The sequence below is a fragment of the Zonotrichia leucophrys genome, chromosome 1A, assembly GCF_028769735.1.
Source record: "Zonotrichia leucophrys gambelii isolate GWCS_2022_RI chromosome 1A, RI_Zleu_2.0, whole genome shotgun sequence".
Lineage (NCBI taxonomy): Eukaryota > Metazoa > Chordata > Aves > Passeriformes > Passerellidae > Zonotrichia > Zonotrichia leucophrys.
The window spans coordinates 14,524,440-14,662,870 of record NC_088170.1 but is presented as its reverse complement, the minus strand read 5'-3'; the positions used below and the strand labels follow the sequence as shown (position 1 = coordinate 14,662,870).

Sequence of the window (138,431 nt, the reverse complement as noted above, 5' to 3'; positions counted from 1 at the left end):
TGCAGGAGTTAATTTGCTGGGTGTCTGGAAATCTGTGCCCTTCTCTGATCAAGGACATTTAGACAGGAATATTCTTTTATAATGCACAGAAAATTTGTAAAACCTTTGTAATTCCAATGTTTCTTTGGGTTGGGTGTTTTGATTTTGTTTTTCCTGTAAAATATAGCAGAATCCTCTCTCTCTCTCTCTCTCCAGGTGTGATACAAAACTTTAGGATAGTAGGATATCCTTCCATGGAGTTCAAAAACCAGGAATACTTAAAGGATCTGGCATGATACTGTTACTTTTGAGTTAGAACAATTATCATTTCCAGTGTAAGATATGCCTCATCATGCAACATTTTAAAATATATTTATAACTATATTCACTTCAGTTTATAAATCAGTTTTGTTGTTTTTCTGCTGTATGTCCGGCAGATGTGCCAAAAGACATGCCTGCTTTTCTATTATGAAGAGATTTTTATCATGCACATTAAAAGTAATACCAAACCCCTTTCATATTTTGACCTTGTTGATAAATTCTAGACCCTCAATTTTTTTCTGCTGCACAGTATTTAATTTCTATTGAAAATGATAGGAATTACCTGTCCCCTGAAGCAGCAAAATCAAGGTTAATATACTTTAAAATACAAAGAGTGCAAAATTTCAAAAGCACCTCAGTAGTTGCTGAGCTTAAGCCCCATTTTCATAAGTAAGTTAGGGCCAGATCTCCAAAGCTTTTGGAAAATGCAAATAGATGCCTCGAGGGCTTTCAAAACACACATTAAAATGGAGAAGGAAAAAAACCCCACCACAGAATAAAGTATTGCTGCTGAGGTTTCCATCTTAAGAAGTTTGCATGGGAAAAAAAAGAAGAGTTTTTTACTTCTCAGGGATATTTGGAAAAGCTTGGGAATAAACACTGACACTTCACTGCACCTCCAGAAAATTTGTGATAGAAGTTTTAGGCTGTCCTACAAATCTGTTGCAGCAAAAATTGGTGCTTTGCTCTGCAAGGTCTGTATTTAACCTGAGTTCAGCAGATTCATTTCTTTGTCGAAAACAGTTTCCCAGTTGTCTTGTAAAGCCTTTCTCTCAATCTCACTCCTCGCTTTTGTGGTAGGTTGGGAAACATGAGAGGGCAAGATACCCTCTTTCAACAAAGAACTAATTTCCTGATCCTTATGACCCGAGTGAGCCAAGCTTCCCCACAGAGAAACAAATTGGATGACTGTTTTAGGATAATTGGGTAGTTCTATGCCTTACAAGTAAGTTATTGGAAATCAGAGCTGTGAAAAGCTCTTTCTTTTCTTTACCTGTTGTTGCCCCTCATCGAGCCCTTTATTTTCGAGACGTTTTATTTATTGCCTGCTGCAAACTGAAAAAGAGCAAAGAAATTGGCAAAGTAAGTTTCAGATATTTACATTATCAACTGGTTGCTATTTGGTTTAAAATTTTCTTCCTGCCACTTTCCTTGTATTTTCTCTTCCTTTTACACAGTGTCTTTTTTTTTAAGGCCAAAATCTTCCGAACTCTTGTCAGCCTGTGTGATGCTGCATCCACAACCACACATTCATTTACAGATCTGTGCACATCCTTGCTGGATTGTGTCACAGACATATTTTATGAAAAATTATTTTGTCAGGATCTTTTCTCCTGAGAAGCTTCAGCTTCTTCATGTTTTGCTGCTTTAGAATGTGATTTGGAGAATTGTTTACCCAGCATGTGAAATTGTTTTGACTTGATGACCAGTGACAGCCACCTGTGTCAAGGCTGTGAGCAGTCACCAGATTTTATTATCATTCCTTTCTATTCCTTTCAAGCCTTCTGATTAAATCCTTTCTTCTATTACTTTAGTATAGTTTTAATATATCATTTTCTTTTAATATAATATATGTCATAAAATAATAAATCAACCTTCTGAAACACAGAGTCAAGATTCTCATCTCTTCCCTCATCCTGAGAGCCCTGTGAACACCACCACAGGATTAGGCTTTTCTTTATGAAACCTTGACAGTCACGTGCCTTAGCTTCTAAAATCTATTGGGAGCACTGGTGAATCAAGGTGGGAGATTCTCAGGATTGGTTTGTGCCTTGTGCTCTCCCAGGCCACAAGTCATGCAAATTTGTTGTGCAACACCCGGTGGGAGCAGGGATGGGTTGAGCAGTCATGGCAGTGGGGTCACAGCCTGGCTGTACCTCCACACACTTCACATCCCTGCTGATGAGGGGGGAGAGCAGAGCCTGCCATCCCTTCCCACCAGCTGTGTTCTGCCCAGTGTCCAGGGAGCATCAGGGAGGGGCATTTTCCAGCATCCTGGTACAAGGGAGAGCCTCCCCTGCAGCCTTGGCTGTGGATGTGCCCATGGGAGCACCTGGAGCGTGGGGTGGGGATACCCAAGCCATTCCTGGAACTGTGGTGGTGTAAACTCAGGCCCAAGCTGAGTTCAGGGCAGGCTAATTTCCATTTCTGGGAAATAATCCCAACACAATGTACTCTTTTCTATGCTAGGGAAGTATTTTAGGGCAGTTATTTCTTTAGAGCATCTTTTATTCTTTTTTACATCACTAAAGCTTTCCTTAATATTCACACAATAGTCATCCCTTAATTGTGAGAGCCAATCATCTCATTATCCATCTATAACAAGCAGAAATCCCAGCTGGATGAGATCCTACAAGTGACCTGTGCAAACTGAGGTGCAGATCCACGCTGTCTTCAGGGACATTAAAGAAAACCTGAACCCTGCTCTGTTAAAATTTAACTCTAACCTATCCCACAGTGAGCACTAGGGATGTCTGGTCAAGGTATAGGAAAGGGCTTTCAAACACACTTTTTCACAGGTATTTTTAATGTCTCTTTGAAAACTTGTGCTGGATGTTAGCAAGGGTTGCTTCCTGCTGTCAGTTTTATTGTTTCAGCCACGATTTGAAATGCTAAAATATTATTAAAAAGGTTTCTAAGCACTATTTCTAATTCAACCAGAGTTAGGAAATTCTGCTTCTCTACTTGGGTGTTCCTGAAACTTCTAGCCGCAAACTGCAGATGCAAGAAGTCTGAATGAGGTGAATTACTTTGCAAAATAATCCCAAAACAAGGTACTCTTTTCTATACTGGGAAAGCATTTTAGGGCAGTTATTTCTTTAGAGCAGCTCTTTTGCTGGGTACCAAGCCCAGTCTGGCCCAGCCAGTTCCCTTCTTGTGGCTCCACACCTTTTGTAACCGGGGAGGACCCATGAGCTGCAGAAGGATGGCAGAGTGGGGGTTCTTGCTGCTCATATTCCCTCGTGGTGGTGGCTGTCTAAGGTCTCTTTGTGGAAAGGAAAGGGGAAAAGTCACCTTACAGATCCCCTAGGGTGCTTGTCATGGTTTGACCAGGAAGGAGTGGGAATTCTGGGAAGCTGTGGTCAAACCAATGAAGGTTTTGGGTTTGAGACTGGCGTCCGGTGTGGCCAGTGGGGTTTGGACACACCTCCGAGAATACACAGGGGTTAAAAGCAAGGCACTGCCCTGGCACTTCCTCTTTTGGACATCGTCGGGCGAAGAGGTCAGATCTCTCCCCCGCCCGGCCCGCTGCTGCTGGGCGGGGGAGGGGCCAGCCATGCGGTAGGCCTGGGGCCTGGACAGAGATGGTGTTGAGGGGGCTTCGGGGGGGGCTTCGAGGATGGAAGGGTGGAAGGTCCCAGAGAGTCAGCCCTCGGGCAGCCAGCCCCCCCCCCCCCCCCCAGGAGAGCAGCCAGCCAGGAGGAGAAGGAGGAAGACTGCCCGGCCGCAGCGGCAGCGTGTGGGCAGCGTGCGTGGGAGTCGCTCCGGGACCGACAGCAGAGAGACTGAAAACTTTTAACCCTTTCTTGCATGACTGGGGCCTTACAAAAATGCTAATCCTCCTCGAAGCTGAATAAGAAGGGAGATGAGAGATGAGATGACTTGGCCCGGAGATTGTGGAGATGATTGGATGGGGAGAGATGATTTGGAGTGGCCTTTTGGCTGGACTTTTTCTTGTAGCCATGGACTCAGTTGTTCCTGTGACACAGACTGCATTTAGGGGGAGGCAGTGCCTCAAAACCAGGAGGGTTCATTCGTGAGGACCCCCCGGCCCCAGGGGGTTGGAAAAATATGGGGGGGACAGTTGTCCCAAAAGCAGAGACTGTGCCTTTTTGGAGTGAGACAAGGCATCCTTGAAAGACCACCCTAAAAGCAGCTCTGGTCCATGCCGTCAGTGGTGAGAGCACTGGGCATGGAAGGACGATGTTACAAGCGGCAGAAGGACTTTTTTTCTTCCGGGCGGTGCCGAAGTAACAGGGAAGCACACGAGGTTCTCAGTGTGTTTCCACGAGAAGCCTATGGAACGAGAAGGACTCCTTTCCTCTTCATGAACTGCAGTTTGAGTATACTAAAGTGTCGTGCCGGGCTGGGCAGTTGGTGTTTTTTGAGAGAATGTATTGGATTGGGAAAGTCAGGGAGTGGGGAGGAGGAAAAGTGGTTTTTGTAAGGTTTTCAATTTTTTTTTCCTTTTCCTTATAGTCCTTCCCTATTTTTTCCTGTAGTTTTAGGTAATAAAGTGTTCTTTATGTTTAAGTTGGAGCCTGTTTTGCTTATTCCTGGTCACATCTCACAGCAGACACCAGGGTGAGGCATTTTCATGGGGGCACTGGCTCTGTGCCAGGCTCAAACCATGACAGTGCTTCTGCAAGAAGGAGAAGCAGAGTCCTGTTGGGAGGGAACTTTCTGGGGCTGTCTGCTGGTGGGTGAAGGCGAGTGGCACCTTCTCCTGGTTGTAACTCCATGGGGGAGCTCTGATCTGCAATATTTTTTTTTCCCCAAGAGAAAATATCGTACTCTTATGTGAAAATATAACTGCAAAACTTCTGAAAATGTCCATACTTACAACCACAATGGTCTTGTGAAGGGTAATTTTAATTTTGGGTACAAGGCCACATTCTCAGCATTGCTTCAAAAAAGAGCTGTAATGATTTGTACTCAATGAGGACCTGGTCTTTAATTTTGTATACAAAGTAAAAATGAGCACTGGTTAAATTTTTTTTTCCCCCACTACTCCTGAAACACAACCCTCCGGTGAACAGAATGATGAATATTCCAATGTCCTGAACATGATGGATTTTAATTTCTTATTAGAGGAAGCAGAGGAAGAGAGAAAGTAATAGCTTTAGAGAGAATGGCTCTGTTTGTTTTTTTAAGTACCTACATTTGCCTGGTAGTCTGCAATGTAAGTGAATTTCCTTGAAATCTGATTATTGATGTACCATTTTTTTATTATTATATCATTTATGTCAGGCAGCCCACCAGCACAATTCCTCAAAAGAGAATGAAAGTGGTGTAAAAACAGAATAAGGGCTGTAATGCTAAATGGCAGGAAAAATATTAGCATCAAATGTAGTTGGTCAAAACCCAGCAAAATTGTTAAGTTATTGATGTTTTTCTGGGAGATACAGCTGTAAAAGGGATCTGTTAACATGACATGGTAGAAATTTCCAACACATAGACATAATTTAATTTGTTCACTAAAACTTTCAGTGTAAATGTGGGCACGGGAGCTGTAAGTGATGCAGGCACAGCCCTCTGACACTGACTGGATGTATTTTTCTTCCCTGCTGTAAAATCACAGTTCCAGGCTGCTTTTCTGTAAGAAAAGGCCAGCAGGAAAGCTGAAAACACGCAGTAAATTGATTTAGGCCAATTTTTATTCTTTCAAGCAATAACAAAGTAACCTCTAATCTCTTTGTTTTTCTGACCTGTCCCTGACTTCTGCTGTTTGTTTGCTTTTTCATGTCACTGGCTTTGTGTCATGCCTAAACAAAGAGATGGACTGATCTTTTGTTCCAGGCCAGTTTTCATTTGTTTTCTGCGACCTGTACGTGCAAACGGCAGAGGTGTGAGGTTTGAAATGCTAAGGGAAGCTGAAAAAAACAGGTCTTGAATACGACTCTCTTTTTAGATTATTGTAGCAGAAGAAGGTTTCTCAACTAATTACCCAGCCTTTCAGCCAAAGACAGGAACAAAGGAAGTGCCAAGCTGCTATAAGATAATCTTTCTGTTTATCAGCGCTCTACAAACACCACTTGTAAAGTAATGATAAGCCCTTTGCACTCAGATAATGCGGCTGATCCAGGCGTATCTCAGAGATGCTGCGCAGATCTCCCAATTCAAAAGCGGCTCTTGCTTACACTCAGGTGAGAAATGGTGTTCCAGATGGTCCAGTGAATATTTTAGAGGCTGGCAGTGAAATCAGATGCATCTGGGGCAAGGAAGAATAGTTCCTGTAGACTGAGAAATGAAGGAGGGTAATAACAGGACATTGCTGCTTGGAACACAGAGGGACAGGCTGACTGTAAGGAAAATTTGGTTTGGACAGAATTTTGTTTCTCACTAGTGAGAGGGTTAAGAAGATGATGCTGTTTGGGTTTTGCCGGTTCAATCCTGCTGTGAAGCTGCTTTTGTTTTCTTTCATCACGATTTCTTTTTGTTTTTCTTTCATCCAAAGGCACCCTTCCTAAAACAATGTTCCCATCACTTTCAGGGAAAGTTTGCCAAAGTCATGCACCTCTTTATTCCTTGCACTTTGTGAATATTTCATCTTCCATAAGCCGTGCCAAAGACTCTCATCAGGAAAACAGGGATCTAAATAATTCTGAGATAAATGAGGGCTGTTTTTTCTCTTTTCCATATTAAGTGTTTATAAACTTCAAAGTAATAATAACCTTGAAAAAAATTACAAAACCGAATGCTTTAAAAAATCAGTTCTTTAATTCAGAAGTGGCACCATGAAGTATCTGGGATGGATTTGATTTTTTTTTTTAAACACATTGCCTCCCCATCTTATGAAAGCAATTGGTAGATGGCCACAAGACCCAGTGCCCTCAGGACTAGCCTGGCATCTCTTCCATGAAAAAAAAAAAAGAGTTCTCAGAAGAGTCTCATTTAATTTGTGCTACTATGAACTTCCACTGAGGGAAGGCACATCTCAAATCTGAGCAAGTATTCCTTTTGGATTTGTTTTCCCATGGTCAGTGTTTACTTTCCATGTGGGTGAAAGAGTGCCGGTGCAGATCATCCCATGGGAAGTGCCAGGACAGACTGCAGCCAGAGGGATGCTCAGGGGCAGGGCTGTGGTCCCTGTGTGTGTCCTGTGGGTCATTGCCCTGATCCACTGGAGCAGGTACAGCCCATGGGGGATTGACCGTGGGGACAAACAGCTGTGCCCAAAGAGGAGGAGAGGTCAGGGACCTGCGGTGTAAATTCGGGAGAGAAAAGCCAAGGGATGAGGGATATGGAGGGGTGACCTGAACTGAGAGTCCCCTGCTCAAGGTGTGACACTGATAGGGCTTTTCTGAGGGCTCTGTATGATTATCACTTGCTCATCAGCAAATGAAGGGGCCAATTTCACCTTCTCTACTCTTTCTTCAGGGTTTGGCAGTGGGTTCAGAGCCCAAGCCGTGATTTGCTTTGTTCCAGGCAGGCTAATGCAGGCCATCACCTGGGAATGTGATGGAAATGGCTTTCACTCAGAATCGTGTGAGAGAATCGTGTGAGCAAAACCCCGTGCTGCCTGCCAAGTGCATTTATGTGTTTCCATCCTCCTAATTTGTGCAGACACAGAAATCCCCCAGACCAGCCTTCGCTTTCAGAGCTGTTGAGAGAAAATCCCTGCTTTCCTCTGGCCCTGGAAAAGTGTGCAGGCACAACCAGGTGCCCTTGGCATGTGTCTGGGGCCTGCACGCTGTGTGCCCTTCCCTCTGTGCCGCAGGAGAAGCCCTGAGTGCCACAGCCGCGCCTCAGTGTCACACAGCTCCAGCCAAGGCACTTCTGACTCGAGCCCCCAAAGAAAACTCCACACATCTGTAATGTATTTATGGCTCTGCTTGCTCATTTGTCCTCCCTGTGGTCTCTCCTAATGAAGGGTATGAAAAATTAAACTCCTTCATGGGCTCCAGCGAGCTCAGCAGACGCAGTGAGTGAATGGTGTGTTCCTGAAGCACCATTCTGCCAGTTACTGGCTGACAAATTCACGTGGGTCCATGGAATGGGATCTCGAATGAGCCTCCTGCACAGTCAGGGCCACGCTGTGCCAGGAGCAGGGCTCATGTGAGTCCCACTCTGGGACTGAGGGCAGTTTTATGGCCCTGAAATGGGCAGTGCTGTTTGTGCAGCACGGAGTGAATTTACAGTACATTACTGCAGAATTACATTTTTTAATTACGCAGCAGCAAAATAGCCCAGAGAGGGGATGTGGACCCAATCACCCCTGATGGTGTATGGAGCAATGAAAGGGCAAAGTTGGAACTGTTGTTCTCTCTACTGTATCTTTAAAAAATGTGAATCTCCCACAAGCTGGAGGTTGCCTGTTCAGTCATTTCAAGGTGGATATAACTAACACACTGAGCAATTTACATAAGACTTATCTTTGTGTTAAATTCTTTTAAAAGGATACCATCAATTTAAAGATTACTTTTCCCTGGGTCATTAAAGTTAGGCACATACTAATTTATTAAAGGGTAATGTATTATACCTGGGAAGTGATAGTATCTGCCAGAAATTCCAGGGAGGCTGTAGAGGTCTTGCTGTGATGAGCCAAGCTGATAACAGCACACAGCGAGACAGCTGCGTTAATGGAGCTGCCTGTTCCCCAGGACAGGGGGTGCAGTGCTGTGGCAATAATCCTTTGGGAAGGTGGCCTGGAGAGACACAGCAGTGGAGCCCACAGCAGGAAAAAAAATGAAACACATCCGATCTTATTTACCGGGAACGCTGCAGCACATCACGGGAGAGGCCCTAACGCCACTTAGCATGTGCCAAGTGCTATCCAGCCATGTGCAAATAAAAAGCTCCTCTGTGAAAGAGCTTTCAGAATCACAAAAATGTGCAAAAAGCCTGGGTGGATGCCCCATCAAAACTCGGCCTGCCATGAGACCTGTGGAAGGTTTGCAGTGTAAATAACCCTTTCCTAAGGTATCTCTGTGAGGAATTTTGCAGGTAAAATGATCCCATGGGGATACAAAGGTGCCCAGATCACCTGTGGTGGAGGGAGCGTGGTGATGTTCCCAGCCCATGTAATATCAGCAAGAAAATGTGTGAGCAGCAATTTCAGAAGTCAAATGTGAAGGCTACACAAACTCCACCAAGTGAGGGGATGGGCCACTGAGGCTGAAAGCTTGGCTGGGGACAGGGATGCTTCACTGGAACCAGCACTGCAGGAACAACGCTCTGGGAAGCACCTGCATCAGCAAAGGGACAAGGTGACAGATGTGAACTGGAGCAAGTCTGATCCTTCAGCCTCACTCAGCACACTGGGATTATCCCTGCAGGTCACTGAGAAACTCAGAGTAGAGCTGTTCACTAAAAACAGGAGGGGAAAAAATCCCAGTGGGAATCAAAGCTGAATTGCAGACGTTGCTGCAGCAAAGCAGAACAGAAAACCCATGGCTAAGAGTGGGAGGAAAGAGCAGAGGCAGTGTGGGAGGCCCTGGAAGTTGCTCTGTGCTTGGCCTTGGCCTCTGCCAGCAGGACTGTGTAAGCAGGGAGCTCCTGCAGTGCCTGGCTCGGCGCTGGGCTGGCATTGGAGGCTGGCAGGGATGCAGGGATAGAGGAGTTTCGCTCATGGACAGGAAATGTGCACAAGGATTTCCCTCCTGTGGATGCCCAACTGGGCTACAGGGACAGGGCAGAGGGAAGGAGTATAAAACCCCCACACTTTATGCTGAAATTATTTTATTAATAATTGCAATTCTAAGCCAGTCCCAGGACTGAAGAAAAACACCCTCCAAGTTCAGCATTAAGTGCCCTACCTGATGTCTCCTGTTTTGAGATCACAAATCATTTCCAGATCTTTGGCTCCTAACAGGCACCATCAGCACAAACCTTTTCCCCAAACATTCTCTGTTTTTAACCCCTGAGAGGGCCTGGGGGAAACTCAAATGTGATCTGCTTTTCCCCTAAATCACAAGGAGGCATCACTGAGAGCTGAGGGCTGGAATGCCGTGGGGCAGGAAACGCTTGTTCTAGAGGCCAGAGCAAAGGCATTCTCATGCAAGATCTACTGGAGGCTCCATCATCCCACACCACAGGCGCACAAAGCTCCTCCTGCCCTGCCCAGGAGCAGCAGGAGCAGGGAGGCAGGATTTGGGCACCTTGCCCAGGAACACGGTGACAAACCCTGACTCAGAGCATGAACAACCTTGCCCTTCCTGTGGACGTTTCTTTGAAAGGAGTGACTTAGCCTTAAGCAAAACTGGAACACCAAGAAATCGTTGGAATTCAAGAACCACTTGTTTTCCTTCTGCACAGTTTCAGGGTTTTTATTTTCTTTTTCTTTTTTAAGGATGAGCCTTATTGCTCTTCATGCTCATTTTCTGGTTTGAGCAACTTTTAATGTGAGAAAGACACCCAAGAAAGTTAATACACATAATTTGTGAATTTTAAGATAGCTTTAAAAGGAACTGAATGTGGTTTTTTTCAGTGCTACTGTCAAGAAATCTTCAGGTTTTGAAACTAAAATTTCTTTTCCTAATTTTTTTAAAAAAACTGCCTTCACTGGGAAGTTTTGATCTGAGCACAGAATCTGAATTTTGTGTTGGGCACTGGCTTGAGATGGATTTGTGTCTTAAGCAACGAACTTTGCCTCTTCCCTAGTTTTCCTATTTGAACTATTGTTTCTCTTCCAGCAGAGCTTTATAAACATCCAAGCAAAAAGAACTTGGGGAAATGTGCTGCTGTTATACAACTGCTAATCATTACTATTCTTCTATTGTATTTGATGACGTAAGAAAGCCCCAACCAGATGCCTTGAGATCTGAGGAAATGTCTGCAAGGCATCTTTGTGGTAACACATGGGTGCAGATTCCATTCATCATTTCCCTGACAGTTTAACTAACTATTCCCAAGCCAGAAAAGATCCCTGAAATCCCTCCCAGAAATATTAGCTGAAGGACAGGAGCAAATCACTGTAAAAGCTCAGGCAGCCTGTGTGGAAATGCCAAGGCTCAGGGACTGTCAGGAAAGGGGCTGCAGAACATAATAAAAAAAAGATGCTGCCTTGCTATACATAGATCTAAATTCTGTACACAGGGACTTGCACCTCCACTGGACAAAAAACCCCTAAAACAAACAAACAAACAAAACAAAAAAAAACCCAAAAAAGCAAAAACAAAACAAACAAAAAACCCCCAAAACAACAAAAACCAAACCAAAACAAATAAACCCACCAAAAAAAACAAAAAAAAAAAAACCCCAGTGTTCTGCACATTGTACACAGTTGGAACCATTCATTCAAAACCTCTGGTTTGAACTTTACGAAGTACCTGTGGGATTTAGAACAAATCCCAGTTAACTTCAGTAGAACTGAGGCCCTTGCACACTTGAATAATTGAAAGCTGCAGTCAGAATCAGCAGAAACATGTTTTTCAACCTTTTACAATTTGCAGCACCTTAAAACCTTTCTTTTTTCCAGTGGAAGTGTCAGTTCCTGTATAGTGATTTAATACTGCAGAAAATAGGTTTGCTTTTCTTAGCTACCCTCTGCAGACCCCTTAAAAACACTCTATGAACACACAGAGTGCAGGTTAAAAACTGTAACTTTGACACATCTCAAAATATTTATTGTTTTCTCTAGAGCCCTTTGTCCTGGCGTCATGCAAACTATTATACAAAAGTCAGGGTCTAGTTCCTGTGGTTAGATAAACCTGAAAAAAGCATCAACTTTAAATGTTTAGTGTTGAATTCTCTTTTTTGAGTGCCAGTTGCATAATGTTTTGAGCTCTAGCTTACAACTTTTGAATGTTTGGTGTTGGTAATGATGTATTCCTGATAGTACACTCCTTGTGCTGGTCCTCTGTGCACTGTATAAGCCCCATGTTGACACCAAAATTTTATATTGACATATGGAGGGGAGGAGCCACTCTCCACACCTGCTTCCTGCTGAATACCTTGGAAAACCTGGGGAAGCATTCTTTCCAGGACCATCAGAACATGACATTATTGCATTACATAGTGGCTATGGAGCTTTGCAGCTGTGATCTCCCAGCTCAGCTTGGCTGGGTCTCGGGACTTCTGCTGGTCAGAGTGACCCCAAGATGCATTAGAAAGTCTCTTTTCTCAGCCTGGTAGTCAAAGAAAGAGTCAGAACTCTTCTATTCTCATTCTTAAGGTTGTTTATTGTTTTTTATCTATAAAATTCTTTCTTTGGCTTGCTGAGGTTCAGCAGGACAGACAGAGGCACTCTGTCCACCCTCGGGGCAGTGTTATCTTTTTATACTGAAAACTACGTTTACATTATTTACTATAACTTCTCAATACTTGTTACTTATGTTAGACAGTGAGCTTTTACTCTAAACCAATCTAAAAGTGCCAGCATCACAGCAGAAGATGGAGGCTAGAAAGAAGAAGGAGAAAGACTGGACATACTCAGATTCTTCCATGTTGCTTTTTGAATCTCTATTCTAAAAACTCTAAAAAATCTATTTTTCACCCTGTGACTAATTATTATTTTACTTAGACTTTCATGGCTTGCAGATCTTCATAGATGATTGGTAATTTTTCCTATGGGTCATAATCAAAATCACAGGTGTCTTGGGCTCTGTGCTAAGGTCTCTGAGCCCTCTGGTAGAGGTTTGGGCAATCCAAGACAGCCAGAGGGATGTCCTGAATTCCAACAGCTGGAAGGAGCTGGCTAATAAATGAGGAGCAGAAATGGTGGAATAGCCCAGAATACAAAAACTTTAATAACAAAAATAACAAATGTGGCACAGGTTACAGAGGCTAGATTCCAAAGACCCCTGTGGGGGGCAAACACATCCAGGTATAGGGGCAATAGGTCCAATCACAACGTGCACTTAGGATAAAACCTTATATGAACTGGGCATTGAGCCAACTGCAAACAAGAACTGGAAACTTGATCAAGTATAGGACATCCCTATTAGCGTACCACTAATTGCCATGACCCCACTCTTCCCACCATGGCCTGGTCAGGTGCCCTCTCCAATCTGTACCCTGCTTCCCGTGGCTTGTGGCTAAAGCACTCTGTAAATGCATCTGAAGCATGTGAGAAACAACTGCTCACTTTGAAAATTTAAAGAGGTTTATTAAACCTTGACAGAAATACAACAAAAGGACTGCATAAGGAAAAAATCACAGCACTGGGAACTGCCCTCATGGATACCACATGACCAGTTCATATTCAAGATGGATGCTCAGCCTTTTATACTCCTGGGGGTGGCATCAGCCAGCCCTGGCCCCTCCCAAAGTCTGTCAGTCAGCTCTTTTTTGCCATTTAACAGTGGAGACTGCTTTCTTGTAACTTGATTGGAGCTTAGGTGTTTCTAAACGTGTTTAAAAGAAGACTGGACATGGCACTTGGTGCTATAGTCTAGTTGAGATGTTAGGGCATAGGTTGGACTCGATGATCTTAGAGGTCTCTTCCAACCTCATTATTTTGTGATTCTGTGGTCAGGTGTTGCCATGTTGCCCCCTAAGCACCAAGCTTTTCCATTCCCAGCTGCCCCATGCCAGGGACAAATGTGCAGCCTTCTTTGTACCTGTCCTAGACAGCCCAGGCTGTCTGATGGCAGCAATACAGGGGGGAAAGGGAACTGTGGGGAGAGCAGAGGACATCTAAACTACAATAACGTAACTATACATCACTACAGCTTTTCTTAATTTTCACACAATAGTTATCTTTTAATTGCGAGAGCCAATCATCTCATTATCCATCTATAACAAGCAGAAATCCCAGCTGGATGAGATCCCACAAGTGACCTGTGCAAACTGAGGTGCAGATCTGCGCTGTCTTCAGGGATATTATAGAAAACCTGAACTCTGCTCTGTATTGCAGCCTACAAGAATGAGAACCTGAGGAGAGCACAGAGAGCCAGGACCAGGCCATCAAACACAGCTTTAAAGGTCATATTCCTCTTGGCACCAGAAGGAACCGCAGCCATGAGCAATTTGCTTTGTGTTTATGGCTTTTACCTTGGTGTGTTGTTTGTCTTCTAATAAGCTTCTTGACTCACTAATCATCTGTTCAGAGGAGCTTTCTGAGCTGTGACTGGGGAAGAGATGAATGTGTCCAGTCCTGGAATTATGCAGTGAAATGCTACTCTGCATATTATAGCTGCAGCATGATATATTAGCCTATAAAACACAGCTCGGGAAAGGCTTTGGGCGGGCAAGGGGCTGCTGAGAAAAATGGGCAGGAGGGACTTGGTGAGCTGTGTGATGAAGGGAGGCAGTGCAGGGAGAAGGTGTTAGCCTTGGTGAGGCCTAGCAGGTAATGGGAGATGATGGAGGAAGGGATTTGGGGTGAAAGATCTGTGCTTGACGTGGTTGTGAGAGAAATAAGAGAAACAGTCACTGCAGGACTGTAAAGAGCAGCAGCTGGAAGTGATGATGAGCTGTGTGATGCAAAAAGACAGAGCACCACAGTCATCTCTTCCAAGTTGCAGGATATCCCAGCTGGATACAATGGGAACTGAAAATCACAGGCCAGGGGTTGTCCCTGCACCATGGCCAGCCTGACCCAACTGGGGCACTGTCACCATCCTTACAGCTGCAGCCATGCCTGAGGCCAGGGCAGTAACAGGATTTTAATGACTTGGGAAAGCAGCAAGGCTCTTTCTGACACAGAGTGACATGTGAGGGGTGGTTGGAAACAAGTGAGGGGCAGTGTATAGGTGTTTAATAAAACTACATCCAGCCTGAAAGCAGTACTCATAAAAACTTGAGGTTCTTCTGTGTATCAGGTCAGATTTCTCCCTCAGCCCCAAACTCACCAAGGGCTCACCTGAAGAACCTGACCTGCCTGTTTTTCTACAGGTTTGGGTGACTCTGTTTTGTTTGGTTTGATGTTTGCTTTGGTGGGCAGAAAGACAAGCTTACAGATGCATTTTGGCATTGGAAAGGAATTGTTAATTGTTGAAAAAACAGATTTCTCCAAGGTTAAATATCTGAAGATATTAACAAAATGAAATGAAACAGAGACTTCCAATTCTGAATTACAGGTTAAAATCAACTCCAAATGAGGAAGGATCCAACATTTATCCCTCTTGGAAACTGCTTGGTAGCCTATGTGTAGTTAGCTGGGCTTGCTCAGATCAGGTCTGCCCTTTGCTTTTCACCATTTTGGTCAGTTTTGAAAGTGATTGGATTATTGAGGTCCACAGCCATGCTGAGGCATTCACAGCTGAAATGTAGCAGTGTAAGCAGAACTGCAGGAACCTGAGCACTGTTTCATCTGTTCATTTGTTTCAGTGGCTGGTCCCATGGCTTAGTTCAAACAGCCTTTCATGGCTGCTAAAAGAAGGGAAATCTTGGGAACATGCAGCCAACATGGCAGATTTGGGGTCCAATTTGCTTTTAAACCTTTGGGTATTGCTTATAGGGTGGTATGGGACAATGGTGTGACTGAGCATTAACATTATAAAAGATCATTTCTAGTCTGAAAAGACATTTTTTTTAAGTCCAGGAAAAGCTACACAGTCACTGAAATGTTTCTCTGGTCCCTTGTTCTCTGATCCACTCTGAACATGTCTTTACTTCCATGACCTTGTACTTTTTTTTTTGCTGTAGAAAAGCACTGGCCTCATTAAACAGGTTTAAACCTGACCAAACAGGTCCCTGTTGCACACCCATTGTCTGTGTGCTGGGGTCACAAGGACAGAAATAAAAAGCCATTACTCTGGTGACCCTTGTGATATGCATAAGGAACATGAAGCAGGATTATCTATATTGAGAACAGGAGTTTTCTGAGTTTCAAGTACCTATTTTTACACTAGATTAGCGTCTCCTCTGCCCTTCCAAGTCTTCCCAACAGAACATCAGCAGAAGGAGAGTGACTCCTTCACCTGCTGAAGGAATTCTGCTCTTTGTGCTTATGGAATGCCAGTCATTCCTGTGAACTTGCCACTGGCAAGGCAGGATGCACTTTGGAGCAGGTATTTGCTGACAGCAGAAAAGCAGTGGACTCCTGATTTCCTCTCCAGGCTCCAGAGAGGAATGTGTTCTAGTGACCACTTTTCTGCCTGCCTATTTGAAGTATGGTCTTTCCAGGTTCCCCTTTTCATTCTTGGGATGTTATTCAGCCAAGTATTGTTTGTGGGTTCTCCCATCACCATTGCTGTTTGCTTTGATGCCCTGTCCAGGGGCTAGAGGAGCAGGAATCACAGAATCATAGAAAGGGACTTTGAAAATCTTCTTGTTCCAACCCCCTGCCTTCTGTCCCTTGGACCTACCTCTGACTGCTGGCACAGAGCTCATCCAGTCCCTTTCTGTGACATTTGTGAAGTGTGTGAAGGGACCTTGTAAGAGAGACAAGTGACACTGAGGGGGCTGAGACAGGAGAAGGAGCCAGGCAGGGAGCTTCCCATTCTTTTCTCCCAGAGCCCTTCAACAAACTCAGCAGGTCAGAGTGGTGTGGCCTCTGGATCTGGCCAAATGGTGCCTGCAGTTTTTCAAAGCCTCCTAATGTGGTTAAATTGAGACAAGCTTTCACAAAGGCAAATTTCATGTTCCTTTTCCAAAGGCTAAGGGCGTTAAAGCCTCTCTGAAAAAGATTACCAGAGTATTTTGACAAGGCAAAATACAACCTAGCCCTGGTCTTAGAGATAAGAGAAACTTCTGGCTAAGATTTTCACATGTAGTTCAGGTTTAGGTAAATATTCAGCATGGAAATTTTAGCTAAATATCTAATGTTTGGTAAATGTACTTGAACAATCTTAACAATAGAGCTGTCAGCCCCACCTACAAGAAGGGGTTTTGGCAGAAAGATCTAGGATGGAATGGATATAAGGCAAAGCTGGGAAAATAATGTTGTTAACTATTTCCCAATGAGTCATCAACAGGTTTTTAAAAACTTTATAACAATAGTTTTTTAGAACTCATGAAATGCTTTTCTTCAGAAAGCAGCATTATAATGAGGGAGGAGTGGAAATGCATGTGCTTTTCATCTGCAGGGAACACAAAGAGACTACCTAATGTAAAGCAGACCTTAAAAAAGACAAATAAGCATGTTAGAGAAAAATACTAGAAGAATAAATCTGGAGAACAACGTTTCAAGTGCACACAGAAATGCTTCCATATCTTCTGAAGTATATGAGGCAGGCAGAGGAAACTGCTCCCAGTCACGGCAGGGCTGATAGATCGGCTCGCACGCCCGGCACTGATAAACAGCTTTTGTGCAAATCTCTTTCAGACCGCTTCCCTTTTCTTCTGATAAATATTTAAAAAGAGATTTGTCTCACCAAGATTGCTGTAGTATGAGAAAGTGAACTGGGAGTTTAATGTGGATGGATCTGAAAGAGTTTTACAAACTTTTTGTTTTGTTTTTACTTTATTTTATACAGCGGGCAACTGGTGTCACTTACAAACTCCCACAGAGAGCCTTTGCTGCTGCTGCTGTGGTTAGAAGGCACTCACAGGCAGAAATCTGAACGATTTCTGGTACCTTTATGGTCTTCCAGTTTCCCTCTATTTCTCCTATAGCCTCTGCCTGTCTGCAGAGCCCTGGCGAGACGACAGCCCCGGCCCCACCCTGCTGGTGGAAAGTTCCTGGAAACCATCAATCAGGAGGAGTTGCCTTTAGCAACCAACAACAAATCTGCAGAGTTCACCGCGGGGATGGAGAGAACGTGGTTATTACTGTGTTGATGTTCAGCTGAGAATTCCTGGCATCGAGAAGACTTAACCTGTGGGAGCTTTCAGAGGGCAAGAATTAAGTAATGTCTGCAGGGTGTGCTGGAAGGCTCCTCCAGCCTGGCTGCACCCCTGTCGCTGTCACTGAGAGTAGGAAGAGATCCTGAGCCAGCTTGCAAAGAAAGGACCATGAGGTGCCTGTCTCAGTTGCTAAAATCACCATCAGGCAGCCTTGCAGTCCTCAGCAAGGCTTGAAAAATCTGCAGGGGTGGAAATGTCCCAGTCAGCCTTTCTAATAGCCTGAATTATAGTATATTTTAATGTTTTTATTGCTGACCTGTTATGTAAAAACTTAAACACCTTGCCAGGGGAAGATATGTGTGTCTATGAAAAGACATAGGTGTGTGTGCTCCCTGTATATTTTTGTATTGAAAACCCATATCTGCCTGTGGATATTTTATCCAGATGTGCCACTGGTATGTAGTGCTGTCTCCAGGCTCACCTAGGAACACCTCCCATCCCTTCCCAGCACAGGGAAATGAGGCAGCATGAGCTGCAAGGTTATGGAACACAGGGATGCACAAACAGAATTACAGTCATTTGTAAGCCTTATCCAGGGACCAGGTGCTGCCTTCCACAGAGAGGGGCTTTAAAGAGTGCAGCAGCCTCTGAGGGTGGGTGTCAGCACAGGGGTAATGGATTCTGACTCTCCCAACCCAAACAGTTTCCCTAGTTCAGGGCAGTGTGGGTTTCAGCAGCTGCTCCTATGCTAGCACCTATGCCCTTGGGAACAGGAGGTGGAGAGGAAAAGGAGGGAAAACATGAACATACACTTAAAAAGCAGCTCAGGTTTCAAGGAGGAAAAAGCCAAAGAGGAGGATTTCCTTATTCCTCTCCTCCCCAAAGCCCCAGATGGGGGGAAGGAGCCTGCTGTGGTGTTGGAGTGAGGCAGAGCTGTTGTTGTGCAGATCGCAGCATCTCTGCTCATCCTGCCTGTGGGGAGGTTCAGCAATTTCAACACCATCTCTGGGATTTTCCAGAGGGCACAATCTCCCAGTTAGTCATTCAGTCTGTTCTCCCAGTGCTCTTTTAAAAGAATGGAGGCATTTTCAGAGAAGTCAGAGGGCATCACTGGCTTGGCTTGACATTTACACTGGTATGTTTTTATCAGAAGGCAGAGGAATGGCTTTCAGTGCTGGTAAACCTGAACACAGTGAATTTTGTTTTCTCTTTGAGAGTTTTAGAGCTCACTTCCTCAGACCTATTCACAATCTAAAAATAACTCTTTTCATCAATTCATTAACAAACCTCTATTGCAGTGCACTACACCTTGTTATTGATGTTCTCAGTGGTATAAATAACTGCCTGGCCACTTCTGCTGGACAATCAAATGCCAGAGCATATATTTATTTCATGATAGAGCAATCAATTTTTAATTTTTCCCCTCTCTTTTTGCAGCTGTCTAAAAGCTACAGCAATGCCTGAAGTCAGAGGAACTGCTGCCTACCAGAACAGGTTCTGCTCCCTGAGTATCTGATCTATCCTTTAGTAGGTCTGGGCACCTGAACTCTGCAGGGGCCACAAAGGCAAAAGTGAAAGAAACTTAAGTAAAATACCCAGTTTTGCATTCTTTGGACTTCCTGGTGATAGGGTGGTGCATTTTTACTTTAAATTAGATTCACTATGAAGTGAATGCATGCAGTAAATTTCCCAACAGATAATGGGAGAAATATTAAACAATATTATTCTTAATTAGCAAGCTGAACATTTTCTTCATCATGCCTGCACTTTCACTCTGCTGGGCTAGGTGAGAAGGCAATCCTTGCTTTGTAGAGTTTGAAACCTAAAGAAACCTAAAGAGAGTCTTCAAAGTCAAGCACAGTCCTCTTTTCACAGGCAGATAAATTCCACCTGCACAAGTCCTGTGTCCTTCTGCACAAGATCACTCCTTTTTCCATAGTTTCTTTAAAAAATAAGATGAACTTTGCTAATAAGCAGCATTGTACACATGATCTTTTCTTTGGCAAGTGTGTTCCTTAATGTGCCAGTTAAAATAATTCAATTACCTTTGGCCCTCTCAGTTTATTTAGAGACCTCAAAGTACCTCAGCATACACACAGCAAGAACTGATAAGGGAATGAAATTATAAACAATCCTAATTTGTATTATGCTGGGTACACCAAAAAGCTGCTTTTCCCTAATCTGCTTATTGCTTTTGTAATCCTCACAACAAGACCTCTGAAAATCTCCCTAGAGCATAAAGATAGAATAGAATCAAATGGGGAAGGGGCAAAGGGAAACAGGTTTAATAATTGAGGAAAATCTCATTTGAGCAAAGGCTAATTAATGAGCACAGAGAGTTTCATTGGGTTCTGTATAAAGGCTCCAAATGAGGCTGGAAGAGAGGAAAACGTGGTGTCTGTCAGATGTAGATTATCAATCTAGGCTAGACCTAGGCAGAACCTGAGCCTAGGACTTTGCTGTAAAAGGCAGAGGGAAAGCAGCTTTAAGCCTCCAATCCAATTCAGCAAATACCAGTTTCCCATTTGATTGCCCTAGTGTTGAGAATTCATCTGCTTCCAGCACAAGTAAATGTAGTTTTACCTTATGCGGGGGGGACTTTGTCCCTAAAATAGAACCTATCTGTGGGGACAGCCTTCTTGCCGTGCCATGCATAAATTCAGTCATTTCAACTCTGTTTTTACCATAGCTTTGAGCTACACCAATGTCTGTGAGTTGACACTGCCATGTTTGGGATAGTCCAGTTTCTTTGGTGGTTTCTGCCATATTTCTGTGCCTCTCAGTCCTTGGCACAGAGACTGGAAAGTCATTCCTGTTAGCCCTCTGAGTGCCAGTGTGGTAGATAAATACACAATTAGCAAACAAATGCTAGACTTAACAGGAAGCATAATCCATACCTGTAACTTGTGCTCAGGTAGATTTAAATGCATTCTAAATCGATTCTTTTTTATTTTGGGCTGCATTTCTTGCTCAGTACTATTTGTAGTAAATACTTTGTAGTAAATCCACACCCAACAGGGATGAAGGAAAGAAGACCAACCACAAGAGAAAACCAACAGCACAGAAGTGACTAAGGCCAATTCTAGGGAGAGGTAAGTTCTGGGAACTTTCATGCTGCTGGGCAGGCTCTGGGGATCTTATGGACCCTGCTGACCTGGCAGATCCCTGGGGGCAATGCTGGTGTTGTTTTTGCTTCCTGCCCTTGAAAGGGTTTGCAAGCAAAGGCCCTGTGATGAAGGCAACATCTTTTTTTAGTGCAGTCTCCCTGAAAGCAGAACACAATTTCTTCAGCTTTGTAATTCAAAAGTATTTTAATTCTGTAATGGCATTTATTCTTCAGGCTGTGAATTGACCATAAATAGTTCTCAGCAAGAACTTGCTGTTGGGACTGTGGCATTTATTAGAGACAGATAAAGTCAGATAAAGTACCTCAGGCTAGACCTCAGCCCTTCTGGTCTCTGTTCATGGCAGTGAGGCGGCTGGGGGGACATGAGGGGATGTCCCCTCCCCAAAACACATCACAGCTTTCCACACTGCTTCCTCACTGCCTTGGCAGCATGGCAGGGCTGGGAGAAGGAGAGGGAAGGATTGGGCACAGCACAGACTGTAAAGCTGCACCCAGGAAAGCTGTGACAGCTTTGGGGACTTAGGAGCACACGCACCAGTGGAGCTCAGCATATGGCACAAACCTGGAATAAATGCATAGAATAACCATAGTCACTGCTTCAAGGCACCCATATTTACAGGCATCTAAAAATAATGGTGATTAAAGAAAACTGCCTTGAGTTGAGACAGTGTTCAACATTGTCATGCATACACCATGGATAAAAGAGTCTGCTGTTCTTGGAATTCAGTGGTCAAACAGTTCTTTGCAACATTTTAAAGATAATAATGTTCTTTATCCTGAAAGCAGGAATACTTGATTTTAGTGTACAATCACTCTGACACCTGCATGCACTCTCTCCTCTTTACCCAGGCCCACCAATGAGATCCATAGGTGGGATCAGTCTTTAACCACAGGAATATTGCCTGAGTTTGATGTGGTACGTGTCACCACCTTTCACATCAAGAAAGGCACAGATCCCAGCATCACTCAAGGTGAATCTGCCCTCTCTGATTTGAGTTTCCCATATACTTTATCAGTTTGAACATTGACAGTGAACATAACCTCACAGAAAAAGCTGTGGCCCAGTAATGAGAAAACAGCTGAACTGTTTGTCTCCTGGGACTAAATCCTAAGACACTTTGCAGGCAGGTATTGGCTCGAAGACTGATGCAGCAGGATAAAAGTTTCCCTGTATAGGATAATTTTATTGGAAGCAAAGCAGCCCAAGAGCCAACTCAGCCACCAGTAATGTTGTCATTTTTTGTTACTAGGAGAAAATATATCCCAGTGATTACCAGTGTGACTGTCTAGTGGTTATTAAAAATAAATCCCATTCTTTCTGGTCTAGTCGAGAACTTTCTGAAATTCTTTTGCTGCAAAAGGGTGACTGATGTGGGATGCAGAATACTCCTATTTTTAGTGTTGTAACTATACTTGCCAATCTTTGAAGAGCATTGATACGAACCAGAAACAGCTGGATCTTCTGTCAGCAAAATGGGAAAGTAGGTGGTTGTAGTCATTGAATTAAGGAGCTTCATTGCTGCCCATAATCACTGATTGCATATTATCTAATGGCAGGAGAAGAGATTGTTAGCATCTGACAGTTTCAATTTCAAGTATTTTTAGGAGACGCATCAATTGAAGCACTGATTAGGCAGAAGTGGACCAAAACCATCAGTTGATTGCTTTTAGATGTTACAATCTATTTTTAAAACTAATGAAAACAAGGCTATAAATTTATTCAGCTGCAATTTCAGTCTGCTTGCGTGTTGTGATCTTGCTCTGTTTTGCAAACACCAAAGGGAACTGATTTATGTCAAATGACCAACCCCCTTTTCTCCCCTGTATAAATTGTTCCTGTAGCTGATTTCTACTGGGAAGGAGAAATATCTTTTATTTCTGTTCTCTGTGTAGATACAGTTTAGAGCAATTAGCTGCATTTAGGATACTTCACATTATTGTCTATTCTCTGACAGGTCAAGAAAAGTAGCCCAGCAAGCTCTGTTTTGAAAGAACCATTATGAACATGTCCAAAGCAGTGTCTACAGCTGGGTTCAAGTGCTGCATTTCCAAGGTCTTTCTCTGGGAAGGAAATGATGATTGATACTAATGCCTGTACACATTAATCAAAATGGGTATTTTCTTGACTGCCTATTCAAACAACACCTCTGACACCGTTTCCAGTCCTCGTCCCCAAGGCTCACAGCAGATGTTTGTTTGATGGCCTCTCATCTCCACTGTTGTTTAGAAAGTCCATTTGGAAATAATAGCTCTATTTCCAACCACAGAAAGCCAAGGCAACATTATCAAAATCATTTACCCTGGGCAATCCAAATGAAAGCCCTGAGAGGGAAGAATATGTAACCACCACATCCATTAGAACTAGTTTGGGAAAATGCTAGGAAATAAATGTATTTGTGTTCTGAAGATCCATTTGTCTCTCCTTCCCAAAGCTGCTGATGTATTTTCAGTGCTGCTGGGTGTTCAAACATGCAAACACTGGATGTTCTTAGTGTTGTGTAGTTATAGCTGCTGCTGTGGTGTGTTGGAATAGAAAAATGGCTTAAAATGTGATGTTGGTCTGGTTTTAATGGTCTGTTAAGATAACCCCAAGTTCCTCTCTCTTTTCAGAGTGTCTGAAACTGTGCCTGAAACTGAAGCTAGTGAGAACTGTGTATGAACAAATATTTAATAAAGAGGGGACTTACATGGTTTCCTTGGCCATCACAAAGAAAGATTTCAGGTACCAGAGGCTCTCCACTTGATTTAATGTCTGAGTCAGTGGCTCAGGCTAAATAGTCATTTAACCTTGACACAGCTCAGTTTAAACTTGCCTGTGTAAGTGGGAGAAAAACGGTTCAGTGGGGGACCTCAATGTGCTTTCAACACTAGCTGACCTTGTCTGCACCTGTGTGACCTGTGAAAGTCAGGATGCTGTCTGTCAGCTGGACCACGACTCCAGCATAGCTGTGCTATCAAGAGGGAGCTGATCCATAGCAGCATTTGGCTCTAAAATGCTGCCTTTCAGCCAAAGTGCTTCTCTGTGACCACTAAGATTCATTAGGGTTAGTCAAAGACTTACTTTCCTATTGTTGTCAATTCTTTATTCCACAAAACTACAATAAGGTTTTAGGGAAGGAAGATAGTTTTTATTTTTCCATTGGACTTCATTGAAAAGCTTTGGATTTTCATTGCCAAAAATGAAAAATCGTAATAATAATAAAAAATCTGGCTTGTGGGATTTTTTATTACAAACAGCCCAACATTTATACATAAATAGGCATCTTCTTGCAAACAGCATCTGTTCCACCCAAGGTTTCTTTTAGGCTTCATAAGCTTTCAGGGCAGCTCTAATTCTTATTTCTGCCATATCAAGAGGACATCTGGGGCTCAGACGAATGAGATCTGGTGGCAGAGCCCCAAAGTGTCCTGTTCCCTGACATCCACTCTCATGACTGAGCCTCTGCAGGAAGAATGACATTCATCACTGCTCCCAAGACAGCTCCAATATTGGGAATAGTCTTTATCCTTGGAATAGAGAGCCAGCCTGATAATGTAGGTATATCTGCTGAAAAATGCTGATGCTCTTTGGTTTTAAACATCCTCTGGAAAGATTCTGCTGCAGGCCAAGCTGTTGAGGCTGTGAGGAATATCATTTATTATTAATCACATGTCTTTCTTCTGCTGCTGTCTGCTGAACTCTTCCTTCAGGAAGGGATGCAGAGGAGAGGGAAATGTAAATTATGTTACTGCTCTCTTCCTGTCCCCCATCAGAGAAATGGCACTTGGCAATCAGAGTCCTTTTAACACAAACAGTCACTGAGCATTTCAAATAGCAGTTGGGCTTAGCTGGAGCACATCATGCTCCAGTACCTGTGTAAACATTAGACCCTATCTGCCTATTGTATAAATTTCCTCTTTGGGGGGCACCAGGAAGGGTCTATTTTCATACTCTCTCCTGCTGCTTTACCCACCCTGGGTTTTCCATAAAAGTGTATTTTGTGCTTTGAGGTGATTTATTGCTGTGGCTTCCTCAGCCTCATTTGAATCAGGATTTAAATAATTGGATTTCCAATCTTTTCTTCCTATTTGCACTGCTGTTATATGCAAGCAGCTTTTATAGGACATAGGGCCTGTCATGGCTAGGAAAGAACATATTTTGAATATGATAATCTCTAATTTAGAAAATAGTGTTAATTTACAAGGATTACAGGTTTTGGATTGTTGCTGCTTAGTGAAAACATCCAGGGAAAGATGAGTGCTCCAAAAACTGATACAGCTGTTCTTAATGTGTGTTTTTAGTGTGACTTGCCAGCAAGCTGTGCCAGCTCATTATTGTGCATAGTATGATATATACATGGTAAAATATATACCTTAATGCTTTTGCCTCAGGAATATTGACTAAAGACTTCCCTTTCTCTTTGACTGGTAATCTCTACATGTATTTTCTGCAGGTTTCAAGGCTTGTTATTCTGCCTCTTCCTAATTTATTGAACCTATGTAAGCTTCAAGTGTCTGTACCAGGTTTTGGATGAATTTCATTAAAAATTGCAAGGATAAGTTTGATTTGATATGATCAGTGGGAGACCAGGTGCCACAGCAGAAAAAGTATTGGAGGGATTTGTATGAGTATATGGGGGGTTCACAAAAACATGTTCTTTGCCTGGATTTGAGGTTGGTTTCCCCCACAGAAGTGAGACCTTAGAAGAAATGTGAAGAAGCAGGTTCCACCGTGTTGTTAGGAACTGGGAAGGTGCTTGGCTCCCAGAGGAGAAGTCAGAGGCCAGGGGTGGGTTCAGGAACATGAGCAGCCAGTGACAGGTCATGTAGAGCTGACACTACTGCAAGAAAAGGCAGTAATGGTTCAAGCGGACTTGGAGCAATTGTCTGGCTGCAACAGTCCCTTCCACCAGAAAACACCAAGCTGCTTTCAGGAAAGTGTGCCTCAGTCCCTTCACTCCTTCAGAAAATGGCTTCTTTAGCTAATTCTAGCTTCCTATGTGGTTTAGACTCTGAAGTTTGGGCATGTTCCCTTTTCTCTTAGGAAATGTCTGCAAAGGTATCCACAGACTTTATCATCCCTCTGTGCATTCTCAGCCTATTTAAGGGGACTGGAGAAAACAAAAAGAGAAGGTAACAATTTAGTAATCCTGGAGGTGTACTGAGAGACTAATCTGGAGTGCAGTCATCCATCCTCCCTTGCTATTGAATTAACTCACTGTGTGTACCCAGTGCATATAACAAATAATGAGAGCTCATGCTGAATTCACAAACAATGGCAGAGAAGCCTCCAGGTGGTTCCCAGTGCCAATATGCATCATGCCAGGGAATGTTCTGTGGTGTAATTGTACATCACAGGCCTTCCCTGTAGGACCCCAGTGCCTGCTCTACTCTGTTTCCTTTGAAAATACTGACCATGTATTCATGGCTTTTATCATAACAGGCACTCCTCCCTGGGTCTTGGAAATGCAAGAGCTGGAAGTGAACCTTGGTGTGAGAGACACACACAGCCTCCAAAAATAATTTTCCTGTACATTTGGGCTCTCCTTATTGCAATGATGAGATCCTAGGCCTTATTTTTGGACACCTTTCCCTGAGGAGTTGTGGGAATGCCTGAATAGCACAGGAAATAGGGATCTTGGTGTGCTCAATCTCTGCAGCTGGAAAGGCTGGGTGAGAGCAGGGGGTTATGAGCCTTGAGCAGGGAGTTGTGAGCCTTGAGCAATGCCTGCTGTTATTTTGGAGTTAAATGTAGTAGTCAGTACACTTTGGGAATGATCTTGATGCATGGAAATGGCATGGGAGTGAGGAGTGAGAAAATTAAAGCTATCAGAGGGTTTATGCTATGTTGTTAATCCCCTAGCAAGTAGTACAGCTTAAGAAGTGCCTGTAACTTGTACAGGGACTGGGTAGGTTTTATTTTTTGTAGTTTTGTTTTTTTGGTTTTTTTTTGTTTGATGGTTTTTCCTTTTTTTTCCTTTTAATTTTTTTTTTTTTTTTTTTTTTTTTTTTTAGATTTAGGGGTGTGTTTTGTTTATTTTGTTTTGAGGTTTTTTTCCCTCTTTCTTTTCAATGGCAATAGATTATCTATTTATTGCCTCGTCTGGAAGGCATTTGTAATGATCAGTGTCAATATTTATGATGAAATAAAGCACTCTAAAATGTGGTTTTGCTGAGACTATTTTTCACCTGGCATTAATTCACTGAGTGCATAATACAGTCAGATGTGTTAGCCAAGAATAAACTCAGGGCCCAGTGTAGGGCTAAGGATGTTTAATGTATCTTGACAGTCATTAAGTAGTTGGTAAAGGACTAGCAATGAATCCATTATTCTCCTTATGAATCAATTCCTATTTATAGCAAACTATCAAAAGTTCCATATTATAATATGGAGATTGAGATCATACATAATAGTTCTTTCACCAGAGGCAGCCATGAAAGGACTGGTGAGACTAGAACAAATTACAGTTAATGATAGACTCTTTCTCAGAGAATTAAACACTTTAATTGGTCAATCAGGTTGGGCATTTGAGAAAGGAAGACTTGCAATTATGTGAAAGCCTGCCTGCTGTATTTTGGCAGCCTTATGGGCCTCTGGCAGTTTTTCATCAGGATTTAGATTTGTCATCAGGTTCTAATCCTCACAGCTCCACCTTGCCAAGAATGAAAGCTGCTTCTTGACCTCGTGGGGGTTTGGGGTTCCTCTGGAGGAATGAAGCTGGTAGAGCAAGATTTGGTACTGGGGCACTGCTGTCTGGGGGTACAATTCATTCTCAACCTTTGTATATCAGCTGGAGTGTCTTTTGAAGGATTAAGTGAGGTTTGACTCCCAGACCCTTCTGCTTAAGGGGGAATTTCACCTTCTCAGCAAACATGTGAGGCAGTGGCATCAGTTCCTTGTGAGTTTTTCTGCAGCGCTGAAGTCAGGGATGACTGGGTGACAGCACTTGCTAGCAGTGCTTGAAGACATGGGCTTTGTCCTATATTCTCATTTTCCAGGTGAAAAGCTTGTATCTTACATCTAATTCACAAGAGATCACTGAACATTAGCTGAAGACCCAGCATGTGCAGCAAAATTCATTTTACATGTGCTCCTGGGGAAAACCTTTCTCCACTGTACCTCAGCTGGGCTCTTGTTAAACATCAAGGTAACTCCATGTAGTGTTCTGCCTTGCCAGTTTAGTTTGTCATTTGTTCAGAGAAGATTTCTCTCCCAGTCTGTGTTCTCCCAGTCTGCTCTCTACACTGCCCTGGTTCTCTAGGCTTTGAGGTGCTAATGTTGTGTTGTGACTGCTTTTAGCAGGCTGTGTTACAGCATCTGCAACAAAGCACCGTTGTGCAGGTTTCTGGGTGTCCCACATGAATCACTGAGCTGGAGCAGCTGTTCCACATCAGAGAAAGCTCTGCCTTCTCTCCTCTGGAGGGTTTCATGTTAGAACTGAGGTAGGATTTTGTTCAAAGCAAAGCAAGACTCTACCTTGAAGCAGAGAGCAGTTCTTGCTTGATGGTTGTGGGGAACACAATGTGCTTTAGGCCTGGCTAGTTACTGCAGACAATGATTGTGTGACACCAGTGAAAGGTCACATTGCAGGCCATGTGCTGTGCTTGTTCAGAGAGCTTAATAAGTGAGCTTTGGAACCATAAGGGAGACTTAGCTTTTCCCTACATGGGAAGGGAGAACAAGAGAGGGTTGCTTTGGGGACACCACAGAAGCCTCTGTGCTGAGCTGAGCAGTCTCATCCATTGTCAGGGTCGCAGCCCAGTCTGCAGCTTTGGATCAGGGGGCATAGAATTGTTTTGGGCCAAGCATGGAAGGCTGCAGAAAAAAGATGCAGTGTAATATAAAACTTTGCAGCTTGGAGAATTTAGATGTCAGGAGAGAAAGTGGAGCTGGACCTTACACTCCACCACTCACACAGACTTGCCATGGCATGGCTGGGACCGAGGCACTGTGAAGGCAGCAGGTGTTGTCCTGGTAGCTTAATTTTGCTACATTATCCTCTGGGATTGATGACTGGCCACACATCCTTACTTTCCCCAGGCAGATGAGTCCTTCATCCAGCTCTCAAACCATTTAGAAAATGAGGTGTTTGTGGGTCCTGACAAAACCAGTCACCGGTGGCCAGCGGTGAAAAGCCATCAGTGACCGCAACAAAACCCCAGAGAAAACCTGTACCAAAGCAGCTTTGTTCTCTGCTGCCTTTTCCAGAGCACAACCCACTGTTTCCCACAGACTGTCATTTCTTTCCACCCCCTACAGAGAAGCCTTCTTTCAGCTAAGCAGGGCAATATTGAGGGCAGGTCCTCCCCAGACCATGCCAGGGCCTTGAGGGGAGGGCACACCATGATAAATGGGGCTGTGGCATGGCTGCAGTCACTCCTCGGCCAGCAGCTCTCAGAGAGTTTATCCCCTTCTTGGAGGGGATAAACACGTGTCCCTACATGAGAGAAATCCCAGCCCATCACTGGATAAAGCTGGGGTTTGTGCCTATGCAGGGTGGAGGAGCAATGAAGGCATCACAACCTCTCTCAGGGCAGCTGGCAGGAAACCTGTGGAGGCTCAAGGGGAGCCTCCATGCTGCTGGGCTTTGCCAGGAAAAGAGCATAGGCACCAAAATAAGGACATCATGGTGCCTTGAAGAAGGTAAGAAACCAACCTTGTCAGGGCTGAGACAGAGCAGAAACCACTGGCCAGCTGAAGAGCCCCGTGTCAGCCTTTACCCAGCCCCTGAGTCAGCCATGCTGCCCTACAAATCCAGCTGCCTGCCTGGTTGCCAACAGTCTGGGTCTCCTGAAGAAGGAATCTGCCTCCTCCCAGAGGGCAGTTCCAGCTGCCCCGTGGCCCTGGAGCCCTCTTTCCCAGTGGGAAGTGCAGGCAGCAGCCTGGCAGTGCAAACATCAGTGGGCAGCAGGGCTGTGCCATTGCTCCCAGCAATGCTGGCCCATGGAAGCTCCTGCTTTGCTCCAGCTTTTAATTCCAGTCCCTCTGGGAGCTCAGGTTTGCTTAGGTGCAAGAGAGTTTGTTGGAATTCACCATGGCTTATTCACCAAACACATTACAGATATTATTAAATTAAATGTAAATGGTTTGGAAATACAAATGCCAGCCTGTGTTTTTATCTCTCCTGTGTTGTTTAGGCATACAGGAGAGGGGAGGTGGCTCAGGGTAGGGTTCTCAGGAGTCTCTGAGCTTTTAGTGTTCTGGCATTTAATACCCACAGCCACACTTCTCACATTGAGCTGATAAATTGGCCCTGCACCAAGGGAGCCCAGGTTTATTCAAAATATCCCAGCCTTGCTCATTATTGTGACAAATCCATACTCCAGGCTTGCTGCCAGCTTGAAAGACTGGGTTCCTGATCAGCAAACTTTGACGACAACCAATTCACTATAACTTGCTATATTAGCAGATGAAGTGGGAATGAGCCCCAGGGAGATGAAAAGCCAGCAGAACTTCTGTGAACAATTAGGCAAAACTGCTGCCTTCATGCTGCATTTGAATGAGAAAAAGCTTTTTTGATGCACTGGGCCTTCACCTTCTGTCCTTCCTCTACAAGAGGTGCCTGTCACCTAGCAACTCTGACCTTTTGGCTTTGCCTAGGAGGAATATGTCACTGCTGTACCTTAAAATATGTTTGAGAACTCCTCATTTTTTCCCCCAGTAAAATACAAATACTTCTGTGGGCTTTAAAGAGCAAATTATTTCTTGACTTGTTCTATGTCTTCAGAAAGTACAGGAGCATCCACAAGGTCATGCTGATCTCAGTTTCATACTGTGCTACAAAATGGAGGGGTGTCCAGGTGAATTGTTTTCAGAGGTCTCATGTGTTTTGAACTTGTTCTCCTCATTGTATTGGTCTCTTCTCATCCCTTTTTGCTGTTAGTTCCCTGTTTTTCCTGCCCAGCTGGAAGCAGTTCCCCACAGCTGTCCATGGCCACACAATGATCCCAGTAAAGAAAATGTTATATTGTCTTCTTCTTCCCCACTGTGGCAAGCAGGAAGTTTGGCACATGATGTTTCCTGACAGGAAGCTGATGCAGGGAATCTCTGTTATCTCAAAAAAATCACCATGCAATGCAATTTAACATGAAACTACTTTGGTGTGATTGACTCCAATTGTTATTCATAGCATGGCCTCACATTTGCATTGTTATCTGGCAATGAAATTGTCACATCTCTGTCCCCTGTAAGATTTGTGATTGCCTTGCAAGCTGGAGAGTCAACTTAAATTGGAGGGGCCAGTTAATAATGTACAAGATAATCAGTTTCACATGGCTGTTCTCAGAGATATTAAGGAAAGTATCAAAGAAATACAAATACCATGTGACACGATTAGCGTCATACAGAAGGATCTGGGATCAGCACAGTATCTTTGGTATCTACCTGGTAATTATTACTGTGATTCCCTGGCTTAATTACATTTATACCTGCAAGATTACAAGATAATTATGCTTGAATTTATTGCAGGAAACTAGAAATGGCATGGTTTGTTAACAACAGACAAGTAGAGTGTAATTGGCAAACACGACATGGTTATTTGTGCAACATCTGAGAGCACGTATTATTACCTCCAAGATCCAAGATTGTTGTGTGAGAGGCAAGCATGAACCCCAGCCAGTTTAGCACCTGGTAATAGGAAAGAAAAACACCAAGGAAAAAACTGCACTGAAAAGCAACCTGGCAGTTCTCCAGGGCTGGAAGCAAAATCTTAAAAATTAGGGTTTAGAAATGTAGCAATTTTCTACACCCTATTTTCCTTTCTATTTGTGGTTTTTCTGTCTTTTCTGGGCTGGGATGCCAACAAGCATTTTTACCTTTTGCATATATTGTAGGCTTGACTAAAAAGTATTTTCTGTGATTGCAGCTAGCTGGCCTTTGATGGCCTGAGCAGCTTCCATGTGAAACAGAGGGATAGAAATCTGGCCACCTTATTCTTTGGGTTCAATGGAAGATAACACATTCTGATGGATGAGGCCCAGGGCAGAACACAACACACTTGCATGGGTTTTTTTGCCCTGCTCCTGGAGGTATTGCCTTTGCCTCCTGCAGAGAGATGCTCTCTCTCTGCTGAGAGCCTGCCTAGCACTCTGCCTCTCCAAGCTCAGTTAAACCTTCTGGGCACAGGCAAAGCCTGGAAAGGGAAATAAAGATGCACTGGGAACCCAGTCGGTGATGGGGATGTTTTTCTCAGCTAATTGGCAGCAGCAGCGAACCGTGTACCCCAAGGCTGCATCCTTCAGACACTGATCAGGCAGGTTTTGCTGCAGAGTCAGGGGGCGTTTGGTCTGAGTGGCACATGAAGGGTTCAGCTCAGCTCCTGCAGAATCAACAGCACTGGTGTGGTACAAAAATGTCACTCACTTGAGACTCCAGCCATCATCTGGGCTGGGGCACCAGCAGTTTTTCTAGGAGTTGCCTTGTACCTACGGTGCTTTTCTAGGTAAATATGAAATTCTCACACCTTGGCTTTTTGTTCCTTGCATACTTATTAAAAAAATTAAAAATATAAAAGCAAAAGCCTCTTGAAACTCATCAGCCTTTTCCTTGCCAACAAGTCATGTAGAGTTGCCTCCAGGTTTGCTGAATGTCCTGGGACTTCAAGAATATCAAGCAGGATGTTGAAGAATCCGGCATCAGCATAACCCTGGGCATTTCTACACATTCTGATCTTTCTGTAGACATCAGGTGTGAATATTTCTTGGTGCTTGTGTGCAATAACAGCAATTTCACTGTGTGATGGCACTCTGCAGCGTTTGGAAAGAATTGTTTCCACAATGGCAATGTTTCATTTCACCTAGAAAACTTGAAAGAATTTCAAATATGTTTAAGCTTTGTGGCTAGGCACTGAGTGGATAAGCCTTTATACCTCCTACTGAGACTACTTAAGGATAGGGGTACCAGGAAACTGAAGAATTTAGTTTGGTACACAGTGTTAAGAATAACAGAAATGAAGAATTGTGAATTCTTTGCGGTAGAAGAACAAGGCTAGAAACAAATTTTCCTATAGCAGAGCTCAGTGGAAGATAAATTATGATTATCTGTTACAAAGCAGAGATTTTTTTCCAAAAGTGTTTGAAGAAACCAGATGACTTCTGAGAAAAATGTCTCCTTATTTGAAAACACTTTTTCTTCCCCTTCAAGAAAAGAAGCATAAGAGGGATTTAAGCAAACCCTACCTAGGGAATTTGCCTTTAGCAGCACCTTCAGCATCTGAATCATGTCATAATCTATATAGCAATAGAATATAGAATAGGTTAGATATTCTATATAGCAATGGGCTGTGTTATGTGACACAGCTATCTTTTTGCAGTGCAGATTCAACCATGCCACTGAAATTGGGAAAGATCGTCAGCCAAAATCTGTGATCCTCAGGCTAATATTTTACATAGCTTTTTTTTTTTTTTTTTAATCTCTTAAGTTTCCAATCGTTAAAATGAATTTTAAACTAGCAGCAGTTTTTAATCTTCAGCGACAATGTGTAACTCGTTTATAGTGTGACAGTCTCTCTGCTGCTCCCCAAAAGAAGAGCTCGAGTGTGGTAAGAGAGGACTCAGTTTTTGCTGAACTGAGGACTATAAGGTTCAGTGTAACTACATTTTTTCAGAAATTTAGGCTGGGGCTGCCACCCTGCAGCAAGTAGTTCGCTTGCCAGAAGTGGAGCCAGGAATTCAAAAGGCTCCTCCGGAGCCTCAGTAGGGACACCGGCCCCAGCACTGGTTTCGGAGAGCAGAACAATGGCTCATGATCTCCTCAGAGCAAAGAGCAGTGACTTCAGAGGGTCCTACTGCAAACAGCGATTTTCCTCTCAGCTAAGTGAGTGCTTCCAGCGGATTTGTTAAGAAACAAAGAAGGGAGGATCTAAGTCTGTTTGCGCCCACTTTGTTTTCTTTTACTCTTTGTCTCTTTGCTAATCGGTGTGTTCTAACAGAACGGCAAAGGCTGCTGCTTTTGCAGCACACCTATTGTATAAATCACCGAAACACATCTATTTTCTAAATCCTCGAAACTGACCTGCAGGCTCACGAAACTGACCTGACAAGCTGCACAAGGCTCGGCGAGGCCGGACAGCCCTGCTGAGGGACATCCTGCTTTCAGCCACACGGGATGCAGGAAGGTGGCACAGAGCTGCTTGTCCTGCTCCTTGCCACCATGACAGACCCAAAGCAGGGTATCTATCTGAGAGATAAAGCAGCCCTGGTTACACCAAGCTGCAATGCCTGCTCCACTCCCTATCCCCAATGCTAGTGGTTTGTGCTTTCACATCATTCATAAGAGCTGATTCCTTGAAAAAACCCAAAACTCCCCACAAATCCCAAACCACACACACAAACAAAACCAACATCGGTTTATTTCTCCTAATCCCCCTCCCAAAGATCAGACACAAAAAGAGATTTTCCAGCGACTGAAATTACAGGACCAAGTACTACAACTCCAACACCAGATGGAAATTCAAAGAGATAACTGTTTATAGGTCCAAAAAGTAACCTTGCCCTTAAAACAGGCATCTTCACTGCCTCCTGACCACACTGTTGTTGTCACAGAGCTGACTTTCCTACAGAAGCAGATGAGCACAGGCTAATGGGACTGAACTGCTGTGGTGGTACCAGAGTGTTTAAATGGCCACACTCTCAAATACCGAGGTATAAGGCACTCCGCAGTGCTCACAATTTCACTTAATAATTTTTGTCAGCTGCATCTCTGCACCACCGGGTCTCACTAAGCCATCTTTGGGGCTGACTGGCCCAAATTCAGCTGTTGTGCCTGATTGCTAAACAGCCACACCTGTTGGGGCACCTGCTGGAGGTTAAATTTTGTACATGGCCAGGTGGTGCTCCTTTGAGGTAGAGAGAGTCTAGTCCTGGAGGGTGGTTGTGATGTGAAGCTATTTTTTTTCCTTTTGGCTGTTTTCTCTGTGAGTATGTCACACTTTAATAGCACTGGCAATATAAGATATGGAATTATTTGGCCTGACTGTAAAGTTGCTCTTATTTTGTGCACTTACTTGCAGAGCTGTGTCTGTGTGGGGAGTAGGTGCCGTTGCCTTGTCTCAGAGGGTGCTGACACTGCTGAATTTTGCTCATGGGTGACTTGTCACAGATCCTTTACAAGAAGAATATATAAATAAGCTCTGAGTAAGTATCTTTTTGACTAGATGTAGTTCAAGGTGATGTAATGTTTTATGTAGAATTCAGCTTGGCTTGGGGTGCATGTGCTTTTATTGCAGGAAGGAGGAGAATTGTTGGGGCTGAGCAAAGTGTTGCTCTCTAGATCCAGGCCTTTCCATCCCAGGGAACTTCTCTAACTGTTTTTCTGGAGTTCTCAAAGAGCCAAGGAAGCCATAGCTCCTGTGGCTGTCCTAGGCATGCAGCTCTGCCTCTGTGTTAATTTAAACCAACTCTTTTCCTTTGTGCATTGCTGTTTGAAAGGGAAAAACTGAAGCCTCCATTCTGATACTTTGATGTTACTTCACTGCTCAAATGTGCACTTAGAGCCTTAGCACTTTCTTCTTCTCAGGAGTGGGTTGTTTGTGCTTCTATTTCTTTTGATAAATCCAGTAGCCCAATAGGAACTGACTTGCAGAACTAAATAGCTGTTGCTTAGGACCTGAAATCCACAGTATATATATATATATTTTGGGCTACTTTAGCCTCATCCAGCAGGCTGAATGTCCATTAGCAAATGGAGCTGATCATTCTGTTCAGCTGCACTTGAAAGGAATCTTCTCTGTGTGCTCTCAGCCTCTCTGTGCCATCAGCTAATGCCACAGCCAGGGGGGTGATGGGAAAGCTGCTTTTTTGGGAGCAAATCTTCTGTTCTGACCACATCTAATATGGATTGACCTTTATGGCCAGCATGCAGCATTACTTCCCTGGAGCCCACCTGCCGATGGGGGTAGAATAATGCTGGACTTGGAGCTGGCAAAAGGTGAAAATCCGTCTTTCTCTCATTGATTCAAAATGTATCCAGGCCTCTGCATTTGTAGCGGGTTTGACTGCAGTGGTTGCTAAGGGAAGAGCAAGTGTTCACTCTGAGGAAAATGAGAAAGCAAATTGTTTGAACAACCTGAAGCGAACACAGGAAAATCCAATGTATTATCACGGTGAATTCAGTTATTTAGTTTGGAAGGTGATGTGATGCTCAATTAATTAGTGTTTGCTAAGTGTTTTAAAATTCTGTGAAGAAGTTACCTGAGATTTGTAGAGCTTGCTAATGGCCTTATGCTGTAAGCTTTCAGGGCTAGATCATGATTTAAACTGGGTGCTAGAGCTGTTTCATTAAAGGGTCTGTCAGCACTTACATTATTGAAGAGTGTTTTAATGTTAATTATTGTTCCTGGTGAGCATGGTGGGAATGCATCCACCTGGACTGAGGGGTGCTTAAGCTCTTGTTAGTCCTGGAACTGCCTTTATCAGTCTAGTAAATGAGAAACTTCTTCCCTACTGCGATGTTTGGTTGTGATCAGTTAACTTGCTGATCACAGTTAACTTACTACAGCTGAGGCACAGGAGCTGAAGGTGGGGATGCAATGTGAGAGGATGAAGAGAGTTGAGATAATGTAGTATTGGGTTTTGTTTGGGTTTTTAAAGAAAATACACACAAGAATGAAAACCTGATGTCGAGGGGAAATGAAAGAGAGGTCCTTGGACTGTCACTAATTCAAGCTGCTAATAGTGTGACAAAAGTTGTGTATGTACTTGGGACTATTTTACCTGGGATGAGTATTGACAGGTTCAGGTTTTCCATACTTCCTCCTGAAACCTCAGGGTTAACTTTCCCTTCAGTCTGCTTTTGTTTTTCTGTTGAAACCTCTAAAACAACAGTTTGGCAAGAGAAATCTTTCCTGTGCATGAATTCAAAAAGAACAAGCAAAGCGTAAATTAGCATTTGTATTAGAGAGACACTCAAGAGAATGGCGTCAAAGTCACAGGACAAAAAGCCCTGTGTGTGTTTTGGTGGTCACCTTGCTGATCCATGAGACACTCTTGACACTGACAATGAAAGCCCAACAAAAGGAGAAGGAGTGGTTCTATGTTTAGGTTTCTGGCTTTGCCCTCTAGAGACCTGAGTATTTCCCTCCACCCCTTTACCCTTGGGCAAGCAAGAACAGCTTTAGAGCACAGCTAGGAAGGGAAATGCCAGTTGTGAGGCCACGAGTTCTCATTAGTAGGTGAATATTGATGACTTCTGCAAGAAATGAAGGTCGTGGAAAGCTGTGTTGAGCCGAGTCCTCACACGAGTGTTTTGCAGGCTGTTTTTAAAACCCCATCGATGTCTTGGGAACAGTGGTGGCTTTGCTTTCCCCTTGTGTGGCAGGGACTGACTTAGCCAGAGAACAGTGTGAATTCTTGTGCCCTGTATTTAGGATCTCTCTGTTTTCTGCTGAAAACTGAGCTGCTCCTTGTCTTGGATGTTTGCAAACTGAAATATGAAGGTAATTGAATGCTCTAGTGATGGTTGTCACTTTGGTTCCTTGTGTAGGCAGACAAGAGGCTGCTGGGAAAAAGAAATGTAAATATTCCATAGGATCATCTTGTGTCAGGGGAGGCTTTTAATTTAAAAATAAGTTCATTTGCCTTTTAAGCTTACTCTGGCACAGCCTATGTGCTATTTCCTTTTATTTATTTTCATTTTTGTAGCTATTCACTTTAGGAGACTCTATGGGAACAGTGCAGGCGTCATGTCAGTAACTGCTTAGGGGCTTTTTGGGGTTTTTTTGTGTGTGGTTTGTTTTGTGTTTGAGAACACTTGAAATTGCACAAGGTGAGATGAGAGGTGGACTTGTTGATTAGGAAGCCTGTTGTTTTCTAGAAATGGGCAGATAGGAACTCTGTTTCTGTATGCACATTGCAAAAGAGCTGATGCAGAGTGAGAGGGCTCCAACCTCCCCTGTGAGGCACAGGATCTGTGCTAGTGCCAAAAACAGGAGCATTGACTTTAACTTAATGATCAGAATGGTAACAGCAGAGGCAGTGATCAGTGCTTGCTGGGTTTAATACCTTGCACAAACACAGGGATATTAAAAGTACATAGAATAAAGAAGCAGGCAGAAGACTACTGGAGTCTTCCTTCAGACAGTGGACACAGGATGAGTCTCAGTGTTCCTCTGCGTTGTCTTGTCACTTTAAACAGCCCTGGGAAGTCACTAGTACAGCTTTTCTGAGCACAGGACACCTTCATTCTGCTCTTCCACGCCCTCTGTGGTAAAACCCAGTGCTCATCAGTGACTGGTTTGACTCCAGGTGCCTTCAGGAGTAGAAACAATGAGAACACGACTCCAGGATGTTGCAGAGTGAAGGAGCAGCACATCTGAAGGAAAAATGATTGTTAACACTAATGTTGCAAGCTTCTAGATAAAATGGGATTGGTCTTTGGCAGTACTCTGTGTGTGAAAGTGGAACACAGAGAAAGGGGGGGGGTCAGTGGAGTTTTTTTGTGGTTGTTTCCTTTTCACCCCCTTCTGTTGTGGACTTGGGAACGAGCAGGTCTGGCAAGGCCAGAGGGTTTCTTTCATCACTAGTACAGGCCTGTTTCCATAAGGTGTTCCACTTCTCTGTGACCCTTTCTCCTCTCTCTCCACCCCTTTTGGCATTTCCAAAATGTAGCACAAAAGCAGAGGTACCATTTGTCCCTGGAGTCTGCCATTCTACATGGAAGCAGAAATATGGTTCCGAGATGACAAACTCTGATGCCGGTGCCCTGTTCAGGTGTTTTATCCTCGCCCAGTGGAAGCATTCATGGGAGTCAGGCTGGGGACTGCCTGCCACCTTGGAATGGGTGTCAGCAAGGATGTGGTTACCTGGTGGGAGCTGCTCCAAGCCCAAGGTGCTTGCTCTCTGTGGAGGAGGATAAAGCCTTTTGAGTGAGAGGAGCCATGAGAAATGGAAGGTTCCCAGTGACATAAAATTACTCGAGAGGAAGACCCTGGTGCACTGGGATTGTGGCCATTAGCAGTGAGCCCACTGGTGCATTGGCAAAGCAAACAGCAGGGCATGGCTGCTTTAACCATCCCTGCTGTCCGTCTGTCCTGAGGAGCAAAAACCCCTGGATGGCTGCCAGGACAAAGTTTTGGCACCTGCAGCAGGCTGACACAAAGGCCTGGCTGGTTTGCAGCTGGAGGTGGGGGTGAATAGGGCAGGGTGGGATTTGTTTATTTTCTGCCTTTTCATCGGTTGGTTTTCTTGGCGGTTCCTTCGCATGTATAAACATTTCCTCCCTGTGTTCCCCTGCCTTTGTTGTTTCCCCTGGTGGATTGATGTTGCTGCTGTTATTGAATGATGGGGTTTTTTCCTCTTTATTTTCAAACATGAAGTGAGAGGAATTAATGTGTGGGTGGAAAATGCCACAGGCAAGAAGTGTTGCCCTTGGCATGGAGGGGAAGATCTTTGCCAATCTCCCTGAAGTCCTGTGCTGCTGGCTGCACTCTTCTTGTACTGAGCAGAGATGGACACAGATGAAAGCATATTGTGTTCTGTGCATGAGGGCCACGATCAGAGCTGAGGTTTCATGTTTTTAGCATGTACTTATTGCCTCTGTTGGCCCCTCATTCTGTAATGGCAGCACCTAGGGCTCTAGATCTGGATGCTGGGAGGTGCTCTGGATCCAAACCTCACAGACTTGGCTGCAGCATTGACTGAGGTCACTCTGATGAGGAGTTTGCTCCTCTTCTGCCTCCTTTCCCCACAGCAGCTCTTGATGTATTAAGCAGGCTGCTGGAAGCAGAGCCATGTGCATGATGTAACTGCCCAGCACATGTTGAAGAGCTCTGGAAATCTCATCAGCCAGAAAGTCTGAGCATGCCCTCTCAGTGCTGAGTGCTGTTTTCCCCCTAGCCCTTCCTTGCAGAGGTGGGATTAGCTTCTGACACTACACAGAGCCTTTGGGCTGTCTCTGAATCCCTGCTGGTGCTTGCTGTCACTCCAGAGGAGTGTTTCCATCTGAAGCATGAACTGTCACCTGCACTGCAGCCCCAGCTAAAGCTCTGAGGCAGCAGGAAAGAGCAATGGTTCACCTCAGCCAGCTACTCCATATAATTCATATCATGTGTGTTTGTGTGACATAATAATGAGCAGTGTTGCTTTTCAGTGGAGTAGAGTTTCCACTCTTCAGCAACAATAAATACCACATAGATTTTATTTTCTATGTAAAACAAATAACCAGTGCTTGTTATTAAAAGATAATTCTTGGGGTGTTAATATCTGGTGTTGTTGCATAAACTTTCACGCATGTAAAAACATCTTTGTTTATCTAAGAACTCCCAATTTTTTCTTCCTTTTTTTTTCTTTTTTTATAATTCAATCCTACATCTACTTTGGTTGGGAATTTTTGGCTTTTTTCTTCTTCATGTTACCACAATCTATTGTGAAAAGAAGGCTGGTTTGCACCTCTGTGTAGAGATGATGGGTGACCTGTGAGATAATTCTTTACAAAGTAATGGAATATTAAGGCTGGAGTGTGTGTCTGTGTGTGGTGACAAGCCATCCTCTCAACTAGAGGACAAGAGATGCTGCCCAGGACAGAGCTATGAGGTATAAAAGCATTTTTAAGAACTAGGGTCAAAGACTACTGCTGACTTTTAGGTGATGAGTTCAAACCTATGGTCTGAACAGTTTTACATAATTTTCATATATCTATACTTACTCCTTGGGAAGCAGTAGTTGCAACTGAAACCAAGCAGTAAATTTACTGCTAGGGTTTTTCCTCCTGCTTTTTCTGCTCTTTTGCCCACAGCAGTTTGTAATTCAGTCTAACAAGGAACATAAGTATGATAGGGGTTCCTCTCTTAAAACCAGGCCTAGCAATCAGACAATTGCTTCCTTTCAGCAGATGCATGGCTCCAGAACATCAGTAGGGTTTTGTGGGAATAAATGCTATGTGGCCATGCTCTTTACCAGTCTGTCCCCAAGACTCTCTCCATTTACCTCTTGAAATACTAAAGATGCCAGAATGAGAACCGGGCTTGTGTGGTCAGAAGCTCTTTCCTTCCACCTGGAAGGAAACCTTTGGCACCTGAGTGATGCAAACCCAGATTTAGTGGCTGAAGTTCAGAAAACCTGAGAAGCCAATGGCGCAGGAGCAGAATTAATTGAAGGTTGGGCTGTAGCAGCCTACCATCAAAATATGAGCTTCTAATGTATAACATGTGTTCCTGCTTTCATTTGTCTGCTTTACAAGAGTTAATACACAGTGTTCTCAGGGTTCACAGGGGGGCTGTTCTCCCTCTAGGCTATTAGCTACAGTAATGGCTTATTTAGAAAGTTAGACTTTCTCCCTGCTGGGGGAAAACGTGGCCCTGAAGGAGAGGAAAGGGGGAGGAAGAGGAGAAAACTGAGTATTTTGTTAAAGCAACTTAACAATACAATGCCAGAGGAAATGAATCAGAAGAGAGAGATTTCTGCAAGCGTGTATTTTTTTGCTTTGTGAAAACAAAGAAGTTTAAATCCTGGCCTCCCGAGAGCCAAAAGGGCCCATGTTTAACTTAGGATGGTAATATGGGGTCCTGGTTCCGTTGCTATGGGCAGAGGAAAGTATTTCCAGAAGAACAAAGGATTGTTAGCTTGGCTTCTATCTTTACAACCTTCTAGGGGCACTTCCCAGGATTGTGGTTTTTTTTGTTTAGGTTTTTTTTTGTGTTGCTGTTTTAGTTGTTATATTCTCCCATAAGAAATAGCCTCCTCCTTCCTTACCTCACACCTGAAAACACACAGCTCTCTTCTAATGTCATCTTCCTCAGAAAATGAGGTCATCTGCACCTCACACAGTCTTGTATTGGTGGCACTTGGCACAATCCCCTGTTCCTTCCTGCTGTGAGCTTACCCCAGCTCTGGGGAGTCTTAACACAACCTAAGCTGTGCCCCACCAAGGAGCTCAAAGGGACCATCTGGCAGGCAGGGACTTTGGAGGGCTGTAAATAGAGCCCTGCTTTTCTTGGACTTGCCCTTTGTGAGGAGGTATGAGGAGGTTTCCTTCCTCCCAGTTTCCTCTGTTAGCATGCTTTGCTCCTTTGGAGAGGGCAGGATGGGAGGATGTGCTCCCAGCCCCACACTGTGGGAGGCTTGGAGCAATCTGCCTGTGCATGTACAATCTGTAGATTATTAATATCCCCTTGTGGGCAGATTGTTGGTGTGGCTTTGTCTGTGTGCGTTTCCAAACCATCCTGGCCCTTTCTAAGGGTGGTTTCCTGGAACAAGCCCTCTGTGGGCTTTGAGTGGCTGATTCATGATTGCTATCCTTAGACTAAGATTGCTGGGTGAGAGGGGTGTTTAATCTTGGCCTTTCACATGGACTGACAGCTATTTCACACCTCTGGTGGTTTTTCACAGTGCTTTCAGTATGTGCAGATGCTGAACTGGAAATATTGCTCTTTTCCCTCTCCATGAGGGCATATGAATAATTGACTATCTGCAGATATTCTGAAACATCAGCTGCTCTTTCTCTCTCTGCTCTAGAAACCCTTGGAATAAGGGAATAATGGAACAAGGGTTTCTAGAGTGGAGGAAGAAAGAGGAGCTAAACCCTTGGAATAAGGGAATAATGGAACAAGGGTTTCTAGAGTGGAGGAAGAAAGAGGAGCTGATGGTACTGGAGGAAGGAGTGGAGGAAGAAAGAGGAGCTGATGTACCAGAAGCTGGTACATTCTGGTGGGGCTTTTTTTTTTTTTTTGTCTTGTGTTGCTTGGCACAATTATGCATAATCGTGACAGCAGTCAGGGAGTGAAATTCTGCTCTGAACTTCCATAGTCTGTGCCCTACCTGCCTTTCTTTGTGCAACATTTCCTGGCTCCTGACTGCAGACCCTTGAAAGTAGCAGGGAATGGTTTTGAAGTCTTTGACCTCTTCTCCTGCATGTTTGGAAGGAGCAGCATTTTCCCTGCTACAGCACTGGTTGTGGCTGAGCAGGATGTGTGTCCTCAGGGGAAAGATGTTTTGCATGTTCTACATGACCTTGTCATTCAGGCCAGAACACAAATTCTTGTGGTTTTTGACTTGATCTGATGTGATGGAGCAGCCCAACAGGGGCTGGATGTGGGGGTGATGGCTGTGACTAAGGATGATGCCAACAGGGGCTGTGCAAGACCTCTGTCCCCAGAGCCCAGGGCTGCAGTACCTGGTGACAACAGGTTGTCCCCTTCTCCCAGGCAACCAGTGACAGGACAGGAGGACATGGCCTGAGACTGAACTAGGGGACATTGAGGTTGGACATCAGGAGGACTTTCCTCACTGAAAGGGCTGTCAGGCCTTGGAACTGGCTTCTCTGGGATGTGGTGGAGTCACCATCCCTGGAGTACTCCAGAAATTGTGACACTCAGTGCCATGGTCTAATTGACCAGGTGGAAATTGTTCAAAGGTTGGGCTCATTGGTCTTGGAGGTCTTTTCCAAACTGAATGATTGTGACAATGACAGGATCCACTGACAGACCTAAACAAAGTAAGATGGTGGACCTGGTCTGGGGGAGTCCTGCTGTGAAAAGCAGGAGATTGGGCTGGAGATGGAGCTCCCTTGAGTGTTGCTAAAAGAATTATCAGCACAGTACAGCATCAGAAATGGCCTTATCTGCAGCATGGGCCTGGGGCTTTTTGGGGATCTTGGATGGGGCTGCACACAACATGTGGCCCCAGTGAGGGCTGGTACCCTGGAGCTGAGCTAGGCCCATGGACAGGAGGTTAGGGATCTGGGCAGGTGAGACTGGCAAGGCCATTGAGGCCAAAGGTGTCCTCAGGGCTCTGAGAGCCAATGCTCTGTCAATACATCTCAGGATTGAGGCACGTTTTGTTTTTATGAAAAAACACTAACTGGTCAATGTGCTGTCATAAAGCATAGTTTGCAGTTGCCTTGTCCAAGAGAAAGCATAATTACAATTTTCTTGCTATTCAACAGCCTTCTTGAAAAATGGCACAAAAATTGCATTGGTCAGAAACCAGTGAAAATAATATACCAGTGAAATGTGTGTATGAGAAATGAAACAAAAGAATGATATGAGTAATTGGTTGATCTTTTTATAGGATGGCTGAAAATGCATCTTCCAAAATACACAGATTGGAGGAGTCTGAGAAGGCCCAGGAGGGTATTCTGTCATTCCAAGCCATGTGTCCCTTGTCTAATTCTTGTCATATTCTCATGGATTTCTCTTCAGATCCCTGTGTGAGCAGCTGATTAGCAAAGCATCAATTCTGGTATCAGATAAGGGATGCCTCTGAATGCTAATAGATACATCTTCATTTGAAATATTATTTCTCCTCAAAAGAGCCTCAATAAGGAAATCTAAGTGAGAGTTACTGATGAATGATTAGCACTGTTCTTTTGAAATGCTGCCTAAAAAATCTGTATCTTCTTGTTTTAGCTTAGGAAAAATATAAGGGATCAAAATTGGGCTTTTAATGGAGAAACTCTCATTAGGGCTGCCTGTGTATGAAGGTGTGTGCCTCTGGAGTTGGACCACAATATGTACTCTTTTTTTAGCCCAGTCTTGTGAGACCTTTTGGGGATAGCAATGAGGGGAATAAATTGCAAAGATCTAAGCCCTTGCTTTAACCTATCCCACAGCGAGCACTAGGGATGTCTGGTCAAGCTGTAGGAAAGGGCTTTCAAACACACTTTTTCACAGGTATTTTTAATGTCTCTTTGTAAACTTGTGCTGGATGTTAGCAAGAGTTGCTTCCTGCTGTCAGTTTTATTGTTTCAGCCATGATTTGAAATGCTAAAATACTGTTAAAGCAGTTTCTAAGCACTATTTCTAATTCAACCAGAGTTAGGAAATTCTGCTTCTCTACTTGGGTGTTCCTGAAACTTCTAGCCCCAAACTGCAGATGCAAGTCTGCATGAGATGAATTATTTTACAACTCGTAGTATATCAGTCTTGGAGGATCCATGAACTCCTTCTGAGAGGCCATAAAAGATAATTATCATCAGGCTGAAGTGCCCTAAACAGATTTGCATTTCCACTGGAAGGAGTATAAGGATCTACAAATGCAAAAAAAAAAAAAAAAAGCCTTGAATGAGTGCCCTAAATAACTCTGCCGACAAGGAACTCATCATGTCTAAAGTTTATCCTCAGCCATAATTTACATATTGGGACAGCAGCTGGGCTTAGTTTTGGTTTTTGTTCTGTACCCCTGAGCTGATTCTCTAATTATGATGGTTCTTCTCTCGTACAGGTCTTAATTTTGTTTTTTGTCCTCTCTGCCTGGGCACTGAGGTTAATTTCTGCTGCTGTATAAAACCTGTTTGAAATTAGCCAGTAAATTCTAAAGCTATTGGAGGTGAGAGGGGCACTGTGTGTGTGTGCCCATCCACATGTGTGGATGTGTTAATAAGCTGCTTAAGCTTCATTTCCTTACAGAACAAAAGTAACAACCTGAAAAATTCAGACTAAAAATTATTTTAGTATAGAATAGCTGTAGAAACAGACATTGGATCAACTAAGCAGCCTATTGTTTTAATCAGAGTTTTCTTATCTCTCTAGGAGAGTAACTACATATCTTAGAGCTTAGGCAAATGACTTTTAACAAAATTTAGGATCATTTATATTAAACAATACTAAAATCTGGAATGAATGAACTTTGACAGAAAAAAATAATACACTTAATTTCAACAGAATACCAAATTGATAAAATCTAATTTAAGAGTATTTAGACCTAAAAGTAATAAAATTTTGCTAAGTAATAAAAGTGTTGCTAAGATCAGGTAAAGTTAACATATTGAAGTTTAATATCTATAAATGTTTCAACTTATTTTAATACTATTAATACAAAAGATACTGAGAATTTGAACAATGCATGCTTAAAGTCAAAACAGAATGATTTTCCTGAAGGAGTTACAAGGAGGGTGTGGTAAAGTCATTGTAATTGAATGTGATGTAGATATGTGCATAGATAAGAGCTTAAATTTTTAATTATTGTAGTAAAAGCTAGCAGCATTGCAACTGTGTCATGGTATTCACAAACAGCTTTGAATTCCTCCAAAACTGTAAAAACTTTAAAAATCACCTTTTTTTGAAGATCTCATGGCTAAAACAACCCTTATTTTATTTATGCCAGAGTTTCAGGGTCCTTCATGATAAATGCAAGGACAGGGAGAAGCCTCAGGAGCATGCCGAGTGCAGGGCCAGGCCTTGGGGCCGTGCATGGAGCAGTGTCTGTGCCATGAGATGGTGCCCCCTGCCCACCCTTGGCAGAGGTCTGAGGACGCTGAGCAGCTCCTCACCAGCGGTACCTGTACTACCTGAAGTGGAGCCAGAGCTGGAAGATGCCATTGGCAAACTGGCAGCAGAAGCCATTGCGGTGGAATACTCCCACTCTGGGCTGACAATCTTGAAGGCGATGCCCTCATAGGGTGGCCTGGCACGGAAGCGCAGGATGGCGAAGCCCTTGCTGTCCTGGCAGGCCTCCAGGAAGTACTCGGGCGCTGAGTGCTTGTCAATGAGGTCAGGGTAGAAGATGTTGAACTTATAGCCCTGCACGGTCTTGGGTGGGGGGTTGTCAGTGTCATAGTGGGTCTGGTTGTACTTGTTCCACTCGAAGCCTGTGTGCACATGGTTGAAGAAGCGGGGTTTGTGTGGCTGGTACTTGTCAGCCCACAGATAGGCCTGGCCTGTGAGCGGCATCTCTGTGCTGAACTGCGCCTTGTCTGTGCCCATGCCCTCCTTAGCCTTATGGAAGATGATGTTGTGGGTGTTCTCAGAAGCATTGCCTATCACCTGGAGCTGCTGGTGCATGTCCTCCTCAGCCTCCAGCATGTGGGCATTGCAGGGCAGTTTGTTGGGGCCAGGTGGCCAGGGGCTGTACTTGCCCACATTGTAATCATTGGGTTCTGCTGGACCAGATCCTCCTCCATCAGCACAGCCTCTGCCTCTCCCTTGGCCTCTGTGTCCTGCTCTGGCTCTGAGGATGGCCCTGGCTGTGCCTCAAGACTCTCCTCAGGATCCAGCCTGTTGCTGAGGGAAGCTGGCTCCTGCTTGTTGATGGGTAAGGGTGTAGCATGTCCTGGTGCCGCTCCTGCAACCTGGCCCAAGCCATGTCAGCATTCAGCTGCTGCAGAACTCTTTCAGTACCTGGTGTCCAGGTTGGGCCCTCCTGCCTGGATCTTTCTCTCAATGCCCTGGTACAGAGCTTGCAGATGATTGTATGTCTTCCCCTTAAACACAGCCTGCACATCTGAGCTGACTGAGGCATTGATACCATCACGACACTCTCCTGGTCCTCCTTTGCTAGAGGCCTTCAGCTTGCAGAGCTTGGCTATCTCATCCTCTGTGATGATGGTCATGTCCCTCCAGAAGTCTATGTTCTTCCCTTGCTTCAGCTCCATGTACACCTGGGTGTCCTCCATGTGTACACCAGCTCTTCCATGTCAGAGATGGTCAAGACATTTAGGAAGGTGTAGGGCTCGTGCATCTCCACAGCCAGGTCATCGTCCTCTGCACTGATGTACTTGGCCAGAAGATCAGTGGGTTTCACCCTCCCATCCTGAATCCAGATCTTAGACCACAGCTTGGCCTGCTGCAAGTGCAAGTTGTCCTCCTGCTCTTCCCAGGTTTTGAGGTGCTCTGCCTCTTTCTCCTGCTGCAGCATCTCCAGCTCCTGCTCCCGCATGGCTTTTTCCTACTCCAGGTGCAGCTGCTTCACCTTCTGCAGCTCCAGGTGATTGTCCTCCTGGATTCGCTTGATCCTCTCCTTCAGGTCCTTCTCATCCAGATGGCTGATCCCTTTCTTTTCCAGTACCTTGCTCCAGTTGAATGTGCCCAGCGGGTTATTGTCCCTGAAAGGATTGTCAGTGTTGGTGTAGCCCATGTACTCCCCACCCCAGCCCATCTTCTTTCATTTCTTTCTCTCCTTGGCCTCCTTCTTGGCCAACCTCTGTGCTTGCTTCTCCTTGGGTGTCTCCAGGGCCTTAAGCAGAGCTGCCTGTTTCTTTTCTTCTTCCCTCGGGCTCAGCTGCTGCCCCAGCTCCTCCTGGGGACACAGTGGGGCAGGAGAGCTGATGGAGGACACAGAGTACTTGGATCCATCCCTTCTGTGGTGCCACTGCTGGCTCTGTGCTGCCCTGTCCTGCCTGTGCTCCAGGCTGGAGCAGGAGGGGCAGCCCAGGGACCATGAGCACTGTTTCCTCTGGTCCTTATGGTGCTGGTCCTGGCTGCAGCTTCTTTTCTTCTTTTTCCATTTCTGTCTCTCATTGCCAGAGTCTGAGCCCAAGCTTGGCTCCCAGTGCTGGCCCCAACTCCAGCTCTTGCTCTGGCTGTGGAATAGCTGCCCACAGCTCCCAGACTGCAAGAGCCGCTGATCCTGCTCATGGTTCTGTTCTTTGTCCAGGTCCCTTTCCTGCTCTTGGTGTCTGCCTCGGGCTGGGCTGCACATCCTGGAGCTCATTGGCAGCAGCAGCTCCACCCTGGGGCCTTGCTGCTTGGGTCCTGCTCCATTGGCTGGTTCTTGTCTGTGCTTGTTTTGTGTTGTCTCACAGCTGGTCATAGCTGTAGTCTTTTGTCACTTTGTTGTCTCAGTTTGAAAAGACAGGTGTTTGCTAAGGAAAGTAGGAGCCTCTCTTGAAATGGAAAATGTAAACCCTCTCCTTCTGAATTATCGTAACTTCGAAATTAAGGGGCTCTCAGGCAAAAATATGGGAGTAGAGATAATAGTTTTTGTTGGAAAAAGTAAAATACAGTAATACAAAACAACACTGACAGAGTCAGAATGTGGCCTGACACCCTGTGGGTCAGAGTGTTGGTAGCAGTCCCATTAAATGGTGGCTGCAGTGCTCCTGGAGTGATAGATGTGATCACTGTTGAAGCAGTGATCTTGTAGAAAGGTGTTGTTTTCCTCTGAAGATCCAGTGGTGTTGTGGATGGGCCTGGTCTTCTTCTGGGAATCCAGTGGAGAAAACAGCTGCTCCTCTGGGAATCCAGTGGGAAAAGGCTGGCTGTGGTTTTCCAAATCTCAGATTATATCCAAGTAGGAATGCTTGGCTCCTCCCTCTGGGCAGAGCATCTCCCAATGGGATGCTGTAATTTTATCAGTTGTGCAGTGACGCTCAATGGCCCATTAACAGAAGCTATCTCCTGGAGGGCCCCTGGTGGGAAGATTGGTTGTGGAAGAGATAAAGAAAACTGTTCGACATTGTCTTAACAGGTGGCCCAATTCACAGCAGATAACTGCCTCACTTCTAACAGATGCTAATAGAATACACGCCCCTAGCCACATCCTGCATTTGCAACCTGAGACATTTGTAAATTCAGTTTCTGAGTTTTGTCTCCCTGCAGGCTGTGGCTCACTGCACACCTTACTGCAACACCACGGCATTCATCCAGTTGTATTTGGGTGGTTTTTTTTTTAGTATGTATTGTCAAATTTACAGACCTTTGTTCAATCTGTCATGGACTGAGAACTGCCAGAACCATTATTGCAAACTCTAAATGCCCATACTTACTATAGAGTAAAATTGTTTGCAAGCAAATGTGGTTTTTTTGCCAAAAGACCCATAGAACTGGGGTCATTTCAGCAAACTTTTTCCTTTCATGCATGACTCTAGATGATTTTATGTGAGTCAAATATGGTTTTATCTTTTAAATTACTTTTCCTTTAATAGTTACTAATTGGCTAACTTTTTTCTCTAAGAGGAATATCAGTGTTTCTCTTTTTCTGGTAATGTGTAGCTGATGGGATTGTAGCTTAATGCCGTGCCTTAGCCATGAAGGGGAATCCCAGGGTGCAAAGCTCTGGCATGGGTAAAATGAGTTCCTCACTGGGGATAGTCTGCAAGGCATATGCTCCCAAGTTGGTTAAATGTCTCAAATAACATCTCCCTTGCTATTTGATTCGGGGGAAACAGCCTTGGCTCTCTTTGCAGGGGCTCTGATGATGTGCGTCAGTGGGGAAATTTGAGGAGGTAAATGACCACAGTTCATCAGCAGCTCTTCTTTTACATCATGTTTCTGATCAGCGGGTATGCTTCTCCGGATGAGCTGCAAATGTGTACTTAATATTATATTAGCTATTAAATCCCAAAGTCAACAGTGTCCCTGGTAAGTTCAGAACATTTAAAACATTACTCTGTATTTTAAAAAAGGCAGTAATTTTTTTTCAGTGTAAAAGAAGCCTTATTAAAATATTTACAGATATTTTTATGATGCTGTATTGTTTTCCAAAAGCAGTGATCAACTGTGATGGATATGTTTGTCTGTCGTCATTCTCCACCCCCTGTAGCCTCCAATTCCTCTCCAAGAGGAGAAAGTGTTTCTCCTTTTCCAGATCTGGAGAAGGCCCAGACTTTTAATGCTCCAAGTGTGCACTGGCGCCTGGGGACCTAAAGCAGATGTGGAGGCTGTTGGGGCACTGTGTTCCCCTTGCAGTGGGGTGAAGGGGATTGTCATGTGAATATCCCATTTCCTGGCTGTGGAACACCAAGAGGAGAGACCCCTTGGTGCTTCCTGTAGCTGCCAGGCTGCTTAAACCCCTCAGCAGGAGAGAATGGGCACCTCTTTTTGTGTGCCACCCTTCTCGTCCTCTCTGTCACAGCATAAGAGATTTGCAATAACTCTGCCAAGGCTGTTGACTGTTGGGTTTGTAACATCTGGATTTGGACTTTATAAAGCTTAAAAGGCTTAATTCTTGAGTCCAGGTTATGGACTGGTGTCCCCATGGTAGTGACATGAGCTTGCTGTGGAAATCACAGTGCACTTAGAGTGGGATGAGGGACCTCATTCCCTACTGTAACAGGGAGAAGCTTCCCTGTTGACCTCACTGTGGGGAGAATTAGGCTCCTGTCCTAGGTTATAGTATAAAGATGTATTCTATTCCCACCCTCAAGAGCTGTTGAAACCAGGTGGGGCATTGTTTTCTCCTTATCTCCTGTTAATGGGCTCATCAATGCCTTCCACATGAGTCAGAGATCACTCCCTGTGGAAGCCATTTCTGTTCAATGGGTAATCAAGGACCCAGGCATGACTCAGAACAATATCAGCCCATTGTGAGATGTCTGGCCAGGGGAGAAGAGCTAGGCATCCCCACCTGGATATAATCTGGGGTTTGGGATGGAACAGGCAGCCCTTATCCACTAGTTTTCCAGAGGTCAAGAGCTACCACGTGATTTCTACAGGATCACCACTTCAACAAGTCCATTTCATCTGGACTGCTACCACCGCCCTAACTAGCAGGGTGTCAGGTTGTATTCTGACTCTGTCAGTGGTTTTTCTTTTGTATTTTTGTATGGATTTTGGTTTTTTTTCCCTTTTGCTAATAAATTGCATTTCTGACTTGGAGTCTCTCACTGGTTTTGCTTTCAAACGAGAACAGCTACCAAGTAAATGTCAGCTTCTCTGAAGCAGCAGTCAGCTGTTTTAGTGCTGCAGGAGGGATCAGTAGTAAGCAAATGGTGTCTACCCCAATTCCAGGCTGGCAGCAAGTTCCTCTGTCCCTACAGGGACAGAGTGTGTGCTCACCAAATGAGTGTTATGAGCAAATGTAAGGATGACAAGTTGTCAAATGGATCTTTGCTGCCTAAGAGGAGGGTGAATGGTGAGCAGGAGAAAAATGGATGTGTATTTGTGGCTTGGGCATGTGCAAGCACTCAGTGAGCTGTTGTTGTGCTGTTCTGAGCACCCCAGGGCACTGCCCTGTGCTGTTTGGTCTGATCATGGTGTGCAGCCTGAGTGGTGGGTTCTGACCCCCCAGCAGATGTTTAGAGGTCTGCCATAAACTTCATCAGGACCTTGGGTGCTTTTAAGGGAGTAGAAAGGAGGATGGTGCTGTTAAATCTCAGCTGGTATGTCCCAGGTGGTGAGTCTTGACTTTTGATGGATTCTGAAATGTTTCAGAGAGGAGCCAGGTTGTTTGGGCTCAGGTACAGCACTGCCTGCAGTGAGTCTGTAGTGTTCCTGCTCCAATATGGTGTCACTGACCTCTTGGTTTGGTTTTTTTAATAATGTAAAAGGGATTTTGTGGAGTTGTGAGCTCCTTTCTGACTTGAGGTATTTGTTGATTTTGGAAGCTGTAAACAATAAACAGTGTTTTTGGGGAGGGAGGAAGGAAAAAGTATCAACTTTTTCAGCCAGCTTTGTGCCACTGAACCATGTGGCTGCCCCAGGCCATGTGATTCAGGCTCTAGAATCACTGGGTCTGTAGTAGTTAATTTTTTTTTTTCCTGGGATAAGAACTGTAATTACTGGCTGAAATGTTTAAACTGGCATGAGAGCACTGTATGCATTTAATGGTAGGAGCTCAACACCTGTGGGGTAGGGAGAGGGTCAGCTTTGCATTTGGTGTTTGCAGCTGCCCATGAGGGTTGTGTAAAAGCTGCTGAGCCAGAGGTGGGTTGCCGTGTCTGAAAGACTGAGAAGTGATGGTCAGCCCTGCTTGTTAGTTTGACATCACAGGCAGGAATAGATCCTTGTGGTGTTGGTTTTTTTTTTTGAAACGGACCTGATGAGAAACTAAGACTCAGTGGAAAGACCATTTAGCTAGATAAAGTGGGATGTTGCAAACCATAACAAGGAGTGTAAGAAGATAAAAATGCTTCCCAGGACACTTGTGCATTTGAGTGAAAGGAAATCACTGACTGATTAATTCTGTCTCAAGGGAGAAAAGGGAGTTATTTCTGAGAATTTGGCAATGTGATAGAGTAATTACATCTGTAAAATGGTACAGCAATGCTGTGTGTTAAGGTCTTTTAATTTCAAGATGATTATGTGATTCAGAGATTTTTATGAAGCTGTTACTAATAGGTTAGTTTAACTACTGACCCATTAGACTTTCTAATAAATACTCATTAATAGTTCTATAAATCAGTTAGTGGTTAAAACTAAGCCACACGCCAGAAAGTATGTTATTTCTAAACTTAGTAATATAGGTTGCAAGGAAAAATTATTCTATTCCAGTGCAATTATCTTGCACTGGAGTTACTTCTCATCACAAATAAATTAACTCCTGACTTGTTAATGTGAAGGGAGTCAGGCAGTAGATTTAGGTCTGTAGTACCTCTGTGGGTGGTATATTTATAGTAAAGGGTGCAGAGTGGCAAATGCTGTTGTGTAATGGGTGGCATGAAGGTGCAGCTCACAACTCACCCTTCATTAGCGTGAGGGAGGCTATCTGAGCAATAAGTGATGCTTTGTCTCTCATTGCTGGCACGCTTGTTAGGCGTTTTGGAAGTTACAGGCTGGCAGACTGAGACTTGTCTGCAGTCAGATGATAAATACCATGTAGCCTCTGAGGCCTAAGTGGAGCCTATTTCCACTGATGCATTTTAATTCACCTCCCTGAGAGCCTCACAAAATAGGCCTGAATAAAAGGAACAATGAGAGAAGGTGAGTACAAACAAGAATGCACTTGCAGTGTTTGCAGGCATGATTAGTTTCTGCCATGTACAGCAGCACCGAGTCTGCTGTTCCTTGTGGGAAGGATTTTTGGAGTAGTTTTTAGCCCATCCAACAAATGCTGTAGGCTGGGGATTCCTCAGAGTCCTTATTCACCTTTCCCATTGCATGTGTGCAGCTGCTGCACCAAAGGTGGGTTTAGCACTGGTGAGAGGTGGTTTGACAGCACTGAGGATGTGTGAAATCCACAGCCAAGCATGAGCACCAGTGGCTCTTAGTGCTCCAGCCCTGCAGGGTGGCCTCCCGTGGGATCAGGCTGCTGCCAACTGCTGCTTAATCCCTGCCCTTCCCGGGGCCATGAGCAAAACTGCTAATGGGTACCGCTTGTAAAGGCTTTTTTGGATGTGTACCACCAAGCCTGAACACCAGCTGCCCACAGCAGCTCCAGTGCTGCAGCTGAGGGGGAGGAATTGCTGCAGGGCTGAGCTGTGCTGGTGCCTCTGCTTTGGGGTGGAAGCTGTCAGTGCCAGCCCCTGAACATTCAGGCTCCTCTAGGCCACAACAACTGAACTAAACTGAGAGGGAAGCAAGAAAGCACTGAATTATCTCTAGAGATTTACCCAGAGTCAAAGAGAAGCTCTGCTACTGCCTAACTTCTGCTGAGATGCCTCTGAGGCTGTCTCACACCTCCAAAGATGCTCTGTGCTGGGGACAGTAGCACCAGGGGCCGGTCTGTGGCAGAGGTGTGGATATCCAGTGTCTCAGGTGTCTGAAAAATGTGTGGAGTAGGAGAGGGGTGTGCAGGAAAAGATGAGATAAATTGAGGGTAAAGAAATCCACCCCTGAGATTGTGGTTTAAAGAGCCTTCTGTCTCTGCCTTTGATGCAAGGGAGATGAAGTACCCCTGAGACAAGCAGCAATATTCTCTTGGGATTTTCCCCAAGTTCCTTCCCAGCTGGTTGCCTTTTTCTGTTCCAACAGTGTTCCTGGCAGCAGAGAAAAATGCTCAGGTCTGTTTCCAAAGGTGATATACCCCCTCAGGCCCATAGATTTGTGTGTCCTGTGCCAGTGGTTATAAGCAGACCAGACCTATTTTAAATATAAAAATGTGGGGATTTGTTTTATGCTTGTTTGGGTTGGATTTCTTTTGCTCTGGATACTGGTTTTTAACTTCAGTTGTGCTCTGCTATTGCTGAGGTAACCTGGATTTCCTTCATTCTGAAGAGGAAGGTACCTGCATGTCAAATACCCATGACACATGAAGGGGAAGGGCAGAAATTTGGAATAAAACTACTTAATTGGAGCTTGGAATGGAGCTTAAGGGGGAAAAAGAAACCCTTGCATTTGACTTTTACTTCCATAATATTATTGACTTAAGAGCAAGATGAAAAGGCTTTACTATTCAAGGAGATCTCTTTTCCATAGTTAATTTGCTCCATTCAACAATAGTCTGTCTTTGCATCCGCCTTACTTAACAAAGGTCAAGTAAAGAAAGAAGTGCAGAAATAATTAAAATGCACTCCACTGAGGAATAACACGTGATATTTTTTTCCCCTGTAGCCAAGACAGAGATAAGTAATTATTTGTTGCACCTAAAATTTGACATATAAACATGGGGGGGGGGGGATCACATGTTTTTCTTGAATTTCCCATCTTTTATGCTTACAGATTCTCTAAGCAATGGCAAAGAGAAGGAAAAAGTAGCAGGGTCATATTCTTGTGTTTCACCATCCAGGCATATGGCTGAAGGCTCGTTTTTGGCAGGAGCTGCTAACCTCTTCCCCTTTGCTTTTAATTTGTCCCTGCTAGTCACAAAATCAAAAAATGCAGCTGTTTCTTGCCTTTACTGCCTGCTGATTATTGCTCAGCTCTAGTTTTCCTCCTTATATTTGTGATGAGGCATCTGTCAGTGCAGGGGTGGCTGAGGTAAGATGAACTTTTTGGCGTCTCTGCCAGAACAAGTCAGCACACACTGGCCAGAACATCTGGCTGGAAAATACCTGTTTGCTGAAACACAAACTCTTTGTGTTGCATTGTGCTTTTGTAAGGATTTCTGACCATGGGGAGGTGGGCAGAGAGAGTACATGGACCATAAATTCTTCCAGAGATGTTGGAGAAATGCTTAATGACTCAGATGAAATTAAATGTTGGAACTCTCTCCTGGTGTTGCCAAGAAACAGATGCTCAGCAAAGGCTGAAGCAAGAATTCCCTTGAATACCTTCCTTCTTTCTGCTTTGGGCCTTCCTGAGGCAGAAGTTGTTTCTGGGTCACTGTGTCTGAAAACCAATAATGGATGGATTCATTCTTTTTCCACTTGTCCAGATTTTTCTTGAAGTCTGTTACAGGGAATAATTTGTGTGTGTGTTTTGTTTATGAGGCTATAGAAGAAATAATTCTTGTTTGGAGAGGTGTTGAAGGCCAGTGTTGCTTGGAGCGAGGGGTAATCCCAGCTGACTTTGACAAAGTCAAAGGCTCAATATTTGAAAGATAAATAAATAATCTCCTGACTTGAAAGCACTGAGTTTTTAGGCACCCTGCTTGAGATGAATGAAGGATATGTTTACAGCAGCATGTTACCCCAAATATTACCAATAGGGATCTCTTAGAAGAAGACTTACACAAATACTTTGTGTTTACACTACTGTGTTCCCAGATAGAGCATAAGAAGTCTGGGTAAGGCTTGAGTTCGTTCTTCTTCTAAATACTTAAATCCACTCTCTGCATCAGTGACTTGTCACTCTGCTATCCAGAAGACAATGTAGTTCAATGTATTCCTTTACCAGTATTATTCAGGATTATGGTCTTGTTTTGGTCTTAATTTTGTCCAATTACTCCTTCAGAGACAATGTATAAGGAAAAGTGATTTATTCCTGCCTCTTATCTACAACACAGAGCATTTGACTTCCTCTGGGAGGCTATTTTGCACTCCAATGGGTTTGTTATTTCAAGTCGGTAATTCCTGGTTTTTTTCCTCCTCATCACTCTCCACTAGAGAGTCTTATTCTGATGCAGTTAGGTTTGTCCAAGTGTCAAGCTAGAAGAACTTAAAGTAGTGATTCTCTTAAGTAACACTTGTGTAGGAGACAGGACTTTGATTCCTGTTTTCTAAATTGAGGGAACATCCTTCAGGAAGCAAACACAACACTTGTGTGACCAAACCAGCATCTCTCTGCTGTGGTGGTGGAGGTTTTCCATAATTGGCTGGAACAATCTGCTGACCTTGGACCTCTGTGATCAGCCTTGCCAGCTGCTTCAGTGGGAAAAAGCAGGGACCCTCTAGGTGACACTGAGGGAGTGAACCTCCTCAGAAAAGCTCCTCTGATAGCTGGAGATGGGCTCTGTGCTGAGATGTGAGGATCTAAAGCCTTCTGTACTAACAGGGTGCTTATTTTGCTTTCAGGTTGTTCTATCTTAGTTGTCACCTGCAATAGTGTGCTCTGGAGGTGAATGTGCAACAGATTTTATGCGGTCTGCCTTTTTCAGTCTCAGTGGATGGTCTCATTTGCAACTTGATGCTCTTTTCTTAGAAAGGCAACAAAACTAGACAGGTCTCTTATATCATTGTTTTTAAATGAGTTTTCCATTCTCCCACCTGCCTTTGCATCTTGACCTTTGACTTGACAATATTGGCAGTACTTTTCAAGTGTCTCGTGTCCCGGATTTAAAGATTTGGGTACTAAGCTAGTCTCCAGGTGTTTAAAGTGCATTAGTGGAAGATGTAAATCCGGTCAGTGGTGGCTGTCCAGACCACAGTAAGCCATTAATTAATCCTAGTCAACGTATGAGGTGGTTTTCTGAAAATGGGGAGGGCTTGCAACATACTCTATAGGTCATTAAACATTCTCAGACTGAAGATGAGAATCCAGAGGGGGAAAAGGGAGTGCTTGCTTTGGAACTGCTTCTTGGTAAATAACTGAAAGCACTTGAGTTAGAGATGAATGTCCGGCTTGGACACCAGGAGCTGTGTCAGTGATGCTCTGGTAGTGCCAGTGCAGTCTGTGGAGTGGTTCTTCTTCCCAGGATTCAGGTGGGATGTTCTGCCTGTAGCAGTAAGGACCAGATCTCGTGGTGTGCCTCAGGGCTCACTGCTTTCTTGCTGAGCAGTGTACATGTGCCTGTAGGGAGCTGTGTTTCATGGGGAATGTGCTTTCTTATCTTCTGTGTGCTGGCAAAGGGTCAAAAATGCTGTTAAGCAGAACTATACATATATTTGTGGATCTCTTAGAGCTGGGAGGAAAAGCGATGTTTGTATGTGCATGAGAGAGTGCTTAGTTGGCTTTAAAAATAGGTATTTCATTTCTTTGACTAATTCAAAGGGAAACTTGCTTTATTTCTCTCCCAACTCACCCTGGGGTGACATATACTTCAGATGTGATAATTTTATTTTATTCCTCAGCTTTGTTTCCCTGCTAGTCCTGGCCATGAGGAACCCCAAACGTAGAACTTTGTGTGAAACAGACCTAATGTAAAGGAGATTAAGTGACTCTTAAGCAAAAATCCAGGAATTCCAAGTCCTGCAGTGTGACAAACATGTCAGCACGAGTGCTGCCAAAGCCACCCAGCGATACCAGGGGTGGAGGTGCTGCCTGCCAAAATCCCTGCTCCTGGTGAGGAACACGTGAGCTGCTTAACTCCTGGTGCCTGAAACCTCTCTCTGTTCCTGGCCCTTCCTTCAGAGCTTGTGAGTCACTTCCCCTCTCTCCTGAAGAGAAGTTCTTTGGAAAACAGCATCACAGGGTGCCGTGTTTGTTGACTTCCATGGACTTTGAGAACAAAATCACTCCACGTACCTGCAGAGATGTTTTCCTCTTAACTGCTGACTCTGTACATTCTCCCTGGATGTTGAAAGTCAGGCTGGTTTTCTTCTTATTGAGGTTTTGTTGGGGATGCAAACTCTCAGGACAAATGCAGCCTTTGGAGGTGCTGTGAACGCTCCTAGAGCGTGGTGCCCTCTCTGCTGTGGCACACACGGACTGCACAGCAGCATCTCCCTCCACCACACCTTGACAAGGACAAAGAGAGCTTTGCAGCCACCTTTTCCTGCAAGGTGAAGGTTGTCTGGACTGCTTGGAGGAGAGGATTAGCCATGATAATAGGCAAGCAGAAAGGAAGGGCAGTGTCACCCCCTCTGTGTTTTCAGCTTGCTTTGCCCATTGCCAGTAAAATGGGGACTTGCCCAGGAGGCAGTTTTGGTGTTGAAAGGCTCTGTGCCAACTCTTAGACTGAGAACTCCTGATGTGAATTCAAGCTCTCTGAGAATTGCAATGAAGGGTCAGACATATTTGAGTTTTTTCTCCCTCCATCCACTCAGGGGTTTTTCCCCCCCTTTAAGGTAGAAAAGGCCCCCAGGGTTATGCTTCCTCCACTTCCGAAACCCTTGGTAAGGATGTCTGTGAAGTGCCTGGTGCTCCCTAAACCCTTGGTAAGGATATCTGTGAAGTGCCTGGTGCTCCCTGCATACCAGGGGCTGTGGAGTTGCCTTGCTCCCATAGCAACCAGTGATGTTATCAACACAGGAGCAAGCAGATGTGGCAAGTGCTGTGTAGCCTCTCCCTAACCCAGGAGAGGGTCAGCAGCTCTGCCATCCCTCACCCAGTTCCCCTGCTGTACTGGGACTGGTGTGAGCCCTAGCAGTGTGGTCTTGCTTGGAGCTTATCCACAGACTTTATGGATGTGTACACTAGCAGTCTGTTAGAGTTGTCCGTGTTTTATGTCCTTTGTTTTATGTCTTTTGTGCTAGCCTGAAATGCTGATGGTGCTCAGGAGCATTTTGTGTAATAACCACCAAGAGAGCATTGAAAACATCCCCCTGTGTGGGGGAAAATAGAGGATTTGAGAGTGTGTTTCCCTGAGAAAAGATAATTTATATGTGCTTGCCAGTGCTCTCTGCAGCTAAATAGCTTCTCGGTCTGATTCACCAGTATATTAAAGCTGTTCTTTAGCACTCTTAGAGTACAAAATGGCTTTATAGCAGATCAAGTAATCACTGGAGAGTGTCTCCTGGTGTTGGAGGACCTTATGCCTGGGACGGTTGTCATGGTAGCTCCAGCTGTCAGCATCAGACATAAACCCAGTGAGAGCCCCAGCATCAGTTTCTTCTTAGCATCACCTTCTTCTTGGGATTTTCATGTTGGTTTGGGCCTATGAGCTACCCTGACTTTTAGCAGGGACAGATACAGAGCTCAAGTAGACTCTGTAATCAAAAATGTTGTTTAAAAAACATGGAGTTTTTCTAATTTTAATTTTTTTTGTATGGAATGTTCCTTGAATGAATTGTAGAATTGGGTTAGTTATTTCAAATTTACTGCATAAGTTTCCATTTTAAATTGCAATAGCTAATCATTAAAACTAAATTATCACTCCAGGTTTGAAAGCAATTTAGTTGTATGTATATTTTCACTTCTCTAAATGTGTGTGTACTTATTTTTATATAGAGAAGTATTAATTTTCATAATGACTGTACTAAGTCTGAGAGCCATTCTGGTGAGGGGGATTAAATTTGATTTGCAGGCTTGAGCTCAGTCAGTACTGCATGGAAACAGAGCCCAGGTGCTCCTCTTCATTTTGCTCTGCTTCCACAACACTGCTGCTTTTAACTATGAATTCTTAAATATGTTGTCTAGTTGATGTGAGTAATATTCCTTGTACAGAGGGAATTCACATCATGTGAACCGTCAGAGGCAACGTGGAACAGGTCTTGGCAAGGCTGAGACCATTGCAATATTGGAAGACTGACGAGTCTTGATGTGCATCTTGGATGTAGCAGAAGATCCACTGTGGAGGGCTTTTTATTTCTTTTAAGCAGCAGTATAAGGAATTTTATTCCTACAACTCGGCATTTTTTCCCCCAGACTGCACACCACAGGCATTCTCACCCCCAATATAAATCCAGCAGACTATCACTTAGAGTACTGTTTATTAGTTTCTAAAATCAGTCAGTAACAGCATTCTCCTTCTCATAAAGTTCAGTAAATGACTCTTTTTAGACAGAAAAGGTCTTAAATTTTGACTGGGATGCATGACTGATAAAGGCTTAGTAAATTAAAATCTGTGACAAGCACCAGCGCTTTATTTTTAACTGAGGGAAAATTGTTCTTGTAGATGCTTCTCTCCATGTCTTAATTTTGAGCTCTGCAATATTTATTGGCTATGACATTGAAGAATAACCACACCTTCCTCTTTGCCTGTGTTTTTAAGTGCAAGGATGAGGGTGTGTGTGAGCAGCACAGTTATTACAGCAGCTCCTCCAGGAGAGGTAACGGTGTGTGGTCCTCTGGCTCAAGGCATTAATTCAAGGTGCAGCCCATTGCATGCTCTGCAGCCATCACGTGTTCCTGCTGGGATACACAGACAGGAGTGGCTCAACCCAGCAGGATCAGGCTTTGGGCTGGGTTGGCTGTTGCTGAAAGCCCCCAGGCTGCTTGCCTTTTCTCAAACACACCTGTCATTTGATTTGAAGTGGTTTTTTTATGTCTGTTTTGTGGTGGTTTTTTTTTTTTTTTTCTTTCTCAAGACTGCAGACAAAAAGAAATCTCAGTATTTTTGTTGCTCTGGATATTGACATTTGTAGTTTTTATTTTGACTTACCTTGGTGGTAAGACAGTCCCCAAAACAGTAGAACTACCAGCAAAAATGTTTCTAACCTCTAGAAAGCAACATTCAAAGGACATACAGCCTTTTCTGTTTCTGGGGAAAAGCTGACTTTCCCAAACATCACTCAATACTTTTTCTCTCCCCTGCTCCTAAAAGTCCTGAGCAAATACTGGTTTGACTGCATGCTAAATCTCTCACTGTACTTTAATTCACTTCAAGCTTCATTTACTGTTTTAATACAAGCTTAGGCCCAGTAGGGACCAAGAGTTCCTTGGTATTTTTAGTGTAGTTTCTACTCATACAATGACTGGTCATGTCCTGTCCTCTTGAAGCCACTAATTTTGCCATTCTCCTCTTATGTGAAGAGCAGGAATGAGAGCTGAGGAGACAGAAGAGAGTTCTAAACCATCTGCTGTGGCCCCTGGGGACACCCAGGAGCCTGCATGGCTCAAAGAGCAATTTCAGAGCTGATTGACCTCTACTTCCCCAGTGTGCCTGTGGCTCTTGGGAAGCAGTTAAATCACAGCGTAATTTATTCATCCACACTCCCCTTGACACCTCTTTTCACCATTCCATCTGTTTTCTGGTGGGTAGAGAGGAGAAAAGTGATGTGGTGGGACTGTAGGACAGTTGAGAATAGGACCCATTTTATTTATACCTCCAAAAGTGCAGCAGAGGGAAGCTGGACTTAACCTGATCCTGAATTTGTTTCTGGAGCTGCTGGACTGGTGTTCCTTGAGTTTGTTGTTGCAGCTCCAGCTCCGGCTCTGTGGCTTCCAGGCAGTGCTTTTTCCTCCAACTGAAGCAAACCCCGAGTTTCTAGTGCTCACAATGGCAATCCTGACTGCCCAAACTTTCAGCTTCTAGGCCTGTTAAATCTGAAGAATTCAACATCTGAAGGTTATTTCCCACCTGGTTTTGTCAGCTGATGCTTTGCTTTTTGAGGTCAAGTGATCTTGTATACAGACAAAGCGTGGAGTTATTTTTCAGATTCTCTTCTGTTTCTTGAGCACAGGACAGCACTGATAGAGCCAGGCAGAGATGTTACTGGGCAATGAGTTAATGTGGCCATGATTTAGTGGTGGCCCTGGAAGTGTTTGGTTGATGGTTGGCCTCAATGGTCTTGGAGGTCTTTTCCAACCTAAACACTTCCAGGATTCTTTAAGAAGTCTACTCTGACCTAAAGATTTCTGAGGTGTAATCTTTAACCAATTGGGAGGGAAAGGCAAAGCCTGGCCTATCTCCTTCCTTTAATATTATTTTCTTAAGCCTGACATTTACTTCATTCATCATAACTGCACAGGCTGAATAATAAATTAAGCTGGTTTTAACTGCTAGCGCATTAATAACATCATTATTTACTTGTATATCTACATAAAGAAAAGTTAGCAGTACTGGCTTGAGATCCTTTTGTGCATTGAATTGTACCTGAACTGAATATTATGGGTTTGGTTAGTCCTATAAAAAATAATTTTCCAGTTATCTATGTATCCACACACTTAGAGTTGAAAAAAGGCCTTAAAATTAATAATTACCAGCTCAAATATTTGTAGAAGGCAAACATCCAAGGCAACTCCTCCAGCAGTACTGCTGACTGGAATTGAAAAATGTGTTCTTAGGTTGCCATTTACCTCCCAAGGATTTGCTTGGGCTTGTTCCTCCCTTCCCTGACACTTGTTTGCAGTCTACCTCTGCATCCTGTCCCTGGGTGGCATTTGTACCTGCAGAACAAATTCCCTGGCTGATATGAGGCTTACTTTAATGTCACCTGCCTTCTTTTCCATAATTTCCTTTGGCATTGCCCTTAATCTAGAAGAAATCTTCAAGGCTGGCAGTTGCTCTTGAAAAATGAAAGATGGAAATGTTGTAACCTGACAGAATTAATACTCAGTGTGTTGCTTTACTACCAGCACAAATCACTAAGCTGCTCAAATCTTGTGTTGGTGGGAAAGCACACTGGACAAAGAAGAAGGAAAAATGAAATAAATTTCACATGTGTGAAAGTTTCATGCCTTTTAATGAAAATGTAGTAGTAATACTGTTTAACTAGGAGCTGTATCAAGGAGGATTAAATTGCTGAAATAAAGTATTTCTGATAAAATGCATGCAGTGTTAAGGGAAATCCAAATGAATGCGTGCACATGTGTTACTCCTTAAATGCTTTCCAGGGTTGTTTTTAATGAGACTTTTGTCATGGCTAATGCAGAGAAATTTGGAGCCACTTCTTCCCTCTTATCAAGCTGTGGGCCTGAAATGTGCCAGCTGAGGTGTGGCTCATCGTATAATAAATGTTGGCACTTGATTTCCACTCTGATAATTTTACAGCCTGCTTTGTTTGACAAGTCCCTCATGTGTTTGTTTTGTTATTGCAGTTTCACAAGCTACAAATGAGGCTCAGTGCTGACCAAGCCGTGCTGAAACAAGAACAAGGGGAGAACCAGTGCTAGGATCAGCAAGTTGCCAGTCTGGCAGCTGAGTTTATGGCTCTGCAGAAAAGGGTAAGATCGATATAGAGGGATAATAGAGGCTGTTGGAGTGCCTGAGCCTTGGGAGCAGGTGAAACCATGGATTTTAATGCAGTTGAGGTTTTGCATGGGCACGTTGTACTCTGCATGCCTCAGAACATAATTCACTGTGTGAGGAACGTTGCAGTGCTGTTTGCTTGGAGATATTGTGGAAAGATAACCTGGTGTTCTCAGCCACACAAGGCTCTGGAAAGCTTCCAAATGCAACATTGCTGTAACTGCCTGGCTTCGCTGGACCCAGAATAACCCACAGGGGACCTGGGGGAGCTACTCTGGGTTTGGGGCTTTTTTCCTTTTAAAGGGAGTTGAAGTCTGATACAGTTGCATGCTTTAAAGGGAGATTATTGAGCAGTTATTTAAAATGTGGGAGGTGCTTGACCTTTTCAAGGCAAAAGGCTTTTGTTGGAGGCAGTAAGACATGCCCTGCTCTTTATGATTACTGCTCCAATAAATTGCATTCTGGTAGATTTTACACATGAACAGAGTAATACATTTTTTGGAACAGTGTAAATCTATGCAAACAGTGTGCCTAACTTTTCAGTAGTTGCACATGGATGCCTATAGCTTTTATATCTCTTGACACAGATGAGCTGTGTTGAAATGTATGAAACCTGGCTGAGTTGCATTATGTGTCAGTAATTATCCCCCACCTCCAAACAAGACTGGTTTTGGTTGGATTAGTGCATGGATAGGGCATGCTGTGTGTGGAATCCTTAAGGTCCAAAAGGAGGAAATATTACTCAGTTCAGGGTTCTTCTGTAGTTCTCTCCTTGAGGATCTATTGATGACTGCAAGTGAAGGTTGGGCTTAGCTCCACATGCTGGCCCTGGGGTCAGGCTGCAGGACTGGGCCAAGCAGCAAGAGGCTGTGAATTCTCCATGCTGTGTCTCTGGACTCAGAGCACCAATAGGCAGTCAGAGTCAAATGCTCAATATTGAATTTTTCAGTGCACAGAGGAAGAACCAAAGGCTGCTCTTCTCCTGTTCAGCAATCTAAACTTGTTATACTCCTGCAGCTTGTTTGGCTTGTGTCAAGCATCCATGTAGACTCTGAAACAAAACTATTTTCCAGGCTTTTTTTTAAAGTAGCACATGCAAGAGAAGGTAGAGGGGCTGGTGGGAAATCTTGACTGCATGTGGTCTTAATGTTTAACTCCTAAAACATGTAGATCAAGCATTGGAAGCAGGAGTCGTCAACTTGGGTCAAGTATGTAACTGCCTGTATTAAAAGGCCAGGACCGACTTAATCCTAAATTTCCTTGCCAAAAAGTTAAGAACCAAGTTGTTCTTAGATGGGTGTTTGTCTTCCTCCTGTAACCAATGTTGCTGGAACAACCTATTCTAACTTAAAATTCCTGGAGCTTTCTCTATCTTCTCATTAGTCATTGGAATGATAAATGTGGCACGTAATTTCACAGACACCTGTTGTAGTGTAAGAGAATAATTTCATTCTCTGTGGGGTTTTCCTTTAGTCTGTAGAGGGTGCTTAAATGCTGAGAGGGTTCAAGGAGATGTTTGTCCTTGGAGTCTGTAGCTTGGTGAGGATATCTTCTGGAGGAGGTAGCTGAGGATGTTGTCCTCCTTGTTTGGATGCATAAAATGCTTAAAGTGAGGCTGTGCAAAACCTGCCTTCTGTTTAAAAGTGGGTTAAAACCCTAATGAATGTCATTTAAAGGATACCTTTTATCTTGGTCCAGACAAGATCAAAGCCAAATTACATTAGTATTTGTGGAACAAATGAGGTTATGTTTGTCTCTTTGGAGGCAATAATAGAACTGAAAAACAGCTTTTGAGCCTGTTGGACTAAAATTTTCTGCTCAGGGTATTGAGTCCCACATGAATAATGCTGTGCTGCACATACTGGAATTTTGTAGAGTAAGGTAGAAATCAAGAGGGTGATCATTAAACATCTTTATTTTAAACTAAGATCTGTCTGGCAACCCAGAAAAATGTAGTCAGGTAAATGGCAAAAGGATGGTAGCAATTACCTTGACCTTGGTGTAAGCTTACTGCACCTGTTTGTTAAATAATAAAAAAATCCTCCTTCATCAAAAATGCCTGAAGTACTCCCAGTACCTAAAAATGTTTGTGTGCTTTTTAAAAAATGCATTTTCAGTAGTAATGTGATGTTTGCGCAGCCATAGGGTTGTGGCTGCCTGTGTTTACAAGCACAGCCCTTTAGCAGTGAGGCTGCACTCTCAGTTCAGGACAAGCTGCACCCTGGATCCCATAAAGCCTGATGTCATTATGCTTGTTGAATAGCTGGGAAATGAGACCTCCACTGCTGAGAAATGCTTAAATGTTCCAACTAGAGTAGGTCAGAGTGCAGGAGAACAATCTGAGCTCCCTCCATCCTGAGGGTGATGCTGAGGCACACCTGCTTCCTGAGTTTTGCTAGCAACCCCAGAAATAACAGGCAGATCTCTGCTGCTCAGCTTGGATGGAGTAGTAACATATTAAAAGGCAGATGTGCTCATCAAAGTGTCATGCAGAGGCTATTGAGGAAAGTATCAAGACAAAGGACTAATTTCCACTAGTTTTCTGTGTGGGGCCTTGAACTTAAGGGATGAATGTTCAGAGAACTGTGATACCAGTAGTGTTTGTGAATTTGTGTGCTTGGTGTTTTCAAGGATGGCTCTGCTCTCCTTTGGTAGTGAATATTTTGTTTTCCTGCAAGTAGAGCAGTACTTTGTCTCAGGAGCTGCTGTTTGATTGTACAAACATGGAATGGTTTGGGTTGGAAGGGGCCTTAAAGATCATCCAATTCTAACCCCTCTTACCATGGGCAGGGACACCTTCCACTGTCCCAGCGTGCTCAGAGCCCCATCCAGCCTGGCCTTGGACACTGCCAGGGATTCAGGGACAGCCACAGCTGCTCTGGGCACCCTGTGCCAGGGCCTCACCATCCTCACAGGGAACAATTTCTTCCTCATATCCATCTAAACCTGCTCTCTGTCAGTGTGAAGCCATTGCTCCTTGTCCTGTCACTCCAGGCCCTTGTCCAGAGTCTCTCTCCATCTTTCCTGTGAGCTCCCTTCAGGCACTGCAAGGCCACAGTGAGGTCACCCCAAAGCCTTCTCTTCTCCAGGCTGCACAATCCCAATTCTCTCAGTTCCCAGTTCTCTCTTCTTCCCCATCTTTCCTCACAACAGAGGTGTATGAAGAACAGATACAGAAGCAGTTTCTTGTGGAAGGACAGCAAACTCTCAATTTCAAAGACCTTCAAACTCAGACTTGGAAAAATATCTGCCTGGTAGACACTGTCAGAAACACCCCTCAGAGTTTGTGGTCAGACAGTGGCACCTCTCGTGTTATCTTTCTATCTGGAGGGGAGATTAGAGAGAACTTTATTCTTACTCTGCAAATTCCTGCTTCCAGGGGCACCCAGCAGCAAGGAAAGGAAGTGGATCCTGAGAAATCCATCTGAGCCTTGTCCTGGAGCCTGTGGGTGTTGATGAGTTTTGGCTCAGGAGATGAGGATCCAGCTCCCCAGGGGATGTTTGTTAACACAGCAAAAAAAGAGCTGCAAGAAAGACATGGTGTGCAGAGAGAAGGGCTCTGGGGCTCTTAGGTAATATCTGTTTAAGGCAAAATAAATAAGACTTGTAGGAGACTTGAAAAACTGCACTGACAAGTTTTGCCAGTGATTAGAGAATTTTTAGCTAAATTATACTGTGAAGAGTAAGTTCATAAAAAGAGGAAGTGAGATTTGCCCAGATGCTCTCAAAAGTTAACTTTGAGTCTTCTAATTGCATCTTGATTCAGTAAGTGATATAACCCCATGCTTGAGATTCTCTGAAAATAATATTTTCAACTCTGAGAAGCAAGAGATTGCCAAAATAATTAAATCTAAATGATGTTTTAATGAATATATAATGGAATCAGGGAAAATAATTTTATGAAGCAGTGTTTAGAGCAGAACTGCCCAAACAATCCAGCAATGACTTAAAAAGCAAGGATAAGAATGTTCTAAGTCAGCATAGCAGAAGTTAGACTATTTTTGAATTAGGATAAAGACTGTTCTCATGGGTAAAGGATTGTGCTAGGTCAGAGTACTGTGCAGTGTGTGGTGAAATACCCCAAAGATGCTCTGATATCATGGTGTGCTCCATCACCTGGGTCAGTTTTTGGCCAAAAATGTGTTGTAGGCATCACAGTAGGTGCATATATCTTGATGTATGGCAAGCAAGCCCATCAGCTCTCTGGAATGGATTTCTTCTTCCTCTACATTTTGCCTCTGGAGACAACCACATTTTATACAGTTCTGGCAAAACCACAAGGCTTCTAAAGCAAAAGACACTTTTTATGTGTTTAATGTAAGTATTGAAATAATAACTTAGGTGTTTGTAGCTGGGAAAAGTTTGTTTTTTTTTTTTTTAACTGGAGTTTCATCTCCTTTGTAGCTGGGGGATTTTTTTTAACAGGCATTTCACCTCCTTACTTAATGAAGAAGCATGAAATCCCAGTAAAACTTCTGAAACGATTCCGACTCCGTAAAGTCGGGGAAATACAAAAGCAGCCTTTCTCAGGGTATCCTGTTACTCTAATCAGCCAGAAGAGGATGGGGTATTTCATGAGTAAAAGCAGGTTGTAAGACTTAAATCCCAGGCTGGTTTTGGATCTTTGTTTCTATTGTAGCTGAGCTCATTTGCCCTTACTAAATATAAGCTAATATAGGTGGTGTTAAAACTTTTCTGGGTGTATTTGTGACATTTTGAAGTTTATTTGCTCTTAAATTTGTATTTTGGAGTCTGAAGTCAAACAGTCCTCACAATTGCCATAAACTTTCCTTTAGGACATGGACACTTGGTAGACCTTATTTACACTGCTCTGGCGGGTTTGGTGTGTGTGAGATCTCCTTGCTGCTCTGCATTTCTTTCCCTGCCCTAGGTTTGGTTCTTGGTGGCAGATAGCCACAGTTGTTTTGTGGTCTGACAGCTCCATGTATGTGAGGAGTTGATGTCTGATGTGAATTTTGGTGAATTTGTTTTATGAATTGTCTGTGTACACTTTCACTCTTCTGTGGCACCATTCTGTGTGTGTATTTCTGCATCCTCTTGTAAAACCTGTTTGAGCCCCATAGAGCAGCAGAGTCGCCCTAGTGAGACCCAAAGGTGCTGGCAGCTCCTGCAGGCTCTGCCAGCAGCATTTTCAGCCCCCAGGTTTGCATTTGGTGCGAACAGACCTGCACCAGGATGAGGATGGGGGACAAAGCAGGCTCACTGTTGCACCAGAGTTCCCAGGAGCAGAATGAAAAAGCAGCGGCACCCCTAAGAGAAGCTCATCTTCAGGAGTGCCCAGGGCTTTACCAAGGAATAATCCCTTCTTCTTTGAGGACTGTCCTGGAGATTTTAGCCAGGCAAGCCACTGGCAGGCAGTGCAGTCACCATGGAGCTGGTTTGTGAGCGCTGGGATGCTGTGGAATGCACAGAGGCAGGAGTGGGTGCACAGCCATTGCTGATGGTTGTGTCATGGTAGTCTAGATGCAGTTAAGATATGATTTGCAATTGCTTTGTTCCATTTGGCACACTGTAACTTGGGTGTCACCTCTTGGCTTTTCAAGGTGAGCTCCTACCCCACCTCATCTGACCTTTTCTGAATGCTAAACTGTCTCCAAAAATTATTATTAGTGTGCCATAACTACATCAGCTTCTTAATTATTGTTATAGGCAGGATTTGCCCACCCCTTCAAACAGTTCCAAGGATGCTCTGGCCTCCTCCCTCTCCAGGGCTGTGATATTATATATTAATAATGACAAAGCAGGAGCAAGTCTCAGATGCAGATGTTCTCCTGTATCTTAGCAGGACTGCTTCCTGTACCTGCCACTCCAAATAAAGACCAGGCTCCAATGATGCTCTAGGAATGAGGCACAGCAGCAAGGAAACCTGCAGCATAAAACTCTCAGTAGCTGGCAGAACAAGTGAAATGCACAGCACATGTCCTGTGTGACATGGGATGACAAATGCAATCCTCTTTAGGACTAAACAAGAGGATGTATGTCATGGAAATGCAGTGGCTGTGTCTTGCTGTGGGTTTCTTTTTCCAGCAGCAAAATGCATTGCAATAACCCAGCAATTTAGCCTGAGTTACAAAATTTTTTTTTTTTTTTTTTTTGTGCTGATTTTCTTCCAAGTTGTGCTTAGGAACTGAGTTTTTCTGCTGTGATTGCAGTGAGTGGTAGAAATGGGACATCACTGGTGTGAGATGCTGCAGTGTGCTAAGAAGCGATGAAGGAGAGACCTCACAGTAGAGTTTGGATTGCAGAGCAAGTCAATATATCCATCTGTGTTCACAGCAATTTTACTAGTGAGGAACTGAAAATTCCAGGGGCCTAACTTTACCTTGTGAAAATTTAGCAGCTTGATCTCTTTGTGGCTTGCCTGTCTTACTGGCAGACACAAATGCTTGGATGGAATATGGGAACCACTCTGAATTAACAAGAAAATCTTTCAGGAAGGGCTCAGACCACAGCCTTAGCAATACCATTGTTTTCCTGTGTCTCTTTCCTCTGCAGGGGCTGTTGGTGTAGCCTTGACTTCCTTTATCTGCTACAGAGTTGAGCTAATTTGTTGCAGGTCAAGACCAATAAGTCTCTTTGTTTCACTGCTCTTCTCTCTGTGGACAAGAGAGATGGGAGGACAGCTTGGGGGAGGCTTGGTTACACCCTGCTTCTTGATCAGGGCATGTGGTGAAAGGCTTTATGAAAGGAGGTAATGATTTTTCTCTTTTGGAATGGATGAGAAAAAGAAGAAAGACAAATCATTGTGATTCTGCTAAGCCATGAGCAATGGACAAGGCAGGAGTTTCTTCCATTTGTCTTTTTGAGCAATGATATGAATAAAGCAAGAAGTCAGTAGCTTCTTCAGCAATGCTCTGCCCATCCCTGTTCACACTCCCCCACCTCTGCTGCCTAATATCACTTGTATTTCCCATACTGCTGCTGTGAGTGATGTCGCAAAGGCCTGTTCAGAGCTGAAGAGTTTAATTTTCAAATGCTCTGTTCCATGGGTGGTGTTCCTGTCTGGCTCTGCCAGCCCCCAGAATATGTGGCACCCATTGCTGCAGCTGTGGCCTTTTCTTCAACAGACCAGTGCCACTATGATTGCTATTTCTGCCTGACTAAGGGATTTGGATTTTAAAATAATATCATGGGAGGAATCCCAGTTAGCTAAATGCATTTCATTGACACTGATTATCTGGGACTAGGTCTGTGGTGATAAATTTGCCATGGAAGTTGCTCCTGGGTTAGTGGAGCCCATGAGACATTGCTGAGTGCAGGCTCCTAGCACTTCCTACTCCTTTTGTGTATTGGAGGGCAAATTTTAGGGGAGGTGCAAAGAGTGATGAGACCTGCCAGGAATTTTTTAATAAAGTTTTTTTGCAAAAGATGGGGTCCTGCCAAGATATGTTTTTTGTTTGCAGCACATTACTTTGAGGCTGCTGACAGCATTTCCACTTCCAGAACTGATGGAGAGTGTTCAATTTAGTGAAAAATCTGATTTTCTGATGAATTAGAAGTGCCTGCCTGCATGTACATGCACATGCATGTTCTTGTGTGTAAAAGCTGCATTTCCCAGCTGTAATGAATGCAGTTCTTGTCTGTTTGGTTGTGTGGAATCCTTTTTAGTGATACCTTTACTCTCCCTCTTCTGTAATGAAATCTGTAGCTCTGTGAGAAGGGCACATGAAGAAATACAGGTTTATATTTCCAGGATACCGCTCAAAATGCTCCTTCTAACAAAACTTCTGACTTTAAGTCATCTCGTGTATCTAGATTTGGAAAGACAGGTGTCTGCTAAGGAAGGCAGGAGCCTCCCCTGAAATGGAAAATGTAAAACCCCTCCCTCCCAAATGCCATAAATTTGAAATTAAGGGGGACTCTCAGGCAAAAATATGGGAGCAGGAATAACAGATCTTTATGAGGGAAGAAAATAAAATAATTTATGCAGTAAACTAAAACAACACTGACAGAGTCAGAACACAACCTGACACCCTGCTGGTCAGGGTGTTGGTAGCAGTCCAATTGGAACTGTGGCTGCAGCCCTCCTGGAATGTCAGGTGTGGTTCTGCTGGAGCAGGGATCCTGTAGAAGGGTGTAGTCTTCCTCTGAAACTCCAGTGGAAGGGGCAGCTGCTGTTCCTCTGGGAAATCCATTGGAGAAGCTGTGCTGGTGTTCTGGAATCTCCAGATTATATCCAGTTAGGAATGCTTGGCTCTTCCCTCTGGGCAGAGCATCTCATAGTGGGATGCTGTAGTTCTCATCAGCCATGCAGGGACATTCAATAGCCTGTTATCAGCAGGTGTCTCCCCAGAGGGAAGAGTGGTTGTGGAAGAGATAAGGAAAACTGCCCACTTAACAGAAGACAGCTGCCATACAGATGGCAAATGGAATACAATTTGCTTGGCAATCCAGGACACAGTGGCAGTGCTTGTTGATGAGAAAGATGACCTCAGATAAGAGAGGGGAGATAAACATGAGTTGAAAAGCAATATTTGTGATCCTGTTGGGAAGCTTGTAATATGATTTCTGAATTCAGTGGCTGCCAAATATTTTAAAGTGCCTTTCATTAATTTATAAAGCATCACCTTCTACTATGAAGAACTGACCAAGTAAGAAGTCAGGGACTTCAAATCAGAGACTTCTGCTTGGAAGGGAAATATTTACCTGGAGTTGGAATGATTGTGGTACTACAGTCCTGGGATTTGTCAGCCATGGTGTGCTCCAGCCCCTTTGGAATATGCTGTTCTCACCTTTATTTGTGCGGAGTAAGGTGTTTTAATCTCAGTAAGGTTTGCTACTGCAGACCTTGCATGACAATTACAGAATTAAGCTCCCTCTCTAGCATGCACATACTCAAGGATATTCTGCCTTTGGGTTGAATAATTGCTCACTTTAAATGTTATATATGCATTTGTGGTGAGTGTGTACATATGGGGGTGGGAGGGAAGAATGGGCCGGCAAAAGATGTAATTATTCAACTGAAGCCTTAGCCTTGCATTATAAATATGGATCATGACTTAAGGAGCCTGAGGACATAATGTATTCATCTTCTGCTTGAATATCTACTTTTAATGATAAATTTGCCTGAAAGTCCTCATGAAAGATGTGCACTGACATTTAAGATCCTTGTGACGTGTGCTGTCCATGTGCAGAGGCAGTGGGCTCTTGCAGCAAAGGGGCTGTGAGAGGAGCAGGGGATGCTGAGTTGGAACAAGGCCAGTCTCCCTTTTCCAAAGAGGAAAACTTTGTGTACCAGAAAATGCCTACAGGTAAGGCAAGCACATTTTTAGCATAAATGTCAAATCATCCCATTGAAAGGAGGAAATTTCTGGAGGCATCAGTGTGGGCACTGGGGAGTGGGCTGGGGGATTGTGTCCACAGCCCCAGCTTTGGGTGGAATGTTTAACCTCTTCCCACCCAGCTCCTCTGCTGGCTGTGCCTGCCCAGCCTCGGGAGCTCCCCCAAAGAGCAGCTGTGGAAGGCAGGAGAAATGCAGGGAGTTCAGCAGCCCTGAGCCTCCTACATGGCAGTGAAGTAGGTGTGAGCTACGTGTGAAGAAGAGGCATTCAAATGGCCTCCTGTCCCCATTGCTGCAGAGGCAGAACTCCCAGAACACAGCCTGTGATTATCCAGAGTCTGCAGAGTAAGGATTTGATATTAGCCTTAAGGCTGTCCTATAATTAAAGCTGAGTGCTGGGCAAAATTAATCAACTGTTTTGCAGATCATACACCTCTCTGTTGCATCCTTGTGATAGGCAACCACAGGAGTCTTACTCTGCTTTAAAAAAAAGTTATTTTCTCCTATTTATGGTTTTGAATTTAATGGTAAAGAGATTTCTGCAATACAATGCCTGCAAAATACCAGAGATAACTTGCTGTGATATCTAATTAGACATTGTGCTACATGTTGTAGCCTGATGCCTTGTACAGAGTTATTCCCACAGCTCAACACTTGAGTAATTTTACTATTTAGCCCAGCTTGTGGTGCTGCATTGAAGTGGAGCACCTGAGTGTGGCTATTTGTGGAATGAGTGCTTGTCTTTGCTCTGTGAGTGCTGGGCTCTTTGCTGAGATGAGGCTCTGGCAGAGATGTGCAGGAACTCCAAATTCTCCCTCTCTAAAAAGACAGAAGGGATGGTGAGGGGTGTGCTGTTGTGGTTGCTCAGCTCATGAGTAAACCTCTTTTCTCTTTTGGTTTGGTTGCAGCCACTGTGGAGTAGGTGAGTGCAGGTGGTGATGTGTCAGGGAGAAGATCAACTTATCGGGCCAGATGTCCAATAAATAAAATCAACAGTTTGATATCAAGAGATTTTGTCTGTAAATGATGAGTTTTGTTAACCAATATATCATCCAGACCTTTCCCTGTGCTGTGAGAGAAACATGACAAGTGCCAGTAGTGTCATTGCATGTGTGTTGTCTTCAGTCTGTCTGGTGTTTGTCATACATTTCAATGGCAAATGATGCATGGTAAGAGTTTCTTATTGTTTGGGTTACTCAGGATTTCTTCAGAGCAAACTATGGACTGTCCCCTGAAGAAGCTCCTAAAATTTATAGTATAATTACTCAGTAATGTTGCAGAAGCCAAAGATGGAAATGATTGAGGAACAATTAGAAATTTCCTTGAGGGAACAGGCATACTATTAAGGCATGAAATTTGATGAGACAACTGACCTTTACTTGGTCCCAAGAAAAGAATGAGATTTTATTTTATTCCCTCCCCCTTTCCCCCTGGCCCCCCATAGCTTGTGAGGTGAGGCAACACAGCTGCAAATGTGAGCGTGACACATTTAGTAAATTATTGCTTCAACACTTCACTTCTAGAAGAAGCAGCAGTGCAAGGCCCTGTTTGGATATACAAGTAGCCTCCTGAAGGAGCCCTTTCCCAGGAGCTCCCTGCTGGGCTGTCCTGCTGCTGATAAACTCCTGGCCAGCCTGGAGTGCTGCCATGAGCATGTTACCTGTGTTCAGCCTCCTGACAAGCTAGGGGACAGGATGGGAGGGCAGTGCCAAGCCTGCTGCCTTCCAGCAGCACCTGCAAGCTGTCCTGCCAGCCAACAGAACCCAGGGGACCAAGAGGCCAGAGCATTTTTGGCTTTATTTCAGTATGCCTTGGAAGTGCTGTGCCAAGTCCTGTAGGCAAGGAGAACCAGCATAGCTTGTGCAGAAACACATGCACATGGTTCTCTCCTACAAAAAGAAATTACAGTTCCAGCAGGAGGGATTACTGTGTGCTTTGTTCATTCAGTTCTGTTTGAAACCTCACCTCTTTTCCTACTTTAATGGATTTAAATAAGGAGCATTAAACCAGTTGATCTAAAAGGGAGAACAAAAGCCAGCGGTGCAAGTTTTATCTTCTTGAGGGTTTTAGCACTGGAAAAAATTCTCTTCCTGCCCTGTAAAGCAGAGGCTGAAGCAATAAATAAAATGCAGACAGCTTTTGCCCCCATTATGGACAAATCCTACTTTCTCAGCACAGGTTCTTCTGCAGCATGCAAGCCTTTCTGTGTTGTGTGTCTTGATAGTTCAGGTTAAGTTTGGAGACCGTTCCTCTATGAGCTTGTCTGTCCTGAGCATCTGTAGATCAGAGATAAAGAGACGTATGAGCAAAACACAGAGCCAAAGGGAAGGTGCCAAATTTGTTATTTTTCTATCGCAGAGCCTCTCTACACACACTAATAAATGTTCCTGTGTCTACCTTCAGTAAGTGAGAGATGAAGAGGATGGTGATGTCTGGCTGTTGGAGGAGGATTGGGAAGTCTGAGGTGTAATCTCAGGCATTGCCCTGGCCTGTGCCTCAGTAACTGTGTTTGGGAATGCTCAGTAACTGGGAAGGTTTTGTGCACTTTGGGATCTACAGGTGCTTCTTTACAGGAAAATGGTGCTGCTGAACGTTGCTTGGAGTTTGGGAATGTGCCAGCTGATCCACTAAAACAAAGACCTCTTCCTGCAGCACACTGGCAGCTGAGGGTGTTTGGTGTTCCAGGTGTGCCCTTTATTGAGGGATAGGAAGCTCCTGGACACAGCTGTACTGTACTTACTGTCCATGTGGTGATTGACACCTTGGCCCCAAGCAAGTTCACAGGCACTGCAGAGTGCCAGGAGGGGATAATGAGTATTTTTGAGGCTTTCCTTTGAGTCTGCAGAGTTGATTGATTGAGTCTGGCTGGACAGTGTGCACTAGGACACGTCCTAAAATGTGTTGTGGCCCCAAAGCTGCTGACATGTCTGGTCATGCTGGGGTTTTTCCTGTTGTGGCCAGGTGCTGGTATGTGAGGAAGCAAGTCAGCACTGTGCTGCAAGCTGTGATCTGCTGTTGGCTTGTGGAATGGAGAGTTACTGTCAGAGGGGTTATCCAAAATAGCATCAAGAGTTTGATAGGAAACGGAGCTGGCTTTTATCCTGAGCTATGTTAATCCCAGCAGCATTTCTCTATGCCTTCTGTTAGTAACCAGGCTACTGTCCACACAGTTGTGTGTTGTTTGTGCAGCACCATGGGGATGCCTTTGATAAGGACTGAGCCCAGAGCAGCCCATGGGCTCCAGTGTCATGGGAAATTTTCCACAGATTATTTTGGTGGAGCCTTCTTCAAGCTCTCAATCAGTGTTCCTGTACCAGTGCTACAGAACCTTGACAGGAGACTGTGAAAGAAAACTGCACTCAGAATTAGAGTCAGAGAATGGTTTGGATTGGAAGGGACCTTAAAGATTATCCAGTTTCAACTGTTCTCTATTCATTGTGTCATACAGATATGCGTATCATGAATTCATGAATGAAAAATGTATGGATACCCAGAGACCAATTCCTACATTTTGGTGGATAAAAACCAGTTCTTGGGCAGGTGTCTGTGGGTGAGGCAGTTGCTGAGTTAGTATGGAATGGAAGAAGTGTCCATTGAGCCAGGTGGGGAAAGGTTGGTGAGCTTAAGGCTCACACTGAGTTCTGAATTTTAACATCGAGCCAGAAAGGTGTGAGTAGTCCCAGTAAGCAGTCAGTGGTTTGTGTGTGACACCAGTTGTAATTTCTCACTTGCCTGATTATTAGTTTTGTAGAGCAGTGTGTCTGCAGCACTGGAGTTCTCATTCTGAGCCCTCTGCTGCTTCTCTCAAAATCAAATATGTGTCAGGAGCTGACTGAGTTTCAGAGACTCCACATAACTCTACTATGCACATAATGGGAAAAGAGAATATCTTCAAGTTCAGAATAAAATACTTCTGTGCTTTAATCTGTTAAATTGAAAAAGTGTTCCCTTTATATCCATATTCCCTTTTTTTTCCCCTCTTGCCAGATGTCACAAAAGTACAACCTCAAAGTGATAGATATTTTGTGGGACAGCAAATATGTTTTCTAATTGGACTTTGAAACAGGAAATCCAAGCCATCTCAGCACTGGGTAGAATGGAAGGTTCAGGTTTGGATCAAACTTTGAAATCCAGACCTGGTATTAATGAAATAATTCTAATCCTTTCAAGGTTTTAACTCAATTTTTTCTCTCAACTCTTGTTCAAAGGAGGGATTTTCAGATTGCCAAAGGCTGTGAGGTATTTCTGCCAACTTCTTCTGTGACACAGACAATAAACAGCTTCCTGGCATGTGGGCAAGGTGCACAGAATGCTCAAGTGTGGGAGTGAGGCATCTCTGGAGATACTCATGGTCTCTTATCTTCCTGTGACATGCTGTTATCAGTAGCTTCTGCTGCTCTGTACCTGAGCTCTCAGCTTGTCACAAGTGGTTTCCTAGGATTCTGTACTCCAGTGAAGCACTGGGATGAGTATTATAGGAGCTGTCTGCATTTCCTAATTTCCACTGCAAGGTTAAATACATACACAGCTAGGGAGATTGCACTTGGGTATGAACTGCTGAGAAATCTGTTGCCCTTTTTGCCTGCCAGTTACTGATGAGATCCCACAAGAACATCCCAGGTTTCCAGCCTAGTTCCCAGTTGGTTTGTGCTGACGCTGTATCACAGGGTGGCTGTTTCCTCCTCATCCTCTTTGGCCCTCCTGAAATCCCTCTGGATTTGTTTTAATGCAACTCCATCATAACAGATAGCTTATAATTCTATTATTTATTATAATAATAGATACTTTACTATTTATTTACTATTTATTATAATAATAGATAGATATTATAATAATAGTTTATTATAGTATTAGAGAGTTCTTTTTTTATTATTTATTATAAAGGATAAGGTGGAAAAAAAGTTGGTTTTTTTTTTCCGGGTGGGTGACTGTGCTCCCATCCTGACACTTCTTGCCAATACTGTAGAGCAAAAAAAAAAAATCTACACTTTAATTCTCATAGACTTAAACTGCAGAGAACTTGTGTATTTTGTCACTTCTGTGTTTTATGTGTTATTCTTTAGCTCTGAGAGGAACTAAAAATGAAGTGATCACAGAATAGACTGAGCTGGGAAGGGACCCACAAAGATCATTCATGTCCAGCTGCTGAGGATATTTCCTTTGCATGTAAGCACCCATTATATAGATGTGCATTACAATATTGTGGGTTTTTTGAGAATATAGGATTTATAAAACAGCATTGCATACCTGGTGCTGTCCCTGACATATTTCAGTAAACTACAGGAGAAATGGACACTTCAAGGATGACTGTGCTGCTTTCCCTTTCCACTTACATTGCAGCCTACTCATTCCTACTCTTTCTTTTCACTGCTTCTATATTTAGCTACAGATCTATCTTGGATCATGCTGCTGAAACTGATGTAGGAATTTGGCCACTTAGGTGGCAGCTATGCCTATATTTAGAAAACACTTCTGATGACTCCAGTGCCCCACTGAATTCTACTTTCCTTACAGTGATGCTTATTTAAAGAGTAGAATATTAATGAGCACCAGGATTTGACATCCATATCTCAATTAAAATAATTGATTAATTAAGAGGATAATTTAATGCTTACTAACACCACTTGCTGTGCAAAATAAGACTTATTTTCACCTCACTGGTGTAGGCCTAGGCCCAAGCTCTGCACCTGAATGTGTGCTAAGTATAAAATTCTTTTTTTTTCTAAAAGCTATTATCAAGAAAACTAAGGGCCAAAAAGTTTGTGAGCCATATGCTAGCTGTTTGCCATGGTTGTGTATAGTAAACAAACAAATTCTTCCAGCCTTTACTAACTTTATATTCTTATTTAAAATGAGACAAGAAGTAATGATGAATGAGCTGAGCATTATCTTCACTAATGCCTTGGAACTGGATCTGCTGCATGTTGCTCTAGAAGAATTTAGCAGTGACACATTTTTTAATAAATCAGGAGACTTTCATAATTGTGAAATGGACTTTTTCATCTTTCTCTATATGGAAGTTTCTTAGCTGCATGTTCTCTTTGAGATAATAAAATAGAACACCATGTTGTTCTTCTAAACACATCTGGATTTTATTTTTCCTGTCTCCAGCAGGTTTTTTTTATCATTGCATGATATTTTGTCCTGTTTAGTCATGTGCTATAATCTACTTTATTGCCACATAGGTGTAAATTATTGGGGAGCACTATTTGCTGGCATGCTCAAAACGTAAGAATTGACATCACATGAGGTGTTTTAGCTTTCCACTACCAAAGGATGTTTCACTCTTTGTCTTTCTCTGTGGATGTGATGACTCTGCCAGTCCCCATCATTATCTTGAAGGTGACCCTTCCCTTGGTGTCTGTCCCTCCTTTCTCATTAAACTATTTTTACCTATTATCTTTGGGGAATTGCATAAACATATTAGGGCTTCCTCTTTATGAAGAGGTAGTGCTGTAATTTTCTGCAAGTTTCTGTAACTTTATTCTAACATCACAAGTCCACCACAGGTGAAGGATTTAAGCAGTGATTTTTGATAACCTATTGTTTCAAAAGAGGCTATAAAAATGAAGTTATCCTCTATTAAGCATAAGGATGCAGGTGGCTGTATGTAGGTTGGATGTATGGCAGCTTTTGGGATTGTTTTCAGTTCTGTTCTGGGCATCCCCTTGAAGACTGAGGGGATGAGTGTTTAAGGAGACATGGTGAAAATGCCAGAATTAGGTTTGATCACTCAGTAGGTGGAAACTCTGCCTGAAGCTGGCACTGAACCAGTGCAACCACATGATTTTGGCTAAGGTCTGGCTTTTTAAAGCTACCTCTGCTTGGATTAACTTTATAGGGACTCACGTGGGTGCAGAGATCTTTTATATGGCCCATCTTTAGCTGACCTTCAAGGAACCCCTTCATCAAGGCCACCCTTATCACACGCTTGATTAGCTACACTTAACTGTGAAACTGTACAAGCGGACAATCCTATTTTTAAAATGAATAAGGAAGGAGAGAAGGGATGAAATAAATGGTAAGGAGAAGAAAGACACAACCAAAGAACTCCCTAAATCAGGCATTTCCCCCCAGTGCATTCTGTCCTTGAAGGAAAAACAAGGATTCAAACCCAAGGGGGATTTGACTTTGCAGTGCCTGAGGCAGAGTAGGAGTCAGTGTGAGCCTCTGTCATGGCTCAGGGATAGTTATTCTCCAATTCAGTGCTTCCATCCTTCACAGCAAGCTGCTGCAACTCGAGGAGCAGCCTGGTAAGTGTCCAGAGAGCCCACAAAAAGGGTTAATATGGATGGACATGAGGAAAACCTCCTGGGCTCAGCTTGCCTGGGCAAGTATCAAAATGCTGGTCCATCCCTTTGCCCCCATCTCACTCTTGTGGCTCCTGCATATCTATGTCCTTACTTATTGCCTCCTCAGTGATCCCTCAGCTTTCTTTGTAATTTGGATGTCACGCCTTGGCTACTTTCTCCTGCATGGAAAAGTGCTGAGCAACGTGGTTGCTTTGTTATAAATCCCCTTTTGGTTTTGTAACTCTGACTTCCAACTTCAAAAATAGTTTCCCCTCATTGACTTGAGCAAATATAATAAATACAAGCAGTTGAGTCATCCTGAAAGGGCATTTGCTGGGGGTTTCTTGGATGAATCATTTTAATTGGCTTCTTTAAAAACTGCAATTTTTTGAGTATTAAAAATTAATTAAGCGAGAGGAGGGAACACTTATGAGCAGTGTGTCTTTATGAGATTAACTGATATTTGAGAAGAAGAATTAAATATCATATGGAGCCAGGTAAAATGCTTCCTTCATAAAAACGTTCTCAAGTGGAGAGTATAAAGAGACTAGATCAGAGACTTTGATTAAAGAGCTTGTAACATGGCACAAAGCTTCTCTAAATGTACAACTGTGTTCTTGGTAGACAAGTACGAAAAGTTTGAACCCTGAGTGGCATAAATTAGCCCACATCTACTGAAGTCTAGAAGCTGTTTTCTATGGAGGCAGGGCAACGGTAATATCTGCAATGCATAGTGTATATCCCCATGTAGTGCTTTTCAGGTTTTCCAGAAGTGTGATTAAACATGTGTAGACCAAGCAAGTCCAAAAGCTGAAGAGAGTGGGTGACCTTAGTCTTCAAATATCCCCCAGTGGCCTGGAGCTCCTTCAGTCAGACTTGCTTTAAATTTCATTCTTTGAGTTTGCAATGTTTCCAGTGCCTGCCTGTGTTTACAAGAAGTGGATTAAATTAAAACCCTTCCCAAGCATTTGTTGTGATTTGACAGCCTGCTGAGTAATGCCCATTGCACGTGTTTTTATTTTGTGGGACAGCTTTTCCCCACAGGTTTGTGCGCTTTTCTGGACAGAGACTGAATTGTGAGGCAGCTGGTCTGATTATAGACCAAATCTCTTGGTTCATCTGCAGGAGAAGCAGGCTGTACTTGGAGCTGTAGAATTACATATGGTTTAGTTCAGTGTTAGAGGAGGAAATATGTGAGGTTTTACACAATCCTGGCTGGCTAATATTTAACAAGGCTTATTATGGAGTGCCTGAAGGCAGAGCTGCTTCTGCATTGTGATTTGGGAGAGTTGTTCCCTTTGGTGGGAGCTCTGGAATTCTGTACAGGTTTTACCTCTAAGAGATGAAACATTGTTTAAGCTTGCAGGTGGGGGGATTAAGACAGTGATGTCTGTCCAAAAGGAAATTTAATTAGTCTCATTTAATCCAGATAACTGTGGCTCAGCTTTTGTTTGCTAGGATTAAATGGGGGGGGATGTATCATCATCCCTCCCAACAAAAATATTCATAAAAGGTTTTTAAATTTTTATTTTCATTGGAAGCCAGCTGGACTTCTTAAAAACTCTTCCACACACACCAAGCTTCTTATTTTTATAATATTTTCCTTTTCCCACCACTCAATTTTTTGCTGGTTCAGTTTGAGAAATGCAAGGGGGGAAAAAAGCCTTTAGGTAGAGGGAAATGAAGAAATCCAGGGTTTATTTTCTGCTTAAGCTGATAGTACTTCAAAACTTTATATGAAATTGTATCAGAAAAACTCTTCATGCAGCACTCTGCTTTGGACTGGCTTTAAATATAATGTATGAGTACAAATTGCCCTTTGAAGGGGTGTGACAGGAATTTTGGAGTGGATCTTAGAAGCAAGTCTCACACTTCCTTACCTCTGGGAAACAGACACCAAGGGGTGAACATCTTGGGCTACTTTGAGTGCCAAGTATTTCTCTTTTTCCCACTGCCTGATCATCTTTCCTGTGATTAAAAAAAAAAAAAAAGAGGTAATTTCAATACAGGTTAAAATACTACATTTGTGGCTATCAGATGAACCTGATAAAAAAAATGAGAGGCAGGGAAACAGAGTGCAGTTTTAAAGCATCCTTCAATTTTTCTCACTCTTTCTGGTTGGCCAGGGCTGACTTGTTCCTTGGTGCAACTTGAGAAAGGAACTCTCCAGGATAAGATGCAGTGTCAGAATTGGCTGGTTGCAGGGGAAAATTTCTAATAACTAATCCTTTTAAAAATATATATTTAGCCATAGAGAGCAGAATCTCATTTTTTTTTCAAAATATGAATTATGTATTGTTATTAAACAGTAATCAAATTATTCAAATGTGATTTAATTTTTAAATTAAATAATTTAAAACATGCTTTTTTACAGCACTAGGCCTCAATGAAATGCTGCTTTCTGCTGCTCTTTCATCAAGAACTTTATTCACAATGCTGAATATTTTATGGTGCCAGGGGACATTGCATTATCTCTTTTGATATTGCCAAACCGATAAAATAATAAAGAAAAAATCTCTGCTGTAATTTCTTTACTCATTGTGATGAGAAGCTATCTGGTAATTCATTAAATAGGGATGTATTGCTTTGAAAATGCAAAGGAATAAAGTAACATTGGCATTAAAAAATGGCAGCCAAGGAATTATCTGATCTCTTAAATGATTTGCACTTAATCACTTAGGAATCTTGTTTCCTTACTGGTGGATTGGGATCTGTGCTCTGGGGGCTGATGAGTGCTGTGGCACTGGGCTCCAGCAGGGCTGGCACCCCCAGATTGGCCCTGGGGATCTCAGTTTAGCTGCTGAAGGGGTTGGGCTATTTGTGGTGGTGAATATTTTGCCCTCAGTGAAATCCTTTGTGGCTGTGAGTAGGGAACCCCTCTATAGGTGCTGTGCCTCGGGCAGTGCCCATCTGTGTGTATGAGCAGGCCAGGAGTGGTTTTAGGGAAGCTCTGCAAGGGTGGTTGCAGCAGGGGCCAGCTCAGTAAAACCACTCAGGGGTCTGTGGTGCTGTTTTAACGAGCTGTAGAACCCTGGAATGGTTTGGGTTGGAAGGCACTTTAAAGCCCATCCAGTTCCATGGGCAGGGACACCTTCCACTGTCCCAGGTTGCTCCAGGCCCTGTCAAACCTGGCCTTGGACACTGCCAGGGATGGGGCAGCCACAGGTTCTCTGAGCAACCTGTACCAGGGCCTCACCACCCTCATAGTCAAGAATTTTTCTTAATATCCAACCTGAGCCTGCTCTCTGTCTTTGTGAAGTCATTTCTCACTGTCCCATCACTCCAGGTGCTTGCCAGCTGTCTCTCTCCATCTTTCTTGGAGTCTCCCTTCTTTTTTTGCCTTACTTTGCAGCTGTTAGCAGAGCTAGTTCTTCCCTTACTGCAATGTTTCTGGGTGAGGTGGCACATGCCTGCTTCAGGATGGGGACACAGTCCCATTTGATGTGAGAATCCTCTGGGACCAGGCAGCTCCCTGCAGGCTGAGGCAGGATGCAACCAGGATCCAGGCAAGGCTGATCTGTGCAGCCATTCTTTGTCTTTTTTAGCCCAGTGCAGCCATGAGGTAATAAAAGAGCACTTGTGCCATGTGAGCCGCTGGAATATAAAGCTGGGAGGAGGAAATAACAGGCACGAAATTCTGCTTAGGTGGCAGCAGCAGCAGCTTATTGCTGCAGTAGTGCTCAGGTAGCCTCAGGGAAGGGAGGAAGATGTTTGCTTTCTGGCTCTGCTGGTCCCGGTGCTTTTCTTCAGGGGATGTCTTAGGAAAAATGTAAACTAATAGCATGATCCATGATCGTCTAGTCCTCTTAAAAATTAAGTCTGTGGTTGACACCTTTTATATGGAGATTGCTGTGGCAGGGCTGAGTGTTTGCAGTGAACATTTTAAGTCCATAAACTCTGACATTACATCCTCATTTCCCAACACTTTAAAAAGGTTGCTACCTCAGATGCTGTTGTTGCCAATTTCCTGATGCTTGCTGTTTCCAGCCACTCACATCTTCATCTTGTCATCTGCTTTTGGTTGCTTGGGCACCTTCTTATTCAATGTTTCAAAATAAATAGCTGTTGTTGCTGCCATCAGTGCTGGGAGATTTTTGTTCAGGTCCTGCCTTATATATTTCAGAAGTAATGGAAATTTCCCTTACTGATTGCATGTCCTGGTTCTCTCTGGGCACAAAGAAATGGCCAGCCTAATATAAAATCTGTGAGTAACAATCACTTAATAGTTAATTCCATCCCTGCAAGCCCAGTGGTTCTGTGACAATGACAGTTTTTGTATTTCAGACTTATCCCAGGACACTTTTCTTTTAATGTGTCTTTCTTGTTGAACAAGCTACACTTTCTAGGGAATCCAGGTTACACATTTGAGAATTGTTACAAATATTTCTGATTATAGGTCCAGCCCAACACTGATTTTTTTTTTTCTTAGGTGGGGATGGAAGAATTGATTAATAGGCCAAAAAAATAAAAAATCATTGAAGGATTTTTAAAAGTTAAACATTTTCGTGTGAAAAAACCCCACACTTTTTTAATTGAAACTGGGCAAAAAGTTTTGAGAACATGAAAATGAAATGCAGCTTCTGGTTTCAGACTGAAAAAAAAATTTTAGCCAACAATGAAGACCCCCCCCCAGATACACTTTATTGATTCTACTATTGAGACATTCTTTTCCCCATCCTTCCCATTGCCTGTCTCTCCTCCAATCTGAATTTTGTTTCTCCCTTAAAACAAAGTGATGATAAAGTAGACCCAGTGTATTTCTGGATGGCCAGTGTAACTCATTAATATATTTTTCATTTTGTTACACCATTTGGGCAATGTGAAACAGCTACTGCATTAAATCTCGTCCATGCAACTGAATTGGAAATCCTTCCAGGCCATAAGGGTCAGGAATCCCCAATATTTTCTGAGGATATAACTGAGAAAAACCCAAATCCTGTATGGAATTGCTCCTTTTGAGCATTTGTGGGTATTGCTTTTTCCTTGGCATTCCTGAAAGGCAGAGTTTGAGATTTTCAGATAAAGCCTTGAAGAGATAAATATTCCATTTTTGCCTGACTGGCATCTGCTGCACAGGGAACAAATCAATGAGATGTGGGAGCAGCAGCAGGGCTAAAGGTGCTTAGAGACCAGCAAAAGCTTCCTTCAGCTCCCTTCCACATTGGAGGATGCTGAAAAGGGGGAATCTCCCAGTGAACAGTAAAGAAGAAAAGGGAGAGTGTACTCCTGCAGCTGCATTTTTGTTTTGTTTTTCTTTCCCCTAGTAAACTCTTCTTGTTGTGCTTTCATTGAGGACTTCCATCACTCTTTTCCCACATACAAACATAGGTCAGAAACTTAAGGTGCTTGAGTTAGAAAATGGACTTTGTGATACCATCAAATGCTTTAACCTCCTTAGCATCAGCTTGGTTTGTAGAGTACCTGATTTACAAGGAAGGGAATGCCCATAACATTTACCCCAGGAGCTGCAGCATCTCTCTGATTCATCTCCTGGCAGTTCAGCTTGAGACAGTTTTTCAATTTAACAACTTCCATGTAGAATAACTTGTCTTTCTCCTCATCCCAGAGCTGACCAATATGTTGAAAATGACAGTAAAATTATGTTTTAGAGAAGGTGAGGGGAAAACATGGCTGTAAATCTCAGAGTGTGTTTAAAGAGCTGAGGGCATCGCTCCACTGTTGAAAATAAAATGAAGATGATAATAAGTGTAATAATAATTAGCATGATCATCATTAAACAAGGTAAATATGACAACAATTGGGTTTACTTTAAATGAAGTATAAATTAGTTTAAAGAAGTAATATTAGGCACTATTTTTGTTGCTGCTTTATCAGCAGGAAGGAAACCAACAGCTTCAAATAGTTAATTTGGGGTAAGGATTCAGTATATATGATGAAAATCCAACTGTCTCTATGGCCTAGAAATGAGGCTGCATCAGACACTGATAGCCAGGAGTGCAAACCTCCTCCACCAGAGGAGAGGATGTAGGAATAGAAAAAAAATGGTTTTGAGCATTGACTTGAGCCCTGTTACTTGGTGAAGCTTCTTGGTTTTTATATGTGTCAAGCCATTTGTTTTAATGATTATATCCTTTTACACTAATATGTCTTTTATTTCCCTTTCCTCCTTGTGTTGTTGTGGGTATTGCTTTATTTTTCCTAGGATTTTTTTTTTAAGGAAATTCAGAGATTAAAATACAGTGATGTCTTGGTTTGAAAAGACAGGTGTCTGCTAAGGAGGGCAGGAGTTTCTTTTGAAATGGAAAATGTAAACCTACTCTTTCTGAATTATTTTAATTCTGAAATTAAGGGGTTCTCAGGGAAAGATATGGGAATAACAGTTCTTTATTAGGAAACATAAAATAAACAATGCAGTAATACAAAACAACACTGATAGAGTCAGAATATGACCTGACACCCTGTGGGTCAGGGTGTTGGTATTAGTCCCATTGGAATTGTAGCTGCAGTCCTCCTGCAGTGACAGGTGTGGTTCTGTTGGAGCAGGGATCCTGTAGAAGGGTGTTTGTTTTCCTCTGAAGGTCCAGTGGTGGTGTAGATGGGCCTGGTCTTCCTCTGGGAATGCAGTGGAATAGAAATCTGCTTCTCTGGGAACCCAGTGGGAGAAGGCTGGCTGTGGTGTTCCAAGTCTCAGATTATATCCAGTTAGGAATGCTTGACTCCTCCCCCTGGGCAGAGCATCTCCCAATGAGATGCTGTAATTTTATCAGTCATGCAGTGACACTCAATGGCCCATTAGCAGAAGATATCTCCCTGGAGGGAGGATGGGTTGTGGAAGAGATAAAGAAAAACCGCCCCACCTGGTTTTAGCAGGTGGCCCACTTAACAGCAGATAACTGCCCCACTCCTAGCAGATGCCAATAGAATACACATCCCAGCCACATCCTGCATTTGCAACCTCTAAGCCAAGTAATAATCACTCATGTGATCTAGGAAACAGTGTAATGTATATTTTGTTGCTAGAAAAGTCAGAGAAGTAGCAATCACAGCAAAATTCAGTGTAACGTCTCAGCAAGCTTAACATGCACTGAAAGTGTGCCTGAGTTTTTGGGAAGTTTTCCCTTTGCCTGCCTAGAAGCTTTTCTACCTGAAGGTATCTCTGCAGAGACCTCCTGGCTAATCAGAAATCCTGGTCTTGAATTCAGGCTTGCCCTTATGGCTCCCCTTTACGCCATTGTTTCTTTTGTGACTCATTTCTGCAAGTTGTTTGTATAGATAGAATTGTCTCCAGAGAGCCTCTTCACTTTTCCTGGGGTGGCATGGTCACAAGGAAAAGTTGGAGTAAGGCTTCAGCTCCTTGCTTTCAGGTTTTGCTTGCTTCGAAGTGCCCAGAGGAGATGGGAGGGCTCATGGCTGTGTCTTGAAAACTCCTTTTCTCCATACAGTGAGATCTCCTTGGACCCCTACTTAAAACACTTCTCCAAGATGTTGACTTCTTGAGTTGTAAAAACAGTGGCACATGAGAGGGGGAAAGGCTGATGGAATGCTGAAATATGTGCATTGTGGATTCCAATGAAGAATTTCTTTCCTTAAACAACACCTATTTTAAATAGCAGTAACATTACCATACTGTTTTGTAGCTGTGATGCATGAGTAATACAATGGTTGACTCTCACAATTAAAAGGCAAATATCATGTATATAAGTTGAGTTTTATAGATTAATAGCTATGTTTTGCCCCCTTGTGTTATCAGGGGGTGACCTGGGTAGTCAGGGTAGACATTTGGGAGGACTGGCTTGTAACTCTGGCAGCACCTGACCTCTAGTCAGGATGCAAGGAAATTAAACTCCACCATTGGACAGTGAAGAGGGACTCGATGGACAGAACTTTGGGAGAGGCTAAAGGATTAAAAGGCAAAACCTCCATTGTGTGAATGAGCACAAGGTGGGGAAAATCCTTTGCTCTGGTGCTGTAATATTTTCTCTATTCAGTCTTTTGTTGCATTTTGATAAGGTTTTAATAACCTTTAAAATTTTGAAGTGAGCATAATTTCTCACATAGCTAACCTTCCCTCAGCATGTCTCTGCACCCGTGGAGTGAGTTCCACCCAAAAGCACCTGTCCTTTGTAGGGGCCCCAGTCACCAGGTGGTGGGACAATTATTAAAGCTTGTGCTGACATCAGGAGGTGAACCTGTAGGAAGAGCTTGCAGCAAGCTGCAGAAACCTGATGCCATGGAGTGGCTCTGTAGGAAGGAATTTGTGTCACCAGTTGGATTTCCTTTCTGTAGATACTGCCAAAATGATGCTGCTTCAGCAAAATCCCAGTGGTGAAAGTAAGAGGAGTTTAATTCCTCACACAGTTCATAGGCAGCCCATGTGGGAGGTGTCACAGTGCTGAGGAGCACTCACAGTATCCTGAGAGGAGCTCTCCTCTGGCTGCAGTGGGATACAAGTCCTGGATGGGATCCTTGTGCACTGCAGAATCCACTGTACAGCAACTTCCAGGATGGTGGGGAAGTACTTGGTGTGAATGAGCCCTTCAAAATGAAGCACAGACAGCATAAAAGGTGCTTTGCAAAGCCCTGTTCTGTTCCTGTCCAAGTGCACAGGCAGAAAAACAGATGAATTTAGCCACTAGGCGAATTTTCAAGGCTTTGGCTGTGATGGTTGGAGTAAGTGATTATCCTGTCTCCTGTAGTGCAGAGCATTTCGATGTGAAGTGCAGGACATGTGATTTTCCTGTTCACAGAGCACAAAGCAGACACCTCACTTGCAGAAAAGTGTTTAGTCTGGGTGAGAACTGCTCTTTGTGCGCACGCATGTGATTTATTTATAATGGATAATTCCCCCCAGCCAGATGATTTCTCCCAGCTCCCTTTCAGCCAGAGCCAGGGCAGTCTTTGTCAGTTATGTAAGGTCTGGTAAGTGTGGTGCATAAGCAGCAGCCTTTAATTTTCATCCCCATTGGAAACTGAGATGAGCTATCCTGCTTACCCCAAGAAATAATAGGGCTGTGTTTGGAAAGGCTGCTGCCCAGCTGGGAGGACAAAGCACTGCACACCCTGTGAGGGTGGAAGTGTGAGGGAAATCGTGGTGCTTGAGCAGAGCCATCTACAAAAGACACACAGCCAAGCAGGTCCCAGAAAGGAGAGAGCTGCACTTTCAAATTAGCTTTCCCCACTTTTGTGTTGTTCTGCCTTTGTGCTCATCTTCAAAGGCAGGATGGGCAGAAAATTCAGGAGGTTCTCCAGAAAAGGGGCAGTTTCCAGGCTATGGGAGGTAGATGTGCAGGGGCATAGTCCCACCTAGGGGTGTTAAATTTACAATTTACCTACTATATTTCGAGTATGTGCTTAAAAAAATGGTGTGTTTCTACAAATAGGACAGAATGGTAAATCTGACTCTAAAAGGCCTCTGAAAATTAGGACTGAAAATGAGATTCTAGCAGAGATTATGATACCATTTCTGCACTTTCCCAATGAAGACGGGCTGAGAAAATTGGGGCTGTTCACCTTTGAGAAGAAATGTTTGTGTGGAGGCCTCATAGCAACTTTCTAGTATCTGAAGGGGCTCTTCATCAGGAAGTGGACTGAGGGGATGGGGAGTAATGGGCTCAAAGTGAAAGAGGGGAAATTTAGATTAGGTATGTAGAAGAATTTCTTCCCTGTGAGGGTGGTGGCACAGGGGCACAGGGTGCCCAGAGCAGCTGTGGTTGCCCCATCCCTGGCAGTGTCCAAGGCCAGGCTGGATGGGGCTCTGAGCAACCTGGGAGAGTGGGAGGTGCCCCTGCCAATGGCAGGGGCTGGAATGATCCTTATGGTCCCTTAAACCCAAACTGTTCTATGATTAAATAGCATAATTGCATAAAATCTTGACTTTTCTAAATACTAGGCATTTAAAATTTATCTTTAATATAAATTGAGGTTTTACATCCTAAGGTCTATATAGTCATTTCTCTGTCAAAGTAATGGTAGCACTTTAGTCCTTGTTTTAATTCATCCTGTCCATAGCAATGTAAGTGGTAGATCCAAGCTGAGAAAGAGTTTGGAGTGGATCAGATGGAAGGGGAGGGTGTGTGGGTGGAGAACTTCAGCATATTTTTCACAGTGGCCCTGAGGTACTGTGCCAATTGCTCATACTCTCCTCTCCCTCAGGCAGGCAACTGGAGCTGAGGGTAAATTACATAACCCTAAACCTGTGTTGTCTTTGCACAGGCGTTTATGATTTACATCCTCTTGGCCATGTCTCATTTTTCAATGACTTGTGCATTTCGCAGCCTTTCATGTAAATTATTATTACCTGTATTCTAGACATTAGCGAGGAAGTCAAATAGTTATAATGATTTTATCTTTTATGGCACTTGCTGTGTTTAGTTTGCAAAGGGCTGTAAAAGGAGGGTCTGTGTTACTTTCCTAAGGAGAGGTCAGAGGTGAGAAGAGGCTGAAGTGATTTGGACTAAGGCTGATACAGGGACTTTCAACAGGCAATTTCTTTTTAAACACTCTACCATCCTAGCCCATGAATTGCAAACAGAGAGATGTTGTACTGTAACAAATACAGCCTTGCATTCCCCTCAGATTTCAATAGGCTTTGTGCAGAATTAGCTGGAAATAAGGCAGATTTAGGAGGCTGTGGAGCATGTCTTGTCCCTGTGCTGTTGTGACAGAGCAAAGCAACTGCTCCCCACATGGCTCTGAGGCATGGCCCCTTCTCTGCTCTCCTGAGCTGCATCAAGCTTTGTTTAGACTTTACCAGAGAGGAGGATGTGTTTGGATGTTACAGCTGCAATCTTCAGTAAGCCTGTTTCATGTGAGATCATAAACTCCACAGCGTGGCTGCTCCAGCTGTGAGTCCTCTCTCTCCCCTGCCCCCAGTCAAGGGGAAAGGTTTTATGTAAGAAGAGGAGGAAGAAAAGAATATTTAACTATAATCTGACTCTGGCAAGTCATGTTCTATTTAAAACTTCACTGCACCCAAAGAGCCCAGCCTGGCAAGCGGTGCGATCTGACAGCAGAACTGGTTCAGCACATGCATGAGCATCCCAGTGGCTTTTGCAGCTTCCACTGGACCCCAGAGACCCTTGGATCTCTCTCCACCTCCCTCTCTTCCATATCAAATTCTCCATCATCTCGGCAGGGTGATGTGCAGTGATGTGCTTATGAAGCATTTGATGCAAATGTTGGTGCTAGACTCGCTCACTCTGGTTTAAACATGGATTTGCTCTTGTTTTCTCTGGTTATTACATTAATTGTTTCCTTGAGTCTTTCCCTCTCACATTATTTTCTACTTATTTTAAGCCGAAGATGATTGTTTGTTTGTCCTCTGTCTCCTAAAACACTCTCCTATGCTTTGTCTCCCTAACAAGTACTGAGTGAGGACCTTGACTGATCAGGATATAGGCTTGCACTTGATTTCCCCCACCCATGGAGCAGAAATTTAGTGAGAGAACTCTTTTTTTAGTTCCACTACAGCTGATACTGAGGGCTCCTATCCTGGTTTTCCTTTCCTGAAGGGAAGATGGGGATAGTGAGGAGCAGGATCTGTGTTTCCATTTTCCATTGCAGTAAATCTTGAAGAAGATTGGGAAATTGGTCTGACTTCTGTTTTCCAGCCCTGTTCCCCAGCATTGCCACCTAGAAGCATCCACACTCAGCAGGCTGGTGGGAGGCAGCAGATTCTTGTGGAGCCCTGTGCTATCCTAGGAGGGAATGTCATCTTTCCTGTCCCTTCAATCCAAAAATGCATTTTTTTCTGTGCAATTAGGAAAATAGTGACAGTAATGGACTTTCCCTGGGGATGTTTGTTTTATTTACAATTATAATTAGCAGCACTGATATGTTTACTCTTTCTGATAATGTATGGAAAGGCACTTTGATTTTGTGGATTTTCCTTTGTAAGTCTCTATACTGTCAGAACTGAAAAGCACTCACACTCTGTGCTGTCTCTTGTCACACCAGCTCCCCTTTGAAATGCAGCTTGCTCCATTTCTGTTGTCAGTGAATACCATGGCCCCTTTTTGTCCAAAGCCTGTTGTTCTGTTAGTCTAGGTCTTGTTCCTTTTTTCCCATTGTGAAGAGAAGTTGATGGTCAGGATCTCTATTGTAAATAAACAAAGGTGGATAAAAAACATAAGCTGTCTTTCACTGAAGCAGGCAAGAGACTGTTTCTGCAGAGACAGGTTTGGATTTACAAAGCAAGTGCTGGATAATGTCAGAATTGTTGGCAAGCAACAAATCTTGGTATTCCCCCCATGCCAGATCCCGGCTGAGCCTCAGAGGGGCTGCCTCCCCTCAGGAACACGCTGGACTTTGGGCTCTGGAGAGATTAAAAAGGTGGAGCCTTTGTTCTTGGACTCCAAAACTTGCTGGTGGTGCTGTACATGAGAGGTGTTCTGGTGCCCTCCTGCTGCTTCTTGGTACCTGTGCCCCTCCCTGGCCCTGAGCATCACATGGCTCCTGCACTTTTGTCCCTCTGCTTCTCAGTAAGAGCTGGCCATAGCCTCCATTAGGGTAAAACCAACCTGTTTTGGCTCTGAATTCTTCCTCCAGTCCAGCCTCAGGCTTGGCACGTGCCAGAGCATGCAGCTGCCTTTCACCAGGGCCAGAGCTCAATGTTTTTGGCAGTGGTTTCCATTTTCACCTGGCTCACAGTGACAATCCATAGGAACCCTTCCCACTTGTGCAAATATGGTAGATGTGTCCTGCAGTTTGGTGGTGCTTTTTGCTTTGATTTCTTTTAGAATAGTTATAAATCTCTCTTTCACTAACAAGTGGGTTTACTTGGTACATGAAGTCACTCATGGTCTAATTTTCTTTCATTCTCCATCTATGAAAAATAAAGCTTTGTAAAGTCAATGCTATGGACTTAGAATTCAACATTTTTCTGCAGCCAAGTTTCTGCTCCAAGTGACTCCTTGAGAATGTCCCTATTACCTATTGATTTGTATCAGCCACGTTTCACCACTTCTCCTCTGAGAATGTTGATTTGCCAAGAACTAGAACCACAATGTGCCTGAAATGTCTCTGACAGTTACTTTTACCAACCTCTCTCAGCTTTTGGCACTCCCACCACATGCTGCTTGTCTTTAATGTGTGCAGATATATGCTGCTGGACCAGAGGTATGACTGAGCATGCAAAGCATCCATTATAAGCAGGTTCTGATTTTCTCTGTTCATGTGCTAGTTAAGCTATCACAGTTCCTACTGCCAGGAAATTTTCCCTTTTGCGCTCCTTACATAAATACAGCAATTGCCCACATCTCTGTACTTACATTAAAATGAGCTTTTTTTTTTTTTTTTTTCCTTGGAGTAATATCAGTTCTACTGGGCCTAATCCTGGGATATGTCAAAGTCTCTAATCTTACACATTTTACTGAAAACGGAGTGATTAACCTCTTGGCAAAGCTATTTGGAATATCAGGGAGGATTAAGCTGTGGAAAGAGGGCTATGGACAGGCCTTTTGGGTCCTTGACTGGATCCCTAGCTGAGCCTTTTCCTACATGCCATGCTAAATGAACTCAGTATTGCTCCTTGACTTGGCTTTTCTACAGAGGTTTGCCAGTCTGGTGGCACAGCATGTCCCTTCCCAAAAATATGTGCTCAAACTCCACCCCCCATTTGTTCAAATGGCCTTTCCAGGTTACATTTCTCTTTCCAGAGGGTCAGTCAAACCACATCCACAGGTCTGCCTGCAGTTAGTTATCCGTGACTGGAGTACAGCTTAATAACTCTTTTTTCCTCCCTCTTTAACACTAGTTCATCCCCTTCCCCCTACAGTAGGAAGTGGGGAAAAAAAAAATCCCAGGGCTCAGAGCAAAGTTAATCCAATAATTGTGGTAATTTATGAGTTGATGGTTGATAGCAGAAGATGTAATTATTCTTTTCCAGCCTTAGCTAGCTCAGTGTGATCAAATATGATTATATGTTATTGTTCAATGAATCATATGCTGAGCACAATGCACTGACCTGATGGCTGATGGCACCGTGCTCCTTGGCAGCATTGCATTATGAATTAGATCAGTTCCTTATCTTGATTATCTGAGGCCCTAATCCCACAAACGCTTGTGAATATTTTAAAACTTACTGGCAGAATAAATCCATGTCTGAGGTTTTGTGATGCAGCCTGAGATGAAAGGATTTGGGGAATTTTCAGTCCCTACAGGTACCTGTGTTTGCTGGTTTCATCCTGGCTCATGTTTATATTCGTCATCTTTCTACTTTGATTTTAGCCCAACCTTTTTCCAGCCCAAACTGCCTTTAGACAAAGCCTGTGAGTGATGTGACCTTTGCTTGTCAGCACAGGAGAGGGTGTAAATTAATTCACAGGCTTATTTGGTACAGGAGGTTCTGGCCTAGGTGCTTTTATTGGAGCATCCTTAACGTCAATCGCTAAATAAGTCCAGGCTGGATGGATCCTCTGTGTCCTTGCACAACCCCTGTGCAATCCAGGCTACACAGAACCAATATTACGCACTCACAATCAGCTTCTTGGCATCAGACCTGCTGCCTGATTTATACCCAGTGCATGTGTATTGGTGTGTGCATATTTATGCATCTGTATGTCTTCATTTCGGGTGGATGTCCCCTTAAATCAATATTTGATTCATGCTATTAGAACAAACCTAGAAAATGCAATGCCATGGGGAAATACTCAACCAGGCAATTTCACCAGGGACCTAGTTACCTTTTGATGTGCCTACAATAAAAAACACAATAGTAGAAGCAGTTCTAATTTGCCTTTGTAAGATCTTACGGCTAATGGGAGAAACCAACCCAAAATCTGTCTGAGCCATAGAGCTTAGAAACCTGAGGAAAAGCATCCTCCAGCTTCAGGAAAAAGTGATATATGCACAAATCTGCCTGAATCTTTCCCACTGCCCACAGTCCTGTAAGGCAGGCTGCCAAGCAGAGGTGATCTGGTTTTTAAGGCAGAGGTGGAAGAGCAAGAAGAGAGTGCTCTGGGAGTTATTCCAAGGAAAGGGAATGTGGCCCTGGGTGGGAAGAGATTGTGTGAATTGCCCACTGTGCAAGCAAGACCTACCAAGAAGGGAAAGGGAGAGAACAATCTGGGAAACAGGGAAAATGTGGGTGGTGCAGTAGGACAACCTGTGGACTGGGAGACAAAGAGACATGAAGTTAACCCATGTCTGACCTCAGCCGGGCTGCTGTTTCTGCTCTCAGCATCAGAGCTGATGCCAGAACCCACAGACTGCTCTCTGGAAGAGGTGCTGGTGTTGTGTCCTGCAGAGCTCTGCTTCAGTGACTGCCTCCACTGCCAAACCCCTCCCAGAATGGAACAGATAAATCCAGGTTGCCTCCACTCAACTACATGGTTGCTTGTGAAAAAAAATAGATGTGTTTTGACAATTTGCTCTGTGGTTGGGCTGATTTGCCTGCTTCCCCTCTGCCCCATGGAGAGCTTTTGTGTGTGTCTGTGCTCAGAAACACCACATCATTTGTTTGCTGTCAGCCAGAGTCCCTGCTGTGCTTCTGAAGTGCTGTTCTAGGTACAATTTCCTCTGCTAATGAATTGCTTAGGTTTTGATACATATTAGTGTGCAAGTCACTCAGAGAGAAGGAAGGGTCAAGCTGTTGGTTTGTAGGCGTTGATGTAGTGTCAAATGTCTTCTTAATCCCAATATAACCCAAAGATTTGTTTGGAGGTTGCTGCAGTGTTCAGTTTTTCAGGGCAGCCCAGCAATGATCAAGTGTAGTCCTGTTTTCACCCCTCAGGCTTTTCTGCTCCAAGCCATGTGCTGGGTGCACTTCTAGATGCTGCTAGAGCAGTGATGCCTTAACTCTGCTTCTGATTGAAGGAGAATTAGTAATCCCCACCCTTTTCCTTCCAGATATCGTGAAAAGCAAACCTCCAGCATGATAACACTGCTGCTGCTGCAGTGGCAGATGGACATGGGGTGATCTGGCCTCCAGCCTTGCTGCTGCACTTCCCACAACCCTCCTGCCACAGGTGGGGTGTGAGGAGTCTCCTTCCACCACGTGAGCCTTTTGGGCAGGGGTCAATGAGAAACCACAGCCACAGTGGGATCTTCAGGGTGAATCTGAATCCAAGGGCAGATGGGTTAACTGGGCTCTGAGGAGCCAGGCTGTGAGGTGTGGTGTGACCTGGGTTCTTCCCCTTCAATCTGAACCAGGGTGTTTTAGAAAATGTAGAGTTACAGTTCAAGTTTTAAAGACCTTCACTGTGGGCTTGGGGAGATGGTTCTGCTGCCACCGTGGCAGAGGGTGACCTGTGCTCCCCAGGATGGCACCAGTCAGTTTGGTGACTGAAGAGAGTGGTAAAAGTCTTTTCTTGTCTCCACCATGACCAGGTGGTGTCTGAGTAGGGCAGATGATGGAAGATAACCTTGCACTTGCTCTTAGAAACCTACTTCCAAGAGTATAAACACTTGCAGAGCTAGGCCAAAGTCTTGGATGTGTAAGCAGGAGTTTTAGGAGTGTATCCAGAGTGTTTTCCAACATTCCAGCCCCATCCCTATTGGGTCTTTCTTTGAGCTTCCTAAATGCTGTTCCAGCAGCAAAGAGTAGGGCCTGAAATCCCCAGTTGTGTTTGGCTTTCTGCACACATGGGCTGCTGCACACACAGCTCGTGTGCCTCTGTGTGTGGGTATTAGAAATAAACCACTGCACTTTGTCAGTGTGTTTGTCTAAATCCTCCTGTTCTCTTTGTCTCACACCCTGGGAGCAGAAGGGGAGCTTGAGGCTTCAGGGCTGATTTTTGCATGGTCTGTAGGTCTGTGCTGTGAACTCATTCTACTCTGTGATGCCAGTGGGTCTTGGTTCTGGTTTGGAAAGAATGCTCACAAGAGTTCCTTGGTTTATGTAAATAGTTTACCCTCTGTGCTGGCGAGGAAACACAGTTTAGCCACTTGTGGTCCGTGAGAAGCTTCTGATGTTGGCACCTGTGCTGTAAAAACCGGTCCCAAACTACCTCCTGCTGGCTTTTGAGATGCCTGGAGGTCACTTTAACTGATGATGTTAAAGACATCAAAATAAAGACATATTTTGATTAAGATAGCACTTTGCCTGTTATTAGGCTTTGATCTGTACAAAAATGCGAGTATTCCTCCAGTGTATTCTGTGCAAGTTAATATAGGAACTAACACAGCTCTTAGAATGGAAAAATAGAGATTTTCTTCTGAGAATTGTGCTCTACTGCCTTCTCTTGTAGGCAGCAGGGTATGCTACTGTTGCATGTGACCTGTGTAAAGGAGAAGAGTATATTGATTGAAATATATAGATATTGATTATATTGTCATCTATTAACAAGCAGACACTTGCAAACACACCCCCTTCCAGGGCAGATTGCAGCATTGGGAGCTTATGCAGGAATCTGGGATGAATTTGCATCTGAACTTCTGTAAGATGCTGCTGGGAGTGTTTCCTTATTTTCACAGGCACTTAAAAACTGGGAGAAGTCCTTTCCATTTATCACTGTGGTTTATATTGCATTATTGAAATACATTTAACTACAGAAAGCATAATAATTTATTCAGTGCTAGCACCTCAGCCAGGCCAGTTATTGATCAGTACATGTTCACACCAAAGGCTGTACAAGAAGCACACAGGGAGGGAAGTCTGCACAGCTGTGCTTTTTCAAAAGCCTGTCATAAGTTCCCATCCAAACATCACATTGGAGACCAAATTGAATTGGCACAACATTAATTTAATTTATCCTATACATTATATAGTTATTTTTTATCATCAGCTTTCTTTAATTAGTGTAATGTGGTGTAATTTTAGTATTTGGTCATGAGAGAGGCAAATACCACCTGAACTCTTGAGTCTGCAAGTGCCAAAGTGTGTTTGGGTTTACCAGACAGTACCAATCACCTTCCCAAGGAGCTCTCTTATTTTTGGGGAGTGTTTCTTCAGCCTCACTGTCCCAGTTATCTTCTTGAACACATAATTGGGTTTAAGTGGCTTTTGTTGAAGGCTGGCTTTCGTCAGGCACTTTTCTGTCAGCAGGAAGGGACAATCTGCTGATGCAGATAAGCAAAACTGGCTCAGCCTTTGCCACCTTATGTAAATAGCAGATTTGTGGAGTTGCCCCAGGGAAGATTATTTGTATTTAATTGGGCAGTCTCTAAGGTCTGTATTCCAGAAAGATTTGACCTCAAACGCACTGAAGTTGGTGGAGGGACCTCCCTGTGTTTTGAAAAGTCAGATCCAGTCTCCAGTGGTGCTGATCTTGGATTTCTGGGAGCAAACACAGCTTTATGCTTTCATCCTCCTCTTACCCGTTAATATTGTGTTCAGCAATCAAATCCAGCCAGTGTGAGACATCAAATAAAGCAAATGTAGGAGCAGTATTTATACAGTTTCCACGTATGCTGGCACAATGAATTCTCAGTTTTCTTATGTGTTTCTGACCACCAGTTTTCCCACTTCCCAAACAGTTTGACCTTCTCCAGTTAAGGAACAAAACTCACCCAGTGGCAGATTTAAGCAATCCCAACAAACAATGGAGTCATCCTAGTTCTGCAAATCAAACCCTCACACCACTTGTTTCACAAGAATCTACATCCCAAGATGTGTCTGAATTGGTAAAAATGGAAAAATAACTTCAAATAGTGACATTGAAATTTCTCACTGTGACCATTGTGTAGCTAAAATGAAATTTTGTATTTATTGACAAATATATTTGTTCTTACTGTGCAGGCAACAATCACAGCCTCTGATAATTTGTTTGTTCTGTTTATTTTCCTGTGCTTAGAAGACAACAGCAATTTGCATTCATTTGCATCTCATTTTAAGGGACAGTGATAATGAGAAAAGTTGTGGGGGGATGTGTGCATATATGAGTTTTATACATATATATACATAAACAAAATTATTTGTTTTTCTATAACATTTGAGAGGAGATAATTGCTGTTGGGATTTTAGTTTTCACATTCTGCAGCTCTCCCTTGTACTCTTCTTTTGGTTTTGCATGCTTAAAGTTTCAAAACCTGCACAGATCCTATTTATGTAGGACAAAAATAATTCTAAAGGGCAACAGACTATTAAAAAACCACTCAATGAAACGAATTGAGGCCAACATTTTAACACACACTGCTTGTTGCACAGTTCTTTATCAGACCCATTGAGCAGGCAAGCTCCTAGAAAAAAAGAATCCCCAGTTTTTGTTTTTTCAACTAGACCAACATTTTTGGTTACTGGGTGGGAAAAAAAAGGTACTATTTTTAGACCAGGAGCAAAAAATAATTTTTTTTTTTAACAAAAAGTGGACTGGCATGGGTTGATAGATGTCCTAAATGAGTGGATTTAACAAGTGATTTTATTTTATTAGACTTTTTCTGTAGTGTGTGTTTGGTTATTAATAGTCAATGGCACACATAAGCCAAAGACAAATAGGTTTGTGTGGACCAGTTGGTCTGATTCTGAAATGTTGGCTTGCTCATGCAATATTCATGTTTAATTTATAGATGTTTAATTTGCTCACCAAATGTGTGAGTAAAAAGGATGGGTAGGCATACACAGCAGTCACCACTCTTGCTGGTGCTTGCCAAGATGGACTCTCCCTGTTTTGGGAGGCAGGGGAGTGGCTGAATGGGGTGGTGTTTGCAGGGGTCCCAGGACGAGGGAAGAGATGAGAATCTTGACTCCATGTTTCAGAAGGCTGATTTATCATTTTATGAGATATATTATAATAAAAGAAAATTATATAATAAAACTATACTGAAGAATAGAAGAAAGGATTTCATCAGAAGGCTAGCAAGGAAAGGAATGGAAAGATGATAAAATCTTGTGACTGCCTCAGAGTCCCAACACAGCTGGACCTGTGATTGGTTATCAAACAGAAACAACTCACATGGGCAAATCAAAGATGCACCTGTTGCATTCCACAGCAGCAGATAATTATTGTTTTTCTTTTCCTCTGAGGCTTCTCAGGAGAAAAAATCCTGGCAAAAGGATTTTTCAGAAAATATGTCTGTGACAGCTGAGATACCCAGGATACCACTCCATGATAGAAGAGAAAAGAGGAAAGCTTTCCTTTGAAACAGTAAACTCTGCTAAGCAGCAATTTCAGCAATAAAATGTGTTTCTTAGGCTCCTAGGCCTTATATTTGTATTAGGTTTTGATTTAGTGGTGTGGATCTGTGTGCTGACATTGGTTAAAACACTCAGCACGGGTGAGAAGCTAAAACCACATCCAGGTGTGCACCCTATATGTGGCTGTGACTGAGCATCAGGGCTGGGCTGGTCAATATGGAATATGGGCTGGTTGAGGGGTATAAATAGGGGTTTAGTATGAAATATGGGCTGGTCGAGGAGTATAAATAGGAATAGGATAAGGCTGGCAATCCAAGTACCACAGATTTGCTCCTTGTGAAATGATCCAAGTGACAAGGCCTGGGTAGTGTGAGGGATCAAGTTTGGCATCTGGCAGCACCCCCTTAGGTGCCCCTTTAGCTCCTCTCTGATGGCACACAAAAAGAACATGGAACTGTTCTTTTTTCCTCTGACATAATGGCTGGGATAGGAAGTGTGAATGGCTGTTTGTTAACGATCCCTCTCTGGAAGGGCTCCTTGCCGGCACTGGGCAGTGTCCCTGACCTGCTGTGAGCTGTTAGTCAGCTGTGACTCAGTTTTCTGAGCCCACTCACGCCAATATCCTCCTGGAAATCACCGTGACTCAGGCTCAGTTGAGCGGGTCCCAGTGAGGCCATGAAAGTGGGATGAATTTATTCACAGTAGTTTTAGTGCTGTGAGTTTCTCTAGGCCTAAGAAAAGACTTGTACCCTGCAACAGTTCCAGTGTCTTCCCAGAAAAATTTCATCAGGCTTTCATACAGCTGTTCCTAGGAATGTCATATCTGTATCACTAGGCCATCTCTTATGCCACATTTCAGGAGGGGTTTATGTAGAAATCCTGTTTCTGAAAGATGTGCTGGAGCTGAGTATTTAAGCTGCTTGAACAGATTTTATTGCAGCAGTAATTTGAAGTACTGAATGAACTATGGTGGCAAACAACCAGTACAAGCAGTGAAAAACACCATGATGCTTACAGGGGTTCATACAAAGTCACAGGGAGTTCAGGGTAGGCTGCCTTTGCCAGAGTGTTTTGCTTTGGAGCCAGTTTTTTCATACTTTTATTGGAGTTTCGCTTCATAGTCCCATGGAGGGGAGGGACAGCCTTGTCCCTGAATGCATGGAGCATTAAATCTATCCCTTCAGCAGCACCCTGGGTGTTCCTGCTTGTTCAGAGGAGAAGCAGAAGGTCTGCAGAAGGTCTGTGGTATCTGCCAACTTCTGTGTTACACCACCAGGTAGCTGCCTTTGTCTGGGAGATTTATTTCTGTGCACATAACTGAATTTATAGACACACATGTGTAACCCCTAGGGGAAGCATGCTTGCATTCCCATCCTCTGTGAGAACCAGCAGAGCACTGAGCCCTCCACAGCTGAACTGCTCATTCTCTGGGCCACTGCTTGTCCATCTTTCTGTGTTGCTGCATACTTGCTTAGTGCATTTTGGCTAATAGGAAAAATTACTTTGATTTATGCACTTGTATTTTTGGAATATCCTGGAGCGTGGCTCATTAGGCAAGACACCGAGCTGAACAACACTCGAGTCTGTGCTGTGCCCCAAGGATCTCCTCATTTTAGCAGTTCAAATTATAGCATGGATTGATAGATGTAAATACAGTGGAAAATAACTCAGTTTGGTGATATGAGAGGAGAGCAACACTGAAAAAAAATATTTTCCAATTCCCCACATTCAACAGGAATGAATCCCACAGCTCTCAGGATCCCTGATGTTATCTCTGAACATGGTCCTGCTGCAACCACCAAATTATGAGGTGTGTGCTTTTAGCAGAGACATTTCAGAAAAAAATTCATCTGGGAGAAAAAAAATTCTAATCCTGGCCCCTGTTTGCTCTGCTTTTGGGTCCAATCCTCTATCAGAGCTGTCCCACACAAGACTATTCCCCCACAGCCCCCTTTGGAAAGCAGCAGTCCCACGGCTTTCCAGGGATAAATGAGAGAGAATTGCTCAGAGCTAACACTGATAAGGCGAGGTTGAGCTAATTAAACAGAGCTCTGCAGCATTTACTGTTAGCACCGGGAAAGAAACAAACCCAGGTGTGCATTGAGCCAAGTGTCAAATCCCCTTTTTGTCAGATGTTTGAATGTGTGAACCGTTTTTTGGTTTTATTATGGGCACACCAGTCTTTGTCCCTGATTTGTGTATTAATTAGGAGAGGAAGATGTTGGAAAATGGAAAAGTAAAAAGGGCTGATCTCTCTGCTTGGCATAATAAAAGCAATGTATTTGACAAGAGGCTAAGTTACTTTTATAAGTGTATTTAATAAAGTAAGAAAAGAATACTGGGGAAAAAGTTATATAAAGAAGGGAAAAAGTTGGCCAATATCTGCAACACTGTTTTGTGTTTCTGCCTTCCCAAAAGGAATGATTCATGTTGTTTCTGGATAACCTACTGATTTACTGCCAGTCACAAAAGCTTGTGCATAAGTAATGGAGTAACACAGCAGGTTTATTCACACTGATGGGGACAGGAGGTGACAGCACAAATGGGACTACACAGGAAATCTACTTGCACAAGAGAAAAATATAATAATGATAATCCAGTGTCTCTTTGCAAAGCCTCATCTGATCCTCTCTGCCTCACAGACCTCACTGCCCAAAGTGTAGATGCACACTACTAAAGAGAGGAAAACCTCAGGTCTGTTCCTGTGCTTTTACCAAGAGCAGAGGTTTTATGTGATTCTGGTTCAGAGAAAGCATCTGGAAGAGTACCAACAACAGGAAATGCTGTGGGAGGATATTTTATCAAAGATACTTAAATCCTCTTTTGTTCTTAAGTTCCTCAAGGATGTACCATGGGAATAGTTTACTATCTTTGGACAAAAAGGGATTTCTTTTCCCAAAAAGGCTCCTCCCAAACACTTCTTAGAACTTGTAACATCATCATTAGCTTTTAAGGAAACACAAAGCTCCCAGTCAAGCATTCCCTGCACAGATGACTCAGGTCCCCGGAGAGGAGTTGGTTTCACTTTTGTTCTGCGTTTGGTGCTCATAAACCAGAGAATTTGATGTGACTTCCTGTGTGGAGCTCTGACCTGATCTGTGCTTATTTCACATACAGAACAATTGTTACCTGCAGATGCTGTAGGTGCTGTGCTGGGAGAGAAGAGGAATATTTGGGAATGTTAAAATTAAAAACAACCCCAACCCACTCTGCTGCCTCTCTGATTTAAGAATTGAGCATCTGTACTTCAAAGAATAGAGCGCAACTTGTGTTTGTGAAGACCAGGGTTACAAGAAATGAAACTTCCAAATTATATATCCAAATAGGAGTTTAAATGTCATTTGTAAAACAGTCAAAATGTCGAGCAGTCCCTGTGTGCCCAGCCAGGCTGTGACACTATCCTGGACTTCTTGCTAAGAGAGAGGAAAGCTCAGTTAAAATATGAGCACAGCCTGAACTTCAGTGCTTTTGGATGTTGCTGTGCTTAGTCATGCAATCTAATGTTCTGAGGAAGCCTTTGTGGTATTATTATTATTTTATAAGTTCACTCTATGTACAAGGATATTGTGCATATTAATCTTCTGTCACAAAAAATAGGAATCTAAAGGTAATTCTCAAACAATAAATACAGAAGAATATTTTGATTTTAGCAACTTATGGATTAGACGATTTGAAAAACCCCAATCCCCACGTTTAGATTAGGGTTTCTTTTGAAGACTAAGTGAATTTCTGCTTCCATATAATGTCAAACTGCTACAGGAGGCAGAAGCCAATAATTTCTTCTTTTCTTTGGCTGCACCTGGTAAATGCTGCAGATGAATATATCTGCAGCTATGAATTTCAGATAAAACTGCTCAGATATAATCAGTTTAAGAGGAACTATTTTCTGAAGTAAAATGTATGTAATTGATGCAGTTTTAATGAGATAAAAATATAATCACCAATCTTTTGTTTATAGCTTTAAGCGTTCTTTAGAAAGTATTTAAACTATGTAATTTAGGATTTAGTTAAGGTTGTGAATATGTTTGGGATGCCTTTTTTTTTGTTGTATGCTGGTGTTTTTCTTTTTTTTTTCCCCCACAAAAAGCCACAGCTCTCAAGCCTGAGCTCTTGTGCTTTCTCTCTCATATTTGAGAGCTTTAGGTCAGTGTAATTTTATATGACATCCCTTTGCCTTCCTTCTCCTCTCCCATTCAGATCCTTCTCAGAAGGTGGAATAGCTGTAAGATTGGTTTTGCTTTGATGTGAGACATCCCACACATTCCTGGCATCCTGGAGGTCGGCTGTAAGGCAGGAGATGGAGCTGGCAATTTCCTTTTGTTGTGGTGACAACAATCTTTATTTCATTTGCTTGTGTTTAAACACTGGTAAAGGCACTTAGCCCAGGTAAAATATTCCCTGCCAGTTTGGCAATTGTGCGTGGGGAATTTTCCTGGGGACACAGCTGCAAGGACATCTTCCTATCCATGCAGACTGAGGAGATGCTGGCAGCTCCTTTCTATTTTTCACGTGTCCTTTGCTTTGGGCACATCAGGTTGCTGGTGTTGGGACAACATTCAGGCCTGCACACTCACATGGTTTGCTGGATTTGGTGTAAAATATCCATGACAGGGAAGCCAGGGCTGTCAGAGCAGAGCTAGACTCTGTTTTATTCTTTCCTGCCTCCATAGTTTTGTATTTCTGAGGTTTTTTAAGCATTGCAAGTGTTCCCAGCTGTTTTCAGGTCCTGACAAAGCAGCACAGAGAGTCCAGGTGTGCTGTCCCATTCAGTGCCTCCTCCTTCCCAGGAGCCCAGGGAAGGCACAGCAGGCAGCCCTGAGCTCCTCAATGATGCAGGCAGGTAGGGCTGTGGGAAAACTGCCTCAGGAACATTTTTGGATGGCGAAAGAATTATAGTTGAACTTGAAATATTTTGTGAAATTATGCCAGTGGTGCAGAAAATCAGTTATAGAGGGAAAATCCTGTGCTCATCCCATCGTGATGTATCTACTCCCACATTTTCAGGATGAAATATTCCTCCTTCAAGAAAAAATCTTTGAAAGTATTTCTTTCTATCATCTGCAGACTTTAGTTCATATAGGGTCAAGAAAAGTCCCTCAGGGGACCATATCCCCCTTTCCAATTGAAACAATCTCATATTGAATATCTCAAAATCTCCTTTCTGGATGGAATTCCCAGCCTTTTCCCATCTCCAGTCTCAGACCTGGAGCTGTGAACACCCCTAGGGTGTGAACTCCAGGTACTACAAGACAAATGTAGGTGACAGTGGTGGAGTCTCATCTGCAAGAACATTTGCTAAATCAACAAGTTTCAGCACTAATAAAACCTAGGTAATTTTAAGCTTCAGTATCTTTTTGCAGCAGGGTTTTGTATACAAGGTAAAACATTTGTCGTTGTTCATTTTGGGTTGGCATGGGTTGCCCACTCTGTCTTGCACCTGTATTCACCAGGAACAAGACAGGGCAGCTGCATTTTTTTTCCATGAGTGAGAATATTAATAAAGTCTCCATCCTTTACCTGGCTGTTACTTTGGGAAAAATTATAAGCTTTTAGTTTATTTTTGGGACTTGTAATCTCCCTTTCACATGCACTAATTCTAAGCAAAAGCCTTAGAAGTTACCGGCAGCTAAGTGAGACTAAAACTGGGATTAGTTTTAGTCCTACACTAGTTAGAAATCATAGTTTGTTTTTTTTATTTTTAATCTCATCCATTATTTAGATTAGGTTTTGCATAAATGAAAGCTGTGTTGAAGAGCTTTTCTATGTATTTTACATCAAGGCTGAAGGTGTAAAACACATCTATTCAAAAAGGAAAGGGAACACAAAAGAAAAAGTATCTTGAATGCTTCTGTTATTAGTGAGTCTCCAGGCAACTCCTGGCTGAGGGCAAAGCTAAATTAAATGATTGTAGTAGCAGACTGATACATATATAATACATAGTTACACACACACACACCCCCCTCAGGAGCTATTTTTAACACATGTGCACCTACCATACCTTTCATCTGACAGCTTTATTTGAATCCAGGCTATTCATTGGGAATAAGCAGCTAATTAATTTATCACATGAATATCAAATATGCAATTAGTCCCAGAGCACTCAGTATTCCAGCCATGGCCACCGTGGCAGCCTCCACACTGCCAACAACGACTGCCAGGAATGAGTCCCATTCAGTGCCTGACCTGCTATAGAAGGACATAAATGGGTTTGCCATATGCTGCTTGATATTGTACTTATAATTCTTCCTTTCTCCTTGTGTTCATGCATGTGTGCAGTCAGCTAATGGGTTCTCCTCAATCACAGCAGTGTGACGGAAGGAAAGGAGTGTTTAGGAGATTAGAGGATGCTGTGGTCACAAAGCCCTGAGATGAAAATTTCTGTGTAAAGACAATTCTAAAGGAGCACACGTGGATGTGTTTCCCTTGGTAAGGCAAGAGGGAACAGCTGAAACCGCAGACAGCAAGATCAGAGTGAGGTGTTGGGTGGAAATTAAAGGGCTAATGAAGGTTATGACAAGGAGAGATGACATTTTCCCTGTCACTTGCTGGGGAGTGAGGTGACCAGCACCTGGAGAACACTCGGGCACAGCTGATGGTGTCCTGGAGGGGACAGTGGCAGCTCCAAACTCTCAGGCTCCTCTGGACCACCCTGTGACTGTGTTTCTTCAAAAGCCTCATCCCACTTGGCAGCTGCACTGCCTTCCTCAACAGCAGGCTCAGGGATCAGACAAGCTCCTAAGCTGATCAGATGGAGCTGAAGCACGTTTATTTACTGTAAAGTAAACATCATTACTGCTGCCCTTGAGATATTTTGTAATTAAGTACAATTTCCCATGCTGGCAAACCTAGTGCCATTTATAGAAATGCTAATTTCTGTTATTTCATGGCTAGCTCTGAAGGTTTAACCTTGGAGAAGATCCTGGGTGTTGAACAGTTTTAAAGACCAGTAAATGTTACTGTGCTTGTAGAAAAGCCTTGCAAGACAATGTCCAGCTCCATTCTTTGCAGCTCTTTGGCAGTATTTTACAGCATGGCAATTAGAAATTGTTTCTGTCAGAGTGGAGCATTAGAGGACATTGTTATACAGCACTGGAGCATTTGGTCATAAATATTTCAATTTGTGGTAGAATCTAAACTAATAAAGCATTAAAAACAAGGCAAAGAAATTTCAGTACTTTTTCAAATGCTTCATCTTAGTCTAAGGACATGGTTTTACAGGGGTGATGTGAGGTTTAATGAGGAGTGGGGATCTATCAGTGCTTTTGTTTTTATCAAGTTGTATTTCATTTCTTAATTTTGTTTAATGTCTGTGGCTTTTGATGGATATTTTATAAGTTGCTAAACTAATAGCTCATAAATAAAGCACAACATCCATTCTTTGGGTATCAAAATGTAGGCCATTGTGTTCCCAGCATCAAGCTCCTAGTTTAAATGCTAGTATGGAAATCAGTCCTTTGGATTAATGACCAAATAAAGCAGAGGATGAAATAGTGGGGTTTGGCTGAATGAAAGTCTGTGATGGTTGTGGGGGAAGGAGTTTGTTAATAGCCAACATGAAATCCTTGTTTTATAAAAAGTGCCATGTGGACATGTTGTAGCATCCTGAAACAATGAGTTTTGCATTCACTCATAGTGGATCTATCAGTCAGCCTCAATGGGAGTTTAACAGCAACTTTTTTGTAGCTGTAATAACAGGCCTGAAAGCCAACCCTAATCTCTTAGGGTGTTAGTTGTAAACAAATGCCATCCTGCATAAAAATGCCTTTCCTGTATATATTTTTTTCCCTAAAGATTGAAGGAAATGCTTTATAAAAACAATTCTCTTCAAGCACTTAAGGGACACTAATTGCTTTTAATTTCAGTGTGCGATGGTCCTTATCCAAGGGAAGTATGCTGCATGGGCTATAAAGCATTTTTATATCATATACGGTTTAACAGAGCATGCCTGGAGTTAGCTGAGCTGCCTGCCTGGTTCCCTGCTCTCTATTATCCTTCACCATGATTAAACACGCAGTGTTTCACTGCCTGATGGTGAAGGGCATCCAGCAAAGATCACTGAGCTCCTCTCTGCTGCCTGCCTCTGAGCAGAGATGTGTTTCTGTTTGCTCAGCCACCTCTGGGGCACAGCACTGCTGTGTCACAGGGTGATCACAGCCATTGCAAAATTGACCCTCTGCTATTCTTTTCATGTCCCCACAGCAGAAAGATCAGCTCCAGTGACAGCTGGGGCCTGTGCCTCTGGAACTTTCTTTTTAAGTGCCTTATGAAGCTAATATAAAAGTCTTTCCTGCCCTCAGAAGCTGCAGAGGCAAATATCCTCTCTAGAAAGAGATGACAGTGATTGTTTCCCCACCATCCCTTTGGTCTTGGTTTGTGTGCAGCACTGGGTTGACATCACTGTACATCCACATCCACCTTCACAGAGCAGTGCTTGGGATTGTGCAGGCTTTGCTCAGAGCTTATCTCGTGTAATTCAAGGTCAGCCCAGTCATCTCAGCCCTGTCTAGAAGGCCAGGCCATGTCCACATGTTCACATTCTTGCTCCCTTTGCTCCCAATCCTGCTGCTGCCTCATGGGCACCCCAAAGCAGCATCTCAGGATGCTCATCTCCGTGGGAAATGAGCAGGCAGATGTCCACTGTCAGGTGAAAAACTGGCAGCAGTTTATTCAAGCCTGAAGTAAAACCAACTCTCAAACCCTTTTCTGTGTTGACATTGGAGCAGCCTCTCACAGTGCATTCACTGCTAGAAAGCTGCTGCTGGCAGCTTTTCAACACTTGGCCACAGCAACCTTTCCATCTTCAGTGTTTCCTGTTCAGGCCACAGACTGCTCCTCCTCCTCTGTTTGGAGATCTCTTAAGATACCAGATATTCCCAGAAATCAATAATTATGTTCTTGAGATACTTGCTAGGCACCTTAGGGAGTGTTGAAGTGCAATGCTCCTGGAGATGTTTTACATCTGCTTGCAAGGGGCTTTGAAAACCAGCACAGGGTTTAACTGTGGAGCTCTAGGTGATAGTTTTTCCCTCCTGTCCTCAGGCAAACCTGCTGCCGGGAAAGCATCTCTCTGAAGCATCTGATTCCCTCTGTGGAAAGGATGGGCCTGGTGCCTGATCAATCAGAAATCCACAAGGATAATTTTAAAGCTTCCAGGGCTAGTTCTGGTCCTGATCAGAAATCAGCAGACCGAAATACATATACATATTTGGCAGTTTTGTGCAGGAAAATGGATTGTGGATGTCTTTTTACAAATAGATGGAAAGTGTAAAGTGATTGTGCATTTATCTTAAACTGCATGAGATTTTTAACATCACTGAGCCATGACCCCATCCTGAAAATATAATTTTCTCTTTCCTCCAGTCTGATTTAAGTGGTTTAAATGCCCTTTGTCATCTCCTGTTACATAACCAACTTCACACATGTGATTACTATCATGAAAACACGTTATCTACCCTGATAATATGTATATAGGTCTGAGGAAGGGTAACCAGTTCTACTTGTGGCCAAGGCTATGAATTCTGTTTTGCTTGACAATGTCTGTGATTAAATGATTGCTATTTGAAAGAAAGATTTATATTCCATCAGTAGAATGACTTTTAAAAAACCAAACCTTTCCAAAATATATAGTACAATTGACCCCCTGCTATTCTTTTCAGTGAACTCCAATCTCATTCATAACCTCAGCACAAAATATTCTGTTAAAATTTGCAGAGACCCAAAGTATTTTTCTCACAGTAATATTTTCCAGTTGTGCTTCAGCCTGAGTAGGATCTGAAGCAGTGACCAGAAAGTCTCTCTGCCATTTTCAATGCCCTGAGCCATCTCACCATTTTCTACATTTACTTTTCAGAAATTAATTTTTAAAAAAGCAATTGTTTCTGCAAACAGCCCTTTGAATTCCATCCCGGTGGCACTTTAGAGCATTATTGCAAATTATTCAATTTATATGCATAGTCAAGCCTACATCATTATCCCCATATTCTACTAAGGCAGGAAGAGACCAAAAAAAAAAACCCAAACCCAACTCAAAACAACCAACACTCAGAAAAAAAAAAAAAAAGACAAGAAAAACAAAGGCAGAAAGCTGACCACTATTCCCGGAAAATATTTTTCACTAGGCTGAAAAAAATCCCTAAGCCCCTTTCATCAAGGTGATCTTTCTTGGAAAGTCAATGTAAGGAAAGTTTCAAATGACTGCAGTAAAACTCAAAAGATACACTCTATTATGAGCACTAATTAATGCAAATATTAATGGTTTTGGCTTCAGATGGGATGATCCAGCATTCTTAAAAATTAATAAAAATTATTACAGAGACTTACTGTATATCTGAACATGTTCCAACTTAGCAGCTCATCATTATGCACAGAATAATTGTCTGCTCATTTGCATCCTGTGAATTTTAAGGCCTTTTAACTGCACGTGTTACTTTCCCATACAAGTTTTAGTGCAGTCCAAGCTTGTGATGGGAAAGATGGAGGAACAAGGAATGGTTAGCTCTGGAGAGAGTGTGAGGAGTGACACTATTCCTCCAGTTTGGTGGGTTCAGTGTGCACACACTGCTGGAAAAAACAAGTGAGAAGGTGATGGTAGAGCAGAGTCCCCAGCCTGCAAGGCCTGGAGACAAACACTCAAAACACAGGGCACACTTATCAGTGCCAACAGATGTGCAAGGATTAATGGCATCTTTTTTTCAAATGGAATCAATTAGAGAAACAAATGAGTTTTCTCCAGCCCTGTGCCAAATCCACTGTATGGACAAACTCTTTTGTAGAAGGAAAAGTTGGATGCTTTTGGCTTGAAGTATTTGAGCTTGCTGAGACCTGTGAGGAGATAGAACAAAAAATACAGAACAGGAGGATTGGAGGAGGAGAAAATCATGGAATCATAGAATATCCTCAATTGGAAGGAACCTGCAGGGTTTGTCAATTAACCAACTCCCTGACCAACAGAGCCCCAAGAGTCCCACCAGTCAATGCTTGTTGAATTCTAGCAGGTTTGGGGCAGTGACCTCTGTCCTGAGGAGATCCTCAGCCCTGCCCAGAGAGGAATGATTTTAGCAAGGTGCTTCCTTTACAGCTTTCCTGTTTGCAGTGTGTCCATAAACAGGGGCTTTCTCCTCAGGAAAGGGAACCCAGGAATGGATCTGCTCCTCTCAGCTGAAAAGGAAAGGCAGAAGTGAAGGTTTCTGAGGTATCTGCGCTCCTGCCTGTGCTGGCTCTGCTCCTGGACAATGAGTAAGAAAGGCCACACAATTCAGATTTTTGGAGGTGGAAGAGCTGCTAAGTATTTGCATCTCCTCAGAATAGGTTGAGCCATTTCTGTGGAGGTTTTGTGGATGTCCTGTGGTCTGTGAAAGCCCAGCAGAGTGAGCAGGGATGGCTGCCTGGTGCTTACTCGTAGACAAAGGGACCCAGCTGTAAATTGCTCTCTCTGCACCCTGCCCTGCCTTACAGCTTAGGCTCTTTCCCAGGAGGCACTTCTGAATTGCTTTCTGCTGGCTTTCTGATTTGGTTTACTTAGAGAAGCTATTAATTACAAGTTGGTAAGGTCTCAAATGAGGTCTAGACCAGCTGCTCTGAAGACACAGATAAGCTGCTGGGTGATGATGGCTCTTGGCTGCTCCTGACCTGGCTTGCATTTGGGCAGCTGCTTTGTTCTGTAATGAGCAATCCCACAAGCTATCCAGTCTCCAAAAACAAGCTTTTTAAAAATTAGAGTGTACTTCTAAGACTTAGTTCACACTGTTTATAGAGCTGATTGCCCTCGAGTTCACCTTGGGCCTAATTGGCTTACTGGCTTAATTAACAAAGTGCTTATTAATGTCTAGTGGTAATTAATTTTCAAGGGATTATTTTCTATTAAGATCATGAGTACAGTATTAACACTGTACAGCTGTGATTCTGGAGAACCAACAAGTAGAGGGTTGTGGGAGGTTTTCTTTTATGTATTCAGCAAAATTTATTTATTTGGTCATATTGTGCTGATTTGCCCTGCAGTTATAATAATTAGCATCTGTATAAGACTAAGAGCTGCATACTGAGATTAGGGCTTGCTTGGAACAATGGAATGATAATTTTTATTGGACTTAAAAAATATATGATGGGTTGATGAGCAAACAAATTATGTTTGTCAGAGAACTTGGTATTGGAATGGTGATGAGCCTGCATTTTGCAAATTCAAGTGAGCTGCTTGGTGTTTTAATATTTATAGATGCACAGAAGCTGGAATATGGGCACCAGAGCCTGAGACCTAGCTATAACCCACGGGCTCATTTCATAACATGATATTTAATTAATGTGTGTTTTAATAGCACAGTCTTCCTGCCATGTGAAGCTGGGAAAGGGTAAGGATCTCTCCTGCCCAGCATCAGTAACAGTTGCTTAGAGAAAACATGGAAACCCTGGGCATGTAAAGGCAAACCACCCCGGGCACAAACTCATTGCTTTTGGCTGTCTCTGGCTTTTGGCACTTTCTGGAGAAGCAGAGCCTTTGATGGTTATTAGTCATTGACAGGCTTTTCTTTTGTGAGTCTGTCTTTTTGGAACCTGTTTATGCTGTTTTGTGTGTCTGCATGTCCTGTGGCACTGAGTTCCCCAGTCTGTGCATGGCTTAAAATTCATTGCCTTTCCTTTCTCATAAAACATGTATGTGCTGTTTTTTCCAAGTGTTCCCTACTTCTTGCATTCTAAGAAACAGTGAGTGATTAATCATCCCTTGTTTATCTCCATCCTACCTGAGACTGTATAGACCTCTCTGCCAGCAGCCCACAGGGCAGTTTTTTTCTTTCTTACTTGAAGATTCCCTGTTGCTTCATCCTCACACTCTGCATACTTTTCCTCATCCTTGCGGCTTGCATTTTGGAGAAAAGGTGACTAGGATATATACTGAAGGTATGTAAAACTGAGGAGATGCAGATGAAAGTTTACTTTAGAGAATCCCTACATCACACCTTGCCAGGACCTGAGAAGAAATGCACTAGTCCTTCTTTTAGCCTGTTTTTCACATTACCAAATATTGATCACTTGCAGACAGAACCCTCAGCTGGATTGTGGGATTGTGGACTGCTTCTAATGTACCAGTTTCATATTTTTCTCTATTTCTTCATCTAGTGGTTCTCTAGATTGCCTTTCACATTCCTTATTCCTAGTATGCTTGGAAATATTTATATCAGCTTTTGTGTCTTTATTCAATGGTTCTTTAAGATTATCTTTTTCCCCAAAAGCCATACATATTATCATTGTATGACTTGCTTCTGTTCTCTTGTTTGTGCAAGACTTCTGTGTTTTCACATGTAATGTTTTACTACGGATACCTTCTTTATTCTGTGTTTTTCTGTGACAGCTTTTATTGGGGGGGGAGGTGTTTTAATGTTGTTTGGGTTTGTTTTTTTTCTGGTGTATACTTGGAGTGTGTTAATTCATGGTTTGCCAAAGATTTGAAAGATCCGTCTGACACTCAGCAAAGAGCAGGTTCTTCACCCATTTTGCAAGAGTGAAAACCCCCAAATCTTCCTCTTCTCATGCACTACTTGTGTGGCATTTTGGGAACAGAAATTAGAAGGTGAGAATTCACCCCTGCTCAGAGTCACCAGCACATCTGAGCTGTGCAAGACCCACTGGTGCTCTGCAGAGCTGGTGGGAGGGAAGCTGACACCCTGCTCAGGCTCTGTGTAGTCATTCTGCTACCAGGAGAGTTTCACCTGGGGTATCTCCTTTAAAAAAATCTGTGGCCAAGTCACAGGGTGTTGCTGTAGCTGTGTCTGCCTCCCCGTGGCACATGTACCTGCATCAAATAAAACTGAGGAACCATTCTTTATTCTATGTTCTGGTACTGAGGCATCCCCCAAAATAATAACAATAATGTCACCAGCAATTACATGTCAGTGATAAAAAGTGGCACCTCTAAGTTAACATGAAGAATGTTCATCAGTTCTCTAGAACAGGCATTCACATTTAGCTCTGTTTTACAGTTTTGTAATAAAACCTTTGGGTTTTTTTCCCCTTCCCCCTATAACATGCTATAAAATAACCAAAAGCAATCAACCAAGTGTGAATGCAATAAAGAGCTCCATTCAGATTTATTATGCAAACATGAAAGGGAAAATTTAATGTACACTATAGTGAAATAAGACAAATGTATTCAGCCAACATGTAATTGTGTCTGAATTTTATAACTTGACTGGTATTGTGGAGTACACCCTGACACCAAGTCACTGAATTTTGTATATCATCCAATTAATAACCTCTATTTCTCTAATGTCTGAGATCCCAATTGGTCTCAGGCATTTAACTAGCTGTTGCATGAAGTCAAGCTCATGGATTTAGTCAGTTTGGAGAGGGAGCAGGGGATTACAATCAGAGGTAGGGCATGTTAATTTTATGCTAATTGTCCTTGTTGCCTCTGCACACAGCTGAAAACCACAGCTCTCACGAGTGTCTGTGAGAAAAACAGACGTGCACATGTTCAGAAAAGAAACTCGTGTTCCAGCAGTCCTGGTGGAAAACCATCTTGCTGCTGCGTGAATCCTTTTAAATGTTATTGGGGTTTTTTTACTGAGCAGAGTAAACACAAAAAGGACAGTCTGTTCCTGTAACACACTTTCATTTTAAGGTTGCATAAGCAACACTCACCACTTAGTTCCTAGGAAATGAAATACGTGAGGTGTAATATCAGTACCTTGGCTTCTTTCTATTCAAGTGCCTGCATCCAGAAATGATGGCAAAGGGTGAGGACAAAATGTCATTTTTAGCACTGAATTAAGGTCTCCAAGACACAGACTGCCCCTTATTTCTAGCACAGAGGGCCTCAGCAGGAAGAAGCTCTGGCTTCTGTTTCAACAGAAATAAATCAGAGTAACCATATGCTGAGTGCCAGCAGCACTGCAATGAGCATTCTGTACGTCTGTAAGGGCTGAGGCTGCTTTTCCTTGGCCTGCAGACAGGGCAGCACGTGTGTGCAAACCCCTGAAAGGCACGGGGACGTGGCTGCTGTCCCTGGCTGGGGCTGTGAAACGTGTGACAGCTGAAAAAGCCTTTTGTCCGCCTGTCATGCAGCAGCGAGGCTTGGCAGCGTGCTGGGGGCTGCAGAGGATGCAGCTGATTACTCCATTCCATCCTCTTCTCTGGAGTGCTTTCCTTCTCTTTTTATTTCTCTCCTTTTGCCTTGCTCCTCTCAATGGAGGCCAGTGATTGAGTGTGCTCTGGAGAGTGGCACTGGGAGCTCTCACACCCCCAGCCAGGCCAGGAGTCACTGCAGCCACCCTCCCCAGCCTCTGCACAGTCAGGTCCTGATCCTTTCAATGGGTTTATCCCCAGGCATGTGAACTAAATGATTCCAAATATTTGATTGCCTTATGTGCAAGTGCAGCCTCTGTGAAATCCTGGGAATGTCCCTATTTTTTGTGTGGTGCATTAAAGGACAAGTCAGGCACAGGGATGCAGCACTCACAGCTGATGCTCTTGATGCCCTCTCTGAAATGCAGGTTATCTCCTGGGTTGGAAACAATGACACAAGCTTGGCTGGTCCCTGATGGAGTTGTTCTGAAACAGACTAAGTAAACTCTGATTTTGGGTATGATTGCCTCAGTACAGTACAGGCAAAGAGGATGACTAACATGGATGACATGTGCTGTGCTAATTGGGTCCAAATCTGGCTAATTGGGTTCAAATCTGTGACCATGCCCACCAGGACCTGCAGAAGATGTGCTGCAAATAGCTGTGTCCTTTGGACCTGGTCTCTGCTACTGGAGAAACCAGGAGTGCTTTACAGAACAGACATAACCATGGCCTAATCACGGCTGCAATTCGTGTTACTGCCCTTGGTTTGAAGAGCAAACAGTACATGAGAGAGGATTTTCCAGAAGCAAAGCCATAGAACAGTTTTCCCTTCACAGGAAAAAGTTCTACTGGGTCAGTGTCAGGGAGAACCTTTTTGTACCTGGTTCCCTGGGCATGACTGGCTTTTCTGTATGGATGAGAGATCTTTAGAGACAGACATGGAGGGAATGGAGAAAGTATAAACCCAAAGCCTATGTTTGAAGTGCCAGGTTCTAGAACCTTCATGGGATTTAAAGAAATTAATTCTGTACCTAAAACAATCTCTGGATTTAGTTTTGGTTTCCCTGTGGTGATAAACATTGAAAAACTTCAATGGCTTTTATAGAAACTTCTTTGTCTGACATCTTGGTATGGAGAATACATCAAAAAGGGCAGGTTTGTGGTTCAGCCCTTCATCTTTTTGTTTTGTCCAGTCCATAGTACCAGCAGCAGCTGCTTTCCCAAGTATTTCTGTAAATCTTCCAGCTATAACCAGGGAATTCAGGGAAACATTACAGCATCAGGAGTGGTTTTGGATTTTATTTGTTTGCAGGCTTTTTTGTTGGTTTGGTTTAGTTGGTTTTTCTTACAAAGACTGTTTTGATCTCTTTGAAAAAGTTGCATTTCTTTTCCCACCTGAAGTAAGTCTCTACCTTGGTTTTTCATTTTAATTTACATTATTGCTTTCACTTACCCCAAAGAATTTTAACTACTCTGGCAGAGACAGCCAACTATTTTGGCTGCCAGAATAGATGTAGTACCCAAAGAAGCACTTCTTTCTGCATGGGGACAGAGAATACTTGACAAATGTTAAAACACTGTACTTTACAGTAACCAGGAGAGAAAGCAGTTGTTCTTCACATCTTACAGAGCAGGAGCTGAAATTAATGGTTATATGAATATGTCCTCTTAAGACTAATGGATTTTTGTCTCAGCATCACTGAGTTTCAGCAAGGAGCTGAGGGTCTTTAGACTTCACTTTCAGATTTTGGTCTTTACTGGAGCTGAACTTGTGGTTTTTAGGTATCATAGAGCTTTAATCTTGCAGGTGTTCTGGGTCACTTGCATGGAGCATTACAAATATGTATCTGAAGCTGTGCAGCTGGTGAGCAGATCTTGATATAAAATCCAGACCTTTTGTGTGAACCTCCATTTCTGCACAATTCATTTTGTTCTTTCTACGAGCTCAGCAGGGTCTTGTGCCCTTTAATTATGGTGCTGATCTGTCAAGCCAGACTTGGAAAAGGAGTGGTTTTTACAAGGCTCATGGATCCCTTTGGTCTGTTCCCACTGTCTTGTTTGTTTGGATGGGACATGCCCCTCAAAGTAATGTCTCTCCCTTCCCAAGGGTTAAGGGGTGAGAAATATGTGTGAGAAAATGGGAATATGCTCTGAAATGCTCTTTTCTCCTTACCACCACACCCTACCACATCCCATTTCCTTCTTCTGGGCAAATCTACCTGGCAGGTGTTCAGCAGTCACTGCCAGCTCTGTTAAAGATGCTGCAAGATGCCAAGAATATAATTCTAAAAACACCTTTGCTGCTGCCAGTGCTGGGGTTCCTCTCCTGCTGATAAAAGCTCCTGCCTGATGAAGTGTTGACTTGGGAGCTGTCACAGTATCAGCAGTTTGGGTGTAGTGGGAAGGGTGGCTCTGGCCATCAGGATAGGAGAGGATGGGTCAGCCAGGGGCTTGTACAGCAAATTAAGTCAGCCCTGGGCAGTGGGAGACCAAAAGGAAGAGAAGTGCAAGGGTAAAGAGAGCCAGAGGTGAAATTCCCCAGAGCATCAAAGATCGTTTTGCATGCCCCCAGTGGAGCAGACGTTCTAAAACAAATAAAACTGGACGTGTTACCAAAGTGAGCTGCCAACATTTCTGGTGTCTTAGGAAAAGTGCTTCCTCAGTGCACACTAAGGGCAGTGCTCAGCCTCCAAATGCTGAATATTTTATTTGGGATTCGATTTACTTCTTGAGGAAGCAGACTAGAAAAGCTCCCAGTGTGTTGCCTCTAGTTACTAATTTAAATTGAGATTAGAGCAGGAGCATATCCAGCACCATCAGCTGGCCTTAAAACTTTCTGCATCTGGCAGTGCCTCTTGGCTGGGGCTCTCTTCGAGCTGAGAAGAATGCCTGGGAGATTTTCTACATCTGGCACAGGAGTGAGGGTGAAGGTAACATCTCTGAGGTTATGGGGAGCCATTTCCCTTTCCTCCCTCTCCACAGCAGTTACAAATCCATGGATATAGGAGGACTCCAGGAAGCTGCCCCAAAAACAGGTAGTGGGAGGAGATTCTGCCCCTCTGCTCTCAGCTTTGCTGAATTAAAATCCATGCAGGGGAAGGCTTAGAGAAGCATGTAAAGAAACCCGCAGCAAGGTCTGAAAGACAAACTGCAGTACAGAATCACTCTCCCTAACTGCACAAAGAAGTACATTATTGAAAAATTATGCATTTTTTATCAGAGAAAAAAATCTGAGCATAGCAAGGCTGCAAGGTAGTGAGCCAAAACAGAGCTAAACAGCTATACAGAATCAGAAATTGAAAGAAAATGGTTGATTCTCAGAAATAACAAATAGCCACCATGTAAAAGACATGAAGCTTTTAAAAGCGCAAAGAACCAGCAAGATTACCTGGCCTGACACTACAGGCATCTGGCACATGAATCTTGGAAAACCATCATGGCTTAGGAACCTCAGCCAAGTTGTTCTGAGTCTGTCCAGAGCAATGTCCTGGCTCATTAACTCACAAGCCAGTGCATTAGCATGTGCTTCATAGGTTTTAAGTGTTTATCAATTAAATAAACCTTGTGGATGAGCTTGTCAATACATGAGAGATTTTAGCTTTGCTATTTCTGCTCTGCTACTTGGATGACCTTGAACTTGTCTTCTGTTCAGGGTCCCTGGTCTCCTACTGGCATTTGTGGCTTTCCACTGCAGATGTGAACATCAGCTCAGGCTCATTGACAGCTGCTTCCTGGACAGGACCAACATACTGTCCTCACTGAGAACAAACATTTCTGTCTCTGGATTCACATCCTCCACGACACAAACCCCATTTGGTAGCTGATTTTTTCTTCCATTATTAGAAACATTAAAGTCTAAAATTCTATTTCTCTGGCCACCTGATTATTTTACTCTGCCTTGTTCTTCCTGTCTCCTTTGCACCTACTGAGAGATCAGGGTTTATATCCAAGGACTTGCAGAAGGTAAAAGATTTCATTAAAGGCTTCTGACAGTTCTTTTTTCTCTTACTGCATTTACTTCCCAAAGTGATGGCTGCCTTTTTTATCAGTTATTTATTTATTTATTTATTTATTATTGTGTACATCCCAATAGCATCCTGATTTTCACAGTCCCTCTGTACCATGTAAGTAATATGTGATTTGATGATAGAGCATTATCATCCATTTTCTGTTACTTTTAAGTAGCAGAATTTTTCTCTGAACATTTTGATGCTTTTTCTGTGTTTCAACCTAATTTTTGTTTTCCTCAGTCTGTCCAACAGTATTCATTTAATCTTTTCTGTTCACAGTTTACCATACAAGTAGCCTGATTCTAAATAAATTATACCATCATTCAAAAACCCGTGCTCAAATCGTATGCTGTGATTTTGATGGGAAATCAAATAGTAAAACAAGGGAAGTGAAAGTACAGACTGGTTCTAGAGTGGTTGGTAGTAAAATATTTCTCAATCTAGACCAATTATATTTTAGTTATCATCTTCTTTTCCTTTACAGTCAATGGGACAATTTAGTGATTGATTAATCTGAATTTTCTTTTTTTTTTTTTCCTTTCCCCTCCATTTATAAAGAGAAGAACTGGGATTAGTATCATGCCAGATTTTTCACTATTGTCCATGAAGGGGAATATGAATAACCTCTTTTAGTATATTTGGCCAAAGTTAGGACATGCTATGCGCTGTAACATAGTTACATAATTTTTCTTTTAGATATATGAGATTTACTGGCAGGACCTGGATCCTTCTGCAGAAATTCTAGTGGGAGATAGATGTGTCTTGACATTGCTTAGAGCACTCGGTGTTTGACTTCACCCACCCTTACTCCTTTCTCAATAACCAAAAAAAGGTGATGCAGCTTTCCCTAATGTGCTTTGATCCCATTTCCAGCCTTCATGCCCAAAGATCTTTTATCTGCAGCTGAAGAAGTCAGAGCTTTCTTCAGTTCTGTCCTAAATTGCTTCATCTATTGCTTCTTGTCACCCAGGATTTTAATTTTTGATGATCCTGGGGAACCCACTTCTCCCAGCCTCCTTGCTGTCCAAGTGGCCCTACAGCACAAGAGGGATGATCCTGCGGCAGTCCCAAAGCCCCAGGGGGAAAATGGCCACAAGAGAGGAGCCAGGGGCACTCAGGGTACAGGGAGTCAGGGAAAACCCAGCTGCTGGCCTGAAAGTGCTGAACCTTCCTTGAGAGAGGCCTCAGCTCAGCCAGAATTCATTCAGAACCAGGGAATGTTTTACAGGGGTAGCAAAGGACAAGTCCTGCCCACTTGAACCCAGCCTTTCAAATTTAATCTGCTCACTGCAGAGTATGAAGGCACTTGTATGCTGTGAAGAGCAGTTATGAGAGCTCTTTTAAAACTGACAGTATGTTTTCATGAAGCTGTATAAAAACTTGTCACTGCTCATGCTTTCAAAAAATCATATCCTGAAGCATTTTGGTGCTTCAGCACTTCCAGGTGATTGGCAAGGGCTGGGAGCACACAGCCTCACTACTGGTCTTCTGAGGTGCCTTTCTGTCTGACTGGTTCTGTGTTTCTCTGAAAATGCTAAAATATCTAGAATTCAAGGCCGGGAAAGCTGCAGAATGGATGTCCCACTCCAAGAGCACCAAAAAAAAAAGTTTAGATTTTACCCCTGATTTCCATGGAGAACAACATCTGAGTCTTTCTCATTTTCCAGCCATACATCAGACTGAATTTTGGCCACTCTTTGCTGTGGGGTTGTTCATATCCAAACCAGTTGGGCTGATCATGATGTCCTGGGGCTGGCATAATGCTGGCTGCGTTACCAGGGTATGTTCCAGGAGAGTGTGCCATGCCTTAGAGGAGTACTAAAAGACCTTATAACAGGCATGAAAAGGTTAAAAAAACAATGTCACCATCTGCACCTAAACCAAAAATTTTCCAGTTGACTTCTCACTTTTCTATTTTCCTCTGAAAAATCTGAGAAGCCCAGCTGATTTCCTAGATGCTATGAAAAGAGATTCTTGATACAGCCATATAAGTCTGCACTTGAATTACAGCTTAAAAATAAAAAATGACAGCCTTATCAGCTTGTTTGATGTGGCATTCAAACTGAAAGCTACAGCTCCCTCTTCAAATGTTGATAGTGAATTGTTGGAGGGGGAGAAATCTCTGCACTCAGAGGGAGAGAAACTCATGTCAGTCATGCCAGAGCATCAGGAAATGTTATGGGATCTAGAGGAAACCTGCCAAAAGCTGCACACTATTGCTTTTTAAATACTCAGCCAGTCCTTAGTGGTGTGGTCTGGAGATCTTTAAATTCTGACTTAATTAGAAAGAAAAAAAGCATAAACAAATGGTCTCAATGTGGCCACATTTTAGCAGAAAGGGTTATTTTAGTTGTCATGAAACATTAATTCCCCTTTTGTGCATTTTTATATTAAAACACTAATGAATTTGTATGCCAAAACAAACTGCCCTTAATTATTCATGATATATAATTCATTAGGCCCCAGAGGGAAAGGGGAGGTCACGTGACCAGCATGTGTCTCATTAACATGTGTGAAATGATAATGAAATTAGCAACGGATGGACAACAAATGGGAAGCAAGTTTCTTGTAACTGGAGGGAAAGAATTGCTGGAATTTTTTGCTGCCTAACGTATTTTTTTGCAGAGCTTTACAGGCAGAACAACTGCAGCAAGTGCGGCAGGCTCCACACTGTCCCCAGATAGGGCTGCTGTGACAGGAAAGTGCCACATCTGTGCCCTGCTCGGTAGCTGAGGAAGTGGCTGTGGAGCAGGTGCTCAGCTTTCATTATGCAGAGGCTGGGAATGGCCCGTGGGGCTTCTTCAGTGGCAATCTCAGAACATCCAGATCATTCCAAAACCATCCAAACTTGGAGCACATCAGATTTCTGGTCAACCTGTGGCAGAGCGCTGCAAGAACCAGAAGCTGTAGGGTGATGCTTCTGAAACCAACTTTCTGCAAATGTGCTTTTTCTGGTGATTATTCAACCCTTCAACCCTGGAGAGACACTGGAATATTTGCACAGAATGCACAGCACAAGCCTCTGTGGCTGGAGCTGAGTTAGGTTTTAGGTTATTTCGTGTGCTGATCAAGTTATTACTTGATGATAATGCGGCCACACTCATTCCACTCTCACTGCACTAATGTCTTCATCTTGAAACATGTCAAGCATGAATTTAGGACAGGAAACATAAGGGCTGAATAAGGCTGGGAGGCTTTCTTATAGGGATAAAAAAAAAGAAAATAAAACTCAGGAAAAGCAAGCAAACCCTTACAAAATACAGACTGAGTTCACATTTTAGTCCTGTTGCTACTGTGTAAAAGTAGAGGAAATATTTGTATTGATCAGGGGAGACTTTGGAGTGTGTTTGAGGGCTTTTCTTGTGGGCTCTTGTGCATCCAAATCAGCAAAGGTACCCAGTTTTGCATCACTGGGATAGAGGCTTTCTCCTGTCCTGTCCATCATCCCAGCAGCTGTCAATCCAGAGTGTAGTGTGCTCTTTCTGGGAATTTTCAACTGGGAGAGTCAGTTAAGCTCATAACAAGGCCTTGTGACTGTCAGTCTCCTTTGGAATGAGATGCTACCCTTGAGTGCTGCCTTGTTTTCCTCTTGGGGTTTTGAGTCCAGGGGAATATGGACACAACAATTCTGTGTATGTGCTGTGTGTTCTGCTCACTGCCTGGGGCTGGCTAACCTCCCCCAACAAAGCCATCTTCTGGAGGAGTGCAACTCAAATTATGATTCAAATTATGATTGTGAACGAGCTTTCTTAATGCACAAGAGGCAGATTGTGTATGTTTTTATTACAGATAATTTTTCAGTTGTGATAAAAGGAGGATCAATCATAGTTATAAAGGGAATATCACATTACAACAGTGTAATCCTCCTTTTATAATAGCAGAGAAAATTCATCTCGTGAAAACGGAGTTAGCATCTGCCCAGTATTTAAAATAGTTGATATAATCATAATATCACAAGTATTCTTCTCTGAATTTAAAATTCCATAGAGACATGTTAGTCTACTTGGGTTATTCTCCCAAAATATTCCATGGCCCTGGATATCTTGGGCTCTTTTCTGAAGTGGAGTGATTTTTCACATCACTTGAGAAGGTAAGAAATAAAATAAAGAAACAGTTTTCAGCCATTTTTCCTGCCTAGTGTTACCGGCAGGGGGGGGAATAAATATTTTACACTCTTTTCTTTCCTTTCTCTTTTGTTCTAAACATGTATCCATTTTTGAACACTAATTCTTTCTGATGCAATTTATTCTTCTGGTTCTTTGTGATGGGATGTAGCTATCCATCACTTAGGGGCTGTGCTGAATATACTGGCTGATGGCTGAAGAGCTCAGGTCATGAACAAAGTTCTTTGATCTCTCTTCAAGGCAGAGGCTCTTTTGGAAAGCAGAACATGACTCTGCAGTCATAAAAAGGGGTTATGTTAGGCTGGATGTTATCAATGGAGTAATATCAACAGTAATGTCATTAGGAGAGAGGGATATTTATCTTTTAATGAAACCAATTATCTAGTCAGTGAATTATCAGCTTTTTATGCATGTATTATCCATTCTTCGGGGTTTCTATTTCATCTTAGGACCTCTTTCATTTTCCTTTGAAGCTTCTAAATGTATATCTTTGGCATGATTTGCATCCCAGGTGTGACCAGGACTTGCCTTTGGGAGCTGGGAGGTGGAGAGCCAGGAAGATGGAGATGCTGATAATGCAGATTTGGTGGCCTAGGAAGGCTGATTTTTTTTTTTTTCTGACCGTTTAAAATGTATTAATATTATAACTTTCTGCATTTTGCTTTATATGGAAAAGTGAGTGTTAAGATAAAACATTTTTTAAATGAATGGCAATAGTTTTTTCTCAAATGTGTTTTAGAGGTAGCACGTTAGCCTGGAAGAATACAGGGTTTCACTCCTTGCTCCTGCATGGGGCAGCAGGACCAAGGCATCAAGTGCTGCAGAGGTTGTGAGAACATTTATCACACTCAATACCCTCCTCTAGCAGACCTGGTTTATCATTTATGGTTTATTATTTTGCACCATCCAATGAGCTCATGCTTCCTGTAGACCAGAGGGTTTTACCTATAAGAGCTGAAACGAGGGATGCAGGATTCCAGGAGCTCTCCAAAACGCAGTTTATTCCATCCAAGACATTCCAGCACTCCAGGGTCGTGGGTGACTGAGCCTGTGCCTGCAGCTGTCAGCTCCAGCTGCAGGCAGGCCTGGAGACCCTTTGGTTTTGGTTACATTATATACTTTTCTTTGCTGAGCATCTTAATACAGTAGAACCAATCTATACTTTAACTTCTACCCATAGCCTATCACAACTACTATAATTACCATATTCATGTTACTACTCTCCAATCACTGAAAGTTAACACATTACAGTTTAAGCTAGAAGTTGTTTTTCAGTTTTCTTGCAGTGGAAAATTCTGAGACCTTTTTTCTACTTGCAGCTTTGCTGACTGGTTGATATAATCAACAAGTTCCCTATAATCAACAAATTGCCTGTGCTATCTTTCTGCTTAGTAAAAACATCTTGTTTGAGGTGGGTTTAGCCTTTGCTCTAAGTCATAAAAACCCCTTCTAACTAACAGACCCTTTGCCTGCTTTGTTATCCAGTAAGACTGGCTCAGCAATTCTTTTCTTCTATATCAAAACTTGCTTCAATCTCTATCCCTTCATCAGACTCTACGTTTAAAAATCTCTCTGCTAAGCATACAGATCTGTGAGACTTTCTTGTCAAACTTTCCTCCTTCCCAACATTTACCTCTGGCGACTCTCCAAGCCAGTCCCTTCCCTCTGGTCAAATTGTCTTTCTGAGATGCATCCAAGGTAACTCCTTCCTAGGACAAGTGTCCCACTGCTCTGTTCAGCTTACAGATATGTCATTTTCCACATGTGGAAGGGTTTGGGATGGGTTGATTTTGCAGTCCATGAGGAAAACTCTGCTGCACTGCACTGTGTTTCTGGTGTCAGCCACACCTTTCTCTCCAGCTGAGTGAATAGTTTTGGAGGGGAACATTGAATTGATTTTTAGGGAGTTTGTGAATTTGTACGTGACTGTTTCTCAGGGTCTTGTAGCAAAACACCACAGACATTTTGTTTCATATTACTTGGGATACTATCCCATCATTTGGATTGTGTGTGCTGTGGAATCCTCTTGCATCCAGTGAGGGCCCTTTGCTCAGATGTAAACTTTACTATCCAAGCAGTTCTAAATTCACTTTAGAGGAATAGAAATGCCTTCCTGACCTACCACGAAATACTAGGAAACCAGGGCTAGTGAAGCCTTTGTCAATATTTTCATTTACTACAGGCAATTGACTAGAGACCAGGTGGTAACTCCATAAAGATGGATCTAACAGCTCCCCATAAGCTGTAGATCATGTTGGAACCTGAGATCCAGCAGAGTCCAATAAAGTGGATACTACAGAACTACACCCTACTGCCTCACATGGAGCTCTAGATATGCTTCCTACTCTGTTTTAGAGCTGTCAGCTTACAACACATCCTCTAATTTAAATTCAGCTACTTTTCCAGTCAGTCTCTCCTGTGTTTCCAAGGATGATAGCAGAAATTCGTGTCAGTTCTGTCTGTCTCCTGTCATTCTCTCACCACTCTTACTACACTTCCCACTTCTTTTACCTTCCAGAGAGCAGGAAGTTCTGGAGGAGAAAACAAAAAAAGCATCACCAAAGAATAAAAGCCCCCACAAATCTAACTTACAAGCTCAGTTAAAAATACTCTGCCCTGATCTATGACTTTCCTTTGCAAGGATTGTACCTGCAACATCTCCTGCTTTTTGGAAGTGTTGAGCACAGCATCCCTCAGTGCTGTCCCTGCCTTTTTTACAGCACAATCTTTCCACTGAGCTGGCACTGGACATCACCCTCTCCTGGGTGTTTCCTGACCTCTCTGCCTCCAGACAGGTTGGAGATTAGTTTCTTGTGCTGATGGTTCCCAGGTCACCTGTCCAAACTTTACTCCTATCAGTAATTGAATACCTTAAACAGATCAGGAAGGTGGTTTTATACTGAGCTTCCTGATAATTCCTTTTCCAGCTGGTCAAGTCCTCATTTTGCCAGACAAGCATAAAGCTGTGGGTGAAATATTTTTGAAGGTGTTATAAATAAACACCCGAGTTATGTTTTGTAAATTATGTTGTTGTCTCAGTGGGCAAGGATTTTATCACACTGAGCTCAAATTAAATTCAGTGAAAAATTCAGGAGTGCAGCTATAAATCACAGCTTCTTTTCAGGGAAGGGACTGTTGTCTTTGCACAAGAGTGCAGGTGCTTCAGCAAAGGGGATAATTTTACCCACAGAAGTTTTTTGGAGCTGCTGCTTCCTTGAAGGAAACAAAGCTGTCAGACCATGAGTACCTGTGATCATCCTCATCCTTAAGGCAGAAAATTGCACTGCTTCCCATAAATCCTTGAGCCAGCTTTGCTTCTTCTGCATGTCCACAGATGATGAGGTGAGGGTGGCAGCTCCTGCTTCTTAATCTTTTCTCCTTTTCCTTTCTCACAGGGCTTTCCTATACAAAATTTGATCAGTTCCACACAGTGGTACAGGGCAGGTGTGGAATGGAAGTGAGAGAGGAGCAAAAAGGGGCTGCTCTCATGGGCAGTGGGCTCTGTGTGGAGACACAGGCAGAAATCCCCTCTGACACAGGGAGTGAGAGGTGGACTGAGAGGTTTTTGGGTGAGAGAGGAGAGATGGAAGTGAAGAGTGTGCACTTCTGGTGTATCATCACCTGCCTGGAGATTTCTGTGAGAGGCAATCACAGCTACCATGTGAGAGAGGGAAGGCAGATAACACATTCAGAAATAATTGCAGAGTGTTTCATTAGCAGTTATTCAAATTATGTTATCTTAGCCTTTGCGCTTAATTATCTGACAGCTTCTGAACAATACCCAGAGAGCTGAGGGGGGAGATGCAGGGCCAGCTATGGGAGTAATTTACCATCTTACATTTAATTGGAGTGCTCTGTAGGTTTGTCCCTGGGAGGATGGGAGCATTTCCCTTTCCCAGAGATCTGCAGAGGCTGTGACCTGAGCCAGCCCCAGACACCTCCCTGCCCTGCCAGATGTGCTTTGGGTGTGAGGATTTCCTTCTCCAGAGGGGCTTTGAGGTGTAGGACGGGAGGTGAAACAGTGGCACATCCTGGTTGTCCCTCCTGGCTGGAGGGAATGGGGAAATCTGCGGTGCCTGAAGGCCACCCCTGGCCCTTCTCTTCCCTGGGAAATCTCCTGGAGCCTGGCAGTTCTCTGTGGTGGTGAGTCTCAGCTGGCTTGTGGCTCACCTGAGGGTACAGCTCAGCTTAACTCCACCTCTGGCAGGGGAGCAGCTGATCTGGCTCTCAGAGGGAGCAGGGACAGAGCCAGAGCCTGAATTTGGGTGCTGGATGTTCTTTTTGGTCAGTACTGCCAGGGGTTTGCACAAACCCAATTGCAGCTCTGTAGCACAAGCCCTGCCAGAGCTGCCTGCAGAGAGTTGTTCCCACTGCTCCCAGACCCTGCCCAGCTGCTGTCAGTGAGTTTTTCTCTCTTGCCATTGATATCATTGCTCTGAGAGTGATGCTTTGCTATATATTGGCCTAAAATGAAGGTTAGGACCTGTGAAAACTCACCCTTAAGGGGAAAGAACCACCATGTTAATACGTGGGGAAAAACCCTCAAGATTTAAAACAAAAAAATGAAATCCTGACCCTGCTGTAAACAGCAGGAGGTTCTACTACTGGCTCCAGAGCATCTTGGCTTATACCTATTGCCCAAAACAGTATCACCTCACCTCTGCTCTTCCTTTCTGCAGACAGTTTCCATCTGAGCCCATTCCTCCAGGCACCGTCTAGCCCCGAGTACACACCCTTCCATTTAATTACTGATCTGCTCAGCTCTCCCCTGGTTTGGGGTTGTGGGTTGCTTCAATAAATAGGATTAAAATATTTGGCAGGAGTGGAATTAATTCAAAGCACAGACCAAAGCAAAACCAAATGCAATTTTACTAAAATCGTTGTGGAGAAAGTGGTGTGAAACTACATGATTGCTGCTGTCTTTTGTTAATACTGGTGAACTCTTGTTCTCCTCAGTATTTTTCTTTCTCCTACTTAAAGCTTTTCTTCAGTGTTTGCTTTCAGTTCCCTATCTATTCTGTATTTGTTTCCAGTATTTTTGATGGTTTCCATTCGAGAATCAGACGTCAGGGAAACAAGATGCCTCAGATATGACAACCACAGTGCGTTTCAGCATCACCCTCCCCTCTCATTCTTGCACTGACAGTCACTACATCACCTCAGACCCTCCCCTGGAGCCACCCTCTTCTTCCTCAGGGAACAGAAACCAGCTGCTCGTGGTCCCAGACTTTTTCTTGATCCTCCTCTTCTTCCACACCTCCTTTTGTGGGGGAAAAGTCTGCTTTCTTGGATTTAATCACCAAATTGAGGAGACATGACTCCCTGGTATGTTCCTCTGGTGTGTCTTTCTGATTTCTCCTGCAGTACCTCTCAGTCATGTGCAGCTAAAAATAAACATTTTTTCCTTCTCCTCAGCCCTTTCCACTCAACCTGAACTGTGCTGAGGAGATGAGAGAGCAGGGAAAGTTACCTTGGTTTCTGAAAGCACTGAATTGTATTTCAAATTAATATATGATTTTAAAGTTTCATAGGCAGGTTTAGACAGGACAGCAGAATTCTGGTGTAGCTTGACAGCTCCAACCAACCTCATGAATGTCTCAGAAAAAATCCTACAGCACTCACTGCTGCTGGTTAAATCTCACACAGACACCAATCTTTGAATGGACAGCCATGGTCATTCTCAGCAACCTTTTCCTGAACATCCATGAAAAAAACCAAAACTGTCAAAAATAAAATACATCACAAAAAAAACCCCACTCTCTGAGCACAGCAACAAACCCTCTTTTCTGAATAAGTGAAAAACCTCCTGAATTTTCAGCATTGAATAGGTATTTGTGTATAGCATGTAAGTAAAAAGAAGGAAAGGGGAAGGGAAAGGAAAGAAGCCTGGACATTTGAGCAGTATTTTTCTGTTTGGTCAACTGTGCATATGTTTTCAAGATCACATTACCTTTTTTATAATTACTATTACCTAAAAAAGGATTGCTTCAAAAATTACAGTAATTCTACTGTAATTTTGGAAGCATAATGTAACCTGCAAGTCAGAGTAGGGAAAGAGAGTTTAGATATTTTATGTCTCTGCTGTCTATTAGTCTTTTCAACTCCTGTGCCCTAAGACAACCTGGCAAATCCTCAACTGTGGAGTCTTTCTGGCTTTGTCTATGTGGACAAATATATAAATTCAGCCTCTTTCCTCCATATCCTGAGGGGACAGACTCCCCAGTGCTGCCTGGAAGCCTCTGCTGCCCTAGAGGCACTTTGCTGCACCCCTTGTTTTTCTTGTTTCATGTTGGAATCTGAAATGCAGGGAGCTCTCAGAACTTTGGGCCTGTAAGCCCAAGCTCAGAATTAAACACAGGATTTGATTTGACACCTTGGAAAAGGCTTCCAAACTTAGGTGCTACAAACAAGAATGTGGATTTACAGTTTAAGGCAGAGACACGTTAAGTTAAGAAGAAGAAAGTTTAGAGTTTCAGAGTTTAAGATAAAAAATAAAAGGAGTTATGAAGGTAAATAAGGAGTTTAGAATGCAGTGCTGGAGGTTTGTGTGTTGTAACATGATTGGCTAAGAAAGCTGACACTGTAGCATGAGTCTGAAAGACAAAATACTTAAGGATTGGGTCAAAAACATAAAAATCCTTGTTGGCAGTGTTTTATTGGTCAATAAATCCTTAACAGGTCTTGGGTAAATAGGGGTCTTGTGACCTTCTGAACCCTGCAGTAAAGATGTGAGCTGAACTCACCCTTCCTGCCTATGTAGGTAAGAAAGATAAGAAAATCAACTGCATCATCAAAAACACTCAGAGGTCCCATCTCAAAATTATTCAAAATTCCTTCCAAAATCCCCTTTGTTTCAGGCACATGCTAGGTTGAAAATGTCCCATTTGAGATACACTCAGTGCTTTCCACACCAGTCACAAACCTCTCCTGCCATTTGGTTTTTACTCCCCCTCACCAATGAGGCAGAGTGAGGGGAGCAGAGGGAACAAGCAGAAAAGTGAAGGCATCAGCAAAGCTCTGTGGTGTTTGACATGGATTTGTTTGGTGAGTGCTTGTTTTGCACCCCCTGCCTTTGCAGCAGTGCACTTGGGTGAGTGAAGAGGACTTGCACTGGACCCTCCTGTTGTGCATGAATGTCAGTGCCTTTTCCAGCACCTTACCATGGCATCCTACCCCAGGTCATTTAATTAGGGAGGAGAGGATGTAAAAGGCACAGGCTCATAGTCTGTTAACCCCTTCAGGAGAGCAATGTGAAAGCAATGTGAAGGAGGTGATCACTGTGTTGGATTCTTGGTTCTTCCATTGCTGTTTTTGAGACTGCAAATGAAGTGTCTCTTCCTAGGTATCATCATAATACTATCACCACAGGGAGCCAGGCCCTCTGCCCCTTGAAAGGTGGCAAGTGAAGCCCTGAGCTCAGGAAATGTGAGGCAGCTGGGCTTTACATCACATTAATGCCTTCATCCTGCAGACTAACTGGGTGGTTTTATTTTTAAAAGTTACCTCTTTGCATCATTCTCTCTAAAACAATGCCCCTTGTCTTCCCAGAGAATCTGCTTCTGTCTGTGATCGCCAAAGGCAGTGACATTTCTGCAGCAGCCTGGTTTACAGGAGGTTTAGCTTGAACTGCCTGCTGGCCTTACGTAAGGGAGGCAACAATTGAATCTCCATAGTTGGGTTGAACAAGGAAGGTACTTAAAATAGCAGTAAAATCTCTCAGTGTGCACTTTAATTATTAAATTTTGTCCCTCTGCAGAGCAGAGTAATTTCTTTTTGAGATAATTGCCTTTTCGAAGCAATTTTTGCATTAAAGATTCACTGGCTTTTCAGAAGATGCTTCTAAATGCTCCTTATTAAAAATTTAACTTGAGTCTTGTCTTTCCTCATTCTACTTTTTACTTTTTCCTGCCCACAAAACAGTAGTCTTCATTTTCTTCTAGCCTGATCTGTGTTACACACACTTGCACATTAAAGCAAAAAATAATGCAGTTCCTCACCACTGGTGTCTTGTAAATCCAGAGAGGTTCAGAGATAGCTCAGTTTGTGTGACCTGTTGCCTCTCAGCCCAAACTCCCACCCTGCAAGGCTTCTCTTCTAAACCACCTGTGCTGAATTCACTGTATCCCTTTTAGTTTGTGGTATCTCACAGAAAAAAAAAGAAATATTATGAAAGGACTCTGATTAAATCTCCCAGTTTCTGCTTGAATGTGAATCAGCAGCTCAACCTTTTCAGAATCTAGAGATGGATTTGCCATCTCTTGAAGTAAGTCTTGGTCTGTCTTTGCCACCCTTCATTGATTGCTGCTGATCTCACCAATGAATTTTTGCACATCCCAAAGGAAGGTGGAGGAGTTTCGTGCAGGAATTTCACAGAGACCACCAACACACAGGAAACAAAGCTGCTCTCCATATCCACTGAGGAACTCCCTTAAAATAATCCTGGTGATTCCCTGTAACTAACTCCTCAGCAGGGCCTTTCTGATGGCCCATGTCTGAGCCAGAGATTTCAGGGGGGAGAGTTCAGTCAGAAGAGCTTTTTATCCCGGCTCACATCTGCTGAAAGAGATGAGAATTAGTATTTCTTTGTGCATCAGTAATGCCACATTCAGGACACCTGAAGGTTTCTTCCTATCCCTCTATCTAAGTAATTCAGAATTAATGGAATTTTAATAGCCAGAATTTGTCTTAAAGGAAAACATAAAGATGACATTGAATTAAGGGAACTTGAATTTATCTTCCATCTGATAACTCCTTTTGGCAGCTTGTCCTGGTGCTACTCCTTTGATTTAAAGGGAGTTAGTCCAGATTTTTTAATAGTACAAAGTAGATGGAAATCATCTGATTTATAAACCTCGTAAGTTTAGATTTTTCCCCCCAGCCCCTCCAGTTAAGTGGATAACTGAGGCCTTCAGAAAAAAAGCCAAGTTTTCAGGGGGAGGGTCTTGGACAGGGAGTTTAGACTAGGAGATAATGTTAAAATTCAGTTGCAACACGTAGCCAAGTTCAAGATACGGATTCAGTTTTGATTTTGCTGAACCTTCATATGTTTGTACTCATGTGGTCAGCTAAAATTGGAAAAAAAATACTGAGAAAAACTGATCCTGTGAAATTCTCCCTGCCCTTTCCAGACTGAAAGTAAGAGTTTAAAAAATTAGTCTGCACCTCACTGAGCCTGATCTGAAGCCCAGCTGCAGATCTGAGTTTTAGGTGATGATCTCCCACCCCAGAAAGAGAAGAGGGCAGGTTCTGTGGAGCTGTGGTTCAGGTCTGTCTCTCCCTGCAGTGGGCTGCATTCTGTGCTCTGCACAGTCTGCCCTGCCCGCAACAGCTGTGGCTGTCATCCACTAGCACAGTGGTAAAATGAAGACTGATTGTCTTTCCATCCGTGCAGTTAGCTGCTGTCAGTCTCACATGTGGCAAGCAATTGGTGCAGGGTTTTTGTCCTGGAGTTAGCTGGTTTAACCTTGAATTAAGTGAGTAAATATATAAAACAGCAACTGGAGTTTGGTAGCAACCAAGTAATGTTATCTGCAAAACTCGGTCTCAGCTTCCAGCTGGCACCTCTCGAGGGGTAGCAGCACAATTGAGATTGGCAGGAAGTGAATTTCATGGGCTGAATTCTAGCACAGGAGCCAACTACCTGCACACTGTGTGAGTTATGAACCTTGCCTTTCTCAGTAGCAAAGAGCTTTCTTTTCACACTTATCTCTGGTACTTGTCAGCTTTGGAGCTGATTGCAGTCTCTTTTTAGAAGGGTATGGCCTTTTGTAGTCATAGCAGAACTTTATAAACTAAGCAGGAATCTTCTCTTGTGACTGCCTTGGATCGCTCAGACATCTTCACCTCCTTTGCACCTTGCTGAGTTTTGCCCGAGCCTCCATGGTCATTTTCCCAGCCCTTTTTGTCTGCAGCTCATGGCAAAAGAACAGGAAGACACAGAAGGAAGCTGTTGTTGTGACATTTAGATAGCTGCAGGAGTGAACAAACACCAGGTTCAGGCACTCCTGGACTCGGGAGATATCAGCCTTTCACCTTTTGGCTTCCAGCTCTGTGGTTTGTGATGGCTTCTGCAAACAACTTGGCATTAAACCCCTCTTATTTTTTGGCTTCTCTGTCAGGAAAGCTTTGGGCCTGTTGTCAACACATGGCTTTTCTTCCCCTTGGGGGAAGGGAGGAGTGAATTTCAGAAGCAGAGTTCTGGCAGTGTCATTTCTTGTGCTGCCCTTGTCCCAGAGCAATTTTGTGAGCCTGGGGCTGCTCTGGTCACCGTGTGAGTCCCCAACTTTGGCTGAGACTGTGCTGCTCCCTCAGAGCTCCAGCATCCACTGGCACAAGTGGGGCCATGGGAGCAGCGGGACACTGTGGGAAAGCAGCACACCCCAAGGTTATTCCAGAGCCCAGGCTGTTCACTTAATGGGAAACACAACAGCCTGAGCCCATGCAGCAGCTCTTGGCCTGCTGGGGACAAATCCCCATCCTTTGGTGCTGCTGTTTGTTAATTCTTTGGCTGTGGTACCTGGAGGAGGCCCTGTGCTCCCTTGGGCCCATCCATAGCTGGCAGTTTTCGCTCTGTCGCACTCCATGGATGCTCTGAGGTGACAAGGACCCAAGTGTGCTTTCAGCTCTGCTGCACTGGCTGCCAGCACATGCTGCAACCCTGCCAATGATTCCCTGTCCGAGGCTGTGCAGCCTGGTTTAATTGCTAATAGAGCAGGTCTGGTAACACACCAGCACACAGCTACGTGGCTTTAAGACGTGGGAGAAAGGGGCTAGAAGCAGAGTAAAAATAGGCTCTCTGAAGAGGTTTCATAATCTAATGCATCTGGACAGTGTACAGTAGAGTGTCTGGACTAAAGATTCATCCAACATTGTTTTTTTTTAATGTTTTCCTTTGTATTTTTTAGAGACTCATACTTTTCTGTTCCTGTCATCAGGACTTTGTTGTGCTCCATTTGCTGTCTTGCATTTAGGTTCATTTGCATTCTGAGGGTTTCCAAGTACGTTAAAAATGGTCATTAAGTACATCTTGGCACATCTTTGAAAAGTATTATTATTAATTGTACGCTTCAAATTTTACATATCTCCATGGGATATCTTCACCACACAATAGTGGGCTTGGAGACTTTCCTTCCATTCTCTTTTCCTCCTTCAGATTTGCAGATCCAGACTCCTCAAGTCTATTGTATTGTAAGCCTGAATTGTTCTCTTTATCCCTTGGATGCTTGAAAAAAGCTGACAGATGAGTTACAACTTAAAATTTAGGTCTGGCTTTAAAAAGATGTGCTAAACCCACTAGTGTATTATTGTGCTGTGGGATCACTTCAAGAGCCCCTTTTATTGCCAGAATGAGTGACACCTTTCTGGTCTCTGTACAGTGGGAATCAGAGATAGTAGAAATAGTAAACAGTTGTCAGTGATAAAAATAAAGGAGAATTTGAACCATTTTGTGGTGGACCAGGACTCAGTAAGAGACACTCTTTTGAAATCTGTATGCAGCAATTCTGTGCTTGAGGTAAGCAGTGAAAAATGAAAATCATGCTGTTAGTATCTTTCATAGGGCACTGTGAAATAAGCAAAATAGAGGGGGAAAATTATTTGGAATTAATAGAATTGACATTCTAATTGGCTGAGGAGCCAACTCCATGATGAAGGAAAAATAGTCAAGCTGTGTGGTAATATTTGCTCATTTTGTATTTATTTGATGACTTTATGCTGAAGAGACAAAAATAAACTGTTCCCAAAATTAGCTGTGATAGGTGTTTGAACAAAAGATGCAGATCCTGAGTCAGGGACATGGACACTGTGGTGCACTGGAAGGAAAAATACCAAACTTCACTGCCATTTGGCTCTGCAGCAACTCAGAGATGCTGAGCTAGGCTGAGCCTAAAGAAGCAGCCACAAAATGGAGGTTTTAAGCTCACCTGGGGACCAAAGGGAAGAACCTACAGTTCCCCTGAAAGGGGGCCAAGCTGAAGGACATTTCTCCCATTTACTTTCCCCCAGCTAATACCCCATTTCCTGTCAGTTCTGTGCCAGAGCTCGCTTTGCTGACTGCAGCGAGACGGTCAAGATTCAGATTTCCATTTCCCAACGCTTTGCCTGCTTTGGAGGAAAGCACAGACATAATCCATCATTAGTCCAGGGATTCAGCTGGTCCTAATAGCCCTGTGTATGAGCACTACAGGAGAGCTGAATGTTGGTTTCCAGCCCTGGGGGAGCCTCCTGAGTCTGTCCTTCAAATACTTCTATTTATACACTGATTTCAGCTTATGGTAGGAGGCGAGGATGTGAACAGGTCACCGAGCTCCCACATCACCTCCCACATGGCCTGTGGTTTGTGAGCCATAGACCAGGGCTCAGTAAAACCTGGGCAGGATTCAGTTTTGAAAAAGCACAGGGAAGGGGATCAAGAGGGCTCTCCAATTTTCTAGCATAACCTTTCCCATGTCTCTCAAGAAAACAGGGTTTCTAACCACAGTTAAAAGCAGGGTTTGGGATGTGCTGGGGTCTTTGCTGCTGTAACTCATTTCCTTGCTGCTTTCCAAGGCTGCAGCCCCCTGCTGTTCCCCAGGCTGGGATCTGTGCCCAGGGATGGGAGGTGATGGGGCAGGCTCTCTGGTCTCAGCTTTACTGAGGACAGATCCAGCTGCTTTTTGTTTCTGCTGTCAGTGTTTCAAAAAGCAAACTCTCAGAGCATCCATGGGGTCCTGGAGGCTGTGCTCCACTGTGTAACACCCCTCTCCTGTACCTAGTGTGGGGAGCCAGGGTTTGCCCCCAAACAGGTCTTGCTGGGACTGCATTTAGCAGAAATACTCAGTGATTTGTGGGCAAATTCTCTAAGTGGGCTGTGAGGAAGGGGCTTTTCTCTAAGGAGAGGGTTGCACATACTGAATGGTCAGAGGGTAAAACTCACTGCCAGATCACCCCTGAGCTGGGGCAGCTCTTCATCCCTGCAGCTGAGGAATGCTGGCACAACCTGCTGGTTGGCCAGGGAGACTTCTGGGATCACAAGGAGCTACAAGATGCTTTGCTTTCTGCTACACCCATGTTCACAGCATTAGTTTGGGCTCTAAAAGTTGGAAATGCTGCCAGAGGAAAGCTTGCTGTATTTCATTTATCCTTAGAACTTAGACATTCTCCCAAAGCAGAGAGCTATGAATTTATTGTGTGTGTACATAAGAATTATGTAATTGCTTTTGTTTTAGTACAAAACTCTTATTTTGACTTTGGAGTTTCAAGTGAAGAAGTTTTACATGTTAAATATTACAGTCTAAAATTGTTCAATAATGAAAAAGCCCTGCCTGGGGCAACATTACTTCTACCTGGTGCTCAGCAGAGCTGCACTCACTGGAGTTCTGCTGCTGAGGTCACCCCTGATGTGCCACTTGAAACAGGTGAAATATTGGTGTACTTCTGAAAAGTGTCTTTGGAATTAGGGAGCAGGAGGTTCCCATCACCTTGTCCTTGGTTTAGCCTCATTTATGAGCCCTGAAGTCAGTTTGTCTGAAATGAAATCTATTTTAGTTTCATTTGTTGAAACACTTGCATTCATATTTTTTAAATCAAAACATGTATTTAGCTGCCAGTGTTTAATCAAAGGCAAACCATAAGACCACACCTGAGATTCTGGAAGCCCTGTCAGTGTGTGCTGGCTTTGCTGCTGTTGTGTCCTGCTCTTAATTCCCTGACTGGCTGCTCTTGTTTCAGAGCAATGCCTGGGGAGGTGGGGGTGTCCTGTGTCCATCAGCAGCACCGAGGCTGAAAAGGCACTTTTGGGAGCCTGCTGTCTGCCTGCTGATCCCTCTGGGAAAGGAGATCTGCTGGGCCAGCGACCCCAAAAGAGACCAAGCTCAGAGTGTTTCTGCTGTACCTGTTAGTGTGCTAAACTGCAGACTGGGACAGGCCTTTACTCAAATGCGTCAGCCAGGTTAAACATTCACTTGAAAGCTTCATTTTTTGTTTCATCACTCATGCTCAGAAAACTGCTCAAATGACTGTTTTCCCCAAGCCATCCCCACTCAGTTTGTTATCATTTCCACTATTAAACATTTATGTAAACACTGTAACATTTTATAGTGTTTGACAGAGATTTCCAAGTCTGCTAATTAGCATGGTCCCTGGCACATGGAATATACTTTTATTATTGCCCATTCATGGCCTTGTTATTCAGAAGAGGTTCTCTTGTGAATGGAAACGTGCATTACTGCACTTCGGGCTAATAAGTGTGACATAAAATATGACACACAAAATTAACTGCTGTTCTGCAGGATCCAGCAACTGGGGGTGGTGTGCATATGGTCATACTGAGGCTCTGTTCGTTTGCATCATTGCTTTTCTGCCTTATTAAAAGTCTGAGAGAGGAGAATATTGGGAGAAGAAGGAGGGGGAGAAGAAATGAACAAATCTGTCTTGGCATAAATAGGTTTGGCTCAGCAGTACAACACTTGTCAGCAGCCTTCTCCACGAGTGTGTTACCCTCTGTGAGGAGAGCACAAAAAAGTGATTGAAAAGCCAGTTTGTGGGCTTGCAGCATTCTTGGAAAGAATCTGAAAAAAAAACCCAAACAAACCAAAACTAACCCCTGAAATAAAAAATTATGTTGTAAAATGAAGTGTGCTTTATCTATGTCCAGTGTCAGAGCAGAGCTTGCCTAGCAGAGGTGCAGCCCTGTGTCCACACTCTTTGCCTGGTGCAAGGATTACATTAAAAATGTAGCCTCTCTTCTTTTTTTCCCTTCCTTCTTCGATTTTTTTTTTTTTTTCCAAGTTGAGACAGAGTGACTTTTGAGCTCATTTCAATGAGGGAAAAAAACCAACTTATTTGCCTTCATCATTAGCACCTTCACATACAACCATGAGGACTTTGCAAACCATTTGAGTGGGTGCACTTGACATAGTTTCTGTTGCAATGATCCTGGAGAAGTAAAAGGAGGATCCTGGTGGATGAAGAGAAAAGGTTAAACGGAGTCTGGCTGCAGTCTGGCAAAGGGATTTGCTTGTCTGTCCAAGGCCAGCTCTTTTTTTATCCTATTTATGCCTTGAAGAAAAGAGCTATGGAAAACAAAATTCCTAAACTTCCAGAGAAACTGCCAGTGAAGTTAATTCCTATATCTAAGTCAGGGTTTACTCATGTGCAACTGCACTTGCTCAAAGAGCAACAATACAGTGAAATTTGTACATGTGGGTGTTCATGCATGCATTTTTATGTGTATGTGTGTGATACATGTGTTAATGGCTGTGGGAAATGACTGGGAGCATTTGACACATTTTGCTATTACTGTGTGACATGTAATAAAATATGACTTACTTCAGGTTTATTCTGATAAAGACTCAAAGTGAGCATCCAGTGCATGTGGGTGTGTTTGCAGTTCTGGAGATGTAGTTTGAAATGCCTGAAACGCTTTGTTAGATGTACCTATTTTAAAACTGAGGGAAGGACTGCTTCCATTTAAATGCAGTATCCCACGGTTTCCCAGGGCCTCCCACACCAGTGTAGCTAGCCACAAGCCCGCCCTAGGCTGT

At 43.3% G+C, this 138,431-nt stretch overlaps 1 long non-coding RNA gene and 1 pseudogene across 7 annotated transcripts; one reads left to right on the top strand and one right to left on the bottom strand.

Moving 5' to 3' along the window:
• Positions 1-34,515: 34,515 nt before the first annotated feature.
• LOC135456685 (uncharacterized) lies at positions 34,516-123,522 on the top strand. 7 transcript variants are annotated; one of them, XR_010442590.1, is made up of 4 exons: positions 34,516-34,653; positions 34,750-34,873; positions 63,004-63,129; positions 118,429-119,111. It is a non-coding gene; the product is annotated as an uncharacterized LOC135456685 (long non-coding RNA). The 7 variants fall into 7 exon arrangements; XR_010442593.1 differs by lacking the exon at positions 118,429-119,111 and adding an exon at positions 123,422-123,522 and having other exon boundaries at positions 34,539-34,653; XR_010442597.1 differs by lacking the exon at positions 118,429-119,111 and adding an exon at positions 103,917-104,041 and having other exon boundaries at positions 34,539-34,653.
• Positions 45,938-48,199, bottom strand: LOC135456099 (splicing factor Cactin-like; annotated as a pseudogene).
• Positions 123,523-138,431: the final 14,909 nt, after the last annotated feature.